The sequence below is a fragment of the Eubalaena glacialis genome, chromosome 14, assembly GCF_028564815.1.
Source record: "Eubalaena glacialis isolate mEubGla1 chromosome 14, mEubGla1.1.hap2.+ XY, whole genome shotgun sequence".
Taxonomy (NCBI): Eukaryota; Metazoa; Chordata; class Mammalia; order Artiodactyla; family Balaenidae; genus Eubalaena; species Eubalaena glacialis.
The window spans coordinates 81569556-81711803 of NC_083729.1; the positions used below are offsets into that span (position 1 = coordinate 81569556).

The following is a 142248-nucleotide window of genomic DNA, read 5'->3' on the forward strand; positions in this document are numbered from 1 at the left end:
AGCACGTGGCCCAGTGCCTGGCCAATCACAGACTCCCCACAGGTAGTTGCTGTTGTTATTAACAGGAAGCCAGAGAATCAGCCAGGAAGGTTGGTGGCAGATCCGGGAACAGCTCTACACTGGAGCCCACATAAACAGCTCTTAGGATCCCTGAGGTGTGAGAAGAGGGAAGGGAGAAGACAGTTACTGGGCTCTGCTGGCTGGGGGCCTCACATAAATTAAGCTGCCATTTGCCCTATTTTACATATGGAGAAACTGAGGCTCAGAAAAAAATGAAATAACTTGCCCAAGGCAGGAAGTAGTAGATTCAATCAAGTCCTCTTACCTTAAGTCCAGCACTTTCACCCAACAGCACGGGGCTCTCATCAGGGATGCCAGGGGGTTCTAGACCCAAGGGAAGTTCTGAGACTGCCACCGAGAGTTTAATTTTTTTTGGTTTGGTTCCTAAGTATTTGGCAAGACTGTGCAGTCAAGAAGCTGAGGCCAGGAAGGGGTGAGGGAGCTACTATAAGGACTTAGGACAACCCCCTTCTGTGAAATTTTAGAGAACAAGTCACAATGGTGACTGCCAGGTCTCTGCCCCCAAGAGGGTGCCTGGCCCACCAACCGCTGTCTGGTGTCTCCGTGGACCCTCTCCACGAGGGACCTAGCTGGAGACGGGGGCAGGATGCCCAGATTAATGCCGACAGCTGGGCAGATAACAGCTGAGGTTGAGTCACGTGGAGGAGGGGCTTCCTCACCCCCACTAGCACCCCAACCAGGGGCTCCCAGGCTGGGAGGGCAGCGGCTGAGAGACGGGCCTCTGACCTCCCTGGTCCTCCCAAAGGAGAGGCGAGGAATGCTCGCTGAGGATGGCATAGACAGAGTGGACCCCCCCCCCCCCCCGCAAAGAAGACCAGTCCCCATGACTTCTGAGCGGATCTGAGATGAGGCTCAGTTTTCAATAACAGGATTTTCCTCCAGCCACGAGCAATGGTGGCAGGACTGCATCCCATTATATCTGAGGCTCTTCATGATTCCAAACCTCTGGGTTCCTGAGAGCCCTAAGACAGTCCCCACCCAGGAATCACCTTGAGATGGATGGTGCCCCACCAGAGCCTGCAGAGCGATCCTTCATATTCACAGCCAAACCCTTTCTGGGGACGCTGGTGCCCTGGCAGCCTCTCCAAGACCTGGATGACAAAGGGACTGGGGCTGCGCTTTTGCTGGCTGACCGTGGTTCAGCTCTCCCCTTCCTTCTCGGAGGTGTGCTGAGCCCCCCAGGACTCTCTGCTCAGAACAGGTGTCGGTGAGTGTGTGGCATGGCCCAGGTGCAGCAAGTCCTGGCCAGTAGCGCTCCAGACACTCCATCCACAGTCAAACCACAGGTCCCCCTTCGGGGCTTGGAAAATATAGCCGTCTGTGCGCTTGGGGAGAGAGATGATCTCAGGTGCCCTGACATCAGGGGTGGTGTTGGGACAAGTTGGCGAGGTACCTGACGGGGTCATGGTGAAGAAGGAGTACGAGGGGAAGGATGGGAGGACAGGTGTTGGGCCCTGGTTTTTCTGAAGGCATATGGGAGTAGTGCGTGTGTTGGCAGGAGAATTGGAGATGAAGCCTGGGCCCGAGGCGTTCCCAGGGCAGCGAGGGCCCCGCCTCGCCCACTCCCCCATGCCCCACCCCCATTGCACCCTGGAACCATCCCTCTCACTGCCTGTGTGGAGAGTCTTCCTCAGCTTTCCAGGCCCTTCTCCCCGGTCTGTCATCTTCATCCTTCCTCCTCCAGTGCCCCCTGCCCTCCTAGCATCGGCCAGGAGAGCCCAGGGTGCCTGGATCTCAGCGGTCTGTGAGGGCCAGGCAGCCCCTGCACGGTGGTGGGTTTCCTGCTGGGAGACACAGAGCAGCTAGAACGCTACCTGGGCCCACCAGGTGAGGCAGAACCCATCTTTCTAAGGTGGGCTGGAGCTGCTGTGACCCTCTGGCCCCTACCCCATGGCCTGCGGCGGGGGGAGGCAGGGGCAGCTGGGGGTCCTGCTCCAAGGCCAGCCCCTCCTGTCTCTTCACCAATATTCTTGGCATTGGTTGTTACTAAAAAACATGTACCTTCTGCCCGTCGTGTGCCAGACACACACTCAACCCTCACAACAACCTCAGGTGAGAGGAGAGCGTGGCCACAGTCTACAGATGGGGAAGTAGGAGGCCAGAGAAGGTGAGGGGCTTGCAAAGGTTTCCCCTCTCCCGGTGCCCTCACCATCCTCCTGGCCCCCTCCCCAAATATTCACAACTTTTCCCACCAGAGTCTTCCTAAGGCTCATCTTTTGGGGGTGGGCACAGGACAAGGTGGCTGGAGACCTCGGGGTCCCGAGTCAGTGCCCTGAGCTTCAGGGAGGATTGGGGCTCCCTCCCTGGCCCTCCCTGAACTCCCCCATCCTCAGAAGTTAGAATAACCCTTCTCCCATGGGCTTAGTTTCTGTCTGTTTACAAAACTCATTCACATCCGTTTGTGTCTCCAATTCTGAACATCGGCCCCATTTTGCCCTTGGGGAAACTGAGAGCAAGAGATGACTTGATCTTTCAAGGTCATTAAGAGGAGCTGGGGCCACAGCCCGACCCCTAATCTAAGGCCAAATCTGCATCCCAATCTAAGACCTTGAATAGCTGGATGTGGCCAGGCTTCTGCAGAGACCTCAGGCTCCCATCACTTTGTAGGGAGGGACAGAGTTATGTGGCCGCCTGGGGCACTGCCACACACTCCCAACTTGGGGAATAGTCCTGGGTGAAAGGCCCAGAGGTCAGCCTGCAGGTCGCGAAGGAGCACTGGGGCTGGAGGAGAGTGCTGGGGGAGCCTCCATCCTTGACCCTTAATGTCCCCCCAGGCCGCCCCTCCTCCAACTTTTAGGGTCATAAAGCATTTCCACCGCAGGGGTCTGATTGTTCCTCTGCCTCAGTTTGTGTGACACCCGAAGACAGGGAGTGACCCAGCCTGCTACCTGCCGCTGTGATTGTGATGAAAGCCTCCTGGCCCACAAAGGCCGCCTCCTCTCTCTCCCTCGCACCTTTCTCTTTCCTTTTCCCACCTCCTTTTTTTTTTTTTTAACATCTTTATTGGAGTATAATTGCTTTACAATGGTGTGTTAGTTTCTGCTTTATAACAAAGTGAATCAGTTATACATATACATATGTTCCCATATCTCTTCCCTCTTGTGTCTCCCTCCCTCCCACCCTCCCTATCCCACCCCTCTAGGTGGTCACAAAGCATCGAGCTGATCTCCCTGTGCTATGCGGCTGCTTCCCACTAGCTAGCTATTTTACGTTTGGTGGTGTATATATGTCCATGCCGCTCTCTCACTTTGTCACAGCTTACCCTTCCCCCTCCCCGTGTCCTCAAGTCCATTCCCACCTCTTTTAATTTCTTATTCCACTCCCTCTTCTGCTGAGTCCGAAGCAATTATTCCTTTGAGAGACCTTTGTGTCTCCGGTGAATGTTCGGGAGGACTTAGAGTTTCCCCGTGTCTGCTCAGGAAAGGCTGGAAGCACTTCTCCCTCCTTCCATCCCTTCTGGTTTCTTACTCTTCTCATTACTTTATTCTCTTCCTCTGGCTCTTGGGGGCTCTCGGGACACGGATGCTGGAGGTCCTTATCTCCTGATGGCAGATCCTGATTCCCTACTCCTCCCTGCTCGAGCGCATGCACCCACACACACCACCAGCAAGCCCATCGCCACATCTCTAAGCCCCTCAAACCAAACCAGGTGCCTGGCTTCCTGGACAAAGCTGGAGGAAGCAGGCAAGGCCGGTCCCCGCCCCGGCAGCATCCTCCCCTGGACGTCACCCTTCCTCCTTCTCTCGCTGAGCGGCAAAGGCTAAGCCCCAGCTGCTGAGAGGCTGCCCTGAGATTTGGAGCGAGGGCTGGGGGAAGTGGGGCTTTGTTTTGGGGGAGAAGGCAGGTCAGGGCCCAGCTCCTCCGCATCTGTACCCGGTGGCAGCCGGCCAGGCTGGGGAGTGAAGCGCTGCCTCCGGCTCTCCCAGGGAAATGTGATTTCCCCTTGAGTGAAGCAGACTGTGCAGCGTGGAAATTGGCTCTTTTCTGAGTGAGTGGCGTCTGTTGTGGAGTCGGGGGCGGGCTGGGGCCCACGGGAGGCCGCGCTGGCCCCCGGAGTGAGCCGGGAGCAGCCATGTGCTGAGAACTCATTAGGGATAAATCAAACTAGTACCAGCGTGAAGCCAACACCCTTCCCCCCACCGCGCCTCCCGGTCCCCCCCTCCTCTGAGACTTCCCACTTCCCCTCCCCCTCCTCTCCAGCCAAGGCATCCTCGCCCGTGGAACGGGAGCCCAAGCCCACACGTGCATGCACACAATCACACACACAGCCCTGCCTGCTGCCCCAACTCCGGGGCCCGGCCTTGACTGAGAACCGCTTTCATTTACAAATAAATCTTTTTGTTTGTTTTAGATGTGTTTGCTTTTTACAGGGAGGAGGGCCTTAGTTAGCTTCACTAACAGCCCAGGCCTGGGAACTCACATTCCCCTCCACCCCACTCTTCCACTGCCATCAGGCCCCGATTTTCACGTCCTGCTCCTGCCTCCTGGGGGGCCCTGAGTGGAGGCCCCCAGCTGTGGGCAACGCTGGTTCCCCCCCATACACCCCCTGGGGAGAGGAGTGCACCCCCGGGGGCCCGGCCCAGAGAGCATCCCCCAGCCCACCCACATGCCTCCCCAGGGGACCTTGCTGCGCAAAGACATTGTTCATCAATACGGGTGAGCTCGGTCTGAATGGAAACTTACTTCTCCATCAAAGGGAAGAAGTAAGAAAGAGAAGAGGGTAAGAAAGCAGGAAGTGGGGCAAGGCCTCTCGGCCGCGGTGAGGACTGAGGTTTTACTTGTTGAAAGTACAGTCACGCCCTCTCCAGAGCCACCCTCTTTGCTGATGATGACGATGAGGGAAGGGGCCTGCTCGCCAGCCATTCTAGGGGCTGAGGCTGTGGTGTCACTGGAGCTGTTAGTTATGGTCATCATAACACCCCTGTTTACCCCCCTGGGGGACGGCGTGGCTCCAGAGCTCAGGTCTGGGTGTGGGGCTGTGTCCCTGCCCTGGTCGCCTCCCGGTTGGCAACCCCAGGGAAATCCTCAGCTTCCCTGGCCGTAAAATGCGTGGCTCGGGCCAGAGTGATGTCCAGCCGTAACACCGTGATTCAGTAGTCAACTGGGCAGTGAAAGGCGTTACGGGACTCATCTGACTGGTTCAGGTATGAAGCCCTCTTTCTCCCAAATTCCCCTGGTAATTTTCCATCAGGCAAACACCATATTTCCATATGTGGAATCCGGTCTCTGTTTGGGGTCGGGGGTGGGGGCATTGGCTTCTGGTGACCCACCCACCCAGGGCCCTGGGGTCCTGCCTCAGCTGGCTGGGCTAAAGCCAGGCTTCCAGAGGATTCCAGGCTGGGACAGAAATCAGAAACCTGAGCGAAGTGAATTCGCCACAGTTAATACAGTCTGGGGCCTGAGAAGGCATAGTTCTCACATTCATTGATTCATTCGTTCATTCAGAAATAGTTCATAAACCACCTGTTCTGTGCCAGACCCTGTGATAGGCACCTAGAAGAAAACAAGATGAACTGGACAGGATTTATACCACCACCACCATCACCCAAAATAAAAACAAGAAACATCAGAGCTTTTATTTAAAAAAATGAGACTTTTATAAAAGTCAGTAGAGGGCAAGATGGGAAAGGGATAAAACCCAAAAGAGAGGTGATATAAAGTGCTGTCCAGTTTCAGGTAAGATTTGCAAAATCCCTCACGCCCCTCCCAGGCCTTTCTTGAGCATCCATAGCTTCTTCAAGAAGCAGCCTCTAAGAACACCGACTGCAAACCCTCAACCTCGGGCCTGAAAAAGGGCTATTGTCCTGAGCTTCTGTGTCCCACGGAGGGCTAAGGAGGGTGCTAGGCAAGAAGACTCAACGTCGAGGAGACTCACAACGTAAGCGCCCTTTCCCACCCTCTCACCCCACTGCAGCCACTGTGGGCCTGCCTCCCCCCGCCCCCCATGACTAACTAGAACCTGATGGCCCGGGTCTTTCTCTGAGCTGCACCTTTGTTCCTACAGTGGGAGTGGGATCGGGGGGCCGTGAGGGGATGCTCAGGGCCTCTAAAAGCTCACTTCCCTGCAGTCCTGGCTGGTCCCCCTCCTCCCCATCTCAATAACCCCCTGCACCAGGCTGGGGCCAGCCCAGCTCCCTGACCACAGGTCCAAGAACTGGAGGGAAGAGAGGATGAAGAGGGTCCTGGGTAGAGAGGGTCGGGAAGAGGCCCCGGGAGAGGAGGCGGGTGGATGGCATGTGGGGTGGAGACACCACCTGGCTGTGAGTTCGACACCTCCATCTCCTGGGTTCTTCCCAGCCATAAGCTCCGGCTCGGGGTGGTTACAGGGACCGGGACCTTGGGGACAGGCCTCACCTCTGTGACCCCTTCCCCCATGCACATTTCCACCAAGCTCTCCTTGGAGGAGGGAGGGAGGGGCATTTAGGGGCTGAAACACAACGATGGGGAGAGGAGAGGGAGTCACCAGAGGGGGAGCAGGTGCCTTCTCCCAGCAGCCGGGCGGGGGTGGGCGGGGGTGGGCGGAGACCCAGGCCAAGGCTCGGGGCCCATCTGAGCATGTCGCCTGCTAAGGAGGAGCAGAGGTGGGGGAGGGGAGGAAGGGGAGGTGAATAAATAATGGGAAATAAAACTTCATGAAGCAGAAAATAAAAGGCAGATTATACAGATGTGGCAATTTGAAGGATCATTGCCTCTGTCCTCTTTTTAACTGCTGCATCTGGAGGTTTGAAGCACCTTATCCCCTCCCCTCCCTCTGCCAGGTCCCCGCCTGGCTGGAGGTCCCTACGCGTGCCTTGGCACCTCAAACACTCAGCCGGTGGCATCTCCTAGCACCACACGCTGCTGCCCAGCCTGGGCCTGCGGGGCTGGGGCACGGGGTGAAAGGGTAGAAGGGTGGGCTGGGCGTTTTGGGGTGAAGACCCGAGTGAGGGGTGACTGGGGAAAAAGGGGAGCATTTGTGAGAGCGGAGTGTGGGTGAGGGCGGGGTTGGTTATGGGGAGTCGGATGATCAGGAACAGGGTGAGAATTTGGCTGGGGCCTGAGGAAGGTTACCCCTTGCGAAAAGGGGGTTTGGATGAGGTTTGGCCTGAGGGTGAGATCCAAACTTCTGTATCTTCGTGCCGGCAGCTTCTTTCTCGTCTTCATCAAAATTCATTTGTTAAGCCTCCATTTGACACCGTGCCAGGTGCTATATAAACAGACATGGTCCCTGCCCTTAAGGAATTTCCAGCCTAAGACACACACACAAGCTGACATTTTGTTTATTTTATTTTAAATATTAATGTATTCCCACCTTGTTCCAGAGAGGATTTGAGACAGCTCACAGGAAATGCATGCAATAAATTAGTGAAATACAAATAAGAAATAAAGCATCAGGAGCACAGAAAATATAGAATGGCTGGAAGAGTGGGTCCTGAGCGGCTGCACCTGAGCTGCAAATCGGCCTGGAGTCTCTTGGTGGCCAGGTGAAAGGGTTGTCACGGTCACTTACCAGGCCTCATTCGCTCAGTGAGGGAGTCAGCGCCTCTCTGTGCATGTACCTTCCCCCCACCCTGTCTGTGTCACACCAGATGGGGACAAAGAGATCCAGAAAATCAGAAGCTTCTACCTGACACCCAAGGTGAAGCAAAGGCCCATCTGGCTCAAATCTCCTCATCATCCTGGTATGTTGTCTTTCAAAGCAATGGACGACCTGTCACAGAATCATTCATAGAAAAGGGGAGTCAGCCGGGGACAGGTTTAGGGGAGATGATCCTAAGTTCACTCTCCCGTGTAATAAGTAACATCTGTACAGAAATTTACCATTTCCAGGAGGATTTGTTGAGGGACCGCGTCCTGCAGACAGAACTCCAGGTCTGAAATTCAGAGCAAAGATCAGGACTGAGAGCTTAGATTTGGAGGCTTTTCCCAGAAGCTAAAGCGACAGCCCTGTAGTCAGCCAGGTGAGATCTCTGAGAGTCCCCCTTGGGAAAAGGCTGAGTTCAGGCTGGGCGGATGGGGGAGGTTACAAGTGGAGGAAAGACAGAAAAGAACATGCAAGAAAGCAGAAGACGAACCAGGAGAATATGGAGTACCGGAAGCCCAGGGAGGATAAAGTTTTGAGATTTACCTTTTTCAACACGAGGAGTCAGGCCCTGGGATACGATGGAAAACAACCAGCCCTGTTCCCGCCCTTGGGAGGTTTATGTTCTATTGGGAGCAAAGAGACAGGAAAGACAGGAGGGGAGGGCAGGGGAGGGGCGTAGAAAGTTAGGCTTTGATGTGATAGGGAATACCGGGGCGAGAAAGACTCAAGGAAGGCTTCACGGAGGAGATGGCATGTGGACGGCAATGGATTTTGCCTCTTCCCAGTCCTAGCACTCCGAATTTCTCAGCAGCTGGTCCCAGTCTCCATCCTTTGGGTGGCATTGCCTCCACACCCCACCCCCATCTTGGAAGGAGGCCTCTGATTACCTTAGGCCCCTAGTGATTGGCTCAGAGGTGGGCACATGGCCCAAGGTATGCTGCTCAAAGAGACCCTACCCTGGACTTGAGTTTGAAATTTCCAACGAGCAGATATTCTCTGCGTGCTAGATTTGTACCAAGAAGAGGGAGTCTTGGGAGCTCTTGGGGCCACCTCGGTACCGTGAGGGTTGCTCCTGCCCTCCTAGGCCTGGGAGCAAGAGAGAAACAGGTTCCTGGCTCAGTGTGGAGCCCAACCTGGACACAGACTGTCCACTTACTGGAGCCAAACAATGTCCTATTCTGCTAAAGCCCATGTGAGGTTACATCTGTCACTTACAAAGTCCAGGCAGAGGGAGAGCTGAGCGCAGAGGCCCAGCCTTGGAGCAGGACGCCACGTTTGAGGGCAGAATGTAAACCGGAGTCCAGAGGCGGGAGGGTGCCTGAGGAAGGCCAGCAAGGCCGGTACTAATAGCTAACAGGCTTTCCTTCTGTGCCAGGCATTGTTCTGAGCTGTTTACGTGCATAATTTCACTTAATCCTCACAAGGACTCTGTGAGGTAAGTACTGCTATTATCCCCATTTTATAGAGAAGCAAATGGAAGCAGAAACAAACTGGCCAGATCACACCGGGCCTTGTGCAGGTTCCACAGATCAGGGGGCAGATGGGGCCAAAGGTGGCTGAGAGGTGAGGAAGCTGGGAAGACTTTGGATTTGGTAACTGAGGGTCATCAGTGGGGAGCAGTGGCTGGAGGCCAACGTGCCAGGTGTGAACGGGACCAGGGGAGGGAGGGAAAGGGCTGGCAAAGACCACACATCCGTGGATCTCGGCTACAGGCATCAGACGGTCAAGTGCAGGCTTTTCTTTTTCCTCATGATGGCGATACTTCAAGTTGTTTTAGAGGCAAGATAATGAAGGGGTAGAGCATAGGCCGAAAACCCAGATGGGAACCCTGAGGGTGAGGTCAGTGTAGGCAGGACATGGGGAGGGGGAGGGGTGTGGGCACGAGTTGGGGGGAGTCAATTCCAGGAATGCAGGGAGCATCGCTTCCTCAGAAGGCAGGGAACAGGTAGAGATGGGGGCCAGTTAGATTCAGAATAGCTGGAGGCAAAGGTGTTGGCAGAGGGGGAGGTGGGAAGGGGCCCTTACGCAGAGTGTGGCATTCAGGAAACCCCCTAGGTACAGGCAGCAAGCAAGTTGGGGGGTCGGGGGAAGGGAGAGGGATGTGGCCAGATGTGGATGGCCAGGTTGTGCCAAGGTTCCAGGGCATTCTCTTCCCCCCCACCCTTTTTATTTTAGACTTACAGAAAATTTGCATGCATAGTATAAAACATCTCCAGGCCATAATCTACCCTATTCTAGGCTCACTTACTCAAGTCCTTCCATCTTCTTAAAGCCAAACTCCCAGACTATCTCTCAAGCCATGAGCCCGTCACTCTTCTGCTCGAAACCCACCCTCTTGGGCTGCACACCAGGTCCTTTACGATCCAGCTTTGGCCCACCCTGACCATCGTGTGTCTCTCACTCTATCCCACCTCAACCCTCCAGCCCAGCTCCTTCCGAGCAGGACACGCCCCACTTGTTTCCATCTGACTCGGAGCCCCTAGAGGAAAGGACCCAGGCCTCAGGCCCTAGTGATCTTAACTCCTCCCTGGTGCCCGGCAAACAACAAACAAATGAATGTCTTCAGCAGAAAGCCAGATGGAGCAGAGATGCTGAGAGAGCAGGAAGAGGTTACATCTGGGGTATCTCCTGGCTAGCTGAGCTCCCTAGGTGGGAAAGGAGGAAGTGAGGGCAAACTTCAACCAGCCTTACGGAGTCTGAGCTGTTCACCAAGAACCTGTGCCCAGCCCCTTCTCCTGCAAAGACATGGACCAACCCAGTGCTGAGTGGGAAAGCAGAGTAGGGTGGAGACGAGGTGAGTCTAGGCCCGTGGGGTTTGATCCGTTCCATACCCAGGACTGGGACTGGGGGCTCATTTGGTTTCCATTTTTGTAGGTTCCTTGGGACAGTTTTGTAGGGAATTCTAGGCTGTCCCCATAAGGCTCCAGAAACTTCTTCCTCTCCATCTGCAGGAAGATGTCAAAGTCCCAACCCTTTGCTTGGATCAGACCTCCCCAGATGGTGGGAGGCCTGGCTGGGCCACTGTGGGTTTGGGGAAGTGGAAGGGCCTGGTTCTGGTGGTGGGGGGGGCGGGGGGGGCACCCTAACTTCCTGTTCTTCCAGGAGCACAGCTGTGGCTGGACAACTGGGCCGCCCAGGCTTGGAAGATGCAAGCCCGCCCCCTGGTGGTCACACGTCATAACCACAGCCCAACAACCCATCTCCACCTCCCCAGGCCTCCAGGCCAGCAGGGGCCTGGGCAGCACTGGCCAGAGGGGGACCCGGCAGCCATGGTCACCTGGCTCTGAAGGCCTCACATGCCCAGGGGGAAAGGGAGATGCCAGTTCTACAAGAGCAAAGAAGCATGGAAATGTCACACACATGCACCCATGCAAACAAACCTCTGCCTTTTATTCGGGTTTTAGAAATAAGCATACAGGTCAGTGAGGTCGAATAACCCACTCACAGCCATTCAGCCTGTAAGCATCACTCCTGGGCCAAGTCACGTCCACCTGGCGCTAGGCTCCCACCTCAATCAAATGAGACGACCGGACTCTGCCGTGACTGTTAACTGCCACTGCACATCAGAGTTGCCCAGGGAGTCTTAAAAATACCTATTGGTGTCCCTGACCCAGACCTACTGTATCCGGATCCCTGGGTGTAGGATGGGAATGTCTCCAGCGTGTCTCTACACTGCCAACTGGGAACCAGAGAGCAGGATGGTCATCTCCTGGGGGCCAGGGCTGTGCTTAATCCGTGTTTGAATCCCATAGTACTGGCCCATAAAAGGTAGCTAATATTACTTGTGAAATGAAAGAATGAACACATGAGCGGATAAGTGAATGATTCTGAGGTCCCCTCCAGCTGTGACAGCCTACGTATGTGACTCCTGCACACGCTCAGTGTTACATACACGCCCACAGACGTGCACACGCACACACACGCACACACGGCAAGGGGGATGCGGCCAGCTGCCCGGAACTGGCTGACCCTCCCTCCCCCTACACTCGCACACACCTCCTTCTCTGTTGGCATTTATTGTGCACGCTTTGGGTGTGTGGCCCGGCCCTGGGCCCTGGCCGTGGCCCCCAAGTGCCAGCCCCACCTGGTGGAGTTCCAGGCTGGTTACAAGCATGAAGGGGAGGACAGGGCCGGCAGGAAGGCCGGAGGGGCCGTGCAGTCAGCCAGCAGGCGGGCAGTGGAGAGGCCCCTCTTGGCGGGCCGCCTGCTCGCACACTTGGCTGAACAGAGACAATGGTGGCTGCCCCTGCAGCCCAGCCTCCTTCCCACAGGCAGAGCCTCAGGTCCGCGAGGGCCCGGAACCTCCCCCAGAGAACAGCCCAGCTGGGAGCCAGCCCGAGGGAGCACAAGGGGACTTCCCAGGCAGGGTGGCAAAGGCCCCTGGGAGCAGGCTGGGGCAGGGGAGGGGTCCGGAAGGGTCCTGGAGCCCCTCGGGAATGGAGCTTTCAGGGAAGGGGTGTGTGGGAAGGGAGCCAGGCCTCCACCCGCCGTCCCCCCAACTCTCCAGAGACCCCAGGGGATGCGAATGTGTCACCACCTCTTACCCTCAGCCTCCGTAGGGTCTGAACCCGGAGAGAACTCCTTCCCTGCTCTGGGGAGGCAAAGGCCCCTCATTCCAGGGCTCTCCACCGAGCTCTGGAGGCCGCCACCCCTTCCGGCCCTCACTGACCGCCATCGGCTCTGCTCTGATGATCAGCAATTGGCCGTGGAAAGCAGGGCCTCTCTCGTTTGCCCACTGCGAGTGGGTGATGTGTGGGAGAGGAGACAAAGGCAGGGGCCCCAGGGTCAGCCTCACTGAGCCCTTGAACTCGCCGCATCCCTGCCCCTACCCAGAAGGCTGTCCCCCCAGTGGGCGGGGCCCGGTTGGGGTCTCCCAGGACCTCTCCCAGCAGGCCAGCTGATTCCCAGAGCAAGACCACCCTCAGGGCTGCGGCTCCCCTAGCTTGTCTGCCCAGAGGGCTCTGCTGCCCCAGCCTGTCCCGGAGGCCGGGGGTCCCCGAGTACTCTGACTCTCAAATAAGCACTGAGCTGCCCGCAGACCTGGGAAAGGTGTCCGCTGTGGCTTCTGAAGGGATGGAGGGTGACATGGGATGAACTGTGGGAGTGGAGCCAAATTCCTGACCTCCCATTGCCTTCGGGAGCAGCCAGGGGCGGGGGCAGCAGTATTAGGAAAACTCCTGTGTACGAGGGAGGGAAGGAGGACCACAGGGAAGCAAGGCTGTCCTTCAGCGGGGGGAGGGGCGGGGCCTCATCACCATCATGCACCCGCTGAGACAAGGCTCTTCCTCGGGGCTTCATCCCACATCCACCCCAGGCCGTGGGGGGCAGAGTCGGTGAGGGGGCACCCGCTTCACAGCTGATTGCGGTTCCGCTTGGGGATGATCTTCCGGTAGGTTCTGCGCTCTGAGATGTTGCGCTTGACCTTGGCCGTGGTGGGGGCCTCATCCAGGTGCAGGGACGGGCTGGAGTGGGACTTCTTCAGGCTGGGCTTGGACTCCTGCAGGCCTCCAGCCTCCTTCCCCAGCTGCTCTTCCCACAGGTCCAGGTCATCCGATGGGCTGTGCAGACGGGCCACCAGCAGCTGCAGGTAGGTCTCGTAACGGGTTTTCTGCAACACACGGGCCCCGCCACCTTAGCACCACCCTGGCTCCAGGTCGGGAGGGGCCTGGGATCGTGAGGGACAGACAGCTCACATGTGAATGATGCTATGGCGATAAAGACTCCTGCAGAAAGAGCGCCGGGCCAAAGGCTAGCATCTGCTTGAGCAACCGTGTCTGCAGACCCTGCCGTTCCCTGGGTGTTTTATAGTTACACCTGTAAGTCCAGCCCTGGTCTAACAGCCAACACCGTGTAGTGCTGTAACTGACATCTCTGGAGCACGTTACATCGCTGAGACACTAAAAGATCCGTAACCCACTAGGCCCGAGATCTGTGCAGCACTGCACACAAACAGCACACATCTGTACTCAACCCTAATTGAGTCTGCGTGGCGTTTTAACAATTGGCATCTGGAGAGTATGACGCTAACTACCCTCATCTGTTTAACACCCCTTGGGCCTCTGTAACTAGCATCCTTCGGATACAGTTCCCAGTTTACCTAGTGCTTTCCCACCCTCCAGCCCGCTGGATCCTCAACCCAGCCCTGGGAGGTTGGGTGGGAGTCACTCTGCTTTGTAAAGAGGGAAGTGAGGCCTAGGGAGGGGTGGGCCTTGCTAAAGGTCTCAGCTGGTCAGTCAGTGGTAGGCAGAGGCTGGAATGTTGAGGGCAGAGCTGGGTCCTATCGGCCACACGCCGGGGCCTCTGGGAAGTGGCGCGCTCCCAGCCATGGATGCAGCCAGCGCGCCTAAGGGATAAGCCAGAAAGAAAGGGAGAGGGCAGCGCGAGGGCCGGTGGGCATAGCCAGGAGGTGACACTGATGCTCCCTTCTCCCCTCTCTGCCCCTGGGTGGCCTCTGACCCCTTCTGTTCCCACACTGCCCCTCACCTACCCTCCTCCTGAATTTGGGTGCAGGGTGGGTGTTGGGTGGGAAAAAATATTTCAGCATCGATCAGAGAGCTAATAAAGGTCATTCCTCAGTTACGACCATACACGAGGCACGGATGTAATTGGAGTCTCTTGAAAATGTATCAGGTTTGGACAAGTCGCTTAATCTCTCTGTGCCTCAGTTTCCTCATCTGTAAAATGAGGATCACCGCCCCTACCCCCAGAGTGGTTCGATAATAAGATAATCCATGCAATGCAAGCTTCAGAAATATTGCCTATTATTATTATTAGGTAGGTATTAGGAGAAATAATTCTGTTAAAATATAGCTTTCCCTTCAATGTAGGAAAAGCCAAATATACTCTTAGGAGAAAAAACATGTATGAAAATAACATTCCCTAAGAGTGTTTCCAGACAAGCAGCTGCTATGTGCCCCCAGGACAAGAGGGGAAGCGGCCCGAGTGCACACGGACACACACACTTTGCGCACGCGTGTGCACACACTCGTGTGCAGACAGCGCACACAAGCACCCCGTGTTCTCCCAGGAGCACCTCCCCCTGCCCTGAGCCAAGGCTGCAGGGACGACCATGGCCACGAGAGGGCGGCAGAGGGTCCAGGCGGAAGGTGAGGCGCGGGCACCTCACCTCGTACTCCAGGTATTCCTTCCGCAAGCGGTAGTCCTCCAGCTCTCGGCCGCGGCCCCGCCGCTCCGGTAAGTTTCTCTGCAGATCCAGCAGGTCGTCGGAGGCAGCATCCAGGCAGCTCTCGTGGGATCGATGCTGCTCCTCCTGGAAGCGGGAGGCAGTGGGGGAAGCTGCTCCAAGCCCTCCCACTCCGTTCCGGGCCCAGGTGGGCAGCCCAAGAATCCCCCCCATCCCCACCCCCCCGCCTCCGTTCCTGGGCCCAGGTGTACAGCTCGATCCCCGATCCCGGGCCTAGGGGTTCAGCCCATCCCTCCCCCTCCCCACCCCTTTTCCTAGGCCAGCTGCACAGCCTCTCATGTCCCTCCTAGTCCTCCGGGGTGCACCCCCCTCCCACGCGGCATCCCGCCCCTCCCCCGGGCCGTACCAGGGAGCTCTGGGCGGGGCCCACGGGTAGGATGGGCCGGACGAATTTGCGCTGGGAGCCCACCGCGGCGGGGAAGGGCGGCGCCGAGTGCGTGGCGGCGGCCAGGTTGATGCGCGCGATCCAGGAAGTCATCTCCTGGGCAGTGCTGCAGGGAGAGGTGGCCGTCTGTCCCCAGGACCACAGAGTCCGGTGCTATCACCTATCCCCGCCCCCAGCCTCCCGTGGTCTGCACAGCAGCCTGGCAGCTCAGGACTCAGAGCCGACAAAAGCCAGAAGTCCTGCCACTGGCCGAGGTGGTTGACCGCCGCTTGTGGTTTTTCTCAGCGGACAAAGAGGCAAATCTGGGAAGGCAATAGAGTTTATATCAAATGCCAAAAAATGATCGAGTGTTAGTGACTTCCTGGAATCCTCTGTTTGGAACTGCGAGGCTCAGTCGGACTTTCAGGGAAGACGTGGTGCAGTGGCGGAGTGGGCCAAGGGCAGGGGACGGAAGCAGGAAGCCCCGGCTTCCAGCTGTAGCCGGACCCCGGCCAGCAGCCCATCTCAGGTGGCCTGGTCAGGACGGCACCTCCCCCCCAGGGCGGGGCCCGTAGCCATCAGAGGATGAGAGGGGGTCAGGGAGGAAAGCTGGGGCCTTGCCGCTTGCCTCTTCCCCCCCCCGAAACTTACGGTGCCTGGAAGAGGTAGAGGCGCCAGTCGGCCGTGCGCAGCTGGAAGACGTGTGGCTTCTTGGTGTAGTGGGTGGCGGGAGTGGCCAGCGAGTGGTGCACCCCTACCGGCTCGTCCACCATCTGCCCCAGCAAGCTCTCCCCCTCAAGGCCGTGGTCCTCTCCCTGCCACAGGGCACACGGGCTCAGAAAAGAGGTCTGCATCAGTTGCTCGTCCCCCCGTGCTGCCCATCGCGGGTGCAGACTCCCTCCCTACCTTCAGGAAGTAGAGGACCATCCCTCGCAGGACGGTGTGGAGCATCTTCCAGCCGCGCTTGCCCCACGGCGCTGCCCCAGGAGCAGAACACAAAGGTGGGTGGTGGCTCCCCCTCCGGACCCTCAGACACACACTGTCCCCCCCCCTTCCCCTCCACCAACTCCAGTCTCTCCCCAGGGTGTAGAGAAACATGCCCAAGCACACCGACACAACAAAACACAACCGATCACAAACAGGCAGTACCGTGTCTCACACATGGGCAATCACTCTTAGACACCAAAACAGAACTATTTACAAACAACCACAAAAGCCGATGCTCATACAGACCATCCTGACTCCAAACACGCCCCCCCACCCCAGAAGCACAGCTCTTCTCAGACATCTTTCTGGTCCCATCCAGAGAGGCCCAGGGGCTCAGATGCTAGGGCAGAAGGCCTGCTTCCCCACGGTCACCTCCTGCCCTTGCTCATGTGGCTTCTCACAGCCAAATGCCAGTTCCCTGGCTGGTCACCGTACCCCAGCCCATCTGGGATCCCATTCCCGCTCTGGTCACGTGGCTGCCCGGCTCCAGAGCCTTCAACAGTCTGCAGGATGAGACCCAATGCGCCTCATGCCATCCTCTTTCACACGCCCTGTGCTCTTTTCTCAGTGGGGATTCCTCTGCCCAACTACAAATAATCAGACCCTCTTTTCCTCCAAGGTTCAGCTCAGAGACCATTGCGTCCCAGAAGCCTTAACTATCCTGTCCCCCACGTTCCACCCCAAAACAAAAACAGAAACCTTGCCCTCCTCCACACCCCATACTCGATGGAGGCTTCCCTACACCACGCAGCTCTTTCTTCCTTTTATCCCAGACACTGGTGTGCTTGTCTAATTCCCACCCTAGCACAGGGGTTCGGGGGTGGGGGGTCCCTAGGTCTGTCTTGTCTCTGCACCCCTCCCCCAGCCCCCAGCACATAACACAGACCCCGGTTCACGGTCAGCACTGAGGAAGGAACACAGGCTGCCTGTCCTCCGCCCGTGCCGTCTCTCTGCACGGCGTCCCTGAGCACGGCACTTGCACACACCCCCCGTTCACGGGCACACAGATGCCCCCGCATGGCAGCAGGCAGACACTCACTCTTCTTGCCATCCGCATCCTGATGCATCTTCCGAGGCAGGATGCCCTGCTTGTAGGTGGGCACCGTGGGGTCCTGGACCAGCTGGAGGAAGGGGTTGCTCATCTTGCCAGCCAGGGCAGACGGCCGGGCCTTCTCGGGCCTGGCTGCGTCTTCTTCATCCCTGGACATCAGAGAATCAGGTTGGGGGTGCTGACCAGCCAGAGGCCGTCAGGAGGTGCCCACCACCACCTCAGGACCCCCATCCTCTCTCTCTTGCTGGGCAGCCACACCTCAGGACCCCCCACCCCCGAAGAAGTCCTCCTCCAAAGGCAACCCATCACTCCCTATCATCCCCACACCCTCGCCACCTCTGGTTCCTCCAGGTGTTCCCTGGCCCACTGCACCCTCTTCTGAGACTGGCCCGCTGCCCCGCCTCCAGCTCCACCCACGCAGACGGGAGCACTGTCCAGGGGCCCAAGTTCTCCAACTCAGGTGGGTGGGTGGAGGGAGGGCAGGGGAGAGGGAGGGGAGGAAAGATGGGTCTCACTTACACGGCCCACTCGAGCTTCTCACTTCGGATAGACCAGTAGAGGGCCTGGAACAGAAACGCACAGGTGGGCCCGGGAGCCTCGGGCCGTGGGGCGCACATTCTGTCTGGCAGAGGTAGGGCGGGCATGCTGCAGCCTGCCGCCTCCACCCCGACGTAGCTGCCCTTCTGCCCCGAGCAGGAGGCAGCCCACGCATCCGCGCATCCACGCACACATGCAGCAACGTACGGGGCATTTGCCGTGTGCCGAGCACTGTGCTGGGAGCTAGAGACACAAGGATGATCAAAGCAATCCTCGTCCTTACTTGAGCTTAGCGAGGCCTGAACTAGTTCCCTTGAAGGGGAAACGAATCACCCACACACCATCCTGCCCAGAGGGATCTGACGCTACAGGAGCAGCTGACTACAGGGGCAGTCAGTGTACGGTGAGTGAATGAATAAACGAGGTGCTGTGACTTTGAAATGATATGACCAAGAGTACTCACATCAATGTGGCTCGCTGGCTTTTGTAGCCCTGGCCACGCCTTCGTGGGGCACCGGGCACCTAGTAAGTGTTCAATTAATGTTCGCTGACTAGACAAAAGAATAAATGCTCTAACTGCTTAGGAAAGCAGACTGTGGGCCAGGCCCTGGGCTAAGCAGGTTGTGATAACAACCCTGTAACATGGTCACTGGCCCTGGAGGAATTTGCCTTGGCCAAGGAGTGAGCTGCCCAAGACTAGAATCCAAACCCTGGAACCTCTGGCTCCCGAATCCTAGCTCTAGACTTTTACCACTTGAAGCTCTGCCCTGAGAACCAAAAACCAGTGCTTCTCAGACTTCACAGGCCTAAGAATCACCCAGAAGCATGACAGAACATTGTAGGGGCCCAGCCTGAGATTCTGATTCAGTAGGTCCAGGGCGGGGGGCCTGTGAATTCACACACGCTAATAAATTCCACGGTGATGCTGATACTGCTGGCCCAGGGCCCACACTTTTAGTTCCCTTCAGTAAGGAAGGCCTGTCCTCTCAAGGATGTTTCGGCAAAGCCAGGCGTGAGCTCACGTTCCCCTTGGGACGAAGAGCCAAGGCTCCAGGCCCTGAGCAGCCCCCGTGCCGTACCTTGAGCACTTCTTTGGGGAAGTTCCCGCCGTCCCGCAGGCCGTTCAGGTTGGTTATGAATTCCTGGCAGCTCATGCTCTTCCCAATGTTCTGTGGCCATGTGGAGAGGGGGGTCGCTGGCACACATGCCCGACCCCAACAGAAAGACCCCCGGCCAGCTACTCCGAACCTTCCCCAGGTCCCCAGGGCCCTCCCTGACCCCCATCCCAGGCCTCGGTTCCCCTTTTCCAGGACCCCCCAGGCTCTCACCTGTCCATGCAGGTCCGTGTTAAGGAGCATGATGGCACAGGTCAAGGTGTGCACGCAGTCTGCCCCCCCAGAGAGAAAGCTCGTTGGAACTGAGACTCCTGCATTTCCTCTGCCCACCCTGGGCGGGGAGACCCCCAAATGCTTCTGGGCCCCCAGAGCCCCCCCAAACACACTCCCACCAGCCACCACCCAGTGAACCCCCAAGCAGACTGGGGACACTTCCCTGCCATCCTTCTCCCTGGTCCCCCCAAAGGGCCGGCGTCTCCCTACCTACTGAGGAGAAGAGCCCAGGGTTGCAGTGATAGAAGCGCTTGGAGAACTGGTAGAGGATCCGCTCCCGCTCCTGGGTCTCCCCACTGAGCACCAGGGCGTGGAGGAAGCCCCTGGAAGGAGGTCCAGAGTCCAGGCAGAGCCCAGCAGCCCCAGAGCTCAGGGCCAATCAGATTCCAGCCTCTGCTGGGGGTGACACTGCCCCCCACCATCCCTCCCTCCTCCCCAGAGAAGGCCCCCACGTGTTACCGGAGCGCACGGTCCAGGCTCTGGCCTCCGAACTGGAAGAAGGACAGGTACTTCTCAGCCACCGTCCTGCTGAAGTCGTTGCTGTGGAGGGAAAGTGGGGATGAAGCCTGCTTTGGGGTTCTGGACTGGGGGCCCCAGGGCCTGCACATATCCTGGGGCCTGACGGGGGCTGGGGGGTGAGATCAAGGGAAAGGCACAGCCAAGCTGGACCCTAGTTCCCAAGAGGGCACTGGCACCCCATCCGACGCTGAGTGGGAGGGACATGGGTTTGGGGTGGGGGGAGGCAGGTCGCCGGGTCCGGCGGCTCTAAGCAGGGGTCGAGGGTGACACAAGTGTGACTAAGAGGAAGAGGCAGGCATGGCAAGGGTCTGGGGGCAAAGGGGAGAGGGGTGCAGTGGACGGGACAGGAACGAAGGCTTGAGAGGTCAGTGGTCGGGCTGGAGGGCCACAGGCGGGCAGGGAGCCCACTGTCTGCTCCTCCCCTTCCTGACTCGACCTCCGGCCTTGCTCAGGTTCAAAGCCCCTTACTTCTTCCGCAGGTAAGCGGCCACTTCGGACTTCCGGAAGCCCTCCAGGCGATAGAGGCGGGAGGCCAAGTTCCAGGCCACCTTGTCGGTCCTGACGCCATTCGCCAGCTTGTCTCCAGCAGGGGGCCTTTGGCCTTCCTCTGGGGGCTGCGCTTGGGGCACGGGGCTCTCAGGAAGCCTGCGAAAGTCCATCGGTGACCTCAGACTCCCGCTTGGGATGGATACAAAGGGGCTCTGGGTCAAGCGTCCTTGGGGTCAGTCGTAGGGGCAGGTGTGCCTAGAGTCCATGCCCAGAGCTCAGGGCAGGAGCTGGAGCTCCAGGGCCTCATGTGGCCGGGGAAGAGCCAGACCAGGGCCTCCCCCGGGGAAGAGGCAGGGTCACAGCCTGCCTGGCCTGACCTGGGCACCAGGAGGACCCAGAGAGGACAGTATTCACACAAAGCTAGCAAGGGCCGGAGCCGAGCTTGGTACCAGCATTTCCTCAGGTGGCAGGTGCAGCCCTTTGAAGACCCCAGTGGTGTTTAGTCCGTCCCAAGGAGGGGTGGGAATACCTCCCCAGATGTCAGCAGCCACCTGTGTCCCTCACCTGTCCTGCCCTCCCCATCATGCCTCCTTGCCCCCCTTCCCCTCCCCCAGCTCCAGCCTCCAGCCTCCACTCCTAGATCTGGAGCCAAGGAAGGTGCAAGGGTGAAGCAAGAATGGAAAGCGAGACCGGCTTTAGGAATGGTGACAGCTGGGATTGCCACAGGTGGTTTCCAACCCCTGCCTTCCCGTATCGGCAGCCCTGTGGTAGAGAAGGGGGCCTTCCAGCAGGGGCTTTGGATGGTGCCCTACAGAGGGTGCACAGGCCCCAGCAACCCTCACGGTAGACTCAGAGGACACTCAGAATCTCAGAAGTCACCCGGCCCAATCTCTCCCTGACTCTTGCGTTTTCCCTGCAACATTGCAACCAGGTATTGGGGTATCCTCGTTAGTGGAATGGTCATCATCCAGGTTACTGCAGTCAGGGAGTTGTACAGATAAGCAAAACTTATCACAGTATGAAAATGTTCACCGACAGACTACCCACTTATAAAATCCAGCTGCACTTGACAGCCCTTTCCACTTAACACAAATGTACGTCTCTGCCCCCAACTGGGTCAGCGTCTTTGCTGGTAACTTCTCACTGCTTCCTGAGGCTCATTCACATCCAACAAGGCAGGGCAAACATAATGGAAGCCAATTGAAAAGTGAAATTACAAATCTTGCCAAAAAGGATTTTATGAAGGCCATGAAAGTGAGGCTGGAAGATTCCAGGGATCACCTGGGAAGCCACTGACAAGTGAGGAACGGGAAGAGTTAGTCCAGTGAACAACTGAAGAGGAGAAAATAATGACACGCTTGTCACATCTAAAGAGAACTACTTAGATTATCAGCTGACAAAGCCCTCAAATACTTTTACAAAAATGACCTAGTCAGTGAGTGTTGTTACTAAAATAATATCTAGATGGGAAGGCACTTTGAGGAAAAAAACCCCACAGGGCAAATATAAATTGTTATGGAATTGTATACTTTAAATGGATGGATTGTATAGTATGTGAATTATATCTTAATAAAGCTGATATAAAATAAAATAAAAAATAAATAAATAAAATAAAGTAAAATAGGACTTCCCTGGTGGTCCAGTGGTTAAGACTCCGCACTTCCACTGCAGGCGGCATAGGTTCGATCCCTGGTTGGGGAAGTTCCACATGCCACCTCAGTGCGGCCGAAAATAAAAAAATAAAATAAAATGATAAATTAAATAGACCCTTACGACCTCACTGTGAAAGTTAAGGATGAATGAAAGACATCTCATTGGGCCACCAAATTAGGCCAGGAAAATTAATCTCCTATAGTGTATTAAATATAAGATTAAATAAATTTACTTATGTAATATTTAGTGTCATTTACCAAGAAAAGCATCAATTAAACCTTTTTTCATTATTTACTATGAAAGTATGGTTCTCATTTTAGGTGGATTTACTTTTATTTGGGGTTGAATTAACTTTAATTTTTGGTATCATGAACCCTCTCTTTTTAGACACCTAGAGACTCTTCTGATTACTCTGAACTTCTTCAGGGACAGTGTAGCTTTCCAGCTGCAGAAGGAAGAGCCTTCTTTGGTTTCTGGCACTGCCTGAGGTTCACCATCACCCAATGACTTCGAGATGGGAGTGGAGTTAACCTTCCAGTTAGTCCAACACTAGGTCCACGACCTGAACCATCACTAGTCTCCCCTGGTCTCTTTCATATGACCCCAATTTGGCCAACAAAACCCCTTCCCCATGTAGAGATCCTAGGGGCTGACAGCCTTCATGCAGCATCCTTGGGGCAGGTGGACATCTAGGATGGTTTTCCAGTTGGGCTATTCCGACCCCTGGTCACAGTTCTAGGGTTACTTAGTCCTGCTATGGACCCCAAGATCCACCATTCCTTTGGTCCCAATCCAACCTCTCCTTGCTGCTCCAGCTTCCCCTGAGATCCGAGTCAGCACCCTGGGCCTCCCAGACACATCCTCAAATTCAAAGCGGCATGTCATCCCCACATCACAAGCTCTGACCTTCCCTCTCCCCAGACCTGCCTAGCATGACCCCCATTTTTCTGGGCACATGGCCTTGGTCAGGTCAGGTTCGCTGCACACCGCCCCCCCCGGTCCTCTCCTGGTGTCCAGCCATGGACACATCTCCCTGGCTCTGCCTCGACACATTCAAGTCCTGTGCCACGTGTATGACTGTCTGCTCTTTGGTTTCTTGTGCTACCAAACCCTTCAGTCATATAATCCTGGCTTAATAGATATTAGTATGTTAAGTCCCAATGTGCTTTTCTCACATCACCTGACCCAGTCAGAATGACCATTATCCAAAAGTGTACATATAGTAAATCCTGGAGAGGGTGTAGAGAAAAAGGAACCCTCCTACGCTGTAGTGGGAATGTAAATTGGTACAGCCGCTAAGGAGAACAGTATGGAGGTTCCTTAAAAAACTAGAGTTACCATATGATCCAGCAATCCCACTCCTGGGCATATACCCAGACAAAACGATAATTTGAAAAGATACACGCACCCCAGTGTTCATAGCAGCACTATTTACAATAGCCAAGACATGAAAACAACCTAAATGTCCATCAACAGATGAATGGATAAAGAAGATGTGGTATGTATGTGTGTGTATATATATATATATATACACACACACACACACACACACACACACAATGGAATATTACTCAGCCATAAAAAAAGAATGAAATAATGCCATTTACAGCAACATGGATGGACCTAGAGATGATCATACTAAGTGAAGTAAGCCAGACAGAGAAAGACAAATATCATATGCTATCACTTATATGTGGAATCTAAAAAAAAAAAAGGATACAAATGAAATTATTTACAAAACAGAAATAGACCCACAGACATAGAAAACGAACTTATGGTTACCAAAGGGGAAAGGGTGGGGGGCAGGGAGGGATAAATGAGGAGTTTGGGATGAACAGATACACATTACTATATATAAAATAGATAAACAACAAGGTCCTACTGTATAGCACAGGGAACTATACTCAATATTTTGTAAGAACCTATATGGGAAAAGAATCACACCGGGTATTCTTAAATGCCTGCATAATTAGGAGGCAGAGGGTGGTTAGAACGACACTCACCCTTCTGTAGAAGTCAAGAGAATGTCAGGCTGGCTGGCTCCAGCCTCAGCAGTCCTGGCTTGGCCTTCACTCTTTACTTCCTTCCCTGGGCTTGGGGCCTCTCCTGCCTTCTCTTTCTCCAGGGAACTTGGCTCTACCCCATCCGTCTCCAGGAATGAAGGGCTTGAAGTATCTAGCATCCACGTGGGAAGAACGCTGCCCGGGGGGTGGCTCCAGAGCTGCGGGCTGCCTTCCTGGGAGGACACGGGGCTGGGCCGGGGGCTGGGGCCTCTGGCCTCAGACTCAGGGCTGCTCGGCTCCGGCGAAGAGGCTGGGCTCCCCCAGGGGCCAGGGGACACGGTGCAGGGAGCAGACCCCTGGGCACGCTCTGCATGCCTGTCACCTGAGGAAGAGTGTAGAGTGAAGCTGGCACGGGACGAGGGGCAGGCTGAGGGCCAAGGGGCAGAGCCAGGGAACAGCCTGGGCTGCCACCCCCAGCAGCTCCCCCGTCCCAGGGCTCCTCCCTGGAGCTGCACATTCTGTCCCTCGTCGGGCAGTGACCCACCACACGTAGGGACAGAGGGCAGATGACTCCCAAAACTTCAGCCCCAAGGCAACCGGGGTTTCAGGGCTTGCTAAACCACTGAGACCCAGGCATCCAAAAGGCTGGGACTTTTGTACATCTCTTCATTTACTCTATGACATGAGTATTTTAAAACCCATTGTACCGATGAAGTCACAGAGGCAGAAGCAGGATTTAAGCCCAAGTCTGTCTGGCTCCAACACAAAACAAGGGGACTCCTTAATGACACCCCTGGGGAATGCTCTCTGTCCCCACTCCAGATTCCAAAGCCTCCAACCACCCAATTTCCCAGACCCCATATTGGATCTCACCTCTGTCCTGGGGGCGAAGAGGCCCCTGGGGCCAGGAAGGAACCTCCTTGGTCTGCCAGCCCTCGGGACTTGGCAGAGCCTGTTGAGAGAGACACAGAGGCATCTGTGAGCCCTGGAGGCACTGAGAGGTGAAGGGGGCAGTGAAGGCACGGGGGGAGGAGAGGGAGGGAAGAGGGACCATGAGTGTACAGGGCACCCCCCCCTCCCTGCTGTCCTCCCACCCAGACCTCACACCCTGGTCTGGGCCTCAGTTCAGAAGTGGCACCCCGGATGGGACCCACATCCTAGGGGTGCTGGTGCTGGGCCCTGGAAATCACTGGGTTCATGTTCCTTCTTTACAGATGGAAAAGTTGAGGCCCAGAGAGGGGACGTGACTTGCCCAAGGTTGCACAGGATATGTGGCAGGGCTGGCATCAGATCCCACACGTTCTGTTTCCCAGGTCAATGCTTTGTCCACCCAGGATGCTGCAGATCGGGCAGGAGCAAGACTGTCTCCCAGAGGAGTCTAGGGAAGAAAAGGAGAAGAGAGAGGTTTGCCCAAGGGAAACCGCTCCCAGGGCCTTCCCGACACCCTTCCAGCCTTAGGGCCTCATCCATGCTCACTGACTTCTAGTCTTTTCTGTTCCGGCTGCTCAGATGGCCCTGTCTCATGCAGCATCTGCCAAGGAGGGGCTGTGCCGTAGAGAGGGTGACAGCCCCCAGGCACTGGGCTGGGCCCTGCCCTCCCAGATGAGCGCGAACGGCCAGCTCCCAGGACAGGGCTCCCAGGCCTCCCTCTGAGGACTCCAGGGGCCCTGGAGCAACCAGGCCCCAGAATGCACATCACAGGACACAGGCACGGCTGCCCTGAACAGGGACCCCAGTCCTCTGATCTCGGGGTCAGCTGAGAGAGCTGCTCTGGTTAGGAGCTCTCCCCTTGTTCTCTGGGACCACAGAGATTAGAAAGTTACAGCCCTGCTCTGCCATCTTGAGTTTCCTTATCTCTTAAGCAGAGGCCTCCCTGGGAAAAATGTGCTCACGTAACTTGTCCCTACAGCTCATGCTAGTTGATATCGAGACCTCTGCCATTGTCACGTGGGCCTGTTCGGGTGACACTGGATGCAATGAAAGATGGTGAGCTAAAAGTAACAAAATGCTGAAATCTTTCCCCAGAAGAGAGGCCTCTTAAAGCAGACGTCTCCCCACCAGGGGCAGAGGTCACCCCAGCAGGCTGACCCCTGCCCTGTTACAGTTGGGAATGTCTTCGTGGTGGGAGAGGGAGAGCCCGAGATTGGCCTGGAACACGCCGCAACCGGAGGAGCTATTTGTTCTCCAAATGTGTCCACGTGCAGCCCCTAGGAGCTGGCGAGAGGGGAGACATCTGTGCCTTAACATTAATTGCCATCATGTTCAGTTGACATCACGGCGCCCGTAAAATTTCCTCTAATTCTGAAGGCCACACTGGGCCTGACTTTCTGCTCTATTGCTCCAGGATCCCCAAAGGCCCCAGCATCTGGGAAGAGAGTTCTGGGCCTGGTGACCACAGAGGAAGGCCCTTCCTTCCGTGTCCCCACGCACAGCCTGGGGTTGGTTCCCAGGGCTCTGCTTACCTCGCTCTCCTCCTGGCCGGGAGGTGCTGCGGGATCCCCCTCGGTGGTGCCCACCACAGCCCAGGAGGAGGAGTGCAGCCTGTAGGTGGGCACAGGGAATGGCGGTGTGGCGTGCCCGCTGGAATCCACTGTGCTGTCCCCCAGATCCGGCTCACTGCCCAGCTCCCACAGCACGCTGCCTCCTGGGGGTGAGGGCTCCAGGGTCTGCGGGCTCTGGGGCCCGGTCCTCACATCTGCGCAGAAATCTGAGAACCCCCAGGAAAAGCGTGCTTCAGACACACTGGGGTCCAAGGAAGGGCTCTCCAGGAAGAGGGGGTTGTCAAAGAATATGCTCTCCTCCTCGGGACCCCACTCCGGGGACGAGTCTGGCGCGCCCTCCCTCGGCCATGCCGGGTTCCGGTTCTCCCCTTCAGGACCGCTGCTATCTTCCCCCGAGGCCTCGTGCACGTCCACGGGTGGGCTGGGGTGGAGGCCTGAGTCCCGGGGTCCCACTGGGCTGGAGGGTAAAGCGGGGAGGTCGGGAGACGCCGTGGGGAGGCAGCATCTCAGCTCAGCTCTGATCCCTTCCGTCTTCTCCAGCTCCTCCTCCAGGTCCAGGACGCACATCTGGGCCTGCAGGATGCCCGCCCAGAACACCACCTGGGTGGACGTGCTCTGGCTCTGGCTTGGGCTCCCCAGAGGATGGCTGTCCCGGGTTGACCCGGGGGATGCTGCTTTCTGCCCTGCCCCCTCCTGGGAAGAGCCGCTCCCCAGATGCGTGGGCTCTGGGCTGGAGCCCCTGGGATGAACATCTTGCCTCGTGGAATCAGGAGGGTCAGAGGACCAGGTCTGCTCCCCGCAAGGTTCGAGAGGGTCAGGGTGGCCGCGTGTCTCCCTCAGGTGTGCTCCTGGATGGAGCTGCGTGTGGTCTCCCAAATAGATGTCGAGAAATTCCATGGGTTTGGGGTGTTCACAGAGTCCGTCGTCTCCCATCATCCAGAGTGCAAGCTGCACAGGAGTCCCCAGAAGCATCCGCCTTCACAAGCCCATTGTGTAGATTAGAGGGAGCACCGGCCGGGGGGGTGACTGGGACCCCACATCTACCCTGGAAGTACCCAAAGCAAAGGCAGGTTAGCACTGGGCTCTCAGCCCCTGGAAGCACACATGCAGTGAGTTACACGTGGTTTCGAGTGCCCGCCACATCCATAGCCCGGGCCAAGGGCCACCGCCCTCCGCAGCCCCGCGGGGGTGAGGAGGGTACCATACACGCCGTCTGACCCACAACTGCAACTGCTCGCGCCAGGGCGGCACCTGCCCCAAAGACACTCGTCTGTTGGCTGAGGGTGGCCCGAGTGGCTGAGCTGAAAGAGATGAACTGGGCAAGCCAGACCCTTCTTTGGGGAACCTGGATTGGAGAATGTCAAGGCTAAGATGGTTGGTAGCAGGAACAGAAGGTGGAAATGTCTCAAAATAGCGGGAAGGTAGCAGCAAACCAAAAAAAAGGATGGGGAAACCAATGCACGTGGGAGCCAAACAGATATGGGCCAGAGGTGAGGGGAATGGAACAGACTCGAGGGAGAAGCAGGCAGCCAGGAAAGGAAGGCCGCAGCTGGTCTTGTTTCCACTTCCCAAGGCTCCTGTCTTTGGGGCCTGCATCCTCACCACAGCTCATTGGCCGGTTCTCAGTTCCAGCCACGCAGCCTGGCTCAGGAGGAAGCTCAGCCTGGGCTGCTGCAGGAGGATGTTTCAGCCCACGGGGCAGACCTGGGCTGCACAGGGAGGAGATGGCTACCCTCTGGGGAGCGGGAAGCTGGGGCTGCCCCACACCTGCTCAGAGCTGCCCGCTGCATCGGCCACACTGGCACTCTGAGCCGGGCCTAATCGGATGCAGCCAAGGATTCTCATGGGGCATTTGCTAGAAGCATGCATCTCCATCCCACTGCATGTGGTCCCCAGGTTACAGGGCTTTCGGGGTGGCCCTGCTTCTTCAGAACAACTGGCTTGTTCTGATCCTGTGGACACTGTGAAACTCATAACTCGACCTGTTTTCCCTCGGTAACTGGCCCTCAGGAAGTGTAGGTTAAATCTGCAGGCCCTATGCACGCATTTCCTGTATTAAGTGCACCCCAGACCACGTCACAGCTTTTATTTTCCCTTTGCCTCACTTTCCTCACTCACATATCTCTATTTTGAGGACTGTGTGTGCGTGTAAGCCATTCTGAAATATTTGGGGGAACAAAAGCACGCACACACGTGCGCACACACACACACACCCCTGCTCCTGACTTGTAACCGTGCGTAACTTCCTGATACTCACTCCCACCTACTTCATGGCCCACCACGAGACACTCAATCAATGGGAACACTCAGATCTGGGAAACAAAGGCTGGGTGGGGTCCTTCTGTTTAAGGGCACCAAGAAAGCTCGGCCGGGCACTGTTCCTTCTTTCAGGAGGCGCCCGAGAGAAAAGAGAAAGGACCCGCACGAATTTCAGTTTCTAATTTCCCTTGAAAGCATCCTCCCAAAAGTCTCTCAAAGGGTAAGCTGGGACAAAGTGAGAGAGTGGCATGGACATATATACACTCCCAAACGTAAAATAGATAGCTAGGGGGAAGCAGCCGCATAGCACAGGGAGATCAGCTCGGTGCTTTGTGACCACCTAGAGGGGTGCGATAGGGAGGGTGGGAGAGAGATACAAGAGGGGGGGGATATGGGGATATATGTATATGTATAGCTGATTCACTTTGTTATACAGCAGAAACTAACACACCATTGTAAAGCAATTATACTCCAATAAAGATGTTAAAAAAAAAAAAGTCTCTCAAAACCAGAATCCCTTTCTGGGCTTTTACTTCTCCCTCTGTCCCAATACTCATATTCCTCACTGTGAGCTTAGCAAGAATCTGTAATTGCTGAATTGGGGCCTCAGGATTCTGAAGCTTTAGCCCCAGGAAGGACCCATCTACCATTGAGTTCTCAGCTGGCCTCCCCAGTAGACTGGGACTTCCCAAGAGGTGGGGCCGTTTCTTACTTTTAATCTTGTATTTGATGCTCTGAAGCCAATAGATTTGAACTCTGCTCCTCCTATGGGTCTCCAACTCCTTTAGCTCAGCCTCAGTCATCATTCGAGGCTCTTTCTCTCCATCCCAGGGGAGAGCCCTGCTATAGTCCTATCACCAAGAGGGAGGGAGGGAGTGCACCCAGAATCCATTGTCTATACTCGGGCAAGCCCTCTGGATCCAACCTCCCTCCCCAGGCCTGCCTGGAGAATGACCAAGTGTGAGTAAGGAGGTGAGACACCCCCCCCACCGCAGGCTTCTCAAGCATCCAGCCCTTAGGGTACAGGAAACTCTGGGAAGGCAGCTCCATTTAGGAGATGGTAGGCAGAGGTGCCGGGCAGCACCTACTTTACCGGCACCTGAACACGAGGCATCTCCACCTCCCTTCCCAGACCCCTTGACCCTCCCTCCCTGCCAAGACCTGGTCTATTTGTGCCTAGCTGGCTCCCCTCTGGAAACACCCCACCCTGTCCTCCCTCCTCCACACATTCCATCCGACGTGTGCCCGCCTTAGGAGCATCACAGCCTTCCGCCCAAATGACATGAACTCCCCTTCTCTCATTAGTGAATCACTTGACAGGAAAGTTCCAATGCCAGTAATGGGAATGGGAAATGGTGGGCAGTGGCTGGTGGAAAGGGTGCCCTGCTATTAACAAGATAGGAGTCCCACACGTCCCTCTTTGCCAATAGGTCTTTATAAATAAATATGTATATGAAACAAAGCAGCCATACAGGTAAATGTTAATGACCATGCTAGACATAAACGAGGATTGAATTGGCCTTCCCAGAAGAAATGGGGTCTTGCTCCATGGATTTAAAGGGAAAGAAAAATCAGAGAAGCTGTAGCAGCTTTCCAGAGACCAAAGAGAAGACAACAGATGTCTGGGGCCTGAGGGGAACTGAAGGACCCAAGGGAGGTGAGGTGGGGACTTGGGGGGGAAGCAGGGACAGACAGATCCAGCACGTGGTGGGGAAAGAGGTGTGTCTGCACGCCATCCCTCTCTCTCTTATTTCAGAGCATTTACTCCACAGTGTAATTTCTAGTGTGTTAACCCACGTGGCTCTAGCTTGCCTTCCCTTCCCAAAATGTAATCGCCAAGAAGGAGGTTCTTCGAGCTTCTGGCTACTGCTGTCTCGCTGTGGAAATGGTGACCGACAATCGCTTTAGTGACCAATTGTGTTATACCCCCTCCAACTTCAAAGTTCTAGTGGTATATCGTTATCCTCTAGTTCCAGTGGTTAGAAAGTCGAGGGTTAGTGTTGACTTGAGAAGCTCAGGACCACCCATGAGACACCTGGGGTTACAGAGGCTGGTGGCGGGTGTCCTGGTTCCAGGCAGGCAGACAGGTCCACATGGGTGCACATGGGCTCTCAGTAGAGTTGTCACATTTAGCAAGTAAACAATAGAGGATGCCCAATATTGGGGACATATTTATACTGAAAACTGACTCATTATTTATCTGAAATTCAAATTAAGCTCTGCATTCTGTCTTGTATCTGACAACCCAACCCTATGTCAAGAGTGCCCCGCCCCTGCGGTGTGCCACTCATCCAGCTCAGGCTTTGCAGCCCCAGACTCAGTCTTGTGAGCTCAGTCCCACGAGTGAGACATGTGGTGACATCGCATTCTTACTAATAAGGAAACAAGGCTCAGAGAGCTTCAGAAATGTGCCCAGGGAGCTCAGCTGGTGAGTAGGGACGCTGGGATCCGAACCCAGGTCTGTAGCTCCCTTAAGCAGCACTCTCTCTTCCCACCCATAAATCAATTCTTTTGGGCATTCATGGATTGAATGAAGCAAGAATTTCTTCTGATGCGGAGTCACTTTAATTCACCTGTTTCCCCCACTGTTCAGGGCCTGCCTGACTCAGAGGTGGCACTCCAGAAATGTTTGTGAAAATAAGAGGAAAGATGGAGAGATGGAGGGATGGATTGGTGGATGGATGGATGGATGGGTGGATGAGTGGATGGGTGGATGGGTGGATGGGTGGATGGATGAATGGATGGGTGGATGGATGGAAAGGTGGAAGGAGGGATGGAGGGATAGTTGGATGGATAGATGGATGGAGGGGTGGATGAATAGATGGGTAGATGGATGGGTGGATGGATCCTCAGAAAGCCCCCTCCTCAACAACCTTACTACAGGACTGGGGAGACTGAGGCTTGGAGAAGGAGATTTAGCCTCATTATGACATGAAGACTTCCCCCTGAGGGCCAGTCTGGCCATGAGCCAATAACACCTTCCTTCCAGGAAGCCCAGAACGCTTAGCGCAGAGCTTTTCCAGAGGTGGCTCCTGCCAGGCCAGCCCAAATGCTCATCTGGGTTCTGGCTCTGAGGCAGTAGCTGGACAGAGAGAAGGAGACTTCAGGACCCATTCAACCACCTTGTCTGTGCTCTCCACTAGAAATGCGAGTTTAAGAAGTTTCCCTTTCTCTCTCTCTCTCTCTCTCTCTCTCTCTCTCTCTCTCACACACACACACACACACACACACACACACACACACACAGGAACTGGGGAGCAGAGCCTAGGTCTCATGTGTCTAGCATTTTCTTGGTCTACCTTTCTTTTTTCACCCTTGATGGTTAGTGATAAGACTTTTGAAATCCCTCAGGCATCTTAACCAGAACAAAGGAGGGAGAAAGTGTCTGCCACAGGCTTCTTAGGTAGGCTTTGTTATCTCTGAAATGAGTAGCCCTTCATTTTTCTAAGTATCGTGATGGCTCAGGAAGAGAAAACTTTTAAGGAAAAGTTCTGGAAGAAGTGCGATGGCTCTTTGGAATCCAAAAAAATGCTTTGAGTCCAGAAGCCAGTGAGAGGAAAGATTAGGGAGGAAGCTGAGGATGGGGCGGGGGAGAGAGCCAGTGCTCCACTAGGCAGCCCCCAGGGCTCCTGTCTTGAGCTGAGTAACCTCTGCGGGGGCTGAGCCTGCATTAGCTGATGGGAGGTAAAGGACACAGAAATCCACGGCTGGGGGACCAGGGGGACATAAGTCCCTCCCAGCACCACCCGACACCCCCCCTGGGCTTCAAGGCAAGGTCTTTTTGATCTTAGGGCAGGAAGGAGCCCAGATGGCACCTGGATCATCCTTTTGAGAGTGGGTTTGCTTTCCACCCCCCGCTTGGGCACAGAGCCTGTGCCCTGAGGTGCTGAAGGCCATGGGAGGCCCGGGGAGAGGCTGCCTGAGTGCGAAAGATGACAGCGTGAATGTCCTGTATTCGGCCCCCACTCGCCCTACACCTGGAAGCTCACAGACTAGACTCAAATCCTAGCTACAATGGACGAGCCATGTGACTCTGGTCCAAAACTTCACCTGGTTCCTTGCCTGTGAAAGAAGGAAATAAGATGGATAAAGCTACTTGAGAGGTTTGCTATACAATGGGAGGGGGTCTGAGTGCTAATGCTGGGCCCGGCCCTTGGGAGGTGCTCAGAAACACTATGTCTTGCTCAGATTAACTTGGCTTGCAGCCAAACAAACCACCCACCCTGACAGCACGGACTCAGCCCAGTGGGCTCCCTCAGTCCCCCAGGAGTCGGCCCAGGATGTCCTATCTGCAGTGTGCATCTCTCTCTCTCCCTTTAAGCTTCCAACTCAGAAAACTGCTTCCTTTTGCCCTGGAAATGTTTCCTTCCTACGCAAAAAGCAAAGGCTCCTGGCCCATCCAGGGATTTAGGAGGTGACCTGTCCTGTCCCTCAGCAGCCCTGGGCGGAAGCCAGGTTAAGGGTGCTGCCCCTGAGGACAGCTCCCCGAGCGTCTCCGGTTTCAAGTTGCAGGACAGACGCCCCTGCCTGAACCTGGGGCCAGAGCACCCAAGGTACATGACTAGGGGCCACCCCCACATCCTGCCCACACGGAAGGAGGCTTCATGCAAATGTGCAGAGAAACACACACACACACACACACACAGAGTTGGTGGTGAGAACCCTGAGGTGGGGTCAGCTAAGACTCAGGCAGAGACAGAGAATGGAGAGGGCAGAGAGGATGGGGTAGGGGCAGAGAGGATGGGGGGAAGGGTGGGCGGAGAGGGCCAAAGGGTCTCCAGAGAAGCTACTGCCTGTGAAGGGCAACAAAGGCTCAGGGCCAGGCTGGGCCTCCCTCACCCCTTCTTGGATCTTCCCCTCCCACTACAAAGAGCCTAGAGCCTGGATTCTAATCCCTAGGCTGGTTCCTTATCTGTAGAGGAGAGAGCCCTGTGATGCCCTAAAGCCCTCCTGGCTGAGGCCCCTCAGTCCTCTGGGGTACTTATTATCAGCTGATGACAGGTCACCCTCCCCAGGAGTGACTCCACCCACAGGATCTCAGGCCCTAGAATAAGGGGGCAGTGGCTGAGATGAACAATTACAACTAGAAGGCCTGACGGTGTCCCAAACAGGGAAGCCTTTGAGAGTGCGCTGGTTCCTGTTACCCAACAGGTCGACAGGCCTAAACCAGCACGGCCCAGGCGAACCAGCGAGCTGGGCCCCTCCCCTCAACCCGTCCTTCCTGCGGGGGCCTGAAGGCAACACGGGGCTGGGAGCCCCGAGTCCAAGCTCCTACGGTGACCGCACCCAAAGCTGCGCCCCCTCCGAAGCCCCAGCCCGAATGGCTTCCTTCTCTCCAGGGTCGAGGGGTCAAGGCTCACTTGGGGCCTCTGGCCACATAAGCCCCCGCTGGGTACCAGTCACAGCAGCCACCAGGGACCTGGGGAGGCTCACGTGAGCTTTAGGAAGGAGGGTCCTTGGCCACTTCATGACTGCAGACCCCCAGGGGCTCCGGGAAGGCTGGGGTACGTGGCAGCCAGAGCAGGAATCACAGAAAGGGCCAGATTGGGAGGGGGCCGGTTGACGGAGAGGAGGAAGGGGAAGGACGGGGCTGCAGCCCAAGGCCGGGCGCACAGCAGGTGCACACGCAGGGGCCTACGGAGCCCTTCTTCCTGCCCACCTGCCCTGGCAGTCACCACAAGGGCCCACACGTGACTCTCCGCATCCCCGCCCCCCGGCGCCCTCCGAGCCCCCCACCCGAAGCAGGCCCACCCTGCTCACCTCCAGAGGGCCCGGGAAGGGATGCGTGGGCCCGGCTCCCTGGGAGTGGTCCTGCTGCCCCGTCCGTCTGGCCTGTGAATGGGGAACGTGGCGGCTGCAGCTTCCGACTTCCGTTCCCCTCACCACACTCACCCCCCTGCTGCCCCAAGGCCTCCGGGGCTCCCCAGCTGCGCTGCACCTCACACTTCCTGCCCCGAGACAAGAGCACCCGCTCCCAGGCCCGGCGCCTCTGGCCCCAGCCCCCTGCCCCTGCTCCCGGGGGTCCCCCACCCTCCGCGCAGCCCCGAATCAGGGGCCTGGGAGAAAGAAAGAGGAAGGCGCAGCGCCCCAGACTGTGAGCACGCCCCGTCCCTCCTCCCTGAGGCCTGTCACCAGGTTCTCATCTCTGCCCAGCTCTCAGGTCCTGGCAGGGCACTCGGTGGGACTCGGGAGGGCCCTGGGGCTGGTAACTTTTCTTTTTCCCTCAATCTGTGTGTGGCTATGTCTTGTGTAGGTAATAATGGCACCTGGTATAACTGTCCTACAGTGACAAAGGGTTCCCCAATAGCCCCTGAGTTCCCCCTCTCACTTACATTATGAAGTGTTACTATATCCATTACATGGATCCAGAGGCAGGCTCAGAGAGGTAAAGCCACTGGCCATGGTGGCACAGCTGGGAAATCACAAAGCTGTGGTTAGAACTCAGAGCATCTGACCACAGGGACCGACTGTCGTCCGTCTCCCACGGCTGAATTCCCAACGTATGTCTGCAGGCCACAGGCCACAGGGGTCCAGGAGTCTGAGTCCGAGGCTGGGGGAACCAGGCTCACCGGACTGTTCTGTCCTCCCTCCGCACAATCTATTCTCCAGTCTCAGTGACCACCAGCTTCCCTGCTGAGGGTCCAAAGACCCCACCCCCCTCCCTGAACTCTAGTCCTCATAAATCCAACCGCCCAGAAGACTCCTCGACTTGCAAGGCCCATAATCAAAGGGCCTCAGACCCAGGCCGGCCTGGCCCACAGCGCACAGGGCGTGGCTCCAGCTCGAGCCTTCCTCCAGCTGCACCCCCCCAACACACACACACACACACACACACACACACACACACACACACACGCACACGGAGAGGAGTCCACAGGGACATGCCTACCAGGCCTTTCTCTGGACACCCAGAAGTCTGAGATTCTCTGCTTCCTGGACCCATGGAACCTCTACTCCTGCCCCTCCCCGGGGACATCCCTGCTCTGTGCAGCCCTAGACCTGGGGGGAGGGGGAGAGGCAGCGAGGGGGTGGAGAGGGCCTGGACCTGGGGGCGGGTCGACCCCCTCCATGCGCGTGCGACCCCCTCCATGCGCGTGCGGTACCAAGCCAGGGCAGGGGAGAGAAAGGGAAGGAGCTAAAGGCTTGGGGCGACCTCTGCTGCCACATTCAGCAGAGGCTGCGAATCCTAATTCAGAGCTGGACCTCCAGGTCATCATTAAAGTGAGAGGCAGGAAACGAGGACACACTTCATATAACAGTTCATCAGGTGCGGTGTTATGACACTGACATATCCGAACACATCTTGGGGTGGGGGGCCTCCACTGTTCCCTTTTCTGGGGCTCGCAAATGTTAGGAGCAGGCTTATCTCAAGGTCAGTGCAACACAAACCTGGTTCGTTACCTTCCCCAAGCTGTTCCTCCTTCTGTGTGGAGGATTTTACAACACTTTGCCCAGCCAGGTAAACCAGAAACCTAAAGTTGCCTCGGCCTAAACGCAAACCCTCCCTCAGGCCTCCAGCCTCACAGGGTGTCCGGCACGTGGCCACGGCTCAGTCAGCGCCGGCCCCATGCCATCCCAATGCGAGAAGCTGCTGACCGTCAGGAATAAAGCACAGGACCCCTGTCCTCAGGAGCTTCCAATCAAGTGACAGACAGAAAATAAACAAGCGAGGAAGTAATCAGTGTGTGATTATAAACTGTGATAAATGCTGGCGGGGGGATGGGACAGGGAGAGAGGAAAGTGAGCAGTGGGGAAGCTCACTGCGGAGGGAGACCGGGGGCACCATATCCCCGTAAACAGCAGCCAGCATGTAAAGAGTGTAGGGTGGGCATTTTAGGCAGATGAAACTTCATGTCTCATTTCTTACCCGAGACCGGAAAGGTCTCCAGGAGTGAAGGGAACAGAAAGCCAGCCAGCGTGGCCAGTGCAGCTGGCCTAGGGGAGGGTGGGAGAAGAGGATGGGGCCAGATCCCGCGGGGTCCCCAGGGCTAAGCAGGGGAGTGACAGGTGTATTTATTTGTAAGATCACCTGCTGCTGCATGGAGAACAGACAGTGGAGGGCTCAGTGAGAGTGGGGAGACCAGGCAGGGGCTCTGTGACAGTCCAGGGGAGGTGGGACAGTGGTTTGGAGGGCAGCAGAAATGGCAGAGAAGGTGAGACAGAGGATGTGGGATCTATATCGGGGATGCTTGGTAGAATCTGCCATGTAAGTGATGAAAGAGAAGTCAAGGTCAACTTCTAGATTTCTGGCTTGAGCAACTTGGATGGGTAGTAATGGTATTTGCTGAAACAGGAAAGATGTGGGGAGATGAGGCTTCAGGGAGCAAACCAAGAGTTTCATTCTTTAAATATTCGGTTTGAAATTAAGCTGATAGCAAATTTCTCAACTTAAGTGATAGAACCCACAAGACAGTGGGATAAAATATTCAATGCGGTGATAGAAACATAACTGTCACCCCAGAATTTCATATGTAATGAAAATATCTTTTAAGAACAAGGATGAGATAAAGACATTCTCTGACACACAAAATCTAAGAAAGTGTGATCCCAAACTAAAGAAAATTCTACAGGATACACTTTAGGAGGAAAGAAAATTCTCCCAGATTGAGGGTCTGAGATGTAAGAAGAAATGATGAGCAAAGAGTGGTAAAGATGCAGTAAACATTAAAACTGTATAAAGCAGGAACAATAATATATTGGAAGGTTAAAATAGAAAGATATAATTTAAAAAATAAATAAATATTAGCTTTGAGATATCTGTGAGATACTCAAGCAGGAGCAGCTGGTACCTGGAGTTGACAGGAGGGGTTGGGCTGAAGAAAGGAGCTCCTATGTGACCAGCAGGAAGGTGGTCCACGCTGGGGGCTGGCGGAGCCTCCCCAGGAAAAGCCCGCAGAGGAGAACAGCAGGGGCTGTCAAGGAGGTAAGAGAAACAGTGTGACGGTGTGTCATCACCAAAGAAAGAAAAGAGAGGAGACAGATAACTTCAGAAGGAGGAAGTGGTCGGCTGTGTCAAACGCTACGGGAAAGTAGAGCAAGATAAGGAGCAAAGTGACCATCGAATGAGGCCACACGGAGGTTACAGACAAGCTGTGGGTGGGGGCTGGAGGCACGATGGGGGCAGAAGCCAGGCGACCATGAGGTGAGGACTGATTAGGAGCCCAGGACAAGGGTCTCCCCTTCCACTCCCAGCTCTGAACCCATCCCGGGGACCCTCGGCATGCTGGGCTGCCTGGGGCTGAGATGCTGCCGGTCAGCCCGGGCACCAGCGATCGGCTTCCTCTGTGTATTTATGAGTCTCCTTCCTTCCCCTGACTGTGAACTTCTCAAGGGCGAGGACTGGTCCACTCGCCGCTCTCGCTACCCAGGCTGTGCAGCAGAGGGCCTGGCTCATAACTGCTCCAAAACCTTCTGATGAATGAATAAGTCAAAGCTGCTCATCTTCTGACCCTCAATCACATCAAGCAGCACCGTGGGAAACGGAGTCTGCCTCTCCCCTCTCCTCCCAGGCAGCGGGTCTTATACATGTCTGGTGTGTGCAGCTGGGGGGATTTGGGGTGTGGCCGGGGGGGTTCCTGCTTACAGCAAACTCCTCGAAGAGACTCCCAGACTCCTGCAGCCACCAGCTCTGTTCCGTCTCCTAGCACTTTCACCTCCTTCCCAAGATGCAAGGAGCAAAACTGGATGGGCGGGGGGGAAGGGTGGTCCACAGGCAAGGAGGGCCTCCAGCTCACAGGGCGTGTGGTTCAGTGTGGGCAGGCGCAGGGCAACTAGCTCCTGCGCCCAGAGCCCCTGCTGGCGGTGAGCTTTGATCTTTGGTGCCCCCTCCCACTTCTGGGGGTCCCCGCCCCCTGTCCCCCTCCCCGGGGCCCAGCAGACACGCAGCCTCCAGACCCAACCACAGCTCAGGGGCAGGCAGCCTTGCCAGGCAGCCCCTTCCTGCCTCCCTTGAGGTGAGTGACTTCCTGTTTGCCCGCAGCGGAAGCTGCTCGGCACAGGTGGTGAGGTGGCATCTCACACACTGAGCGCGGATGGCGGAGTGGAGCCCACCTTCCAGGAGAGGAGCTCTGGGGCTTTCAGCACACAGCCTGCCCTCCTGAGAAGCAGAGGGGTGAGAGGCGGGAGGCAGCAGAGGAAGGGAATGGGCATCTGACTTCTAACTACCTTGCACAGAGGGCCCCTAGGGGCTGACACTCACAAGGCCCTTTACAAGCAGCATCTCCAAACCCTAGAGTCTGGGGTGGGGGTGGGGTGTTATGATCCCCACGCCACAGAACAGATGAAGAGACCGAGGGTCAGAGCAGTCTCTCAGGCTGGACTTGAACCCAGGACTGCCAAACCAAATGCACTTTCTGCTATACCCTGTTGCCATTTACATGCTGCTGCTATGAAGGAACAGGATTGCTTTCCAAGCGAGCAGGGCTCCTCACGGACCAGCCTGAACTCATTTCTACAACGCAGAGCTTATGAAAACTCCAACAGTGATGGAACTCACTACCATCGTTCCGGGGGTACCGGCTACCAGGTCGGGGGACAGCCGAGGCCAGAAGCACCTCAACGGGCCCCCATGTCCCTGAATTTGTCACTGTAGAGGTTCTGTCCTTTAGGGAGGCCTGGGAGTAAGGCAGCCACCTGCTCCTTCCTCCAGAAAATGCCCTTTTCCCTCTTAGCTCTCAGGCCTCCACAAGCCTGGGCCCTCAGGGAGGAAAGACAGGAGGACACCTGCCTTCCTAAATATTCCTCTGCCAGATTAGATGGTGACAGTCCCACCGGCCAGCAGCTGGGAGGGAGGGCCAGGGTGAGGGCTTCTAGGGACTGAGCCCATGGCAGGGGCCACCGGTGCCCCTCCCTAACACCTGTGGTCTTAGACTGGGAGGGAGAGGTCTCCCAGAGGCAGGGCATCACGGGCCAGCGGTAGCACCATCACCAACCGCCCTACACACATGGGCACCAAGGCTGCCCCTGTTTTCCTGGGCAAGGGCAGGAAGTGATTATTACGAAAGTGAGTGACAAGCTTCTATCTCCTGGACTTGGTTGCCCAATCCCGTGGTGGGTACAGTAACCTTGGGAGGCGTCCCTACCCAGCCTGTGGACAGGTGCCCAGGCCACCACTCCCTGGCCTTCTTATTCCTTGGCACCAAAGTCCGGCCCCAGCTGCTCTCTCCCAAAGCCACCCTGTATTTTCAGATTAGCATTTTCCCTGCAGCCACTTGTCACAGGTCTGTCCTTCTTAGGTAAGCAGAGAGTAGGGCTCTACAGTTATTCACATCTGTCCTTGAGCCCCCTGGGCACCCAGAAGATGCTTACAAACATCTGTTGAAATACATGTGCACTAAGATACTTATAAAAGCAAAAAATGCTCACCACCTCAGCATCCACCAGGAACCAGATAAATAAATTATGATATAACCATAGAACCATAGAGCGAACCTCAGCAACCTTTAACTATCTTGTTTTTGAAGAGTATTTCATGAAGTGGAAAGATTCTCACGGCATATTATTAAGTAAGAAACTTGATTATACATTCAGTATGATCTCAATTTTTTAAAAAATGTGTGTATTTAGGCAATGAAATACCAAAACACTGGTTGATAGCGGCTATCTGTGTGTGGTAACAATAGACATGATGTTAAGTTCTTTATGTTTTTTTGGTGTGTACCTGCTGTTTAAAAATAAATGTGTACAAAAAACAAATAAATAAATAAATGTGTATGATGTTTGTCATCAGCAAAAATAAATTAAATTTGTTGAATTAAATAATGATTGAATTTCTCTGCTCACTTTAAAGACTGGGAGGTTCTTTGCCAACCCCCTTATCCACCAGGTTGCCAGTGGACGACTAGAGTGAGACGGGGGCGGGCCTAAGAGGGTCTGCGTGGGTATTTGTTGTTTCTGACCCCTCACTGCTACCACCGCTCGACTGGCTGCAGGGTGACCTCTCTGATGTTGGTGTAGGGACCTACTCGGAGCCCCAGAACTGGGATGAAGTTTGAGATGAAGACATTTGAGATTTGACAGTTACAGTAAGAAGCCTTCTCAGAGCTTTCCTTATCTGACTAAAAGCAGCAAATTCTGAGAAATAAGGCAGCCATAAATTCCTTCTGCAGGGCAGATCTACTCCCAGAAGGGAGAAGTCAATAAAATCCACCCCGAACCCCTTCTCTAGGAGAGATTTATGGCCCAGAAGGAGACTGCAAAAACACTCACACCTGTAGAGACCAACATTATCACTACTTTGTCATTTCTCATTTGTTCTAAAAACCCGTTTGTCTTTGGAAAAGAAACCTATTTGTTCTTCCCAGAGAAGGCTTTTTCTCCATGCTCCCTTTCCCCTACTAATTTAGGTATATAAGCCTTTAACCCTTTAACAAGCCAGCTACTTCTCTGACTGGCTCCCACGTGCAGGCCAATAAACCTTTTTCTGCTGTTAATCTTTTGCCAGTTTAATTCGCAGGTCCCGGTGACAAAATCTTAGAGGGTAGAGGAAAAGTTTTTCCCCCCTCTCCCACATAGCGAAGATTATCTCCTCCATGAATCCACTAATCTAAAGCTGTGTTTGCCTAAGTAGGCATATGGTACACATAATAAACATTTTTAATAGTTAAGTATGTATTTGAATATGCATTAAAAAAAACACGATTTCACAGATATTGTTGCTAAGGATCATGCTAAAGTAAATAATGCCTACTTCATGTTGTTTTTTTCAATTGTGTGTATTCAAGGAAAAATATGAAATAAAATAGTATAGGTGGAAAACTCTTCTGTCAAAAATCATGACAAGCTATGTAAATGAGTGGGCTGAATCCAACCTTTCAAGCAGTTACTCTTTTGGAGGAAGAACGGGGCAGGGGTCGAGGGTCTTCCTTATAATGCTAATTAGCCTTCATCAGCCATTGACTGACGAACAGGAAATTCAGGTGCACAACCAGCGGAAAAGCAAGGCTCTGGTGTTACATAAAAAAGAGAACAGGTGGGCTTCCCTGGTGGCGCAGTGGTTAAGAATCCGCCTGCCAAGGCAGGGGACTCGGGTTCGAGCCCTGGGCCGGGAAGATCCCACATGCCGCGGAGCAACGACGCCCGTGCGCCACAACTACTGAGCCCACGTGCCACAACTACTGAAGCCCACGCGCCTAGAGCCCACGCTCCGCAACAAGCCACCGCATGAGAAGCCCACGCACCACAACGAAGAGTAGCCCCCGCTCGCCGCAACCGGAGGAAAGCCCGCGTGCAGCAACAAAGACCCAACACAGCCAAAAATAAAATAAATAAAAATTAAAAAAAAAAAAACTTTATAAAAAAAAAGAGAGAACAGGTATATGCTGACATAGCGAAGGAGGGAGACAAAACTCAGAGGGGGTTTTGTCTGGCCCCCCCCACCCCCAAAAGGTCAGTGTTACCCTGGGGATGCTCACACATAAGCCTGCCCAGAGCAAAAAAGCCCTAGGCTCCCCGGTGCCCTCTCTGTGCCAGCTGGAACAGATCATGTCTATCAACAGTTGCCCACAGGGACAGAGCGGGCAGCCTGGCTTGGCAGCTTCCAGCAGGAACAGCCCTGGGGCCCCGAGCTCCTCCCCAGGGAGACAGCCCGCACACCTGTGCTTCCGGAGGCCTTTTCTCTCCTGTCTGCCTCAGCCCTTCCACTCATCCTCCAAGGGCACACTGAGAGATGCCAGGAAGGCTGGGACCCCTCGTTGGCCGTCCTTGTTTATAAGGACCCCCGCCCCACCCCTGCCCAGGTTCCCAGGCTGAGAGGATGCTTTCCTGAGATTGTGGAGCCAGCAAAGGGCAGAGTTCGAAAGTGCATCCGTGCCTCCTTGCTGGTCCAGCCTGCCCATCCACTTCTCAAGCCTGTTCATCCACAACCCGGGGCTTTGTTCCACTGGGGCCTCTTTTGCCCTTAATGCTCTCCCATGGTGACCTCATCCACTCCCACACATTCATCTCCTACCCACTCGCTGAAGGTTCATGAACCCTCCCCAGCCCAGAGTCCTAAATGCCAACGGAAATCCTCCAGCCAGGTGAGCAGGACTTCAGAATCAATAGGTGTCCGATAGCCTGTCCACGCGCCCGTGAGCATGCTTCCCCCCACCCCCGCCCCCCGCCCCGTGCCCAGCCCTGCACTCCAGGTCCTGTTTGCAGCATCCCATGTGCCCCGTTTCCTAAGTTAGCAGGCACCCTTCATGCCTCCAGCGCCCCGTCCTGCTGGTTCTCCCTCCCCGGCAGCCCCACTGCTCCTCACCTATCTGGAGAACCCCAGGGACCTCCTGCCTCTCAGGTTCACGTCCACAGTCCATCCCAATTCTCCTCCAGGAGATCACTCCTGCCCTTGAAAATCCTTCCTGGCTGACCCCCACCCCACTACCTCTCCTCATTGTCTTTAGGGAAAACCCAACACGGGCATTTAGACCCCCAGCCTCTCCTAGGACCACACACACCCAACCCTGAAACACACCCCCAGTCTATGGGGCTCCCCTGAATAGTTCCTGGAAATTTCACACGTTGGCGTGTCCTCATGCTGTGCTCCTGGTCAGCTCTGTTCCCTTCCCCATCCTCCTTTCCACCTATCCAATCCTCTTCAACCTCCAGGGCTCACCCCCATCATGCCATTTCTCCAAACAAGCTTTCTAGACCAAGCCGCTAAGAATCAACCGTTACGGGCTTCCCTGGTGGCGCAGTGGTTGAGAGTCTGCCTGCCAATGCAGGGGACACGGGTTCGAGCCCTGGTCTGGGAAGATCCCACATGCCGCGGAGCAACTGGGCCCGTGAGCCACAACTACTGAGCCTGGCGCGTCTGGAGCCTGTGCTCCGCAACAAGAGAGGCCGCGACAGTGAGAGACCCGCGCACCGCGATGAAGAGTGGCCCCCGCTCGCCGCAACTGGAGAAAGCCCTCGCACAGAAACAAAGACCCAACACAGCCAAAAATAAATATAAATAAAAAAGAATCAACTGTTACGATAATTCCATAATTCCAACCATGGAAAGCAGTGCAGCAATCAGAAGCAGCAAACCCAGTGTCCAGGGAGCAGCCAGATAAATCTTCTTAAAAAATAGCACCAGGTTTAAAAGTAAGATCATGATTTGTAGCGCAATACAACGTATGTAAGTTTAAAATACATGCATATATAAATCAACATCATATATTTCTCTAAAATAGTCCAGATCCCAGGATAAACATATCATAAATATATCAGAGTAGCTGCTGTGCACAAACGTAGGGAAGATGGTGAAGGGCAGTCAGTGGGACTAGACTTGAGGGATGTAGAGAAAATCATCATAAGACCCCTTATAATTCAATAATAACAACAAGACAAAAATCCAAGTTAAATCATAGGCCAAGGACATGAACAGTCCACAGAAAGAGAAAGACAAAGGGCTTAAAACATACAGGAGACTCACAACGCCGCTCACTATAAATACCTATTAAAACGACAACGTGATGCCATTTTTTTGGTCTGCCAAATTGGCAAGAACAGTTTAGAACACCAAGCCGGCATCAATTGAAATCTAAAATACACAGAGCCTTTCAATCAGTAATTACACATTTATGGATTTCTCCCGCTGAAACAGTCACAGAAGTGAGCAAAGATGTAGGTACAAGTATCCTTAATGCATAGTTGTCTATCACAGCAAACAAACAGATGAAAATGGGGAAAACAATTTAGAAGACCATAAAGGAATGGCTAGATAAATATGTTAAATCCATTCAGTGAGATATTACACATTTATTTTAAAAGGATGAAGCACATCTATATGTCCTGAATCTGAATAAGTATATTAAGTTAAAAAAGAAGGGGGGGGACGGTACAAGGTACAGACCTGAGTATTCTTTTTTTTGGCCGCCTGCACAGCACGCGAAACTTCCCCAACCAGGGATCGAACCCACGTCCCCTGCCGTGGAAGCGCGGAGTCTTAACCACTGGACCATCAGGGAAATCCCAGACCTGAGTATTCGTATTCTTATTTGTTGTGTAAAAAAAAAAAAAGAAAAGAAAAAGTATAATACGTATATGCTCATTTACAAATAGAACATATGTCTGCAAGTATTCTCAATTGCCTCTAAAGAAGATTGGGAATCAGAGGACAAGAGAAGGAAGACACTGTGAACACTCACTGTGTTCCTTAAGGGCTGTTTGAACAAACGCTTGTAAAAAGATTTTTAACACAGGCAAGTAGTACTTTTCAAAATATTTTTAAAAGAATTTTTAACCCATGAAAATATTATCTTAAAAAGCAGCAAAGAAGTGGAATGCACCCATAAGTCCTGCTGTCTTCTCTCTAACCAGCCCCTGCTGTGAGGCACCCTGGAGACCCTTTCTACTGCAGACAAACATCCCTTCAGCCAAAACCTCTCTCTCTCTGTTTCAGAGCACTTGGCTCTAAAACTGCACCACTTGATTATAAATCCTGATTCTTCACTTACTAGCTGTGTAAAAGTGGGCAACTTTCTTATTCTCGCTGGGCCTCAGTTTTCTCATCTGTGAAACGGGGTGGTCCATACATCACAGACGTGCTGTGAGAATGATTTGTGTTTGCACATGAAGTGCTCAGGGGAGCCTGGCATATAGTACATGCCCGATATCCTCTCTTGTTTTCCTTTTAAGTCTACTAATGAGATCATTCTTTTGAAAAACAGAAGATTAGTGGAATTTTCCTAGAAGGCAACAGTTTTTCTCCCCATATCAAGTCTCTACTGATTTGGAAAACTTGGTGTGTACCTCCCACTTTAGCCCATGTTGTTTGGATGGATGCTGGGTATAAGGAAAGCAAGTGATACCTCTCCTGCCAAGAGACACGCTCTCCATCTCTGGTGATCGCCTGTTCCCCTGCTAGTGTAAACCCCCAGGCCTGATCCTGAGTTTTCTTGGGAGCATGTAAATCTTCCTGCCATGGCAGTTGAGAGCATCACCTGCTTTCCTGGATGCCTCCGGTCAGCAGGCTGAGCCCCGCCCCTGCCTCCTCTAATGAGAGCCTCAGAGATGCCTGCTCACCTCTCAGAGCCACCATGGCCTCCTTCCTGTTCAGCAATGCCCAGCCTGCTCCAGCCTCCTTCACGTCTCAGGGCCTTTGCACTTGCCGTTCCCTCTGCCTGGAATGTTCTTCCCCCAGCTAGTCACATGCCTGTGTCTTGTCTACATCCAGCTCCTCAGCACAGCCTGTCCTGACCACCCTATTGAACCCAGGAGCTCCCCTCACCTTCTAACCCCTTAAGCTGCTTTGCTTTTGTTCACAGCATTTATCTGACATGACATTAAAATTGCTGTTGTTACTATCCATTTCTCTCCACCAGAAAATAAGCTCTAGAGAGGAAAGACTGTCTTGTTCAGTGATGTATCCTTAACACCCAGAACAGTGCCTAACATATGGGCCCTTGGTATTTGTTGAATGAATGAACAAATAATCGAGTCAACAGGATATGTCTTCTGGGGAAGCTTAAATCTCCACCTCAGATTTAAGCCTCCCAACAAGAAGGACATTCTCAGGACTCCACAGGGGGGCTACTCACCACTCATCCTTTATTCACTGATCCCTTGTAGGCAGCTCATAAGTCCCTGTTCATGGTCACAGAGGACATCCTATCCTGTGCCCCCAGAATTTGAGGGCCTGAAGATGGTACCATTTTCCCACCTCATTTAGAAAGCCTGCTTGCTACCTTTTCTAGCTCAGGGCCGAGTTCTCTGATTTGTTTCACGGTCATGCCCATCATCATCCTGTTTTGTTTTGTTTTACAGCACTTAATCACTCTGAACTAATGTGATTCATCTGCTTACTTGCATATTTTCTCTCTCCCGCAATTCACGTAAACGAGAGCAGCTGTATTCCCAGTGCCTTCATGCCTGATTAGTGGTTGGCACTCAGTAAATATATGTTGAATGAATGGATGGATGGATGAATGAATGAATGAATGACCCTTCTTCAGAACCCTCACATAAAGGAAGAAAGAAATGAATCACTCGGCACTATCTGCTGTCTAAACCTGACCTTGATGTTTCTTATGTAGAGGGGCTCAGAGACATCCAATTAGTTGCTAATTACATCCAATCAGCTCTGGGCCAGGGGAAGGATTGGGTCAATGAGGTTCAGGGGCAGGTGGAGCCCCCAGGTGCCCTGACCTTCACGTTGATGCTGCTTCACGTTGACCTGACCTAGACATGCAGGCCATGGACACAAGGGCCTGGGTCAGCACATTTAGCAAAGTGGGAAAAAAACACCTGCAAGGAACTCACAGCCCTGGCTCCACTGTTTTACTGAAAGAAGCTAAACTCAATCCCAGAGTCAGAAAGAACCCTAGAGAGGAAAGTGAGTTTGTCTGCTGAGCAGACACTATTTACCTTCTTAGGAACCTCTGGTGTTTTCTGACCAGACACACCCAGAAGGGCCAAGGAGAAGGGCCAAGGAGAGGGGCCAGCATCCAAGGGAGTGGGGAAGAGCTGCGTTCTCCTCCATCCCAATGCGCTCCTGGCGGGAGGCAGCCTGCCAGACTGGCCAGGCTCCCAGCAAGCAGGGAGCAGGGAGGAGGGCCCCGCCGGGTCACCGGCCTAGGGGCCACTGAGGCCAACGGGAGATAAGGAGTTAGGCTCTCGGTGTCGCCCAGGTGTGACGCTGGATGGTTTTAAGGGCTCCTCCTGCAACCAGGTGCACCCCGCCCGGCTGGAGGAGCCTATGGGGCCACCGCACCCCAGGCCGGCCAGTATGACTCTCCCAGTGAGCGTCCCCCTGCTGTCGGTGGCCCCGCCCCCTGATGAGGTTGAACGCTGAGGACCCCACCAGCCCCACTCGCTCTCGCCCCCTCGGAGCCTCTTCCCGCTCTCCCCGGCTGCGCAGATGCTCCCTCGCTCGGCGGCGCCCCCAGTGCGCGGCACACTCTCCGCAGCGAGGGCGGCGCGGGGCCCCACCTGCCCTTACCAGTGTCCCGCTGGGCTCCTGCTCTGGCCGCCCGCCCGCCCGCCCGGGCGCCCCATGGCCCGGAGCCCAGGCGCGGGCCGGGGACGGCGGGGAACGCGGGGCGGCGGCTGCGCGGGGGACCAGGCCGGTCCAGCTCCGGCGCGCGGCTCGCGCGAGGCACTGGGTTTCCGGCGGAGAGACGGAGGGCGGTGGCCGGGCCGGCGGCGCGGGGCGGGGCGGGCGAAGCCGTCCGACTGGTCTGACGGCGGCGGGCGGGCGCCTCCTGCACGACCTGCGCTGTCCCCGTTGGGCCGCCGGCGCCCCGAGCCCTCTCTCCGGTGTCTTCCTCCAGCTCAGAAACCAGCCGGAAACCCAGGCCAGCCCCAGACGGGTGCAGGCCCCGAGCCGGGTCAAAATCCGAGTCCCTCCAAACCCATTCTGTGCCAGTTCTTTCGTGAGCGCAAGAAGAAACTGCATTATTTGGGCTCAGAATTTCAGCTGTCTGTAACTGTTGACTTACAGACAACTGGTGAACTTTCGCTAGCTGGTTTGGGGATCGGTGGCTTGGAGGCAAATAGTTGTGTCTTGAGACTTCAATTTGTTTTAGCAAACATGTCCCAAGACGTAGTGATGTTGGCAAGAAGCTCTTGTTTTTTTATGTCCCACTTGATGCCACTCTCTGGTTTCCATTTCTGTAACTGTATAAGACACCATATGTGAAAATAGAAGTTGATTCCATTTTTCCAGTATAGCCAGTGATATTTCAGCTTCCTTAGAGATTGGCAACGTGGAGAAGTCCGTCTCTATGGGATGCTGCAGGTCCTTAAGCAACAACAGCAGCTAATACTTAATTTGAGTGTTATTGATGCGCCAGGCACTAGCTCTCTACCCATCTTAATACTTAATCCTCACAACTACCCTATAAGGTAGGCAGCTTTCCATATAATGAGGAAACTGAGGCACAGAGAGGGGAAATAACCTGACCAAGGCCACATAGACAGTCACCACCGCACAATGCTGCTGCTTTGTCTTTTTAGGATGAGCCCCTGATGCTAGGTCAGCAATCCTACAACTTATTAGTAATTCATTCATTAACGCTACAGACATTTATTGTGCACCTACTGTATGTATGTCAGACACTGACTAGGCACTATGGGATAGAAGGCTGAACCAAATACTCCAAAAGTTCGCAGACTAGCAGGAGAGATAAGCAGTGATGTGATGTAAACTGGGGCTGGGAGGTGAGGGGTCGCTCCCTGAGGGGAAAAATCCTGGAGAGGAGGGAACCACAAAGGGGAGAGGTCCAACATCTGCCTGCAAACTTCCCTCAAATCCTTGGCTGACTCCTGAATGAACACGCATGGGGCAAGAATCCACATGACCCAAAGGAAAAGTATAGCTGAGCAGAGATTTGAGCAGTTAGTTGCCTGCTGCTGGGGAATTTGGAGTCAAGTCCTGCTATCTTAGAGGGGCTTGGTAAACACTTTGGACTGTCCATTGACACCTCGGAATGACCACACTTAAGGAGTAAAGACTGCATTCCAGGATTAAGGGATATACCTCAGGATTAGGGACAAGCCAAGAGAAATCTAAAACCAAGCCCCTGCAAAACCAAGGTGCATTTCCAATAATTTAACTTCCTGCTAGAACAAAATTTGACACTCTTCAGAGGAAAATAAAAGAATCCAGAGCATCTACAATGCATCATTCACAATGTCTACCATACAATAACAACAACAACAAAATAGTAGACATTGTGAACAGAAAATGTGAACTATGGTCAAAAGGGGGGAAAAAATCCAGTCAATTAAAATATACCCACTGACAGAAAACTGTTTTCCTCTATACTCTCAGTACTTCTGACACCAAATATGTGGGTTTTCCCCTCATATTAATCAATTTTCCAACTCTTCAGACCAACAGAGTGTCCTACAATTTAATTATGACACCACCCAGAGTTAGTGCAGACCCCACAGGTTAAAGGCTCAGTCTCACAAGATTGTCCCCCATTGCAAGTCCCAGGTTGTCACCTGTACTTCTGACCCACTGGCTATAAATTGAGGACTCCCAGGACCCCCTCCTCAGGTTTGTTAATTGCTAGAATGGCCACAGAACTCAGGAATCACATTACTTACTATTAACAGCTTATTATAAAGGATGTAACTCAGGAACAACCAAATGCAATGAATACATAGGACAAAAAAGAGTGCAGAGTTTCTATACCATCTCCAGGCACACCACCCTCCTGGCACATGGACGCATTCACCAACCCAGAAACTCTTCAAAACCAGTTGTTTAGGGTTTTTATGGAGGTTCCATTATGTAGGCATATGATTGATTAAATCATTGACCACTGGTGACTGAATTCAGTCTCTAGCACTTCTCCACTCCCTGGAGGTCAAGGGGTAGGACTGAAAGTTCCAAACGTCTAATCACATGACTGGTTCCCCTGGCAACCAGCCCCCATCTGTAGGAGCTTTCCAAAAGTCACCTCATTAGCATAAACTCAGGTGTTGTTGAAAGCTGCCTGTTGTGAATAACAAAAACGCTCACCTTTGTCACTGCAGAGCTATTTCAAAAACTGGGGACAAAACAAACAGACAAACAAACAAAAAACCCCCAAGTATTACAACAAAAGATGCTCCTATCACCTTCTCACTCAGGAAATTACAAGAGGTTTTAGGAGTTCTGTGTCAGAAACCAGGGGCAAAGACCAAATATGTATTTCTTATTATATCACAATGTCACACTTACAGACAAATAAGATGTTGGAATCAAAAATTAAAAATAAAAATTAGATAAAATAATTAGATAATAATAAAAATAAAGAATTAAAAATAAAAATTATGATAAAAATGTTAGAGAACCTACAGCAAAAGGTAGATATAAAGGGTGAAGAGAGAGGGAATTTCAGCAGAAATATGATCCCTATTATTTTTAAAATAAACAACCAAAAGGAATATAAATATGTCTCCTCCAGGGAGGGAAACATCTCTATCTGTATTAACCTGGAATGAAGAGACACCTCAATCTTTCCCTGCCAGAGGGGAGATAGGCAAGTTTGTCACTTTCTGCATAAGATCAGAGCCTCCCAACATTGGGCTTCCTCTGCTATAGCATGGCCCACTGTCTGTGCAGGCAACATCTGGACCTCATCATATCGCACTGTGGGAATTGGGGTAGGGAGACCTAAGCAACAATGTTCCTCTCCTATTGCTATGAGTCATAAATTATCTCTTATCTTCTGCCAGTGTCTATGAAAACTATGACATGCTAACTTGCTGGCTTACAAGCAGAGTAAAACCAAATCTCGGATTTTTTCACAGTTCCTGACTTAACAGAGATAAAGAGAAAAATCTTATAAGGAACCAGGGGAGAAAATACATATTGCATACAGGGACCCAATGATAGGAATAACAGCTAACTTCTCATCAGAAACAATGTAGGCCAAAAGACAATGGGACATTGACTTTAAGGGCTGAAAGAAAAAAATCTATTAACTTATAGCTCTGTATCTAGTTAAAAACATGTTTTAAATAGAAAGCCAAATAAAGGCATTGTCAAATAAATAAAACCTGAGAGTTTTTGCCACCAGCAGATTCACACTACAAAAAAAAAGTGAAGAAATTCTTCAGGAAGATAGGAATGATATAAGATAAAAATTAGAATCTACAGAAAGGAAAAAAGAGAACTGGAAATGATAAATTTATAGGTAAATATAAAAGACAATTTTCTTTCTTGTATTAAATGATTTAAAAGTCAACTGACAATTTAGATAAAAAACAATAATATTGGGGGATTTATAACACATGTAGAGTAAGGTATATGACAAGAAAAGTACAAAGCATACAAGGGGAACCATATTGTTGTAAGGTTCCTATATGTGAAGCTTTATAATATTAATTCAGAGTAATATCAGTATAGGATATAAAAATAACTACTGAAAAAGAGAAGTCAGGAGAGTAAGGAAAAAATAAACAAAAAAAAAGAGGGGACACAAATAAAACAAATAGCAAGATTGAAAAGTTATCATTAACTACATTAAACACTTCAGTTAAAAGGCAGAACTTGTCAAAATGGCTAAGAAAATACCCAACCCTATGTTTAGAAAAGACACACTTTAAGTATAAAAGATATACTCTAAGATATAGACAGGTTGAAAGTAAATGGATGGATAAAATATACTTTGTAAACATTAAGCCTGAGAGAGCTTGGTGTGGTTATAGTAAGTTTGGACAAAGCAGACTTCAATACAAGGAGTATTCCCAGAAATAAAAAGTCATTTGATAAAGATAAAAGGATCAATTCATCAAGAAAACATAACAATCCTAAATATGTATGAATCTAACAACAGAACTTCCAAATATATCAAGCAGAAATTAACAGAACCAAAGAGAGAAATATAAAATTCACAATCATAGTTGAATATTTTAACACCTCTCTCAGTAATAAATAAAACAAGTACAGACAAAGTCAATAATGGTACAGAAGATGTAAACATTATCATTCATCATTACCAAATTGACATTACAGAATATTTCACCAGCAGCAGGATACATATTCTTTTCAAGTGCACATAGAACATTAACCAAGACCAACTATATAGACTATAAAACAATCTCTAAATTTCAATGGGTTGAAATTATATAGATCATGTCTTCTTGATCACAATGAAATTAAACTAGAAATCAACAACAGCACTTTATCTAGAAAATGCCCCAAAATTTGGAAATCAAGCAATATGCCTCTAAATAACCCATGGGTCAAAGAAGAAATCACAGGGAAAATTAGGAAATACTTCAAACTGAAACGGCATAAAGATAGATAAACAGATCAATGTAATGGAAGTAGAGTGTCCAAATATAGGTTCACACATGTATGGTCAATTGGCATCTTTTGGCAAAGGTATGAAGGTAATTCAATGGAAAAAGGAAAGTCTTTCTACAAATGGTTCTGGAACACCTAGAAATCTGTATGGTAAGAAAATGAACTTTGGGACTTTTATCTAGAATATATAAAGAAAATTTTCACCTCAATAAAAAATGGGCGGGCTTCCCTGGTGGCGCAGTGGTTGAGAATCTGCCTGCCAATGCAGGGGACACAGGTTCAAGCCCTGGTCTGGGAAGATCCCACATGCCGCGGAGCAACTAGGCCCGTGAGCCACAATTACTGAGCCTGCGCGTCTGGAGCCTGTGCTCCGCAACAAGAGAGGCCGCGATAGTGAGAGGCCTGCGCACCGTGATGAAGAGTGGCCCCCACTTGCCACAACTAGAGAAAGCCCTCGCACAGAAACAAAGACCCAACACAGTCAAAAATAAATAAATAAATAAATAAAATTTAAAAAAAAAATGGGCAAAGGATCTGAATAGACATTTCTCCAAATAAGATACACAAATGACCAATAAGCATATGAAAAGATGCTCAGCATCATTAGCCATCAGAGAAATACAAATCAAAATGACAATGAGATACTACTTCACGTCCAGTAGGCTGGATATAATAAAAGATAGTAACAAGTGTTTGTGAGGATATAGGGAAATTGGAATCCTCATGTGCTGCTGGTGGGCTTATAAAATGATCTAGCAGCTTTGGAAAACAGTTTGGCAGTTCCTCAAGGTTAAACATAGAAGTACCATATGACCTAAATCCCATTTTCTGCTATATCCCCAAGAGAAATAAAAATACACGTCCACATAAAAATTTGTACTTGAATGTTCATAGCAGCATTATTCATGATAGCCCAAATTGGAAACAACCCAAATGTCCATTAACTGATGAATGAATAAAAAAAATGTAATGGGACGTCACTGGTGGTGCAGTGGTTAAGACTCCACACTCCCAGTGCAGGGGGCCCAGGTTCGATCCCTGGTCAGGGAACTAGATCCCACATGCATGCAGCAACTAAGAGTTTGCATGCCACAACTAAGGAGCCCTCAAGCCGCAACTAAGACCTGGCACGACCAAATAAATAACTAAAAAAATATTAAAAAAATAAAATAAATGTCTCACCTTTTTTAAAAAATAATGTAATATATTCATACAATGGAATATTATTCAGCCATACTGGCCCATGATACTACAATATGGATTAACTTCAGAACTTTATGCTAAGTTAAAGAACTCAGGCACAAAAGATCACATATTGCATGACTCCATTTATATAAAATGTCTGGAATAGGCAAATCTATAGAGACAGAAAATAGATTAATTGTTGCCTAGGACTGGGGGAAAGGGGAAGTGGGGAGTGATTGCTAAAAGATATGAGATTTCTTTTTAGGGTGATAAAAATGATGAAATTGTGTTGATGGTTGCATAACTCTACAAAAACACTTGTATTAGCCAGGGTTCTCCAGAGAAATAGAACTATTTCTATTCTAGAGAAATAGAAAGAGGATTTATTTATTTATTTATTCATTCATTCATTCATTCATTATAGGAATTCTCTCCTGATCTGGCATCTGCAAGCTGGAGGACCAGGAACCCACTGGTGTTAAGTCCCACTCTGAGTCCAAAGGCCTGAGAACCAGGGGAGCCCATGTCCAAGGGCAGGAGATGATGGATCTCTCAACTCAAGAAAAGAGAGCAAATTTGTCCTTCCTACGCCTTTTTGTTCTATTCAGACCCTTAGTAAATTGGATGATGTCCACTGGCAATAGTGAGGGCCATCTCCTTTACTCAGTCTACCCATTCAAATGCTAATCTCTTCCAGAAACCCCCTCACAGACACACCCCAAAATAATGTTTTACAGCTGTCTGGGTTTACAGTATCCGTTAGCTCAGTCTAGTTGACACATCAAATTAATCATCGCAATACTAAAAACCACTGGAATGTACACTTTAAATTGCATGACATATGAATGATGATATCTCAATTAAACTTTTTTTTTTTTTTTTGGCCTTGCCGCATGGCTTGTGGGAATCTTAGTTCCCCGACCAGGGGTTGAACCCGGGTCCCCAACAGTGAGAGCACCGAGTCCTAACCACTGGACCACCAGGGAATTCCCTCAATTAAACTGTTAGAAAAGAAAAAATATCCAAAAAAATCTTGTCCCTTACCTCACAACACACATAAAAATTAACTCAAGATAGATCATAGACCTAAATATAAAAACCAAAACTATAAAATATCCAGAAGGAAACAGGAGAAAACCTTTGCAACTTTGTGGGTGGCAAAGATTTCTTACAAATGGATAAAAAGATCTGATAAACAGAACTTTATAAAAAATTTTTAAAATTCTGTTAATCAAAATAACCTGTTAGGAAAATGAATAGACAAACCCCAGATTGGGAGAAAATATTTACAACAAATATATCTGACAAAAGAGTCATATTCAGATTATATTCAACTTCTACAATTAATTAAAAAAAACCTCAAATAAAATAATGGCCAGCATGAAAAGGTCCTCACATCGCTAATTATTAGAGAAATGCAAATCAAAACTACAATGAGGTATCCCCTCACACTGGTCAGAATGGCCGTCATCAAAAAGTCTAATAACAAATGCTGGAGAGGGTGTGGAGAAAAAGGAACCCTCCTACACTGTTGGTGGGAATGTAAATTGGGGCAGCCACTATCAAGAACAGCATGGATATATATACATTACCACGTGTAGATAGCTAGTGGGAAGCTGCTGTATACACAGGGAGCTCGGTGCTCTGTGATGACCGAGAGGGGTGGGATGGGGGTGGGCGTGGGAGGGAGGCTCAAGTGGGAGGGGATATATGTATACATATAGCTGATTCACTTTGTTGTACAGCAGACACTAACACAACATTGTAAAGCAATTATACTCCACTAAAAAAAAAAAAAAGGAACAGCATGGAGTTTCCATTAAAAACTAAAAATAGAACCACCATATAATCCATCAATCCCACTCCTGGGCATACATCCGGAAAAGATGAAAACCGTAATTTGAACAGATATATACATGCACCCCAGTGTTCATTGCAGCACTCTGAACAGGAGACCAAGGGCCCCATCTCTGCACACAGCTTCCTGTGTTTCTTCTCTAAACCGGGATCAGACTTTACTAGGCCTACAAAATGTTGCTTCTTCTTGGGAATGTGTGTATTATTGAAACGAATGATGACAGGCCAGATTTTTCACTGGGGACCTAAGGGCAGCATCGAGTGCTATTTGGGGACACAAGTGCTACACTAGTGGTACAAAAGCTGAGAAAATAGATGTTCTTTTCCTTTCTTGGAACCCTCTTGGACATCTGGAGAACTGGAGACTCTGGGCTTATCTGGAGAGATTGCCTTTGGCACAGACATTGACGGATAAGGAGAGGAGGGAAGTGGAGGGAGATTGGGAATGAAGGTTGTGACAGACATGAGTGAGGGTCCCCCACTGGGTCATCCAGAAATACTGGGTGGAGAGTGGCTTCCTATCAGAGGATGGTGAAGGGCTTAAGGGGGAGCTGGATCAGGACCACGACACGCAGGTGGTGTGATCTGCTTTGCTTCCACAGGCTGGAGACATCTGGAGACACTTGGGTTATAACATTATTAAAATGGTTTTTATAGAGAGCTTTTATACAGAGTACTTTGACATATGTTATTTAATCCTCCAAACGACTCTGAGAAGTATAATGATTTTGGTTTTTCAAATGAATAAAATGAGCCTCAGGAAGTTTAAGTAGCCCTACAGAGATTTTTGTGGTTCTCACAACAGGGACACAGAGACACCCAATTTGTCCCCGCAGACCCCCATATCTACCCCAGGAGAAGGAACCGTTATTTTCCCAATTCACCCCACAACACACAAGAAAGAAGACAAAAACTGGAAATACCAATTAACTATGGGAAAATACTACCAGTTACGCGTGGGTATTTGAACTGGTTTCCACTCCTGGCTAAGCTCGCTAGGGGGCGCTCTGTGTGTCATCTCCAGCACCTGGAACTGACGCGGAATCCTTGCTCCATGAAGGTGGTTGAATTAATAATCAGGCACTGAGGTGGGGAAATGTCCTTGCCCTAATGGAGCTTGAGATGTAGTAGGGGAATAGACAAATAAGCAAACAAGCAAATATATAACATGTCAGAAAGTAATCATTGCTAGAAAGAAAAATAGGCCACAGAGAGAGTGAATGAAAGAGTCACAGGTGGCTTTGGGTGATAGAATGCTATTTTAGGCAGGATAGTCAAAAGAGACCTCTCGGATAAGGTGCCATTTGTGCAGAGGTCTCAGTGAAGAAGATGAAAAGGGAAGAGTAAAAGGGAAATGCACATGAAATTAATATACTTCAGAATGTATTTGCAATAAGCTTTACAGGTATCCCCCGCTTTTCGAAAGTTTGCATTACACCGCTTCTCTTTTACAGAAGACTTACTTAGTACCCGTTTTCACCAATGGAATCCGAAGAGGATTTTCGCTTTTACAAAAAAAAGGAGAAAAGCAAAAATAGCATCAGCGTTTGTTTTGTAGCCAGCCGTTACAGAGGCAGCACACACTCCAGAAGCAGGAGTAACACCTAAGCACCCCTGAGCTCCTTCCCTGGGAACTATGCTCAGCATCTCAGCATCTCAGCATCAAGGCGCCATAGCTTTGAACTGTGTCTGTGAGCATCTGTGCTTTATCTCGATTTATTTTGTGCATCTGTTAGCAAGATGTGTCCTAAGCTAATTTCTTCTTCACTTTACGCCATTCACGCTTATGAAAGGTTTCACAGGAACATTCTACTTCCGGACAGGGGAGAAACCTAGAATCAGTTTCAGGTAAGTGGCCACGTGCTCTGGGGGTTGCAAAATGCAAAACACTTAGTCCCTACCTTAGGTTATTCAGGGGACGGCTAAAACATGCACACCTGGAAAGACCTCATCAGTATTATGCAAATCAGGGTTCTGGACCACAGGTCCTAGTGGAAGTTTCAAGAAAGTGGGCTTAATGAGGGCTGGCATGGATGGTCCTCAATGCCTTCATGGAAAAAGTTGCCCAAGAGCCTGGATTTGAAAGTTGAGTAGGAATTAGTTGGTGCAGAGAAAGAGAGTGGGCACTCCGAATTAGGGCACAAGGTGGTGGAGGGGTATGGGATTCAGAGTTTCCAAAGCCTGTTCCTGCCTTAGGACAGACTATAATGCTAGCCATCACTAGCCAAGCCCAGCAGGATCTAGCCCCTGCCTACCTCTCCCCCGTCCTCGTGCTCCGGCCACATGGCCTGTCACGCAAGGAAAGAAAACATCCATGACTCATAAGAAATGCTGCCAAGGAGAGAGAAGAAAGGGGCAGAGTGACTCCATCACAGCCCATGGAAGGGGGTGCCTGAATCCAGGACATAGAACTCCCCTTCCTTTGCAGGGAGACCCTCAGAGTGGAGGTGGGGTAACAGGAGCAGCTGTCTGAGTTCACTGGCCACCAAGATCATTCCTCCGCTCTGACTTCAAGTCAAATTTTCCGAGTCATCTGACTCTGCGTGGACTTTCCCTGGGGAGAGGATGCAGGCACAGCTGTTCATTCTATGGATCCAATCCTCATGGTAATGAGGGTCTTGGCTTTTTTGCTTTTCTATTATGGAGAGCTCCAGCCACCACCCTCCAACATGAAAAAGTGCACGTCTCCCTTGCAGACATGCCACAGGGGTTCCTATGTTGAGTTCTGGCAAGGTGGGTGTGTGTTCTTTCCCGGGTGGAGGTGCGGGTGGGGGGGTTGTGTGGGGTTAATTCCACATGTCAATCAATCATCCAGGTAAGCGGTCCTCAGCTGGAAACAGGACTGCAGTATGTTGGCTTTCAAGCAGGTGTAAGAAGACCCTTAGAATCTCTCAGGTCACACCCTTTGGAGAATAGACATGGATAAAAGACAACATTTGCTGGGTGCTTGTCAGGGGTCAGACTCCTACGTGTAAATAGCCCAAATCAGGACTAAACTACAGCTCAATTGACAGGTGAATGAGAATAAACTTTCCCTGGAGTGAAAAACCAGGTTTTTCTTAGGGAATCTTTGAAAGACTAAATCTTCACCCCTGAGAGCATAAACTGAAATAGTTATTTGTCTTCCCAAGATTCTTCCCAAAACTAAGATTTTTCCTAAAAAAAGAGAATAATAGGACTATCTTCAGGAAAATGCTGACCTCTGGTGGACATTTCTTGAACTGCGTTTTTAACCCCCCTAGTCTGGGTAACAGCAGTAGACCCAGAGGCAAAATTTTCTTTTGAAAGTTGAACATCTCTCTAAGTTTTCTCAGGCTAAGAACCCCAACAGAAATAGGGTATTTCACTATCTCTCCAAACTTTTCTGAGAGCTGGGTTTAATATCAAGCATGTTGAGATCTGCCATTATGACTTAGGGATTTCATCATTATGTGAAGAGAAAACACAAAATTACTTGGTTTCCCCAAGATCTGCAAGAATTTTGCTCGGATTTAACACCTTCAGTTATAGCACAATCTATGTGCCCCCAAAATTAAGCTCAAAGTGTCTTAACAAGACTAAGAAAATAGAAAACCTTCTTCTACTGAAACCAAATCCCTCTAAAACTGAGTTCCTCTGCCGAGTTTATGATTAACCTCTCTATCCAAAACTGTATTATTCCCTTTCTTGTCCCATACCTCTCCCCCATCAAGACTGAGGAGTATCAAAGAAAAGAGAGATTGTAACCAAGCGGGAGCCTATGGGGCCTTCCCAGAACAGACCCACCCTGGCCTCCCGCATGTCCTCTGCTGACCTTTGGAGCTCTCTGACCCAGAGATTCGTGCTGTGCTACTGAGTGACATCGCCTACACACAGGAGCTCCCCTCCCCCAAGTCCCCTTGTCCTCCTCTCCTTCTAAGCAGGGACCTGCTACCGTGTAGCCTCTGGACGGACCCCTGCTGTGCTGTACCTCCCCGAAAGCATCACCCAGTAAAGCTTGTGTGTGCTGCTGCCACCTGGTGGTCAGATCTTTTTCCTCCATCAGCCTCCAAATACCTCAAGCCTCCTAGACTCTGAGGCCTTTCCCTTTCTCTAGGTTTCTTTTAAAACTTCCCTGGTCCGAGTCCTCTCTCTGCTTAAATTTTCTGACCAATGAAATACGTTAATCCCTACTGAGATGTCAGTGGCTAATTTATTTATTCACCAAATATTTATGGAGCACCCAGTATCTTCCAAGCTGGGTACTTGGGATAGACCATGGAACAAAACCGATGAAAGTCCTGCGTGTGTGGAGCTGACATTCTAGCCACATGAGGGCGGCTTAAAGCTTCTCCTCTCTTAAAGAACATTTCAAGCCAAAGTGAGGAGATATTAAGAGGGGAGTTTTCGGTACTGTCAGGGAGCTACCGGGAGGGATAGCAAGGATGTGGTTTGGGTTTGTAATTACAAGAGTCGGTTTAACAAAAATGCCAGAGCTTATACATGGTATGAGTGCTTCTCTTTAAAGCAGAGCTGCTCAGACTGTAAGATGCATCCAACCACCTGGAGACCTGGTTGAGAGGAAGACCCTGAGTCAGTAAGTCTGGCGTGAGGCCTGGGATTCTGCATTTTAACTCCCAGATGAAGCTGCTGCTGTGCCATGGACCACCTTTTGAGCAACAGGGCTTTAAAACAGATTCCTTTGAGCACTGATTCCTGCAGGATTTATACTAGTAACCAGAACATTCCTACCGACCACAGAAAGTTGTTGCAAAGATTAAATAACTCAGCCCTTTGCATCGGCTGATTTCTGCATCAGAGGTAGGAAAACTGAGACTCCAAGACTTTAACTAACTCATCCATGAGCACAGTTGCAAAACAGGAGAGCCAGGAAGTGGCTCCAGAGTTCCAGGGCTCACGTGCGTGCATGGCTATGTGACTGCCTCGCCTGTTGCTAACCTACAGTTGGCTGCTTAACCAGATCGCATGGTGTCTGAGCCTTGGGCTTCATCTCCTGTTTCATGAGGGGAGGATGGCTATGGAGCCTCACAAATGTTAGCTGCTATTGTCACCGTGAAGCCTGGAAGGGTTTTCTGCCTTGAACGCCCTCCTTTTACCAAGATTGACAATACATCAGCCACACTCACACTCTTATCACACACAGTGTTTCACTCATATTGTCTCACTTCATCATGTATTGTCCCCATGGGGCAGGTGGCTCCTTCCGTTTTACACACGAGGAAGAGAAAGCTGAGCGGTGGGGCGACCTCACTGTCGTCTTAGGATCTGGGATCTAGGCGAGATCTTAAAGATTTTCTCCCGTCAGTTGCCCTTTTTTTTTTTGGCCATGCCACATGGCTTATGGGATTTTAGTCCCCTGACCAGGGATCGAACCCGCGCCCTCGGCAGTGAGAGCACGGAGTCCTAACCACTGGACTGCCAGGGAGTTCCCAGTCAGTTGCCTTTTAACCTGCTCAGTTTTGTTTGTTTGTAGCAATGACATCTCTTCTTCAAATAAAGCCCTGCAGGGAAGTCCAGTTTGGGAAGCAGAGGGCTGGGTGGGAGCTGAGTTCTGGGGACGGAACCTGGCCTCTCCACTTCCCTTTTATGGGCTTTGTTTCCAGGGACCTCAGAGAGGCATCCAAGGAGCTCTGTTTGGAAAGCTCCAATCTAAGTCAACACTCTCCTGGGACAAGGAGGGACCTGGCTTAGCAAAGGGAGGTGACTTGGCCAAAATCACACAGCAGGCTCTGGGCCCAGCGGGGCCTGACTCTAGGACTCCCGGGACCCAGCCCAGAAGTCAGCAGAATCCAAGGAAGGGACAGCGCCCCTCGCTGGCCTGACTCTACTTAGCCGAGGGGTGTTTGATAAACGGTCATTCTTGCAGTCCTGCATTCCCATCTCACGGGGCCACATTCAACATTCCACCTGTTAATTTCACCATTTCCCAGGTGCCCCCTTCCCTCACAGCCCAGGATGGGAGGAGGGGGCAAGGCTTTTTATTTTTAGACATTTCAAAACTGTGAATATAACATACATACAGAAAATCACCTAACCACGCCCATGCCAAGAAATAGAACGCTGCCTGGCCCCTCTGGCCACCGCCCGGCTTGCAGGCAGGGCGCATCCTTGCTGCTCTGTCTCTGCATCCCTCCCCACGACTGTTCCATCCGCCTGTTTTGAACTGTATGTAACTGGAATCGTGCTCTATGCATGCTTTTGGGATTCTTGAAGCCCACAAGATGTTTGTAAGATCCATCCGTCTTGTGGCTGCATCCAGCTGTGGTTTATCCATTCTCTTTGCTGTCGAGCGTTACCTTGTATGTATGAACGTACACGGTTTACGTGTTCATTCTTCTGGGCTGGGGCTTTGGGTTGTTTCCAGTTGGAGGCTATTGTGCGCAATGGTGCTGCACACCTTCCTGGCAGAGAGATCTGCTCTCCTGTTATTCGAGGAGAGCGAGGCGCAAGGAGGAAAGGACTCAGAGGAGAGACACGCGGGCAGGCCCGGCTCCAGGGTTTGAAAGGCCTGTCGCTCGACACTCCACCCCACCCCCGTTTTCCAGTTCTCTTTGCCCCAAGCCCGGCAAGTCCACGGGCACAGCCAGCAAGTAGATGAATTTTCAAGTTTTCAAGGTTTTATTGTAAAACAAAGCTCAAGTCACAGGGAGTAGGAAACTTTCCACTCAACACATACAACACACGTTCACTGAGGGCACCTACTGAGGGCCAGGCCATGTGCTTGGCCCTGCAGAGACCTAAGACATGGGGGGGGGGGGTCAAGGTCCCTGTTCTCAGGGGCTCACAGGATGGCGGGGAGACAGACAGAGGCACAACATCTTCCAAACAAGTCTCAGGGTGTCGGAAGTGCTAACATGGTCAAGGAGCGATTCATTCCTTCCGGGAGGTCCGGAGAAGCCACATTTGTGCTGTGTCTTGGGAGCCGGGGGATTTTGATGGGAGGGCAGGGAAGGGGACAGCGCTGCAGGCAGCTGCAGGAGGTCTGCAGTGGACAGGGCGCTCGGGGCCTGGGCCGAGGTGGGGGTGGTGGGGGGGGTCGAGACTTCTAGGAACATTCCAGAAAGAAAAAAACTAGGGGACCAACCTAGTCCACTAACTTTTCATTTTTACAGGTCAGGGCATCACAAAAACAAGAAAGACAAAGAGGAAAAGCTATCACCTCCTTTCACCATCATTTCCTAAACAAGGGGATATTTTAATCTTCTACCCGCTTCCAGAAAGGACATCATCTCCAAATAAAGGACTCTCTCTCAAAGCTGGCTTAATTAAAAAAAAAAAAATACCAGGAAACCCTTATTTTCCATTTTGCCACAGAGCCTGAAAATCTTGCCCCTGGAGCAGCACCAGTTTGCAAAAAGAGGAATGGGAGCCCCCTGGGGGGAGGTCAGCGAGCGGCCTGCGGGGTCTGGGGCCAGGAAGTGAGGTGAGGGGGGAGGAGGAGCCAGGGCTGGCCTGGGGGCCTGGACTTGACCCTGAGGGCTTCGAGCAGGGCTGTGATTCCATCTGCACTTTAGAAAGACCTGGCAGAGGCCTCGTGGAGGCTGGGTGAGTAGAGGAAGCTGTTCCCAGGGCTCCTGGACCTCCTTCCGAGGGCCCCCCCGCCCCGGCCAAGGACGCCCCGCTGAGCGCTGCCACCACCGGGAGCCCCCCCGCGTGGGAGGGAGAGGCATCTCTGGAGTCATGGATGTGCTGGGAGCGGGGTCAGGGAGGCTAAACGCCACCACTACTGGTCCTGCTGGAAGTAGAACTTGGTGACCTGGACAGCATCCTGAGGCGTATTGGTGAGGCCCACGGGCTGGTCGGTCTCCAGCGCTGTACAGAGGAACCAGCCGGGGCAGGCGGCCGACTCGAAGCTGGTGGTGGGCCCGCTGTCGGAGCGGATGAAGGCGAAGCGCTTGTTCTCCTCCTTGTTCCTGCTCAGGTCAGTGATGTTCACCGGCTGGAGGACAGGGCAGGGGCAGGTGAAGCCAAGGAACAGAGGGGTCCCTACAGCCCAGCCCCCAGGACCCGGGCCCGCGATTGCCCGCGGACAAATGCTGGCCCGAAGACCGTGGCAGGACACCGAGTGTCCCAGGTCCTGTGACACAAGGAGGCTGTCCCACGGTTACACCTTGGTTTGGGGAAATCTGGTCACTCCAGCCCTCGGCCAATAGGTTTGGTTAAACACGTGGCACCATCAGCAGAGGCCAAGGCCTCTGTGGAGGCTGGTTGTCTGTCGCGTTTGCACCTCCCAGAGAGGGGGGAGTGGAGAAGGTGGGCAGGGTGTTGCAGTCCGTGCGAGACGTTACACACATTATCGTGGTCACTCCTACTGCACACAGAGCAGGCAGCCCCGCTCCAATCAAGTGTCTGTCCACTAGTGGACAGAAGGGACAGTGCCATAGTTATGGCCACTCACAATTTGAGTTAAGATTTTGTCCAACAATCCCCTGATACAAAGCCCTCTTTTCCCAGGGCTGGTAGCCCATTGATATTGCACAGGGGATTTCCCTGGTGCCCTAATGGTTAGGATTCCAGGCTTTCACTGCCATGGCTCGGGTTCAATCCCAGGTCCGGGATCTGAGATCCTGCAAGCCGCACGGCATGGCCGCCACCCCCCCCCCCCACCCCGCAAAAATAAAAGAAATATTGCACGGGAGTACAGGGTCTTGGATGGGATGCCAGCTCATGGGTTTGAGTAGATAAGGGTTGGAAGAGAATGGTCCCAGAGGTTGGCTTTACTGAAAGAGGGCAAGTCCAAGTGGGTTGGGGACCCTTGGGCAAGAGAGCAGCATACAGAGATCGAGGTCCCTAAAGGAGCCATGCCTCCTGGTGGCCACACCCTGGTAGTCCCCGCCCTCGTTGAGGCTAGGCTTAGCCACGTGACTGGCTTTGGCTAATGGGACATTAGTGGTATGATACAAGCAAAAGTTTAATAAGTGCTTGCACACGGAGGCTTGTCTTTTTGGAGTAATCCCTCTTGGAAGCCAGCACTCATGTTGTAAGGAAGCTCAAGCTGGCAACTGAACTCAGAGAGACCCCGTGGGAAGAGAGCCTGGAGGATGAGGCCCAGCCAGGTTCCCTGTTGAACGTGGCTGGAGGAGGGACCCCAGCTACAGCATGTGGCACAGAACTGCCCAGCTGATCCTAGTCAACCCCCAGAATCATGAGGAAGAACACATTGTGCTTGTTTTAAGCCACCGAGTTTGGGGTGGCTGTTAATCTGAGACGGGTCCTTACCTCCAACCCGAGCTTGATCTCATTACCAGACTTGACACAGGCCAGGCACAGCTTCCCCCCATGGATCCCCAGGAACATAGCACGGGGCTCAACGGGCACCACATCTATCTTTTCTGGGGAAGAACAAAGGGGAAGTTCAGGTTGTAGAGAACAGGAGGCACAGATGACGAAGACACAGAAGGCTGGACTCTCCCCTGGGGATTATTCCAGCCCCTTAAGTAAAACTCCAAGGTCAGAAGAACAGCAAGGCCCCCCTTCCTGGTCTGCATCCAAACAGAAGATCAAACCAAGCACACTAGCTAGCTACTCCTCAAGGTCCAAGGCACCTAGAGTCTGCTCCAGGTGATTTCTAGCCTTCCCTCCCTCCCCCAGGCCCCCTGCGCTTTAGGTCAACAGGTGTACTGCCCATGGGCAGGGAAAACAGCACACGAGGTCATGAGTGGGGCCCCGGGACTTGCTGGGTGACTTTGAAGCCGCCTCTTCCCCTCGGTGGTCTCCATGCCCTCGTGAGGGAGCGAACATCTCAGCCTCTCTGTGTTTAGAGTTCTCATTAGGAGAATTACCAAAAGGAGGAAAGGTGGGTCTCACACCCTTTAAGAGTGAGACGGGGGCAGAGAACAAGGGGATGGGGCTAATGCCATCCTACGACACCAAGCCAGCCAACAGGGACGTGAAAACATCCTAGAGGGCTGGTGCTGAAAGAATCCCACGTCCCATCATCCAACTGCTCTTCTTTTACTAAAGAGAAAAGTGAGGAACAGAGTGGGTGAAACTTGTTCAAGTTCATCCAGTTTGACATGGATCTGCAACATGACTAAATGTGGCGTCCATGATTAAGGGACATAACCTAGCCTTGTTGATGGTGTATTACTTTTGGGTGGGAGTGAGAGTTTGATCACACAGGAACACGGGGGCTTCCTAGGCACCAGAGGAAGGAAAGGGCTGATCTTGCCTTCTGGGCCCTCCCTCCCTGCCCCCCAGGTGTGGCCCTGGGACCATGGTGCCTGTAGGTGGTGGCTCCCCACCTAGACTCTGCCCCTCTCTGCCTTCTTGAGGCTGTCCTTGTACGTGTCCTTCAGTGGCCAGGCCTCTCCAGCTTCAAATTCGGCCACAAAGAACCAGCAGGGTTTAGGACATCACACCTAAAGTTCCCAAGGTTGGGCCACAATGCTGCAGACCCCAGGCAATGTGACCAGTGCCCACATCACATTGGCCTTCCTTGCAACCACTCACCTTCCAATTTAGTATTTGGTCCTTGCAAGTGTCCAGCAACTAGCTGGTTATTTCTCAGGTAGAAGGTCTTCTGGTTGACATCCCAGATTCTGAAAAGCAGAAGGACCTAGCTGTAGTGGACAGCTTCTATGTGCCCAGCCCCTTCCTGTGTTCCCCAGACTTTGCTGAATCTGCGTCCAACTTTCTGCCCGGGGTGTAGAATTTAACACACCCATATCATGGATGTGGAGACTGAGCTCAACACTGGTTAGAAGAGTGGGTATATGTATAGGTATAACTGATTCACTTTGCTGTACACCTGAAACTAACACAACATTGTAAATCAACTATACTCCAATAAAAATTTTAAAAATAAAATAAAATATTCGACAAAAAATAAAATAAATAACAACTTTAAAATATTTTAAATAGGAAATATATTTTGAATATGAAAAAAAAAAAGAGACAGGCCCAACTCCCACAGCTGGTGAGACGTGCACCTGCGTTCTTCCCCTCTCCTTGCCTTTCTCCTCATCCTCAGTTTCCCAGGGCAGCCACCTTCTACTTCAGCAAAGCAGGCTCTAGAGTAACACCATCAACAGAACTTCCTGGGTGCAGAAATGTTCTGTGCCTGCACTATCCAATGTGGTAGCCACCAGCCACATGCAGCTATTGAGTTCTTGAAACGTAGTGCGACCAAGGATCTGAATTTTTTATTTTCTTCTCTTTTTATGAATTTAAATGTAAATTTTAAGTCATCCAAGACTAGTGGCTCCCACGGCACAGGGTTAGAAGTTTCGAGGGTCAGAGCCCCTTGCAGCTAACTCCCTCCAAGCCTTAGCCCGTGGAGGTCTGTCCCCAGAGCCTGTCCTCTATTGGCCAGTGGCCTGTTCTGGGTCTGGCAGGGGCCGCTGTCCCCAGGGACAAGTCAGCTTCCCCTCCAGCTCACCCCCTGGCCTGTTTCTGGCTTCCAGTTTTTTCTTCTTGGTGAAAGACCCCTCCGGCTGAGAGCAGGGCTTGCAGCGGTGAGATGCAGTAAACAGAGCCCCAGACGCGACGCGGACCCTCCACTCCCTGCCACCCACCAGCATGACCTTGGACCTGTGCTTCATCTCCTCACCTGTGAAAGGGGGCTAGCAACACCCACCTCAGCAGGTGGCTGTGAGGACCCCTGAGCTCAATGAGAGGGGGTCAGGCAAACTGTAAATTTCCTGGCACGAGTGAGCATTTGACCTTTTGTGACTATTCTTAGTTCCTGGATGAGCTGAATCCCATCTGAAGGGATTAAACATCCCTGGAGCATCTCCTGGAGCTCCCAGCCTATGGGAGGAGACAGAGGCAGACCCCTGGGGGAGGGACTTCTCTGGGACACACACAGGCATGCAGAGTCCCAGCCTGTAGCCTCAGGCAAGAGAAACTCAGAGTTGGAGGATGAGATCACCCTGACATGTCCTGGGACATCATAGCCCAGAGGCCACACTCAGACAGTGTTCTGTTTTTATCAGCATCACAGCCTGCTATTTTTACAGCCAGGGATGATGACATCTCACAAAGTCCCTGACCCAATTTTTAACAATCGTAATCGGTTCCAGGCACTTTACTGCTCACGAAACATCGTCACACTGTTATCTGTGCATTTGACCTTCACATCAACCCTGTAACGCAGGCAGGGTTAGCATTAACCCCATGTCACAGATGGGGAAACTGAGGTCCCAGGGGAGCGGGACCCTCTGATGTATCAACACAGACAGGCACTGTTAACAATCAGTCTGGAACTCTGGGCTGTGCCCTGCCCACAGCGCCCCTCTCTGCCTCTTTGCCCGGCATGCTCTGCCAGGCCCAAACCCCAGCATGGCTCCTGGGCACGTGTCTGTCACCAAGTTGCCAGGGTCTCTGGGAAAGTCAGCCAGGCCTCCAGCCAAGCTTTGCACATTTGGGATATTTTGAAATACAAGTTCCGAAGACCACGGATGTGGCAGCCTCTTACTTGAATAGCGAGCATCCCTTTCCAGCCCAAACCTCATGGAGCCTGGCAGCCACAGACGGCTCTGTTCTGTCTCCATTTTCTACCCGTCCAGCCCCACCTCCTCTGGGTCGGCCTTACCTGAAGGCTTGCATCTCGCAGGGTCTCTTTCCCAAGGGGTAGCAGGCTGTCTCTGAATGGAACAGGAAAAGGAGGAGAGAGATTAGGTAACCGTGGTGACACCTGCAGACTTCCATCCTGTGACCACGAGGCAATGGGAGATTGCCATTTCAGACCCAGAGAAGCTGCTTATAAAGAAAATTGTCGCTCACCCAGACCAGGCTGCGGCCACTCTGTCCCACTGTGAGAAACGGAAACGCCCTCACATTTTCAAAACGAGAAACCTTGCTGTTGTCACTTTCAGCCCTGCTGAGTGTCGCAATGGGATGTTGTAACCCATTCCCTCCCCTTTTCCTCTGTGCAATTTCCCCAAAATTGAGATTTTTATTTCCCCTTCACCGAGTTCCTGGGAAGAAGAGCCCACTGAAAGCCAAAGCCCCTCATCTGCCCGACAGGTATCCTGAGACTTTGAAAAAACAGATTTGAGTAGAAATATCCCCCTTTCCTAAGAAATCAAGTGGCAGGGCTCCCAGCACACGTGACAGACTCAGGCCACTTTGTGTTCTGAGGGACAGCCTTGCTGCACTCTGGACCAGGGGCTGGCAAACATTCTGTCAAGAACCAAATAGCAAACATTTTAGAATTTGCGGGGCCGTACGTCATTATTACCCAACTCGGCTGTCGTAGCTGAAAAGCAGCCTTAGACAATCCGTACACCAACAAGCTAATTTAATTGTGTTCCAATACAACTTTATTTACAAAAAACAGGTGGTAGCTGGATTTGGCCTGAAGTTTGCTGCCTCCCGCTTTAGAGTAAACTTCCTGAGAGGGGCTTTGAAACCAACCCTATTCCTGTTATCGACGTCTTTGAAGTTACGGTCTCGGGAAAATGGGGTGAACTCAGCATGGGACAGAAATGAATCCAAAATCTACCTCTAGCGCTTGCCGTTTGCCACCTGTGTGACCTGGAACAAGGCACTTATTTGGGTCTCTGCTTCTCTCTCCTCACACTCAGAATGAGGTTGATTGTGTCATTCTCATAGGTACAGGGACAGAAGGAAGGAAGGAAGGGAGGAAGGAAGGAAGGAAGGAAGGGAGGAAGGAAGGTTGGTTGGAAGGCAAAAGTTCTGGCTCATAGTGGGCACTAAGAAACATTAACTTCCTTTCTTACTACATTCTAGACAGTTAGGAAAAAAGAAAGTATATTCCTATTTATGGACAGAAAAGAGGTGAAGCGGGTCCTACATGATCTAAATGGTAGGAGAATGTAACGCTAGTGCAGAAGCACAGACTGTAGCCTTTGAGAACCGGATGGGCGCTCAGCATCATCGTACCTCACTCCAGCACTGTTTCTGAAGAAGACCCAGAAAGACCCGGAGAGGGGAGGGCACCTGCCCAAGGTCACACAGCTCAACCATGGCAAAGGTGTAGCCAGAAATCCAGGTCTCCTGACTCCCACCCAGGGGTCTCCTATTACAGCAGCAGATCTTGAGGAGTCTCCTATTACAGCAGCAGATCTTGAGGAGTCTGACTTTATTTTCAACCAACCAATCAGAGGCTGTGTCCAAATGAGGGTAAAATCCGTCAGAGAGGTAGGGTACACTGCATATTTGAAAGTTACTAAGAGAGTGGGTCTTAAAAGTTCTCATCACAAGCAAAAAAATAATTGTATAACTATGTTGTACATCTGAAACTCACGTAATGTAATATGTCAATTATACCTCGATAAAAAAATTTTTTAAAGAGGAAGTTTGCGAATGAATTTCTCAGATCTTTTATGAGCTCCTCTTCCAGAGCAAATGAAACGTTTCTGCAAAAATTGTCGCCTCCCTGAGTAGGACAAAAACGGCACGTAGGCACATCCCCTGCTCTGTTCTCACAAGCTATGCGACCTTGAGGGCTCCTACTCACCTTTGAAACACATGTAAGAAATAATGTCTACCTTTGAGGGCTGTGTTGGGGGGTTGATTGTTTTTGTTTTTTGGGGGGGCTGGCTAAAGGAAGCGATGTGTATGAACCTGCTTGGTTATTTGCCACTTCCAGTATTTGCTGAATTGGGGTTTATAATTTCTGGAACACTTATGAATCATCGGGTGCATACCTTGGTCATCACACCTGCTGTAAGGGAAGAAGGCAGCTTGCCACCTCCCAGGATAAGTTCTCTCCTACTTGTCTTTCTTAGGCTACTTTTGAAGTACTCCTCGATTGTTAAATCAGCGTCACTCAAAAATTATCCTTAAAGGGAATTCCCTGTTAGTCCAGTGGTTAGGGCTCTGTGCTTCCACTCCAGGGGGCACGGGTTCGATCCCTGGTCAGGAAACTAAGATCCCGTATGCCATGCGGCACGGCAAAAAAAAAAAAAAAAAATTGTCCTTACATATTGAAGAAGAGCAGTGACTTGCCAAGGTGAGACCAAGGGGTCAAGGTCCTGCCCACACTGCAGTGCCTGGGTAAATGTTCCTCCATTCCCAGCCCAAATTCTAAGAGACAGGTTTCTCTCTGAGAGCAGAGGCCCTGGGTTCCCCCCAACCCCATCTCCTAGATCTGTATCCTTTTCCTTCTGTGGCCTGACAAGTCTTTCTGGGCATGGGGGCGGGAGTCCCTGGGGCCAGGCTATGTAGTCAGGCCGACTTCGGGCTGCATCCTCCTGTGTCAGTTACGAGCTGGGCCACCCAGGCAACGTGCCAGAGCTCTCCAGGTCTCAGTTTCGTTATCCATTAGATGGGACTAATAATAGAAGGAAGCCTTGTTACGGGTTGCTTTGAGGATGGAGACATTGCACATGATGTACTGAGCCCCAACCTTGGCACGTAGAAACTACTCAAACAATAGGGAGCTATGATGTCTGATTCATCACCCCAGATAAAGTGGGAGGGGACAGTCACAATGCCCTGATCCCCGCCAACATTTCCAGCAAGGCTGCTTGACTCCAAAGGGGAGGGATTCACTCCTGTGGCGGGGTGGGGGGGAAACGGGAGGGGGCAGGGGAGGAAGTAAGTGGGGAGGAGAATCCCCCTCCCTTTCCTCACGCTTCTGGCCACAATTCCACTCTTGGCTCCGTCTCATCAAATCAGTCGGTGTCCCTGGGATGTTTGCCCACCCACAGGACATCTCTGACTAAACGTATTCTCCCTTTTAGTACTCACTCTTCACTCTGCTTCCCGAATTAAGGTTAATGACCACGCCATGGAGTGAACTCTGCTTCCCAATCAGCACCCTGTACTTTCCGCGGGCACCAGGCACCACACAGCTATACTGGTGCCTGCTACGTGCCGAGCCCTGCCCTGCTAGACACCGGTGACAACAGAAATGACTAACACCCACTTAAAGGGTAACAGGACAGCCAGGCTAAGTCCGGGTCCTAAGAGTGACACGAGACAGACTCCATGGAGACCACATGGGTGAACCTTCATTGTTGATGCCAGTAAAGTGTTCAGGGTAGTCTGCCCACATAGGAAGTGTTCAATACATGCGAGCTCTTTCTCAATTTCAGTTAATGGCATCTTTCAGTTCTAGGATTTCCATTTGCTTCCTTTTTTGTAGAGTTTCTAGTTCTCTGCCAAAACTTGCAATTTTGTCCTTTACACCCTTGATCCTATTATTCATTCAGGGTTCTTACAAAGGCTGCCCCTGTTGACTCCATTATTTGAATCCCCACTGGGTCTCCTTCTACTGTCTGTTTTTCTCTGGTACACACATTGCCTTGCCTATGCCCGATTACTTGTTATTAACTGCTGGACACTGTGCAGCAAAAACTGTAGGGATGATTTGAGGCTCTGGATGATGTTGTATGTACCCAGAGACAATTCACTTTTGCCTCCTCTGGGCACTGAGGCCAGGAACACGGCAGCCCCAGGTGACTTCACCCAAACAGGGCTTGAGATGAGTCAGAACTGGGCTTCGGGAAATCCATTTCTGTTCACTTCTCACGCTCCAGGGTCCCAGCCCAAACCTGGGTTGTCTGGTGGGGGGGCCCTTCTTACTCAGTGGGAGATAAAATACAAACTGCATCTTCCCCCGCCCCCCGAGCCCCATGAGTCTGCCCAAAGACGTGATTGAAAAGTTGAGCAGGAACCAGGGAAGGAGGGGCCTTTAATTCCACTTCAAGGAGCAGGGAATTTATCTAAAAGAAAATTGAATCAGAGGGTGACACTGTCATATTTGTTTTATTAAGACCATCCTGGGAACAGCGGCCAGATGAATTAGACTTGGACGGAGTTTAGGGGTGATTGAACCTGAAAGCAGGGCAGTGGTGTAACCCTGATCTTGGCAGTGGATGTTGACAGCGGGATCTCCAAAAGGAGTTCTGACTTGTAGCATTTGCCAATTTCTCTGGTGTAGATACGCCCACCACGGATGATTTCAAGCCACCCCCATCACTGAGTGCGAAGTTGTGAAGAGACGGGCTCTTCCTGGCTTCAGCACCCTGAGGGGACAGGGAGTTTTGAGTCCTCTTTCGTCTTTCTAGAGAGAAATTGTCCCCACTTTTCCCAACTCCAAATTTCCTCCTCCTCAGCCCAAATGGCTCACCCCACAGGTCCCATCCCCCTCCCAAGAAACAATCCCTACCAATAAATCCCGTTTATCAGGAAACATCAATGAATCTTGGAGCATTTCCAGCTGTGCCTCCTGGAGCTGCATTTGTTGTCATCCAAGTGTCCTTGGGAACCACTTAAGCAACAGGCTTGGGCAGACAGGTGTGTACCTTACATTGTAATGGCTAAATCTCATATTCAGAATCTTCAGCCAATTCTTGAATGCCTGAGTGTTACAGCACATACCACACAATACAGGCAGTGCTATTCTCCAAACTCTGTAAATTTTGACTAAGATAATGGCACGAAGGCTCCCGTTACTCTCTCCAAGAGATGAGTAAATATATTAATACAAAGAGGAGGAAAAAGGATGAGAAATACAAGCCCCCATAGTATAATCTGCTGTCTTCTCTTTGTCAATCTCCACCTACCCTGCCCTGCCAGGCAGCCAAGTCAATTTTAACCAAATCTGTTAGTTTATTAGAAGCTCCCTACAGCAGCAGGTCAGGTTTGGAGACAGGTGTTCTCCTGGGCATCTCTGCCCACCAAGCTGCAGCCATCAGAATGACCGAGTTGGCTGTCCTGGCTGGTCAACGTCAGGAGACTGTGTATAAAGCCAACTGTGATTGATTGCTGCTTTACAAGACGCTTGCTCTCCTCCCAGATGTAAATGGTAAACTCACTGTGAACCCTTTCTGAGGTTCAGAGTTTTCCAAGATGATCTTTGTTCCAGCAGTTTCTGGGTTTGATATGGATCTGCATTGAAAGCCATTATTTACCTAGTTATCTTATGTTTTTCCAAGGTACATGTTTACTCTTGCCTTCTGGGCTTTGATGGTTGATTAGCTTTGTAAGGCAGCTTCTCTGCAGGCAGTAGGAGAAGGGGAAGGACAGGAATTTGGGGGAGGGGATTACCCTGTTTCTTGCCTGCGGTGTTTCGGCCTCTGTGTCGTACGCTTTCATACAGATCTTATTTAGTCCTCATATAACTGTGCAAGGCAGGTATATGTACCCCCAGTCTCAAGATGGGGATATACTTATACTCACTTTGTAGAATAAGAAATCGAGGCTCAGAAAGATTAAATCACTTGCCCCAGATCCTGGCTGAGCCAGGATTTGAACCCAGTTCTTCCTACACTGCAGTCCTGCCAGAGAGGCAGGTGACATTTTTTCTTCTCTGCTTCATTGCACAGGAACAAGAATTATATTTGTTCTTATGCTGTTCCTTTTGGTTTGAACTCACATCTTATAGAGCAATGATTTATTCTATAACTGTTTGGAAATTTTAGGAGGTTTTTTGCTAGTAAAGAAAAGATGATTCTAAGACCTTACATAGGTTAAAGAGAAACCTCTTTACCTTGTTATGGACTAGGGTGGCCAACTGCCCTAGTTTTTCCAGGATTTTCTTGGTTTTAATACTGAAAGCCCTGCATCGTAGGAAACCCCTCTGTCCCTGGAAACAGATGATTGCCTTATCATACAAACCCTTAGAAGGTACTGGCACCATCTCATGACTAGTGCTGCAAATTACAGGCACAATTAACTATCAATCATTGTACCTTGCCAATTAGCCTAGTAGCAGAGATGTTGTCCATTTTATTAGATGAATAGACATATAGGTAAAGCACACCAGAGGACCCCAAAACCTTAGTAAGTCTTCCACTCAAGAAAAGAGACTATAGCAGATATAATATTGATCAATCACTCTCATTCTAATCAAGTTAATTTTTAATTAAGCCATTCATATTTAATTTCCCCCAACTATGTAATCAAGATATGGTCAACATTCAGTAGCTTAAAATTGTTTTCAAACTTAGGGCGTAGAAAGGATTTACCTTTTCATTGTTACTTCTTTACCTCCTCCCCCTTCTTCACACACATTAGCTATAAAGTCAGCAGTGTAGAGAGGAAACAGAGGTCCAGTGAGGTAAATGGCTTGTCCAGGGTAATGCAGAATACGCATAGAGTGGTTCTACCTTCATCCTGTCTCTGTCCTCACTTTCCCAGCTCTTCTGTCAAACCATGAATCTCACTGGGTTCTCTCTTCTCAGATCTCCGTTCTCTGGTTGGCGTCAGTGGTACCACCCATGTTCCTGGCATTAGATGGAGAATGTGGTTCCTCCTCCCAGGAGACATGGTGTCTTCACTGGACTTACATGCAATTGTCTCCTGAATTCAATCCAGTTCAAGTTATATACTTTATTTAGAACCTACTATGTGCCAGCTTAAAATATTTTGGAATGAACCTTTTATAAGTATAGTGATTCCTTCACAGCATATCACTGTCTGGTTCTGAGAGTTGCATCTTCCCTTACACATTTGAAAAATACATAAGACCATGGGTTAACAGTTTAACGCACCCCACTGGAGACTGTTACACCCACTGGGGGAAGGGCGAAGGTTTGCTGCTCCTGGAATCACTGCTGTGGTTTACAAAGCATTTCTCGCTCCCTGATCTCATTTGATCTCCATACCCCTAGAGCATATCCAGTGGTTTGGAGACAGACTGTCTGCTGTCAAGCCCAGCTCCTCCCCTTATACTGGCTGTCTGGCCTTTGGCAAATTATTTAACCTTCTATGCCCCAGTTTCCTCTTCTGAAAATGTGAACCATAATAGTCCTTCCTCATATGGTTATTGTGAGAATTAAATGAAGTAAACCATGTAAATAGTTCAGCAGAATACCCAGCTTGTAGTAAGCACTGTGGAAGTATTAGTTATTACTGTGTCCTTGAAACCCCGAGTTTGCCAGCCTCCTCTGGACATTGAGGAAAGTGAGACCCAGATAGGAGAAATAATTTACCCATTAGAGGCCAACTTAGAATTAAAAACTGGACCTTCAGACCACCAACCTTAAGATCTTTTCTCTGCCCCTCATGTATCTTACTTAACCAGAGGTTGCAAACCAGTAACTCATAGATTAAATATTTTATTTTCTCACTTTGTTGTTTTGTTTAATCAGAATGCTACACATCACAAAATCAGAATATCTGATTCTTTTTGAAAAATGAGAAGTTCTGGGACTTCCCTGGCGGTCCAGTGGTTAAGACTCTGCGCTTCCACTGCAGGGGGCGCAGGTCCCATCTCTGGTTGGGGAACTAAGATCCCACATGCCGCATGGTGCGGGGGAAAAAAAAGAAGAAAAATGAGAAATTCTGGCCACTTGGGCCTGCATTCTCATGGAAAAACCCACCTGTGGAACTGATTGGTGACAACCCCTAATTCTCCACAGTCCCTACCCTTCCCTATTACCCCTCAGATTTATGGTTGAGGACCAGATTCTATTAGTATTTCTCATTTAGCTCACACTGTTCTTTCTCTCTTTTTACAGAAACATTTCTCCAATTTTCCACATCTCTATCAACAGTGGGAAATGACCAAGTGACTCCAAGGGCTTCAGGATTTTTTGCAGAGCAGGCAGGCTTCCTCTGTTCACCTGCTCACCCAGCACACACGGGGCTCTCAGCCGCTGCCTCAGAGCATCTGCAGGGTCTGTCCATGGAGGCTGCTGTCTGTACAGCGCCCAGGTCTCCCAGACAAGCCTGGAGCTCCATGCCCTTGACATTCCCCTTGAAGCTCACTCTTCAGAGTCTGAGAGCATTTGGCAGATACTTTTCATTCCCATGTTTCAGATGGAAAAATAGGAGTGGAAGGAACTTACCTAAACCCACGGGGAGGGCCTGGTAGAAGACGAGGTGTTCCAAGGTCTTCCAGCCTCTGGCTCCAGATTGAGCCCTGGCACAGGAAGGAGGAGAGGCCAGGCCCCTCCTGTGCCACCAGCACCTCCCAGGACAGAGCTGCTCCCTCCTTCTTGATTCCCTGAGGAGGATGAGAGGAGACGCTCCAGCCTGCCTTCTCACATACCCACGCAGGGCTGGCCACCGCAAGGAGGTGGGCAAGCTCAGCTTCCGGAAGGGTGACTCAGGCTAACAGAAGTCAAACTGGTTCTTACCTGCGTAAAGCTGGAGGTCACGTGGGAGGGGTTGAGCTGGCTTAGTGGGGCTGGACCTTTGTGCCCACCCAAACCCAATGACCGTCAGCTGTTGCCTGCATGCACGCCTTCATCCAGGTAACGTGGGTGGACTTAACCCTGTGTGCCAGGTTCTTTTCTGGGCCTCGGGGGAAAGCCACAGAAGGCCCCTGATGTTCTAATGGGGAAGGCAGACAAGAAACAAGTAAACAAACTAACTTCATATGGCAGTAAGTGCTAGAGGGGAAAGAAGAAACATGAGGTTTTCAAGAGACGTGGGGTGGGTACGATTTTAGGGAAAGTGGTCAGGGGAAGTCTCTCTGAGGTGATATTTGAGCTGAGATCTGAATGATTAAGGAAAGGGAAGAGTGTTCCAGGTGGAGGAACAGCAAACACAAAGGCCCTCGGGTGGGATCCTCATGGTTGGATTGTGGCCCATATGGTTGGGGCTTGGCTTAGGGAGCAGAGAGTATGCGTCCCCTCCTCCAGTTACCCTCAGGTCCCATGCCCAACCCTGGCATGAGGCTGTCTTCGAGGTCACATACTCTCTCCCCACCTTCTCTGGAAGATTCTGTGTTCTCAACCCTCTCTTCCTCTTTGCCATTCAGAGCTGACCTGCTCACTAGCTTCATGCCCTGGACCCTGCCAGCAGCGAGCAGACAACTCAGGAATCTTTAAAACCACCCAGGTCGATGCATGGGAACAGCGGCAGGGTCTTCCCGCCAGGCTCCAAGTCCTGGGTCTCATCCCCAGGTCTGCAGCTGCATGACTCTGGATGCGTCCCTTTCGTTCTCCAGGCCCTCATGCTGATAACTGCAGAGGGAGCTGTCACTCCCTGCCCTGCCGTAGGGGAGGGGCTGGCTGGAAGAAGGAATGATGGGCAGACTCTAGAATGCTTTATAAATTGTGCGCATTGAAGCAGGGCCTTGCTGTAGGCAATGCCATAGGGCGCAGGTGAAGGGGAGGCCAGCCTAGCGGCTGCCCCCATCCTAATCCTGCCACCTTCGCGCCTCTGTCAGGGAACGACAGGCCGGTCGCTTGAGGAAGTGTCCATCATTCTGGATCCTCTCCGGAGGGGAGAGCAGTTCACTGTCCCCTCACACTGTCTCTGCAGCCCCGGGCTCATTCCCTGGCTTAGCCCATGGGGTCTGAAGCCAGGCCAGGAGGTGCAGGGCGCTGGAGCAGGGCAGGGCCCCATCCTGGTGCCCTAACCGCAGGGACTTCCCACAGGGCCTCACTTCCTGCTCTCTGCAGCCTGGCCTTACCACCTAGAATGCCAGGGCCTCTGAGCCGGGGCTGGGAATTTTTGAAGCAGCTTTTGTAGAGAAATGTTTTCTTGCTAAAGAATCAGGAACTCAATTTTGTAAACCTGGAAAGTTGGGCCTTGGGGCAACCTGGAGTGGTGCGTGTCTCTTATGACATCAGGAGGGCCGCTCTGGGAGACGGACTCTGGTGCCTGCAGATTCAGATCCCTGGCCTCATGAACTATATCTGTGGGATTCTGGGAACATCTGGAAAGTGAGGGTAAGACTATGGCCCCCCTTGTAGAGGGGTTGTGAGGACTGAGCTAATAAACGTATACAGGACACAGGAAGCATCATTTAAGTATGAGCTAGAGTCTCGCAGGCTATGGGTCTGATGTCTCCCCTGGGGAACCAGGGGCCTGGCCTGGCCTGGGCTCAGTAAGGAGATGGTAAACTGGGCTACCGATCAGGGCCCGGGGATGGCATGTGGATCAGAGCAGAGGCTGGGGCTTCCCTGACATGGGGCACATCCAGGGTGGGAGGACCACTTGTGGGCACCTCTAACCCCCCAGGGCCCGGCCCAACTCCAGAACTCTCCTCTCCAGACCTGCCAGCACTCCTCCAAATCTGCAAAGCTCTGAGGGATCAGAGCCTGGCCTTGAGCACCCAGAGCCCCTTGGAAGCCTGGAGCCGAATGTCCCAGAGGTGGAAGACACAGCTGCGAGAAGAGCTGGCATTTGGGAATTTGGGGATTCCTGGTGGCTGGCGCCCCTTGGCCATGGAGGTCGGGGTGCTTCTGAAGAACCTCAATGGCAGTGACTGACCTGCCTTGGGCCAGCCCCCTGCACAAGGAAGAAGGGCAGCGGGGTAGGATGGGGGAGTGAGATATTGAGGCTGGACATCATTAGAACCCCTATCTTGGATTCAGACGGTCGCAGGTGATGTCTCCTGGCAGGAGAGACCCCAGGGTCCTAAAGGGAAGTCATAATATGGAAACAGAAGTCTGGGCCACTAGCCTGGCTCAAGGCAGGGCCCCTGGTGCTGTGGGAAGACTAAGAAGTGTGGGGGATTCCCTCCACTGCAGCCAGGAGAGCAACACCCAGGGGCCGATCTGGTTCCTGCCGTTCTAGGGACATGAGGCCACGACACTGACCTTGAGTTGTGAGAAGAGATGGCATCGGTTTTACAATTCTGAGGATTGTAAACCCTTGAGCCATTTTCCATGGTCTTAGATAAACCCGAAAGCCCTTACAGCGTCCCTAAGAGTCTACGCCACCAGGTCTGGGCTGAGCTTGCAAAACAACCCCCTTGTCCTCTGAACTGCAGCCACACGGGCCTGCTTTTGATTCCTCAAATTCACCTCTTCCCCCGACCTCAGGACCTTGGCATTGCTTGTTCCCTGCATGGAACTTCCTCCCCTCCCCTGATCTGCTGACTAGTCTACCAGCCTCTCCCTGAAGACCTCAGCTCAGACACTCATTTGTGTGATACTCCGTGCAACGCCCGCCCCCCTGACAGGTCACCGCAAGGACTGTGTCTGCTTTGTTCTCCGCTGTGTCCCTGACCCATAGCACAGGATCTGCAACGTGGAGAAATGATACAAAGAATGGATAGGAAGCCACCACGCGTGGACACGGTGCCTCTCTCTCTCTGACACACACACACATACATCACTACAGATAAACGAGACTCCCGAGCATAACATTCATAAGTGATCACACATTGAAACACACAAGTTCACATCCGTCAAGGTCAAGACATGCCGACTCTGCTTAACCCATGATCCCCTCTTCTGGGAGCTACCCCCATCATCTGCATCCCAACACACAGGGACAGTCACCTTCAACGTCCTGACTCTGTCCCCAGGCCATAGCTGATTGGACCTGTGAGGCCAACTGCTTCAAACTAACCCACTGCCAGGAATAAGGAAGTAAAAAGCAGAGAGGCCAGGCCACGTGTAGCTGCTCTCAAACCCCAAGACTTCGAAATCCATCAGCTCTAGAAGGGGCCACTCTCGGCAGATGTACAGAGAGAGAAGCAGATTCTATGGGAGAAAAGAAAAGAACGGAACAGACAGACAGAGAGACGCAGAGGTGAGGAGGCAGTGGCCTTCAGCTGATAGATGATGATGCCTCCATGTCTCATAACCTTAGTGTTCCCATTGAGGATCTCTCACGAGATCCTGTACTTCCTGCTGCTGTGTCCTGTCTCACAAACTCCCCATCACAGCCGAAGCTAGCTCAAGCGTGTCCTGTCTCCTGCAGCCGAAGCCTTAAATTGAATAATCCCCTAAAAGCCAACAAACAGCACGTAAGGAAACTGAGCAGTCAATCAACATGAAATTCCAGAAGGGACAGTCCAGGAAGGCACAGGTGGATGATGGGAAGAATCATTTCCTGCATCTGTACGGTCCATCCGGTGCACAAGCTCCTGGGTGAGTCCATGCTTCAGTAGTGCCGTGTGAGGTTTGTCTGCCGGGCACGCTGCCTCGTGTTGGCAAGCTGCTCCTCCTTTGCTCACTCCAGCCATCTCACCCTGTCCTCGGCCACACTGCATCGGGCACAGGACAGGAGTCAGAACCAGCTGCATCCTCCTGGTGTGGTCCAAGCTCTGTCTGAAGGAAGAGGAGCAGTTCCGGGTGCTTTCCCAGCAGCTAGTTCAAGGTGGGCTGGTCCCTGCAACACCAACCAACAATCAAAACCTAAAGCACATTTGCTCCAAGAAGATTCACTCCCCACCCACCCCCACCAGGTGCTACGTTAGACCCTGAGGGCACAGAGGTGAGTGAGGTGGGCGTGTCCTCATCCTCACGGGACTCAGTCTTCACACGTCCAGAAAAAGGACATCACGGGGTGATGTGTGCATGGATAAAGGAAGCACAGGGTTTGGTGGCTCCCTCCAAACAGGGGCACCCCAATCAGGCTTGGGGGTGGGGTCGCAGGAGGGAGATGGGACAGGTAAGGGAGGAGGATGGGACAGAGGCCCCAAAGGGAGAGAAAGCACTGCTGGGGGCTTCAGGCAATTATAAGTCATCAGAGCCAAAATGTAGAGTTCAAGGGGAAAAGCAATGGGAGGAGCCTACAGGGTGATGGGGGCCCTGGCATCCAGACCCTTGTCCATCTACCCCATCAAGGGCTCTGGACTTTGGCAGAACTGGGGGCTGCAGAACTTCCAACAGGGGAGACTTGGGGTAGCAATCAGGTTGGAAGTGGGGGAAAGGCTAGCAACTCTTCAATTTGCATTTTCCCTTTTACATGGTACGCTTATCTGGGGGAGGAGGAGTTGGGGAGTTGATGGTAGTTATCTTACCCCACCTCACCCTCCCAAAGAAAAACAACCTGAGCTAAAGTGTACCTCTGTTGTTTGTTTCATGTCTCAGGGTGACTGGACCCTGGGAAGCCCTGACCCACATGTTAGTCACCTGAGAATGCTTCCTTTTCTGAGACCAGGGGCTTTCATGGGGAAAGTAGATGCATTTCAACCACAGAGTCTTGCGATACATCAGAATTCCTGGAGAGAATGAGCTACAAGCCACTCCTCGGTGGGTAACAGGAACGTGCAATTGACCTGTGGTCTGTTACAAAGTATTGCATCATTGGGGAAAGAGGCCTATGCCCAAGAACAGAACGGTCCAGAGTCTGGGCTTGCCCCACACCTAGAGGCTACCCTGGCTGACTGGATCCCAGCGCTGGGGGCCAGGGTTATGGACTTGGATCTCAGGAGGGCCTGCCTGTCTTGGTCTGTTGCAGGAACACAGGGTGCACACCTAAGCCAGACCAGCCTCTCTGCTACTCCAGAAAGAGGGCTTTGTGTGGATGGTTCCATTGCAAATTCACTCCTCTTTGTGGTTCATGCCTGACTGACAGAGGGTGGTCTTTATATGTGTGCACAGAATCTAGCAGGCAATGGAGATTAACATGCAGGCATTTACTGGGGAGTTAACTCAGAATCCACACCTGTATGGTGTGAAGAAAGAAGGAACTAAGCCGAAAGAAAAGCTGAACTGCAGTGCAGTCACACAGGCCTCCACCCATCCCCTAGAAAATCTGGAGCTCGGGTGGCCCTGGGAAGGGAGTCAAGCCTTTATGTCCCCACATTTACCGGTCATTTCCCTTGGAAAGGAGAGGTGACCTCTACGGCTATGGCCCATTCTCAATGGGGCTGGTGAGGGTGGTGATCTGGGTAGCATCCCCCAGCATCTACTACAGTGGCAATGACTAATGACATCTATCATGCTATCATATGAACTCTGTCACTGAATTTTCACAAGTCTTTAGAATGTATAACTATTCTCTTTATTTTACAGGTGAGGAAACTGAGGGACGGAGCTGTTTGACTCGGAGGCTGCTTAACTATCCAAACACCTCCTTCACGAATCAAGCACTAGATGTGCTTGATCAGCACATCCAGTCAGGAAACCTCAGTTCCAAAATCCTTAACTTCTCATTCACCCACGGACTGTTCCCAGACAAGCCTTTATTCCTTTCTAGGGTTCGATTTTCCCAGCTCTAAAATGGGGATCATAACACTTGACCTACTTTTTACTTCCCTCATTGCATTGTTGCCAAGACCAATTAAAAACAAGACTGGATTTGCGGGTGTGCTTTGGGAACCACTAAGTCCTATACAAATAGAAGATGGCATTCTTACCACACATGCAGGATACGGGGTCTAAGGGATCCGCAGCACACCTGAGTGCCTCCTGCCCGGTGAAGAGCTTGCTCCAAAGCCACGGGAGTCATTGTGGAGGGGATGCTGGGAGCGTCACAGGTTGGCCAGCACTTGAACCTGTTTCGACCCAGAAGCTCAAATGGTGGAAGGGAGTGAAAGCCTTTGTCTCTTGCAGCAAGATCTGTTTCTTTAATTTTGGGATTGGTCTGAGGCCCTTTCCGGGGTTCATAAGCTAGGGCACCTGATATGGTTGATCAGAGAAAGTTGCAGGCTGTGGAAGCCAGGATTTCAAGCCCTCAGCACAGAAAGAAACCCCAGGATAAGGAAAAAGGGGCACAGAAAAGAGGCCTTCCTATAGCCCAGAATGACAGCAGTTTCCTCAAAGAGCTCCAGAGTGGGACCTGGGATCTGAGTGTTGGCACCACTGCTAGTCCGAGAGAAGGCCGTGTGTGTGTGTGTGTGTGTGTGTGTGTGTGTGTGTGTGTACAGTGCTTGACCTGGGGTCAGATGTACCACGGGGCCTCTTGATTCATTTGAAACCAGAGTCCATCCAGATCTGTTTTGAGAGTGACTTCGGTCCTTGGGTAAAAGCACGGCATCCTCATCCTAACAGATGATGAAAAAAAGTTCGCCAGGTGAGGTGTGGGCTCAATGAGGAGGGAGCGGAGCCCAGGAGATGCCAAGGCATGGCTCAGATATAACCTCTTCCTGTATGGGGACAGTTTCCCCATCTGTGAAATGGGAATGATGATAACACTTTAATAATACTAGAAGCTTTAGTAGAGCAATGCGGACGTAGAAGCTTTAGTAGAGCAATGCGGACATAGTATGTACATGTCAGTTGATGGCTGTGGCTCTTTCAAAATTTTATGTATGGCAAGGTTATTTATTTATTTGTTTGTTTGTTTATTTTGCAGTCATACAAGTTCAGAAGTGTCATATATTTGTGGTGAATTAAATACTTGGTCACTAGGTTGTGGCCCTCCCTTTCCTGTTCGTGCTTTCTCAATGAAATTCTGCTCTGATATTGAGTGGCCCCAGCTCTCTTCTGGTCCATGCTTGGCTGTGTTTTTTCATCCTTTCCCTTTTAACTTTTCTGTTTAATATTTGTCATGTCCCTTGTAAATAGCATTAAGCCAGATTTTAACATCCAATCTAACAGTCTTTCAATTAGGAAGTTTGGTTCATGTTCATTTAGTTGTCATCTTTAATCTATTTGGACTTGCTTTACTACCTTAATTTTTTTAATTTCTATTTTAGCCCTTTTTCAATGCTTCTTATGTCTCCTCTTTTGCCTGTTTTTGGTGGGGAGGTATTATTTTTTTTTATTCGAGTTCCCTCTCCCCTATTGGTTTAGAAGTTACATACTCTGTTCCTGTTCTTTCAGTAGTTACTATTGATATTTTACCATGAATATTTTACTTTCCAGAGTCCAGAGGTAATAAATATCTAAACTTCCTTCCCCCAAAATACGTGGATTTATGAGCACTTTTAAGTTCAGCTATCTCCCCCTCAGCCTATTGTAGAATGGCATTTTAGTTTCTGTCCTTTCTCTAACACACATTTATTGTATTTATTTTTTTTTTGTCTGTGTTGGGTCTTCGTTGCTGCGTGCGGGCTTTCTCTAGTTGTGGCGAGCGGAGGCTACTCTTCGTTGCGGTGTGTGGGCTTCTCATTGCGGTGGCTTCTCTTGTTGCGGAGCACAGGCTCTAGGTGCGCGGGCTTCAGTAGTTGTGGCGCGTGAGCTCAGTAGTTGTGGCTCATGGGCCTAGTTGCTCCGCAGCATGTGGGATCTTCCCAGACCAGGGAACCCGTGTCCCATGCATTGGCAGGCGGATTCTTAAACACTGTGCCACCAGGGAAGCCCTCTAACCCACATTTCGTTTAGTTTTGTTTTTTTTACAGACGTGACAAGGTTTGTTTAGATTTTCCTACCTGTTTACTGGTTTCTTGGCTCACAATTCTTACTTATATCCCAGATGTCCTGTGATAGGCAGAATAATGCCCCCTGCCCCAAAGATATCTCCATCCTGGAACCTGTGAATCTGTTATGTTACAAGGGGAAATGAAGGTTGATAATAAGCCGACCTTAGAATAGGGAGATTATCCTGAATTATCTGGGTGGGCCCAATGTAATCACAAGGGTGTTTAAAAGTGGAAGAGGAGTGGGTGATATGATATAAGAAGGACCCAACCCCCGTTGCTGGCTGTGCAGATGGAGGAAGGGGCCACAAGCCAAGCAATGCGGGCAGCCTTTAGAAGATGGGGAAAACAAGGATGCAGATTGTCTCCTAGAGCCTCCAGCGGCCCTGTTGACACCTGGAATTTTTCAGAATCCTGACGTAGAAAAGTGGAAGACAATAATTTTGTGTTGTTCTAAGCCACTAAGTTTATGGTAATTTGTTATAGCAGCTATTAAAAAACTAATTACACCTTTCTTTCTGGGATCATTTTCCCTCTTTTCAAAACACTCTTTAGCTATTCTTTTTTTTTAATAAATTTATTTATTTTATTTATTTATTTTTGGCTGCGCAGCGTCTTCATAGCTGCGCGTGGGCTTTCTTTAGTTGAGGCGAGCGGGGGCTACTCTTCGTTGTGGCATGCAGGCTTTTCATTGTGGTGGCTTCTCTTGTTGCAGAGCATGGACTCTAAGCATGCAGGCTTCAGTAATTGTGGCACGTGGGCTCAGTAGTTGTGGCTCGAGGGCTCTAGAGCGCAGGCTCAGTAGTTGTGGCGCACGGGCTTAGTTGCTCCACAGCATGTGGGATCTTCCCGGATCAGGGCTCGAATCTGTGTCCCCTGCATTGGCAGGTGGATTCTTAGCCACTGTGCCACCAGGGAAGTCCCTAGCTATTCTTTTAATGAGGGCTAATTGGTGGTAAACTCGTTTATTATTTATCTGGAAATATCTTTATTGTGTCCTTTTTCTTGAGAGATAGTTTCAATAGGTACACAATTCTATATTAATAGTTAATTTTCTCTCAGCACTTTGAAGATGGCATTCAACTGTCTTCCTGCTTCCATAGATATGGAGAAGTCAGCTGTCAGTCTACTGGAAAAATAATCTCTAATTTTGGTGTTTTACAGATTCATTGCAATGTATCTATGTGTGTATCTTTATTTATATGTCTTTTTATGAGCTTTGTTTCCTGGATCTGTGGATTCACTTATTTATCAGTTCTGGAATAGTCTAAGATATTAACGTTTTGAGTATTGTTTTTCTCCCTGCTCTCTATTTCCACCTTAAGGGGCTGCAATTAGATGTATGTTACACTTTCTCATGCTATGCTTACAGTGTCTTAACATGTCTGTCATATATTGAATTGCCCTGTTTCCTTGTTTTGCATTCTGTGTGATTTTTTTTTTTTTTGGACTGGCGTTTTCAGTGCAATAATTCTTCTTTGATTAGTCATTCATTCTGCTGTTTAAACCCACTCACTGAGTTTTTATTTTAAAAACCATATTTACTATTTCTAAAAGCTCAATTTATTTCCCCAAACTGGCAGATCATCTGTTATATTTGTCTCTTACTCACTTTTTGATTCAATTTTTACATTAAATATGTTACAAGTAGTTATTTAAACTTCTGAATCTGATAAATCTGAAGTCTTTGGGGGGGTCTCAATCTGCTATTTTTGTTTCAGACTCTGAGGTTCCCACATCACTGGGACCATCTTATACCCAAATTTGGAGGTCTGAATGGTGAGGTCAAATTCCCATCTGGGATTTGAAGTCCACCCAGCAATAACCTCAAAACTCTCTTAAAAAAAAAAAAAAAAGGAAAAAAGAAAAGAAATAAAGACCACATTGAATTTTATTTATAACATTAACCTTATAACACAAAACATAACAGTTTAGCTCTTTAAGATAGCTAAAAATAGCAATAATTAAATGAACATTTTAGTTAAAGCAGTTATTACAAAACAAAGGATCCCAACCTAAGAGGGGTCTATGTATAAGCCTGAGGGCCATAAACTCATTTAAATTTTATGCAATAGGTCAGGTTCATCTTGGGGATAAGGACTCATACCTAAAAAGGATGTATAATCTCAAAAAAGGTTAAGGATCACTACTCCGGAGAAACTTCAGAAATGAAAATAAACCCTCAGGTATTATTTTGTATCTTTCTTCACTATCCCCTTACTGTTCTGTTTCCTAATCCATTCCTTCATTTCTGTGGCTTCCAAGAGAGACCTTAGCTTATTTTCTCATGTGTGATTTTGGAGTCATACAAATTTGAAAGAAAAATATTAAAATTCCAGTAGACAAATGAGCAAAGGAAATTTTACAAAACATTGAAATCAGATGCAAAACAGAAATATAGAAAATGCTTAGCTTCCACCATTAACAAGGAAATCATAGATAAAATAAGGTATTTACACCTGACGAGTTAGCAAAAATTAGGAAAAGCACACTTCCCAACATGGGTGATGTTGCAGTGAAATTTGATGATGGTGACAAGCTATTGTTCAAACTTTTTCAGAAGGTGATTGTGTGACATGTATCAAAAAAAACATCATGACTCTTTGATCCTTTAATCCCATTTCAGGGACTCTTTCAACAGAAAATAATCTGAAGGATAAAAACCACATGATTATTTCAGCATAGATGAAAACAGCAAAACATTAGAAGAGACCTCAATGTGCAAAAAAGGAAAATTAATTAATAATGTTATACCATACGACACAGCAATCCCACTACTGGGCATATACCCTGAGAAAACCATAATTCAGAAAGAGTCATGTACCACAGTGTTCACTGCAGCACTATTTACAGTAGCCAGGACATGGAAGCAACCTAAGTGTCCATTGACAGATGAATGGATAAAGAAGATGTGGCACATATATACAATGGAATATTACTCAGCCATAAAAAGAAATGAAATTGAGTTATTTGTAGTGAGGTGGATAGACCTAGAGCTTGTCATACAGAGTGAAGTAAGTCAGAAGAGAAAAACAAATACTGTATGCTAACACATATATATGGAATCTAAAAAAGAAAAATGGTTCTGAAGAACCTAGGGGCAGGACAGGAATAAAGACGCAGATGTAGAGAATGGACTTGAGGACATGGGGAGGGGGAAGGGTAAGCTGGGACGAAGTGAGAGAGTGGCATGGACCTATATACACTACCAAATGTAAAATAGATAGCTAGTGGGAAGCAGCCACATAGCACAGGGAGATCAGCTCAGTGCTTTGTGACCACCTAGAGAGGTGGGATAAGGAGGGTGGGAGGGAGACGCAAGAGGGAGGGGATATGGGGATATATGTATACGTATAGCTGATTCACTTTGTTATACAGCAGAAACTAACACAACATTGTAAAGTAATTATACTCCAAAAATAATAATAATGTTACATTGATGGAAAATTATGCAACAATTTAACATGTTTAATTTTAAAGACTGAGTAGCAAACATGAAAAATGCTTATAACACACTCTTATGTCATCTTAGAGGCTCAGAAAACAGAAGGAGATTTCTGAGGTGCACAGTTCTCAGAAGACATGGAGTTAGGATGCAAATTTCCCTCTATGTTAAAAAAGTTCTGAGCAGATAGTTGTGCCTCATGATTGGATGACCATATTGTAAGAGTAACAAACTGAGAAGCCTGTGACTCCATGTATAGAGTTTACAGTTCTCAGCAAACAAATCTCACCAAAAATGTTACTCTGGCACATACCAAATGAGCAACATGGTGATTCCTGAACAGAATAATAAGTATACCCAAATGTTCACCTACTCTGTTCTCATGAGGGACGATGTATAACCACCAAGGCTTTAGGACTCAGTTGGAAGGGGTTTTCTTTTCACAGGCTCTCCAGCCGTCATTCATGCCAACAGTAACCCCTGATGCCATAGGTTCTTAACTCATCATCGTGGTCACCAGCCTACTCACTCTTGCCAAACACTTCCACCATCTTCATGTCTGTGTAATACTCCTTCTACCCAGAATGCCCTTCTTCTGTCCAGAAACTCATTTACCCCTGAGCTCAAAGGCCACCTCCTCTGAGAAGTGTTCCCGATGCATTCCCCATCAGTGTTAGAGCTTCTTTCCAGGGCTTCCCTGCCCTTCTTTTTATTTCCACACTGCTCTACTGTGTTACAGTAAATTGCAATTCCATCTGTTTCCTCACTGAGATTGAGAGTTTCTCCAAATCAGAATCATGTTGAATTCATAGCAAAATGGATCAAATATGGGATCTGGAGTTGGATAAACCTGATTTTAGATTTTGGCCACACACACAAGCTCTATGACCTTGGACAAGTTGCTGAGCTTCTCTGAACTTCTGTTTCTTCATCAATACAATAGAGGTCAAAGAAAAACTGTTCATTAGGCTCTTAGCACACGCTAAATGCCCAACAAATGTTAGCTATGCACTCAGGCGGTGAATCCCTGGTGTAGACCAAGACCAAAGTCTTTTGACTCCCAACTTAGTGTGGCACCTTCTGGGCCAGGGGAGGTGTATGATGCACAGAACACCCAGCTCCTTGAGTCAACAAGAGTCCAGCTCTGGAAATCCCTTGGAGCCCTCAGACATTGGGGAAATCCCTTCACACATCTCCTTCTGCCCCCGCAGTGAGGAGGTCCAGGAATAGATCACTGTAGGGGTAGGAGTCAGAACCCTGAACCACTGTACAGGCTTCTGCCCCCTTCGTGTCCTGGGCCAACAGACAGTGAGTCACTATTAACATCATCCATGACACCCACTGGTCTTGGAGCCTATGACCTCATGACATGAAGAAACTTTCCTTCTGAGAAGCATCACTTCCAGGTAACCAAAGATTTGTCTCTGCTTCTACTACTGTTGCTCTGAACTTATCTCTAAGTGACTCCTTAACCCTGAAATTACTTGTTGGGGACCTCATCTTCTGTGTTACTGAGAAGAATTAAGACATTTGTCAGGAACTCCCTTGACTTCCTTCCTCCGAACTGCTGCAGAGCCATAACAACGCATAATGAATGATAAAAATCACACAATCTGGAATCAGATTGGACCCAGAGGTGAGGCTGGTTTCTGTCTGCTATTAGCTGAGTAATTTTTAGCATATTTTCTAACCTCTGGACACTTATCTGGGCTACTAACCTGTGAAAATCAGGTTAAAATAAAAATAAACCTCCAAGATGCCATGAGGATTACACGCCATAACTTAGTGAAAGAACCAGAAACCTTGTAGGTACTCAACAAATATTGATTATCTACTTGTCTTCCTTTCAAAATATTGTTGTTCCTTACTTTCCATCCCTGAAGTTCCAGCTGTTGGAGGGACATGTTCCCAATAAAATGTACCCTACATATGACATCCAGAATGCCCAAAACAGAATCCGTCAGCTTCCCGCTCCACCCTTCAGACTACTCTGTTTCTGTTGATGACACACCCTTCTTGTATTCGTTTCCTATTACTACTGTATGTAACAAATGACCAAAACTTAATGGCTTGAAATGCAAAAAAAAAAAAAAAAAGGCGAATTTTACACCCTCCTCCCACATAAAATATGTTCTCAGAAGAAAGGACAGCCCTTCTCAAAAAGCAGAGTTGTCAGTAGTACCCCAACACATTTAAGCATCAAGTACAGGGCCCTCACTTTTCTCATTTTTTCTCATTTTATTTGGTACTAGTCTAAGAACCAATATGTAGAAACGACTGTTCTGAAAGATTTGGCAATAGTATAGAAGGCAGATTGGAGCCGAGGAGGGATTACAGGCAGAGGAAGGGTTTCAGTTCGAAAAGGGCTATTGCAATACTTTGGACAAGCAGTTCTAATAATACAGTATATTGGACAAGCAGTTCTCATTGGGGGAGGAGAGGGGAGTAAAAAGGGCCTTTCCTTTATGAAGTAATGGTGATAATAGGTGGAACTTTGTTTTTTAAATACCTATCTAAATGCTATACAAAGTTCATACCTATCATTGAATGCATTTTTTTTTAAGAATTTCACATTTATTTATTTATTTATTTATTTATTTTATTTATGGCTGTGTTGGGTCTTCGTTTCTGTGCGAGAGCTTTCTCTAGTTGCGGCGAGCGGGGGCCACCCTTCATCGCGGTGCGCGGGCCTCTCACTATCGCGGCCTCTCTTGTTGCGGAGCACAGGCTCCAGACGCGCAGGCTCAGTAGTTGTGGCTCACGGGCCTAGTTGCTCCGCGGCATGTGGGATCTTCCCAGACCAGGGCTCGAACCCGTGTCCCATGCATTGGCAGGCAGATTCTTAACCACTGCGCCACCAGGGAAGCCCCGAAACTTGTATTTTTATTAAGGTCTTTGTCAAAATTAAAAGGGGATTTCCCCAATTTAAAAAAATTATTGCCATGAGTTATTCAATAGTCTGTGAAGAGTTGTTTTAAATCATAGCGCTGATCACAGTAAGCTTCCTGCCCCCAATCCACTCTCAGTCTAAACATGTTAATGCCTCCCTCTGCCTGCAAAAGGAGACCGTCTTGCTTCTTCTGCCAACGCAGGTCTTCACAACAGGTTCCCCACCTGCTCAGACCCCTCCACACGTTCCCACACAGGTCACATGGACCCTTCACTGTCTCTAAATTAATTAATTAATTTAATTTATTTTTATTTTTTTTGGCCGCACTACGTGGCTTGTGGGATCTTAGCTCCCCAACCAGGGATCAAACCCGGTCCCTCAGCAGTGAAAGCGTGGCGTCGTAACCACTGGACTGCCAGGGAATTCTCTTTACTGTCTCTGGAAGTCTCCCCGCTCCCCATTCCTTTGGTTTGTTTTGCTCCCTCAAACTGCCACGTCCTCCTTCTTGCCTATATTCACCTGTTGAAATCCTGGTGGACCCTCAAAGCCCACGCAGAATGCTGCTTCCTCCTTGAAGCCTTCCTGATGCCCCAGCCATTTGCCATCACTTCCTCCTCACAGGCTGTTTGGACCTTCCTGGCAGCTCTAAAACTTGGCTTTTTTGAGCTTGTTAGGCACCCTGTACTCAGAAGGAGGAGGAGTGAGTAGTGATGATGACAAATACGGGCTTTTGGTCAGGAAGGTCTGAACTGGAATCTAGTCTACAAAACTTACTCACCGAGGCAAGTGACCTAACTTCTCTGAGCCTCTGTTTCTTCATTTGTATGATGGTGTTGGGCTGCACCTCAGCTGCACCTCACAGGCCTACAAGTCCTGTGCTTGCCCAGCTTCAAGACGGAAGAAAGAGCCCGGAGTCAGCAACAGAGACATCAATGGTTTAATGGATGGGAGGAATCTTACACGTCTGAAGCAAGGTCCTGGAGCTACACCCCACCGTATGTGGCAGACAGCAGGCAGGACATTGTGGCAGTCTTTGCTCCCATGGGGATGGGGAGATGACCAGTTATAGCGGAATTGACATCAGGTTAGCTCATTAGTTACCAGGGAAACCAGTAGAGGGGCATGCCCCTCACCACCCCTTTGATAAACTGTCACTAGCTGGGGCCTGGTGTAGGTACACAGGTACACGGGTGAGCGTGAAGCAGGCACTGGTCGGGCAGGGGATGTACAGAGAGCAAGAGAACAGCCATCTTGAGTGGGCTGAAAACACAGATGGGTTCTGAAAGTGTTGATGTGAGGCGCCCCAAGATAATGTGCTCGACACAGCACCTTCAAGGTCAGCCATTAGGCCAACTTCATCGATATTAAGACCAGGACCCACTTCTTCCGTCTCCCACCGTATCCAGCCCTTGGCTTGACGGGCTTCTGTCCTGGTACTACATGTTGGCATTTTCTGCTTCTCCTGAAACAGGACTCAACTAGCCCCTGGTGGTGTGAATATGGATGCATCTAACCACAAAATATCTCCAGCTTTAAAGAAAGAACAGAATGCTGCAGCAGAATGCTCCCTCCTCTGCAGGTGGCCTTTCTCTCTATCCTTTCTTGGCTCTTTTTTCCTCCATTTGCCCCGCCCCACCCCCATGCCTGCAGAAAAAAAGCCTCCCTTGATTTCGGCTCGTTTTCTGAGCCCGTTCTCCAACCTTCCTGTCACTTCTGGAAACTACCTGATAATTTTTTCAATACATTACTTTTCTATTTCCGCTAGTTTGAGTCCCTTTCCATTACTTTTCCCATAGATCCCGGCTGATAAAGACGGACCTGTCAACAATGATTGGCTTCTCACACTATTATTGTCAACACTCCACCTGCCATGCAGACATTTAGGGTCACTAAATGCGTGACGGCTCTCACTGGCCGTCCATGAGACAATTTCAGATCTCAGAATTTATATATATATACATATATATGTGTATATATATATACACATATATATGTATATATATAAATTTTTTAGTCTCAACTTTTAAAATATTTATTTATTTATTATTTATTTGGCTGCGACGGGTCTTAGTTGCGGCACTCGAGATCTTTTGCTGTGGCATGTGGGATCTTTCGTTGTGAGGCGCCAGCTCTAGAGCGCACGGGCTTAGTTGCCCCATGGCATGAGGGATCTTACTTCCCTGACCAGGGATCGAACCCGTGTCCCCTGCATTGGAAGGTGAGTGGTTTTCTTTTTGTTTTTAGGAAGAACTTTCTTTCTTTTTTTTCTTATTAGTTATCTATTATATACATATTAGTGTATACATGTCAATCCCAATCTCCCAATTCATCCCACCACCACCACTCTCCCGGCCGCTTTCCCCCCTTGGTGTCCATATGTTTGTTCTCTACATCTGTGTCTCTATTTCTGCCCTGCAAACCGGTTCATCTGTACCATTTTTCTAGGTTAGAAGGTGGATTCTCAACCACTGGACCACCAGGGAAGTCCCTCTCAGAATATATTTTTTATATTTCAATAGTATAATTATGTGTTTATTCTCAGATGTAATAGAAACAAATACAGCTTTCACATTTAACTTGTGATTTTAAGGATATCAGTGGAGGAGGAGGGTAAAATGGATAATTCCTATTTTAAAAATGCATCTGTAGTATAGCTATTTTTTTGTTTTCTATCCACCAACTAAACATGCTTCCCACTGGGGATAAATCCCCCACCGATCTTGTCTGGGTAGGAAGTACGGTTTTGCTTTCCATTTCATAATTTGAAAGAACCAAATACTCCTTTCCTCTTCCCAGGACAGTGAGGGGATGGGCACATGACTAAATAGGGGACGGCTGGGTGCTCCGACGGAGAACTTTGAATTTGAGGGAGTGACGCAAAGACACAGAAAGCATTGTTACTTCACTCAGTGTAAGTATCATATGATATCGCTTATATGTGGAATCTAAAAAAATGGTACAAATGAACTTATTTACAAAACATAAATAGAGTCACAGATGTAAAAAACAAACTTAGGGTTACCAGGGGGCAAAGGTGGAAGGGAGGGATAAATTGGGAGATTGGGATGGACATATACACACAACTGTATAAAAAACAGATAACTAATAAGGACCTACTGTATAGCACAGGGAACTCTACTCAATACCCTGTAATGACCTATATGGGAAAAGAATCTAAAAAAGAGTGGATATATGTATATGCATAACCGATTCACTTTGCTGTACAGCACAAACTAACACAACATTGTAAATCAATTACGCTTCAATAAAAATTTTTTAAAAAAGAAAGCATTAAGTTATCCATGGCAGTGGTGGCAGCTGCTGCTATTCTAATCCCTCCCTTTATGGGTGAGCATCTTGATGACATGAAGCACTGAATGAGATCTGGAATGTCAAAGTAATTTGCCCACAGTCACAGAGCTATTGCAGAGTAGAGTTCATGGTGGGGCAAGACTTCAGCCCACCCCTTTCCTCCGGTCCAATGCTCTGCTGACTACACACCCAATAAGAGGATATCAGACTTGTCATTGTGAGTCTGCCACCACATGAGCACAAGCCCCACACATGCTGATGCTAAACTGGGCTCCAAGCTGCAAGGTGGAAACCCAGGAAGGAGCATGGGCTTCAATGGAGAAGAACACGAGAGCTTTGGCTCAGCTTTCTACTGTGGGCATAAGGCCCTGCAAAGCCTGCACAGTCGGAAGGGAGGAAGGGAGTGGGAGGCAAGTGCCCTGCGTAGAGCTTTGCCTACTCTCCAAGGTCATATGTGGACCACATCTGGTTACTATGAGTCCGTAGGCATGGGAAGGGGCAGTGCACATGGTAGCCTGGCTCCTGGGCCTCATCTTTCAGCCTCCTTCCAGCTTGTCCTTGCAGGGCCTGGAAAGCTGAAAACACATCTCTCAGACTCCCTGTGATATCAAGTCTGCCAGACACCTCCACGGGAGACCCGAATTTAGAATGCATTATTTGGGGCGAGTCATCCATTCTCTCACTGCAGATTTTAGCAAGCCAGGCATGCTTCAGGGGGTGGCTTTCTGGTCTCCATATCACGGGTGAGCCCCTGTGTTTCTGGAGCCGACAGCCATGGCAACTGCCTTCTGACCCCTGCATTGGGCTCAAGTGGTGTGAGTTGGAGCCAGGAGTTGTGACAGCATCTTCTTGATTGTGACAGAGATGACGGTGCCCCCAACAAGCCAGTTCTAGAATGTTCCCCCAGGGATTATTCCTGGATGCCTAATGCAAAGACCATTCCTTGAGTCCTCCAGCTGATTCTGTAAGTCCCCAATTCTTCATATGAAAACATTTCCTGATTAAATCAGCTGGAGTATTTTCTGTTACCTGCAGCTGAATCCTGCCAAGTAAATCAACAGTCCACCATCTTCCTCGCCTCTTTGCCTTAGCATGTGTTCTTGGCTCTGTCTAACAGTCTTCTTGCCCTAACTCTGCCTAGATAAATTCTACTTATACTTCAACACTTGGCTCAAACATCACCTCTTCCTTGAAGCCTTCACTTCCTACTTCCAGTATGGTTTAGTTCCTGATCCTCCTCATTTCCATGCACTCGCCATCCTTTTCTGTCTTTCTAGCTTTCTTTCTTATTTATTTATTTATTTGGTTGCACCAGGCGGGCTCCTTAGTTGCAGCATGCGAACTCTTAGTTGCGGCATGCATGTGGGATCTAGTTCCCTGACCAGGGATCAAACCTGGGGTCCCTGCATTGGGAGCTTGGGAGCGTGCAGTCTTAACCACTGCGCCACTAGGGAAGTCCCTCTTTCTTTCTTTTTTCTTTTTCTTTCTTTCTTTCTTTCTTTCTTTCTTTCTTTCTTTCTTTCTTTCTTTCTTTCTTTCTTTCTTTCTTTCTTTCTTCCTTCCTTCCTTTCTTTCCTTCCTTTCTTTCTTTTTTCCTTCCTTCCTTCCTCCATCCCTCCCTCCCTTCCTTCTTTCTTTCTTTCTTTCTTTCATTCTTCCTTTCTTCCTTCTTTCTTTTGTTCATTCTTTTGTTTGTTCTTCTTTCCTCTCTCTCTTCCTTTCATTCATTCTTTCTCTTCTTTCATTTACTCTTTTATCACCCATTTGTGAAGCACTTACTACAAGACAGTCACTGAAGATTCAAAAACTCATAGGGCACAGCTTCTGCCCTTAGGTTGCTTACAGATTAACCGAAGAGGCTCACAATTAAGAAGTAGTTTGGCAAGTGCTATGATGGGAGTGATCCAGGGTCTCATTGGACCATAGAAAAGGGATGTTTAATCTGGCCATAGGGCTATACATTGTTTCCCTGAAGGGTTGAGTCCTTAGCTGAGTCCCAAAGTATGAGTAATATTAGCCAGGGAAGTGGAAGAGGAATGATTTTCTAAACAGAAGGAGCAGCCTGTGCAGAGACATCTTGTGAGAGAGAATAGTGTCCTGGAGGACCTGTGAGAGGTTCACAAGGATTGTAACCTGTTGCGTGTGCAGAGAGCTGGGAGGGCAGCTGAGAGATGAGCTGGGGGATTTACAGGGCCCAGAATATGAGGGATCTTGTCTGTGCTAAAAGCATGTGGGAGCCATTGAAGAAAAGGTACCATACCATCCAGATGTAGCAGTGTGGACCAAGGTGTAGAACAAGGCCAGTTGTGGTCAGGAGGCTGGTAGGGAAGTTGCCTCAGGAAACTCAAGGATGCTGAGACAAGGGTCTGAACTATGATGATGACCATCAAGATGGACAGAAGGCCCTGGAAATATTTAGGAGGTAAATTCACTAGGACTTAGTGACTACTGAATGAAGGACATGACTCTTGAATTTGGAAGGACAAGAGAGATCAAGGATATTCTTATTTTGGGGCTTAGATAACGGGAGGACACTAGAACCTTTTATTGAGAAAGAAGATACAAGAAGGAGGAACAGATTGTTTCTGAGGGTAGTGGAGAGAGATGGTTAATTCAACTTAAGTTGTGTAGTGTTTGCATGTGGATGAGACACCAAATGGAGGTGTCCAGTTGGCAGCTGGACTTACACACCTGGAATTTAGAAGACTGAACTAGAGAAAAAGATCTATAAGTGATGGTTGAAGTCCAAGAGATGCCTGAGAGAGAAAGTGTAGTATAAAGGACAAACCAGCATTTCATCACTCATTATTATTTTTTTAATTTATTTTATTGAAGTATAGTTGATTTACAATGTTGTGTTAATTTTTACTGTACAGCAAAGTGATTCAGTTATACATATATATATATATATATATATATGTTCCTTTTCATATTCTTTTCCATTATGATTTATCACAGGATATTGAATATAGTTCCCTGTAGCACTTATTATTTTGTAATGTCATCTAAAAAATGATCTGTTCTCTCTGTTGGATTATGAACTCTAACATTTTTATCTTCAATTCTCTTTTCTACAATAGTGCCTTAATAGAGTAAGAGCTCAAAAAGTTGGAATAAATAAATCAATAATGAGTTAATTTAGTCATTTTAAAAAGGAAAGGCTTTAACTAACCAGAAAAATATACCTTCCATGTGATCTCAAGGAGAGGCACAGGTGAAGAGAGAATCAGGAAATATAAGACTGTAAGATTCACGAAAAAGGAAAATCAGGCAAGGATGGGGGCACCGATCTGGGCCTGAGTGACATTTCCAATGCCCTGGCAAATCAGGACACCAGAGAGGATCACAGGAGCCTGGGGCGGATGCTCTTGGGTCACCTGGACGGAAGGCACCCTCCCCAAAGTCTCCAGTTCCCATTACCAATAAGTTATAGCTCTATCCCCCAGGTATTGTTCCTGGTCTTCCTTTGACCTTATTTAGAGATTGATCCAGAAAGTAAATCTCCTATATTTACTAACGCCTAGTGAAGTAAAACTTCCTTTTCTTTGCCCTAAAACTGTCTCCTCTAAGCCTCAATGAGTGTCATGTCTGAAATGCTAGCCACTTCCCTTTACTCCATCGCTTCCTGAGCTGCGTGCAAACTGAGACTGTCCTAGAGGCTGCCTCCAAGCCCCACAGTTCGGTGACCCATGGGAGCCATGGGCAGGGATTGCAAGTGTCTGTCATTGGCCTTGAGGTCAAACAGGTAGGAGAGGTCATGCACTGGCCAGAACGTCTCCAGGGAGCCACATGGGAAATAATTTCTGTGAAAACCCTGACAGTTATTTCGCAAAATCTCATATCCCACAGTGATGGTTTGCACACCCTAATGTGCTTTCCTCCATCTGCTATTCAGCAAAACTACTTATTCTAGCAAGCATTAATCCAATAAAATGGATCTGGGTTTAGCATTGACACAACTCCCACAAAACCCTCCGTTCCCTTTAGAGACACACAGTTTGAGACAAATAAATCCCCACTTCCTCTGCACACCTTTTACTCTCCATCTAATAGCCCTATTTTTTTTTTCTTTACAGCTTGCATCACTAACCAAAATTATATTCAGTATGTATTTGCTTTGTGTTTATTCTCCATTTCTTGCCACTGGAATGTAAATTCCTTAATACATTCCAACACCTCAAACAGGATCATATGCAAAGCAGGTGCTCAACAGTTATTTTTTAAATGAATGACTCTATCTCTTGATTCTCTTTTCTAAATATTCCCCCAATTCTTGCCTTGGCTGAAACCTGGCTGTCCTCTGAAGACCATGCTTTCCCTGAAGCTTTCTCAAGGAGAAAGAACTCATGCCTCTACACACAGATATTTCCCAGCCAGGAAGTTGGGGCCAACATCGGGTCACCTCTCCACTGACATCACAATATGACATCAGCAACCTTGTAAAATGAACAACCCACCCAAACAGACAAAAACCCCAGTCCTTTGATGTTTATACCATCCTATACCTCTCTTTGTAGCTTTCAGCTACTGACTTGGTCAGCCCCCTCCACTTATTAAACGTTTGGCACCTGGAACCAAGCCCTCCTCTTTGTCCTAAACCTCTTTGACCTTGACGCCCATTTGGATGACCAACACCATGGCCTCTCAGCCCCTTGACTTTTTCACCCAGTCACTTCCGCCTCTACTTTCTTTTCCATCCACCCCCAGAGTCACACCCTGTGCCTTATCATCACTCTTAACCTCTTCATCTCTAAAATGTTCAAACATCCTGTTCTCTGACCACAACAGACCATATTTATGGCCTGTTTCTGCCTGCCTCCTCTCTTTCTCCCTCTGTTCCTCACTCTCTCCAGCTTCCCCACTGTTTGCGTATTTCAGCCACCAGAGATCTCTAATCCTTTGACCGACTCAACTTGGCTCCATCGTTTCCTCCTGTCTTCACTTCCGTCCAGCCCCTCACTTGACAGTCTTTTGTCGCTATTCCCCGCTGCCTGCCCCCTCAGCCCTCTCACTACACTGCCTGGCAAAGTTCTGGATCTGTCCAATATCTGCCCTCTCAGATCCTGCACCAAAGTCAGTGATCACCTCAAGAGAACATGGATCCCATTGCACATTGATGACCAAAACCAACTGACCTTTATCGTTGCTTTAGCAACCCTTCAGTGTCTCTGTAATTAGATGGCTGTCCCCTCTCCACAGGAAATCATCCCCACTTTCAGCAGTATTCTACCCTACCTCCTCATCTCTCACTTACAGCAAAGTAACAGAAGCAAAATAACAGAAGACTTTCTCAACTGCCCAGCAGCCCACTTTAAAACCTGTTGAATCTTTCTTTAGTCTTTTCTTCTCTCCTCTCATCCAACAGAAGCAGGAGTCCCACTCTTATCCAAGGCCAGTCCCTATACTTTTGCTTTGGGTACCATCCCATTCAGCCTCCTCAAGGTCCTCACCGCATCAGTAATTCTCCATCATTTAGTGACACCCTATGTGCCTGGTCCCATGCTAATGGCTTGGGGCATTAGCTTACCCAGTCCTCTTCCAAAAGGCTATGATGTGGTGGTCACTATTTGTATACACCCCCTTAACTAGTCCAAGTTTACCCACGGTGGGAGAAAAACACTTTATGGTCCTTATTCCACCAACACTAAATAAAATTCTGTTTAGTCCTTTTCCCATTTTTGCTGGCAAAATTAAGCCAAAGGCCTGCTGTTTGCTTATCATAGAAATAATATTGCCTCCAGCGCTAGTCTTCATAACGAACAAACAAAAAATCTCAACAATACCTGAGGTGTTCCTTTTCCCTCACAGCTTCCATGGGAGAGAGAATCGTTCTACATCATAAACTAATTCAAAGAATCCATGTTGAGAAACATTAAATTGAGAACAGCCACAAGACTATCACTTTTTTTTTCTGTGCATTATGAGCTGTATGAATATTCATTACTATCTCCAACTTTTCTGTTCTTTGTTAAAATAAATATGCCTTTGCAGGTAGTATTTGAACAAAAGGGTCTTATACAACACTGAAGCCTTCAGAAGTTGTTAGGTCCCAAAAGAGTAAGCCAGAAAAAGACATCTTTGCCTCTTCCTCTTTCTTTGTGTTGTTTTAATTGGTAATGTGTTGCTGTTGTTTTGAAACATGCCAACATATTCCTTGGGATTTTTTCTCATTAAGAGGTAGAGTCTAATTTTCCTTCCTTTGAATGTGGGCTGACATTAGTGATTCACTTCCAATCAACAGAATGTGGTAGAAGTGATGCTGAATGACTCCCAAAGCCAGTCATCACAAGTTATACAGCCTCTGCCTGGCTCTCCCCCAAGACACTCACTCTTGGAACTCAGTCACCATGTTGTGAGGAAGCCCAACCAGCATGGAGAGGACATGCAAAGGTGTTTTGGGCAACAGCCCCACTGAGGTCCCAGCATGATGGAGATGCTCCCACCCTCTGAGCTCCCTCAGCTGATACTGGGTGGATAAGAAACAAGAGGTTCCCCCCTGAGCCCTGCTCAGTTGCAGACTCACAGCAGAATAAATATTGTCTCCTTTTTTATCTCCTTTAAGCCACTAAGTTTCAGGATGGTTTATTTCACAATAAGAGATAAATGAAACAGTTGCCTCAGAAATAATGCTGAAAAAGCATTTCCAGATCCTTAAGTGGTATAAAGATCTAAAAGATTTCTTGTTAAGACTGAAGAAGGTCGTTGACACTTTTGTTTCAGATGCATTACGGAAAGATAAAAGTGTATGACTCTGAGACATTTATAATTTTAAAAGGAACTTGAGTATGCCTATTTCAATCAATTTACTCAGATGAGAAAGAGCAGAGTAGAAATTTAAAGTCAGATGGATTTTCTCCAGAGCCCATGCACGTACCCAGGAACCCATACTGTATACCCACCCTGTTTTTTTCAGCCTGGCCTTCTTCATTACCTCCTTCCTATCAGCTTTTACACTTGTTTAAACCTGTCACATCTTGAAAATTTCTTCCATTAGACCCATGTCTCCCTCTAGCTACACCCATATCTCTCTCTCCCCCTTCACAACCAAATTTATTGAAAAAATTATCTCTACCCACTGCCTCCTCTTTCTCACCTTCCACTCAGTCTTGAAGACCCTTCATTTTCACTTTTGCACAGTCCTCTTCCTGAAAGCTCTCCAGGGTGTCTTAGCTCCTGGATCCAATGGACACTTTTCAAACTTGACCAGACTTGATGTGCTGTTAGTTTGATGCTGTTGATTCCCACCTCGAACCCTCTTTTCTCTAGACATCCATACTCCATGTCTCATGGTCCTCCTTCTACCTCTGAAGGCTTCTCCTAAGCCTCCAGAAACCTCTGAATCTTCTGCCTGATTCTCACATATCTTTCTGTCCTGACCATCTTCTCTTTTAAACTAACCTCTCTCCCCATTTCATTCACCCCCTCAGTTCCATTATCTTCTTTATGCCGAAAACTCTGAAATTTATATCTCCATTCCAAATTCCTCTCCCGAACTCCAGATCTGCCCACTGCACACCTCTGTCTGGATGTTTATAGACACCTCAAAATTCAACATAGTCAAAAGCAGATCTTATTCTCTTTCTCCCCAGACTGCCACCTTCTCTACCATTCTCCCTTTTGTCGGTAAATGGAATCACCATCCATCAATAGAATCACCACCCATCAGTAGAAACATTCATTAATAGACACCAAAACTAGAAATCTGGTGGTCAATCTCATTCTGCATACAATAAATCACCCAAATCTATTGACTCTACCTTCTTCATTTTCCTTAAATCCATTGACTTCTCTCAAATCCCCTGCAACAATCATTCGACACTCATCTCTCAACTGGATTGGAGGAGAGCAATGCTGGAGCAAGGAAAAACGACTTGAGAGGCTGTGCCAACATCCATTCCCCAGCCAGCAGCCAGAAGCAATAATTTTAGGAGGCAAATCTGATCATGTCATTACCCTGCTTGCAGTCATCTGCAGGGACTTCCTGTTGGAAACCAGGCTTTTAGCATGCCATAATGAAGTTCATGATCTGGACCCTATTTTCCTCTAAGCCACATCTTTGCCTCTTCCTCTTTCTTTGTACCCTTTGCTCCAGCTATTTGTGGCTCCTTGGAGTGAATTAGCAAAAGGTTTCCTTTCCTGATTTTATTCTCATCAGCTGGAAAGTCATTAGAAATACTTTCTTTTTTTAGTACAAGGCAGTTTATTGCCAACTGCCATAACATTGTCATAATAAGTATTAAAGAGTATGATATCAAAACGTGGGTGATGCGCCCTAGAGCGGAGGGGTAAAACCTACATAACTGTATGAGGTGACTCCAGCATCTTTGTTCTCATTTATGAGCATATGGAAATGAAAATGTCAAAGTCTTTGTCCCTTAGGAGCTCACAGTCTGGTGCCATATAATAAGAATGTTGACAAAGGGACAAGCATTCATCTGCTGCCTGCAGAGTATTGGGGGTGAGTAAGAATGGGCTCTGCCACACCCATATTCCCTTGTCAGGATATCTTCAGGGCGGGAGTTACCATCCCTTTGGTTAAGCGGTTGGCCAGGCCTAGGAAGTGCCACCTACCAGGTACAGCAAAAGTGTACCCAAGGACAACACAGTAAGGAGAGACATCCGACCTCCAGAACAGGAAAGGATGTAACATCAGCCTTGAACCGTCACCCAAAAACTATGCCTCTGCCCGGGCAAAGCACCTCCTGCCCCAGTGGAGTCTATTCTAGTGAATTCTCCTAACCAAGCTTCCCTGAATTTCCATGCTGATCATCCCCATCCCCTTCCCCTTCCCCTCTCTCGCAGGGCATATGGGGAAGTAATGAATGATGAGCAACCTCTCATAATGAGGATGATTTTCCATCTTCCATGACTAATGAGCCTGAGCGTAAAATGACATATTGGGTCACATTTGAGGCACATATTTTTGTACAGGAGATTTATGTTTTGATTCTCAACTTCCTGTTTTAGTTATTCCTTTTTGGTCATGGAAACATACACATACAGAGTGTTGTGTGCTCTGACTGGGATCTAATTTCTGTGGAGTTGATGCTGAAGGAAGTTCGGTAGACATTGGGGACCCTTAGAGTCTTCCTAAGAATCAACTAGAGGCTTCCTAGAAATTCAGAAATACCTCAACTGCATAGTTTTGTATCAGCCAGTTGGAGATGGGGACCCAGGAATCATTTTTCACTAGCTGACCCTGATGTAAGTGGTCAAGAGCATTTGAGAACCTCTGGTGCTCTGAGGGCAAGTTATAATTTAACATAGTAAACAAATCCAAATTGTCTACAATGTGAACGGCATCCTCAGAGTTGTACGATGTGAAGGGGACATAGTCTTGGATGAGGGTCAGGCTACTCTTGAGGATATCGGTGAAAATGTTCTTTGCATCTGCAGTTTGCTTAGAATCATTCAAAGCCATTGATTAAGCTCTCACTATGTGCTCGACACTGAATTCAGGGCTTTGGAGAGCAAGAAGGAAGTAAGAATTTGAGAAGGCTCGTGTTGGGGAGGAAGAAATTTTCCTCTACTCTTCTAGGTTCTTCTGGCTGGTCTAAGAATTAAATTGACATGAGACAGATTAAGAGGAGAAAATCAAACAAAAGTTTAAGAACATGTACACATGGGAGAGACCCAGGAAACCTGTGTAACTCACCAAAATGGCCAAAACTCTCACCTTAAATACCATCTTCAGCTAAAGACAAAAGAGGATGTTGAGGGGGTGGAGAGTGGTTTGGGGCTTCAAAGGCGAGAAAGGCAATTAACATGGAAATGGAAAAGCAAACGTTTGGTAAATGTTTGCTGGCCCTGCAGAGACAATGGGAAACAGAGAGGAATTTTAACAAACAAACTTTGCTAGGTTCCTCCCTGTCTACACACCTAGTTCATACTATAGTTATCTATGGTGACAGCTCCCTTCCTGGAACAGGTCCTTTACCTACATTCTTTTAGGCAGTTAGGGGGAAGGTCAAAGTTTCTTCCAGAATCTTTTTGGCCTTGATGTTTTCAGCTCAAAATAATCCACATGCCAAAAAGACATTTGGGAGTGGTAAATTTTGTTCTCCTACACTAGGAAGCCAAACCTTACATGTATCTCCTCACACACAATGTAAAGTAGGATTCAGTAAATATACATGGAAGGAAGGGAAGGAGGGGAAAAAAAAGAAGGAAACATCAGAAGAATAGCATAAGTACCTTTATCATAATAAATATTGCTGGGGGCAACACACAGAATCATGAAAAACAATAAATTGTTGTTTTAAGTTGGTAAGTTTGTAATTTGTTGTTACACAGCAAGAGCTAACTGAGACACCATGCAAAGGGCTTCAGACATTGTCTGGGTGTCCTGAGGCCCCATCCAGCCCCACCAGCTCTCCTTCTGGAAACTAGACCCTTCTCCACTACTCCCTCCCACCGCCACAGTCCTTCCTGACAAATCTGTACAGGTGTCCTCATGCTATTCTCCGTAGAGCCTGACCTCCAAATCAGACCATTTGGGGACTATTATTGGAGTTTTCTGGGACTGCTCCCCATGGTGACCTGACTAACCAATAGTTCCCCAACTTACCTGTGCATTTATTCCCATATCTGTTCAGCAAATGTTGATGAGTATCTGACGCATGTCATAAAAACTTCTAAGTGCTCGTAAAATATAAATGAACAAAATGGGCAAAAACCTCCGCCCTGTGGAACTTGCATTCTAGTGGAAGGAGAAGGGAAGAAGTACTGATGAAATAAAATTCATATTTTATGGCAAGACAAGAAAAATTTTAACATAACATTTTCCTCTGCCCATTTAGGCCTCCTCCCTCCCCTTTAGTGTGCATTGTGCATCTGCATTAACCAGACCTCCTTAGGAGATAACATTCCTTCTTAATCTCGTAAAGGGTCACGATGACCCACTACTCGCTTTGTACGTGCAGATCTGGATTGTGTAAACTGTCAGTGACGTGTAACCCTTTATCTCAAAAATGTGTATCACTGTGCTGTGACCTCTGATGGTTGGAACAGTCCTCAGAGCTTTCTGAAAGACTGTCTGTTGGGTTATAATCCTCAGGCTGGCTCAAGGAAAATTTTCCATTTCTTTTTTAGATTGACTACTGATTAATTTTTTGTCAACAGAATAATAAATAAATAATAAATCATAGTTGTGTTAGAATGTGATAGTACAATAGGGGACTCAGGAGAGCTGAGATTCAGAGAGGGGTCCATGTTGCAGTTATAAATGAAGTGATCAGAGGAGCCTTCATTGAGGAAGTGAGACTTCCAGACAGAAGGCTAGTGCAAAGGCCCTGGGGTGGTATCAGACCTGGAGCATTTGTCTCTGGAAAACAGTGAGGAGTTTGATGTGGCTGAAGCAGAGTAAACAGGGAGAAGCATGTAGGAGAATAGATCAGAAATAACTGTATTAGGGGTCTCCATATATATATATATATATATATATATATATACACACACATACACACACACACATATATATACACATATATATGTGTGTGTGTATATATATATATATATATATGTCTCCTCAAACAGTTATGGAAGCCAAGAAGCCCCACAGTCAATCTGCTGGAGGACCAGGAAAGCTTGTGGTATAATTTAATTTGAGTCCAGAGGCCTGAGAACCAGGGGGGTTGTGGTGGCAGGGGGCACTGCTGGTACAAATCTTGGACTCTGAAGGCCCTAGAATCAGGAGCTCCAATGTTCAAGGGCAGGGGAAGATGAACATCCCAGCTCAAGAAAAGAGAGAGCAAATTCACCCTTCTTTGGCATTTTTGTTCGATCCTTAGCCTCAGTGGATTGGATGATGCCCACCCACATTGGTGAGAGCCATCTCCTTTACTCATTCTACTGATTCAAAAGTTAATCTCTTCTAGAAACGCTCTCACAGACACACCCAGAAATAATGTTTAACCAACTCTCCAGGCATCCCTTAATTCAACCAAGCTGACACATAAATTAACTGTCACAATAATCCATTTTCCCCATAAACCCATGAACATTCATTGGAATAGTGTTCCCTGGAACCAGTCTGGAAAATACTTATCTTGGAGGTACCCAAGTCTGCAGTCTTCTGAGCAGAGAGACTCACGTGACTGGTATTTTGAGTGTCTTGGGTTCTACGAGTGATGGGCCCTCAGAAAACATCTGCAGGAAACAGTCCAGTATAAAAGAGCCTGTGCTGAAACTCCAGACTGCCAGCCTCCTCTGTCACTCTAATTCTATGACCAGAGTCTGGGCAAGGGTGTCCCAAGGGAGTCAGAGGGGATGAGTGTAGGAGAGGATGATTCACTACAGCGTCTCTGTCACAGGGAGAGGGACTGACACACAGTGGATACCAAATACCGGAGGGATTAATTTAATTGCTCACACAGCGCCAGACCCAAAAGGCAGTGCAGGGAGATTGATCTTTGTCGCCACCCGCAGCCCAGAGGCCCCACTGCAGGCTCCCGGCCTCAGAAATGGGCCCATGGGATGTAGATCCTGGATTGCTCAGAATCTGTGCCTATTGAGGGGGCCAAGATTGGAATTTACTTTGGGCATAGATAGACTTTTTGTTTTGGTTGAATCACTAGCAAACCCTTTTAATTACACAAATGTAAAATCCAACCGGAAATGTAGTCAAATAACTCAAATGCTAGTGCTTCTAAGACATTAACTTTTCTGTCTATGCTCGTCATGTTCACTTCTGTCATGATCATTTATGAAATGGTTGCATATTGTAGTAGAATGGTGTAACCGAGCAGGACCCTGTGGGGACTTCCCTGGACAGACCCCCCCCCCGCCCCCGCCAGTGTTCTCTGCTTGCCTCTTGTTTGTTAGGAAAACTTTAGCTTCCTAGGTCTTCCTCAAGTTCCAAAGAATAAATTTAATCAGAGAAGTGAGAAAATGCAGAACCAAAGGAAAACAGTCGAGCAAGACAAAATAATAATAGTTTAGCCATTAAATGACATTAAGGACATTTAGTTTCTCCTCAAGGGCTATAGATAATATTCTGAGTCATGTCCTTTGAGCTGTTTTGCAGATACTGAAACCCCCACCAGGTGGAAAAAATTAACTGTATGCTGCCCACAAGCACATAGACCCCAGACTGGTTGGAACCAGAAGGTTGATGATGCTGACTCCCAATTACTTCACCACCAACCAGTCGGAAGAATGTCCACGAGCTGATCATGTACCCTGCAACCCTCTCCCTCACCCTGTCTTTAAAAACCTTTCCCTGAAAGCCATTGGGAGTTCAGGCCTTTTGAGCATTAGCCCCCTGTACTCCTTGCTTGGCACCCTGCAGTAAATGCTGCACTTTCCTTGACCACAACCTGGTGTCAATACATTGATTTTACTGCGCACAGGTGAGTGGGTCCAATGGTATCCAGGAAATTTTGGTTTCCATTAGAGTGTTCTTCTTTACTTTTACTATTTCCCTCCCTAAATCTGGGTTTAGACTTCCCCAGAACTTCCATGTGTTGTGTAGCCTGTGTAATTCTGTGTGTGATGTTTGTTGTTGTGTTTTTTTAAATTTTTATTGGAGTATAGTTGATTTACAACATTGTGTTAGTTTCAGGTGTACAGCAAAGTGAATCATTTATACATATGCCTTTATCCACTCTTTTTTTTTTTTTTTTTTAGATTCTTTTCCCATATAGGCCATTACAGACTATTGAGTAGCATTCCCTGTGCTATACAGCAGGTTCTTGTTAGTTATCTATTTTATATATAGTAGTGTGTATATGTCAGTCCCAATCTCCCAATTTATCCCTCCCTCCCCCTTATCCCCTGGTAACCATAAGTTTGTTTTCTACATCCGTGACTCTACTTCTGCTTTGTAAGTAAGTTCATTTGTACCCTTTATTTTTTAAGATTCCACATATAAGCGATATCATATAATATGTGACATGTGTCTGACTTACTTCTCTCAGTATGACAATCTCTAGGTCCATCCATGGTGCTGCAAATGCATTATTTTGTTCTTTTTTATGGCTGAGTAATATTCCACTGTATCTATGTACCACATCTTCTTTATCCATTCCTCTGTTGATGGACATTTAGGTTGCTTCCTGTGTGTGATGTTTTTAGCACTTGTTTGTAGAGACTATAGTAATATAGGGGCTATAGTGTGGGCTTGGGATCACAAGATGAAAATTTGGGTCACAAAGGAAGTGTGATAGATTTTCAATCCATGTGACTTAGGACACACAGGTTGCAGGAGACCCTGAACACATCACCCTTTTGTATAAAGTTGCTTTAGATCGTCTCAGAATAAAGACAAGTTACTCTATGCATCAGTCACTGCCTATATCTGTAGCTTTTTGTCAACACACATACACACACATGCAGACACAAGTTCATGCATGCATACATGCACACCATACACATGTGCACACATGTATGTGCACATGCATACATGCACACACTAACACACGCAGCTACACTCAGGACTTCCTTCAAGCCTGTATAAGGTTGTCTCCTCTGCCTGCCCCACACCTCCCCCTGCCCCTCACCTGGCTGGCCCCATGCCTACATCACCTCCTCTAAATCCTTTCCTGACCTTGACCCCCTGGGATGGGACCACTCAGTAGTCCAGCTCCCTGGTGCTGCCTGAAGGAGAGGTTGCCACACTGTGTTCTACTCGCTTGTTTACTAGTTTCTGGCTCAGGACCTGCCAGTTCAGTTCACTCTGAGATGTAAATAGTGGACATGACCTAAAGTGTGCCTCTCCCAGGAATTTACATAATAACAGCTCTGATGGGCTGGTTGTGGAATGAAGCCTTTGGCGTGGAAGAATTTCAGGGACAAGACTTGGGAGGGGTGTCTATCAGAAGCTGCTATCATTATTATTATTAATGATAATTATAATAGCAGCATCCCATCATTATTTCTACCTGAGCCCTGCAGAATTTCAACCCAAGGCTTCCTGAGTAATGTTTGGAGTGCTTACTAGTCATTCCATAGGAAGCAGTCAATAGATGTTGGCTTTTGTTCATAATGTCTGGTGTCCCCACCCACACCATATGTCTTTAAAGGGTAGGGACCATGTCTTCTAAATCTCTTGTATCCTCTTCCTCTCCGAAGCATTCATATAGAATTGACATATATTAAAGCTCCAAATGTGTTTTTACTTAAATAGAGAACATGTTCAGCTCATCAGAACATGCTGGCCCTTCTCTTGTGAAATGTGCCTGCCACCCACCCAGGCATGCCCAGGTCTCCTCCCACTCCTGGCCCTGCTCCAAGCTGGGTCAAGTTGAGTTACCACCGGTGAAGGAGATGAGCTGATATGGAAAGATGAAGCAGGGGTCAGGCCAACCATGGAACCACAGCATCAAAGCTGATCCCAGGGCAGAACCAAATAGAAGGCAGGTGGGGCTAGAGGTAGGGCAAAGAGGAAGCTGAGATGAGCAGAAGCCCTAGAAGCAGGTGGATTGGTCCAGTGCTGACCTCGGGGCCCAGGCTTAAAATCTGGGTCCTACTTGGAAATATTTGGATGATTCCTCCAGGCTTCCTCCTTCACTCCTTCACCAGACATCTACAGTCAGGCCCCATACATCTTCTTAATTTTTGGCAACTCCTCAGCCACAAGCCTCGGGTCCCTGCACGTGGATGACTCATCACACCCCAGGTGTGCTGGGAGCTCTCCTCCATCACACCTTCCTTAGTTGCTCCCTCTGCTTAGAAATGCCCATCCACACATTCTCTGCCCTGAAACTACTTTTTCTTTGAGGCCCAGATTAAATGCCCTTTCCTTTGTGAAGACCCGTCCAGCCCTCTCCACCAGCTGCACCTCCATGCTACAGTGGCGTCCGTCTACCTTGCTGCCATAGATGTCCTCACACTGTATCCTGAATGTCTAACAAGAACCAAATGATCATCCATTAATTTGTTCAAGACTTTGCACTTACTCATCACCTTCAATGTACCAGCAGCTGCCCTGGGCACTGGTGACCCAAAATTGAACTACACGCCCTCAAAAAGCACAGGGTAGTCCCGGCACATAAATACATAGTTATGATGTGATCGCCAGGCGATAAAATAATGGGGCACATGAAGGCCATAGAGAGGCAGGGAAAGAATCTAAATTTATCAGAGCCATAAAGCTCAGCATGTCTCTCCTCTGCTTAAAATCTTCCCATAGCGTCCTTTTTCACTTAAAAATAAATAGAAACCTTTATTTGCCTTCAAGACACCCCCATGATCCAGCCCCTGTTTCTCTTGCCCACCTCCTAATCCTCTCCAGGGTCCAGCCCCCCAGCCTTCCACTGCTATTCAGACACACTAAGCCCCTTCTGTCTCAGGGCTGTGCATTTGCTATTTCTCTCCTGCATCACTTCCTAGTCCCACTCCCTCTTGCCCTTCAGCCTCAGCTCAAATGTCACCTCCTCCAAAAAGTCAGGGTCACCTCCCCGACCACCCTCTCTAATGTTACCATTGAATACCTACCGCCCTCACCCTCTCTCATGTAAATTGCCCTTGTTTGTTTTCTTGTTTGTGAATTTGCTTGTTTAGTGTTTCTTCCACTCAATTATCAGTTCCAAGGAAGCTTAGTTTTGTTGCTCCTAGAATAAGAGTGGAATAAAACTTTGTGGAACGACGTTGGCGTCAAATGGACCAGATGTACATGTACAGCCTATGTGACCTTCAGCAAGTTAAGTATGTCACTTCTTTTAGTCTAGTCTCTTTACCTGTCAAATGCAGGTAAGAATATTTGCCTTGCAGAGTCACTGTGAGGGTGAAGATACACTGTTCTTAAATGTCCTGGCCCACAGTACATGTTGGACAGATGCTGAGTGGTTGTACAAGAGGAAGAGAACCAGCAGTCCACCCCTCTGAGCCCTGATACCACGGGCTCTCTGCTCTAGCTTGTTTGACCATGGATCCTCTACGAAATGGAGAGGGATTTGGGGCTCTGAGGATGAGTGTCAGTTCTAACTACAAACTCTTAGTTGAGGTCCAACCCTATATTCCTAGCTGTAAACAGTCAACTCCACTCATCAGTTCCACAGTAACCTTAAACTCAGTACGTCCAGTCCAAACTCACTGCCTTTCCATCACTGCTCCTCCTTGGTCCTCACACATCAACACTAGCAGGCAACTAATGGTACCGGTCAGTCGGTTGGACGACTGATTCATTGTGAAGTATCTGATAGAAAAATCGTGACCTGAACTAAAACTGAAATTGTAAGCAGCCCAAGACATTGTCCATGGACAGAGGAGGAGAGCTGGGTTCTGCCTGGAGCTTCTCGGTTGTTTCTAGAAGCTCTGGAGCAGAGATGCCGGAGGAGAAGACATGGCCAGGCTTCCAAGGAGGACTTGACAAGTTATCCAGTCCCTTTGCATTGAATACTGCACACAGAGGCCCACTCACTCCCTGTGTTAGTTTCCTACAGCTGCTGTAACAAGTTACCACAAATGCAATGGCTTAGAACAACATAAATGTATCATTTTACAGTTCTGGAGGTCAGAAGTCTGAAATGGTTTTCACTGGGCTCAAGTCAAGTTGTTGGCATGGCTGTGCCCCTTCTGGAGTCTCTACGGGAGAACCCATTCCCTGCCTTTTTCCAGCTTCTAGGGACCACCTGCATTCCTTGGCTCACAGCCCCTTCCTCCATCTTCAAAGTTAGCGGTATAGCATCTTCCAGTCTCCCTCTGACTCTTACCCTCCCGCCTCCCTCATAGGAGGACTCTGGTGTTTGATTTCCTTGGGCCCACTGGGATACTACAGGATGGATCAGCCTTAATCACATTTGCGAAGTCCCTTCTGCCATGTAAGGTAACATATTCACAGGTTCTGGGGATCAGGATGTGGACCTCTTGGCAGAGGGGCCATTATTCTGCCTCCCACAGACCCTGAGCAGGATGAGCTTGGTTTGGGGGCGCCAGGCCGGAACCCAGCTTCCTGCCTCTCTACCGACTCTGTTCAAAGTAGAGCTCAGTGCAGGCTGAGGGTTCACTCTCCTTGGTGAGTCGTACGGGCTCTTGGGGCTCAGCCGAGCCACAGGGAAACCAGCCAGTTCAGACAGCAGCCTCCAGCCTGAAGGCAGGGTCCGAGCGTCTCTGGAAGAAGGTGAAGCAGGTGGCCTGGTCACCGCCCTTGTACAGATCCTCGATGTTCACATCCTGTGAGGGCAAGGCGGCGGCTGCCGGATAAGACTGCTGATTGCGTGTCAGCCCTCGAGGCTTCTGGGGCTTGGCCAACAAGGGACCTGAGAGGGTGGCTCTTTCCCCAGGGGATTGCCCTCTGAAGGTTCTGGAGGCAAGGGTCTGGGTGCAGGGAAAGATGATGGAAACCTGAACAGGAGGGATGTGTGGACCTGGCCAGAACCCACAGATGAGCACAGAGATGCCAGAGCACCCTGGAGGCCTGGCCAGGTCTGCAGGCCCCCCCAGAACAGGGTGCGGTCTCTCACCTCCAGCTGCAGGGAAGGCCCCTCCCCTGTCTCCACACATGCCAGGCAACGACTGCCTCCCTGGATCCCCAGGAAGATGGGGAAACTGGTGTGGCCCAGGCCTCTGTTGGGGAGTATGCAGATCATCTCTGGGGGGGTGGAGGAGAAAAGAGAGCCAGGAGATGAGGGGACCCCAGATCGCAAGCTCTTGAGCAAGCTAAGGCTCGAACAGGAAGGGGCTGGGCCAGGGCACAGCTGGCCTGACCCCTACATGCACGCTGCAGGGTGAGCTAGGACTCCGACAGGGGTCCTGACCCTTCAGTAGGAAAGGGAGAGCTTGGGGTAGACGGAGCTTGGGTGAGTCCCAGGGCGTCGAGGCCCCAGATGCTCCTGCACGACAGTTGTCTGGGTCGGGATCTCCCACCAGGAAGTGGCCATCTCTCATGTACAGAGCCTCCTGATATGCATCCTTAATTCTGAAACAGGAGGCAGTGCTGATGGCGCGACCCCTTCAGGCACCACTGAGCCCCACGCCCCTCTCACCCCACACTCTGAAGGACAACATGGGGCACTAGGGGCGCTTCTCCTTCTTCAGGAGAGAAGTAGGGGTGCTACTCCACCCAAGAGCATGTCAAGACCAGGTCAGCCTTAGGCGAAGGAAGTTCTCCCAAGGCTCGTGATTTTTTCAGAGACCGCACCTCTGTCTCTACCAGGCTTGGCCCCGTCAGGCCCTCAGGGTGGTGACGGGAGCCTGCGTCTTCCCACTGAAGGGTAGAGAGTTTTCCTGATGCTCCAGCCCTTTTCCGTGCCTCCCCTGAGAAATTTCCTAACGAGGTTCCGATGCCTCTGGGATATGCTGAGCCTTATCCCAGATTTTCTGGGCCCACCCAAGTTTTCATATGTTTATTCTCTTCAGTAAAGGGATTAGTTGAGTATATAATAACGTGTGGTTTGTTTTCCAGATACTTTAAAGGCTCTTTATAGAAGAAAATCCACAAATGAGGGGGAAAGAAAGTCCAATGTGATGGTAAGCATGCCAGCCTGGCCACCCTGCTCCGGTGAGTGTGCAAGTGTGTAAGGGGTGGGCTGGGCTGGGCTGGGCTATGGATGCCAAATACAGGTGGTTAGCAGGGGGCTGGAGCAGGGCCTGATGACAGGCATTGGGATTGCCTGTGGTTCTGACGATCAGCCTGGGGGGGTAAACGCGTGCCAGGGAGGCTGAGAAGGAACTGTGGTGAGTCTGTGCAGCATCAAAGCCACGCCCATGCTACTAGCCCATGGCTGGTTGGTTTCAGAGATGGTCATCCGCTGCTCTCAGGCCTGGGGAGCCCTCCTTACCTTCAAGAGCAGAACCTCCTGGCCAACACCACGCCTCCAGGAGATTCTTCTCTCTCAATAACAGCTAATTATAATACCCTCGGCTAATGACTGCATGTGTTTAAAGCAGGTTCCCCTGTCCAATAAAAATGAAGATCTGGGGCTTCCCTGTTGGCGCAGTGGTTGAGAGTCTGCCTGCCAATGCAGGGGACATGGGTTCGGGCCCTGGTCTGGGAAGATCCCACATGCCGCGGAGCAACTGGGCCCGTGAGCCACAACTACTGAGCCTGCGCGTCTGGAGCTTGTGCTCCGCAACAAGAGAGGCCGCGATAGTGAGAGGCCCACGCACCACGATGAAGAGTGGCCCCTGCTCGCCGCAACTAGAGAAAGCCCTCGCACAGAAATGAAGACCCAACACAGCCAAAAATAAATAAATAAATAAATTTTAAAAAAGAGCCTAGAAGACATTGCAGAGAATATGTATGTAGTCTTAAAGTCACAGTTAAGATACCTCCTGCTCCCACACTTCCTAGTTGTAAAATCTTAATAAAAAAAAAAAAAAATGAAGATCTGGAAAGAGCCTGGGTTTGCCAGCTGGCCTTCTCCCTCCAACCTGCACAACCAAGAACTGTGGCTAACTTAGCTGCCAGCAATATTCTGTTCAGAGACCAGAGCCCAGGCTAGATACCCCAGAGAGTTGACATCTGTTTTGTCATTTGCATGCGCCATGCACTTGTGTCTTGTCTTCCCAGCTACGTTGTACCTCCCCAGAGGCCCTGACCGGCCCCCCATGTCTAGGATAGGATGGGCCCATGGAGAAGCTGAGGAAATGCACCCCAGGTGTCAATCTTATTTTATTTTTATTATGCCTTAACTCATTCCTCGAAGAGCTTGAGATCATTTACAACAAAAATCACAGACAATAAAGTGGTAAACTAAAAGTAAAGACTCAAATGTCAAGTGAGATAAAATGCAGGTAAGAGTTGGAAGCCCAGACTGGGAATAGAGGCCACAGAGGCTAACATACAAAGATGCTGTCACTGAGATTCAAAATTATCTCTGAGCTTTTAGAGAATGGAGGCCAGAGCAGCACAGAGAACCTGGAGTCTGAGTCCTGGCGCTGTGTGACATTAGGTACTTTATAACCTCTTTGAGCCTCAGTTTCCAAACCTATAAAATGGGCTTAGTAATGCCCCCTTTGTAGATTTCTCAGGTTGGAGGCTTGGCAGTAGAATGGCTGGCATCTTGCAGAAGTTCAGGAAAGAAAGCTCTTGTGATTATGATGATGATTAAGCTTAATTATGGGGCACTTGAGATTTCTGGGGTGAGAAGGAGACTCATCCCTCTGACTCAGCCCTCTTTCCTCTTCCTCTGTCATCTCCAGACCCCCTGATTAGGAAAGGGAAGACTCCAGGAAGACTTACATGTAGTATCTTGCCATGGGGAGGGAGCACATTCCTGCAATCAGGGGTGACTGGTCCTTGCTGAGAGGGAAGGGAAAAAAGGGCTGTCAGAGGATGAATGGATAAACAAGATGTGGCATATATACACGATGGAATATTACTCAGCCATAAAAAAGAATGAAATAATGCCATTTGCAGCAACATGGATGGACCCAGAGATTATACTAAGTGAAATAAGCCAGACAGAGAAAGACAAATATCATATAATATCACTTATATGTGGAATCTTAAAAAATGATAAAAATGAACTTATTTACAAAACAGAAATAGACTCACAAACATGGAAAACAAACTTATGGTTACCAAAGGGGAAAGAAGGGGCATACATTAGGAGTTTGGGATTAAGATATACACACTAATATATATAAAACAGATGGATAACCAACAAGGACCTACTGTATAGGACAGGGAACTATACTCAATATCTTGTAATAACCTATAATGGAAAAGAATCTAAAAAAGAATCACTTTGTTGTACACCTGGAACTAACACAACATTGTAAATCAACTATATTTCAATAAAATTTTTTTTAAAAAAGAATGGCTGTAATTTATTAAAAAACAGGGGCTGTCAGAGAAAGAAGGGGGTGGAGCTAGGGAACAGACATCCCAAGGAGCCAAATTACCCAATCACAGGGCGGAAAGTTCTCACTAGGTGCTTATCTGTAAGAGGCCTACCAGAATCCACCAAGGGCTCCTCAGCCCAGCAAGCTCCAGGCAGCTCTGAGTCTCCCTCATTTGGGGCCATCCGAGTCGAGCTGGCAGGGGTGTGAGCTTGACTGTGCACTGGTGCCGGTTCTGGGAACCAGGATGACAGGTTTCCCAAAGAGTTCAGCCAGGAGCCCTTCCTGGGGCTCAGACTGGGGTGGGGTGCGCTCTAGCCTCACAGTTTAAGGATGAACCTGACTGAAACCCTGTCCCACTCCCATCCTGGCCTTAGAGTCACCACCTCCCCCTGCCTCCTCTGGACAGCGCTACTAGGAGGAACCTCCCGCCTGCAGCCAGGGCGGGGTCTCTCTGCAGTTAGAGAGTGTCCTTCTGGGGACTGGATCGCTTTGCCAAGACTGTGATCTGTGAGAGACCATGCACACTCCCCCGTTCTGTTCCAGATGGAAAACAGCACAGGCTTGAGATACACAGACTTGTGTTTTTGAGGAGGAATGATCTAAAAACTGATGCCAGTGTTCCTGTACAGACTCTAAACCACAGAGCTTCACGTGGCTCCACTCCTTCCAGTTGGATCATCCGTCCGTAGAGTGTTTCCCTGAAATGACCACCTCCAGAAAGGCCATTCCAGAATCCAGCATGGAAAGAAACCCAGAGCCAATCAGGGCATGAGGGTGGTAGGACTTGGAGAATAGCCCAGAAAAGTAAAAGCAAGGATGGCTAGGGCTGATTCTCTCACCAAGGAAGAAGGGAAAGAGAAGAGAAAAGATAAGAAAGCAGAAAAGAAGAGGAAATGGCAGAAAGGTAGGAATGAAGAAGCAGGGCTCAGAGCAGGAGAGAGTGACACTGAGGGACATTTTGGGAAGCAGGTAAGGAGGAGCAGATTGATGCTGATGGCAGGACTTCCAGCCATCTCAGCATCCCTGAGCAACATGGCCTGGATCTTAGAAGAAGGATGACTTAGCCAAGGTGGCTTTTAGTACTGGATCTGTCACTTGATCACCTTGGACAAGTCATTTCCTATCCCTTGGCTTTGCAGTGAGAGTTTAAGGGTTGGTGAGAGCAAAGGATCACAGGACACCAATAGCAGTACAAATTCTGGATGGATGTTGGTGATGTGAATCAAAGTCTTGAAGCATTCTATGTACTTTGTAATTTCATCTCTTGCCCTTATTCTATGGGAAAATAATGAATTGCCCAAATGTTTAATAATAAAGATGTTCACAGCATCATTTTTTATGATAACAAGAAGCTGAAAATAATCTACCTGCCCAATAATAGGTGATTGGTTAAAAAATTATGGTAAATAAGAAAGTATGTGTACATTAAAGACGATGTAGAAAAACATTTTATGATATAAAAATAGTCAAAATACATTAAGTGAAAAGCACAGGTTATAAATAATGTGTGCATTATGATTCCATTTAAATCTGCCCACATACAGAGAAACAAAGATGTTCGATATTTTACAGCACTTATCTATGGCTGACAAGATTATGGGTGATTTTTATTTATTTACTTTAACATTTCAACATTTTTCCTTATATGAATATAAATTTCCTTTGTAGTATATGGTAAGTTTGAATTTTTTTTTTAATGAAGGGTTCGATTACAGTCGTTGGCTTTCCAAAATATGCCTGCCCATCGAATCACCTGGGGGACTCTGGAGAAGTACTATTCCCTGGGCTGAAGGTTCTTGAAGTGACTCAGTGATCAACTGGTCTTGGGAACTTATACACTAGCTCAGTTCTTCTCACTCTCTAATAAATGTGTAAATCACCTTCAGCTCTTGTTAAAATACAGATTCTGATTCCCTAGGTCTGGGGTGGGACCTAAGACTGCGTTTCAAACATGCAACCAAATGATAATTTATGTTGCTGGTCCCTGGACCACACTTTTAGTATCAAAGGACCAGATGATCCCCCAGCCCTGATAGGTCGACAGCAGCATGGCTTCCGTGCAAGCCCGTGTGAGTGAGATGCTGTGCTCTCCCTTGGCCAAGCCACTGGGGCTTCTTTGGTCAGAGCAGTAGAAATATGGTCAGCCTAGCAGCCGTGCCAAGTGCTGGCCGGGGCAGACGAAGTGGAGGGTCCCTGTGTACAGCTGGATAGGCAAGCTGATGACTCCCATCCTTGGTCCGTGTCAGCTCAAAGAGCCGGCAGAAATTCAGGACTGGTCAAGTCCAGCTGGATCGCTGGGGTCCTCTCGTCCTGGTCCAGCCCCAAATTCCAGTGTCTCTCCTACAGACTCCCATATCAGGAATCCCTGCCTGGGGTCCTGGTATAGATTGTGATGAAGTGAGGATTGTGTAGGAGTGAGAAACTGACTTCTAGCCCATCAGAGAGCCTGGGCTCCTGGTGTTGAGTGTTTGCCATGATCCCTCCCAGTGCACTACAAACTCCATTCCCCAAGCTTTCTCTTCCCTATTGTCCCCAAGTGACCTTTCACTGGACTTTGGTCTATACCCCTCTCTGGACCCCATCCTTGGCTGTCTCAGACCTCATCAATTCACCTATCCTGGATCAAATACTACCACCAAATAGCCCTGGGCTTCCTCATGCTCTTTTGCACATCACACCTGTTCCAGCCTCTCCTTCATCCTCCTACACACTATCTCCATGGAATCTGATCTCTCCAAGACAAATATCAACTTCTGTGGAGCCAAATCCAAAGATTTTTTTTTTTTTTTTGATTCCTCTGATCTTTGGCCATTGTCCCCCTGGGAGCCCTTGATATTGATTCACACCTCTCCATTCTCTCCTTCTCAGATGCATTGTAGATTCTCCCTTTGTTTGGGCGTCACCCCTAAACCTGGAAGTCACCGGCCAAGGTCCTAAGCTCTTCTGTTTCATATCCCATGAAGCTGCAATCCATCCATTTCCACAGCTGCATGATCATCTTTCTCTAATGCCTTCCAAGTCCAGACTGAACATCCTCCTTTATCTCCAACAGCCTACAGGACACCGCCCTTTGGATATCCTGCCATCATACCCAACCAAATTCATCTAAGGTCAAATTCACCTTCTCCTCCCAGCTCATTCATCCCTCCCGGTTTCATTTCTCTCACTGCCATAATCTTTCTCTAGACAGTGAGATTCAAATCCTGAGAACTGTTGACAATTTCTCCCACTTTTCCTGACCCTATGTCAGATTTATCAAGTCCCAATAAATAACTTCTTTAAAATATAACTTTGTTTTCTTCATAGCCCTTGGAACTGCACCTGTATTCCTGGTTCCTCTGCCTTCAATCCAGCCCAACCTATGTGAGGTTCCTGGACTTGTATTCTAAGTACTGCTTTCATCACATTCCCATCCAGCTCTAGAATCTACATTGGCTTCCCATTGTATGATATACTTATCTTAAGTGTATCTCACCTTCTCCGTGGACACTAAACCACCTCCCCGGCAATGAGACCTCTTTCTTATCTTCTCAGTAGGCATACTCAAAGTTATCTTTCATTTCCCTACCTCAGAAGTCATCCCTCCTCACCATTGTCCATTCAAATCTTTTGACATTAAGGTCACTGGACATGGCATTATTATCTATAGGTTGAGTATCTAGTTCTGCCAAGTTAATTATCAGCTCAGAGAAACAGCTCAGACATACAAGTTCATGTCACTTAACCTCCAATCTTCAGTTTTCAGCATCTATAAAATCATTGAGTTAGAGTATGTTGTTATTAAGATTCTTTCAAGATCAAACTATCAATGATTCCATGACTCAGAGTTTAAAGACTCTTTCCTTTACCATTGCAAACTTACTCTGAACTCCCATTAAATTTCAGTGTGTTATTTATTGTTTTATGTATAGGCATTTTTTTCCCTTATAAAAGTTAACAAGCTCTTGAAGCCACAAAGCATAGCTTGTAGCCCTCTCCATCTGCCCCAACTGAGACACATTGGTGCTTATGAGCAGGACATAGAAACACTCACCGCAGATTCGGATGGCAAGGTTGGTTCTAGACCTAACTCTGCTACCAATTTGTTTTGTCACCTTGGAAAATTCCTTTTTTCCCTAGGCCTCCAAATTCTTATCATTGGAATGAGGGGTTGAACAAGGTTAATATTTTTCAAAACTATTTTAGGTTTCACAAGGAAATTTTACACAGACACTAATGAAAGTTAAATGGATAAAAGACACCAGCTTTTGCAGAAGCAGAGAATGATGGTGACACCAGAACCCAGCTAGCATTGACTACTGAAGCAGGCACTGGGTGTGTATGTCAATCCCAATCTCCCAATTTATCCCTGCCCCCATTCCCCCTTGGTAACTAAACACTCTACTGTATATAAAATAGATAACCAATAAGAACCTACTGTATAGCACGGGGAACTCTACTCAATAAACTGTAATGACCTATATGGGAAAAGAATCTAAAAAAGAGTGGATGTATACACCTAAAAAAGATGTATATGTATAACTCACTTTGCACTACAGCAGAAACTAACACAACAACGTAAATCAACTATATTCCAATAAAAATTAACTTTTAAAAAATTTTTAAATTTTTAAAAAATAAAACTAAAATAATGTACACTGCAAAAAAAAAAACCACAAAAAACAAAAAGGCACTGGGACATCTCTAAGGAACCTCAAGCTTCACCAAACATTGTTGAATACCACTGGCCTAGATGATTTCTTCTGAAGTTACTTTCTAAAATCTGTGGTCCTAAATATTTAAAAATCTTGACTTGACTTAACCTATACCTTCCCCTCGAATTCCTTCTATGTGCCCCTAGACTTATTTAGCAACCCATGGTGATCTATGTAGGGGATACCTTGCTAACTAGAGAGCTTGCCAGGAGGAGTTAAAAGGAGGTGGCATATCAGAGCTATTGACAGAGGGAGAAGAAAACAGAGAAAGAGAGAATACTGCCTGCCCACCACTGACCTGCAGATCCCAGGTGCCTGGACCCTCCGACTGATTTCTCCAGGGCACCTGCACTGAGTTTATATTGCCTGGTCAGGGTGGGTAAGCCTGTAGCAATCTTTATAATTGTCTCCAGGATGGGGAAGAAGAGCCTAGGGATTTCACAATGTCTTCAGCACAGCATGGATAATAAGGAGGTGGGGAACAATAATGAGTGTTTGTTGAAAAGGGAGAGAGTCACCCATAAAGCCTTGGCAAAAGCCAGGCCCTGGGACTCCGCTCATAGCTATTGTTATTGATAATGTTATTGGTGGTTTTGGCAGCCAGATAAATGATGCTGGGGTGAGACGACTTTATATCACCTTCCCTTTGGTGCCCCATGGGGCTCCATCTTAGCCATAGGGAGGCGGAAGAAGCAAGAGTGAGTGTGTCTGAAGGTCCTAAGGACAGACTTTTTTCTGTAGCCAGGCTGTGGCCAGTGAGGCAATGTGAGAACAGGCACTGATGGCATTGTGAGTATGGCCCTGTTTGGAATTATGAGAGGAACATCTCTGTTTTTCAACAGGTTCTATTAGTTGGTACCAGTTGATGAGATGTAATGTCTAAGGAAACCCACTACAGACAGAAGACATTGACCTTAGATTCATCTGGGACTGAGCAGGTGCCCTTTGCCCTGGACTATGTGGGCACATGGCTCAGTGTGATCAGGGTAGGGGTGAAGAACACTCAGGCCTCTGATTGATATTACTTAATTCAGTCCATCCATCCACCCATCAGTCCATCGACCCATCCATCCAACCATCCATCCATCCATCCCTCCAACGGTCCATTAGCCCATCTATCCATCCATCCGTCAGTACATCTACCCACCCACCCATCCATCCTTCTATCCATCCATCCATCCATCCATCCATCCCTCCAACGGTCCATTAGCCCATCCATCCATCCATCCGTCAGTACATCTACCCACCCACCCACCCATCCATCCTTCTATCCATCCATCCATTCATCCATCCATCCCTCCAACGGTCCATTAGCCCATCCACCCATCCATCCATCAGTACATCTACCCACCCACCCATCCATCCTTCTATCCATCCATCCATCCATCCATCCCTCCAACGGTCCATTAGCCCATCCATCCATCCATCTGTCAGTACATCTACCCACCCACCCATCCATCCTTCTATCCATCCATCCATTCATCCATCCATCCCTCCAACGGTCCATTAGCCCATCCATCCATCCATCCGTCAGTACATCTACCCACCCACTCATCCATCCTTCTATCCATCCATCCATTCATCCATCCATCCCTCCAACGGTCCACTAGCCCATCCATCCTCCCATCCGTCAGTACATCTACCCACCCACCCATCCATCCTTCTATCCGTCCATCCATTCATCCATCCATCCCTCCAATGGTCCATTAGCCCATCCATCCTCCCAGCCGTCAGTACATCTACCCACCCACCCATCCATCCTTCTATCCATCCATCCATTCATCCATCCATCCCTCCAACGGTCCATTAGCCCATCCATCCATCCATCCGTCAGTACATCTACCCACCCACCCATCCATCCTTCTATCCATCCATCCATTCATCCATCCATCCCTCCAATGGTCCATTAGCCCATCCATCCATCCATCCGTCAGTACATCTACCCACCCACCCATCCATCCTTCTATCCATCCATCCATCCATCCATCCATCCATTCATCCACCTGCTCACAAGGGGCAGAGACACTTGGGCATAGTGCCCAACATAGACCAACTGCCTTATGGTAATTCTCCCTCACAGGTCATTTGCAAAGTTCCATAAAGGGCTTGGCAAGGATGTGGGAGAGGTCAGTCCTATACCCAGATGTCTGCAGAGTGACGGATGAGAAAAGATGGGCAGAGATGGGAACAGATTTCTGTTTTCTAAGGCGAATAGTCATTCTTCACTCCCTTTCCCAATCTCTTGTCCCCTCAATGGAAAAGGTCAAAGCACAGGGTATTATATCAGGCAATCAATGAGTGCTTACTGAGCATTTACAAGGCCCTGTGACAAAGGCATACAACACCTGGTCCCTGTTGTTAAGTAGCTTTACAGTCTGTCTGGGGGCTAAGCCATAAACACTTGAAAAGACCAGACTCTCTGATCTGTGGGCCAAGGGAATATTGGAGACAATAGAAACAGAGAACCTCCTGGAGTAAAAAGATAAATTCCTAGAATTGAAAGGGTCTTAGCTCTTTATATTGTTCCTCCTTTTTTTTTTTTTTTTTAAGGTTTTTATTTATTTATTTATTTTGGCTGTGCTGGGTCTTAGTTTCAGCACGCAGGATCTTCGTTGCGGCATGCAGGATCTTTTTTGGTTGCGGCATGCGGGATCTAGTTCCCTGACCAGGGATCATGCGGGATCTAGTTCCCTGACCTTGATCCCTGGTCAGGGAACTAGATCCCGCATGCCGCAACCAAAAAATGTCCTGCATTGGGAACTCAGAGTCTTATCCGCTGGACCACCAGGGAAGTCCCTGTTCCTCCTTTTTCAGCTACTTGTGTCCGCTCATCCCTGCTAAAGCCCTTTTGAATTCTTTAATCCTACAAATGATGAAGCAATCACTTCAGGCTGGAGAAAGCTTCAAGAATGAGGTGAAATTTCAGCTGCTCCCTGCCGGGTGGGTCCATTTAGATGGGTGGAGGAGAGAGAAAGAATATTCCAAGGTGGAGGAATAGTTTCCACATTCAACCCTCACTGGATCCCAATTATTTGCCAAACATTATTCGAAGTGCTTGGAAACAAAACTGATACAGCCTTGACCTTGAGGTGATTTTAGGGGCCTCAGACCCCAAGTCAATTTATTACAAGGAGGGGAAGTCAGCATAGAGTTAAGCACAAAGCACTGTCAGAGCAGATGACCAGGGATCTCCACTCAGCAAAGGCTCCTCAGAGGAGGTGACAATATGAGACTATGGCTGGGCCTGTGGGCAGAAGGAGAGTGTGAACTAGGTCTGTTCTCGGCAGCCCTGAGAGGCCTGTGGTAGCAGCTGTGCTGCCTGCTGCCCAAGGACTTGAGCTGCATCTGGGCTGGAGCCGCTGCAGTCCCCAGAGGCAGACGCTATGGCCTGGCCTCTCCCTTGCTGGTCCTTCAGCAGAAGGTGAACCTGCCAGGCTGGTCTGACTGGTGAGGCGCAGATGGAACTCCTGGGGCTCCGACTTGGGCCCCTCCTCTGGCTTCTGCTCTCATTCCCCAGACTTTAGGCAGGGACCCTGAAGTCACAGTTCCTGGCACGTATGTCTGAAGGTGCAAAGGTAGTCAAGGAAGATCTAAACCTTGTGGGAACAGAGAATATTCAACCAATTTGGTATGATCAGCTTTTAAATCAGATGTTTGGGGAAATAAAAGGGCTGGTGTTCATTTTGAGAGGGAAAATAAAAGTAATGGAGAAAATTGCAATCATAATAAAATAAATAATTTATTTCTCTTCCCCTGCGTACTAGTTATCTATTGCTGTGTAACGAGTGACCCCAAACTTTAACAACTTAATGCAGGAACACTTAACTTTCTCACAGTTTCTGAGGGTTGGGACTCTAGAGCAGTTTAGCTGGGTGATTCTCTTCAGAGTCTCTCACTAGGTGGCAGTCGGCCAGGACTGCATCGCCCGAAGTCTCGCCTGGGCTGGAGGAGCTACCTCTAAGCTCACTGGTGTGGCAGTTGTCAGGAGGCTTCATTTTTCACCAATGGGTCTCCTTATAGGGCAGCTTACACATGGTACCTGGCTTCCCCCAGAGCAAGTGAATAAAGAAACAGAGACCAAGATAGAAGCCACAGTGTCTTTTATAACCTAATCTCAGAAGCGGCATAACATCACTTCTGCGGCATTCTATTGGTCATGGAGACAACTCTGGTCCAGTGTGGGCGGGGGCATACAGGGGGTGTGAATACCAAGAGATGGGGATCATTGGCTGCTGTTTTCATTCCTTAGGGCTGCCCTAACCAATTACCACAAACTTGGTGGCTTAAAACAACAGAAATTTATTCTCACACAGTTCAGGAGATTAGAAGGCTCCCGTACTCCCTCCGAAGGCTCTGGGGAAGAAATTGCCTCCTCACTTCTGATGGTGCCCCAACCATTGGCACGCCTTGCCTGGTGGCACTCTACTCAGCCTCCATCTTCTCATGGCCTCCTTCTCTAGGTTTCTTTCTTCTTACAAGGACAGAAGTCCTACTGGATTTAGGGTTCACCCTCATACAGCATGACCTCTTAACTAATTGCATCTACAAAGACCCTACTTCCAAACAAGGCATGAATGAAAAACATTGCCTGCCATATCAGTAAACAAAGGATGTGGCAGCCATCAAGCCATCACGTTACAGCTTCCCCCAACGGTGAGCCTTGAGGAAACTCTGGATGAGAAAACACAGGATACTGGCCCCCGATAGCTGAGGTGCATATCAAAGGAATGATTCCAGTGAGCCCAGAATCTTGCATCTTCCCATACATAGAAAAGCACTGAATTCCTTAACTTGAGATGTCTGATTTTCTTAAATTAACAATAATCTTTTGATGTTCCGACTACCTGGTCTTTGTTGCAAAAACTCCTATATATCCTGGCTTCCCCCTTGCCTCTTTGGAGCAGTCCCTTAGAGTTATCTGAGAGGCTGTCTTCCAGGCTTGAAGCCCTCAGAATGCCCACCAAATAAAACATAACTCTCAACTTAAGGTTGTACATTTTTTTTCAGTTGACAAAGGTCACAGTCTGAGGTTCCCAGAAGGACATGAATTGTGGGGAACAGTATTCCACCAGCCCAGGAAACCCCTTGGAGGCTGGATCCCGCCTCTTGGAATCTCAGAAGACTGTGACCAATCCAGGTCAAAGCACAGGATTGTTACCTGTACGTTACCACAAAGCATGAAGGATTCCCACCACTCCCCTGACCCTGACCCTGACCCCTTAGGGGTTTATCTTAGGGGTTTACCTTTCTGCAAGGTTTCACATCAGCAGTGCCACTCAGCAGAAAAGAAAACTGTGGACTAAGCCCCAAATCTCAGAAGGATTTATCCAAACTGGGAAACAGGTGGAGGAAGAGTGGCCGTGTGCCCAGCCCCTCCACGGTGGAGGCCCTGAGAGCAGAGGCCAGTTGATCACCACGGGTCTCCTCCTACACCTCCTGGCCCTGCCCAAGCTGGCCCGCCCCGGGAGCCCTGGGGGCATGTTGCCCTAGTCACACTGCTGGAAGTAGAAGTCGGTGATGGGGCCATCCCAGCTGGTGTCCTTCAGGAGCTGAGTGACCCGGAGAGGCTGGTCCGCTTCGGGCACGGTGCAGTAAAACCAGCCCGGGTAGGCGGCCAGCTCGAAGCTAGAGGTGAGCCCCGTGTCCCGCCTGTAGAAGGTGAATCTCTTGGACTCTTCGGCACTGTGGTAGAGCTCCATGATGTTCACTGGCTGCAAGCAGAGGGCACGGCAGGTGGGTGAGGGGTAGGAGCTGGCCCCAAGGCACAGGGAGGCGGAGCCATAATTAACAGAACCCTGGAGGGAGAGGAGCCCAGGAAGCCGTGGGATCAGCATCTTTGACTTAGTGAAGCCACGTGACGAGGCTGCCCCCACAGGACCCACCTCTAGTTTCAGGGTCGGTTCCTGCCCCGTCCCACACGACAGGCACTGGCTCCCACCCTGGACGCCCAGGATGACTGGAGAGAGCTTGGCGTCCAGAGACCGATTGGGGACAACGCTGATCTCACCTAGAGGAAGGAAGCGGATGCAGGGACCTTGGCTGCCCTTCCCTCCCTCTGCCCCGTCATGGGCTGTATCAGGCATCCTGTCCCCAGGCTGGACAGAAGGGGAGCCTCATAACAGCTGTCATGTAGGGAAGGGTGGTCTCCTGCCAGCTGGTCCAGTGGAAGTCAAGGCAGATAGCACACGGTACCGCCTCCCAACCCCACGCCCACTCCAGGGTCAAAAGTTCGAGTCTTCTCCAAGCCCCAAGGGAGACTGACCACCTCTTTGAATGCCCCTCGACCTTCCAGCCTCTTTTCTGTAACCTGTCTTGATAAGCCTCCCATTAGAGTTAGTCGATATCTTTCCACCCCCTGTGAGATTCCTGAGAACAGAAAAGGGTCTCATTTTTCTCTGTAAAATCCCTCCATCACACACACACACACACACACACACACACACACACACACACACCACACACACACACACTCAGCCTCACAGAGGGCTCTGCCTGGCCCCAGTGCCCAGTAAGGGTGTTCTAGGTGAGTAGGTATGTGTCACTCTAGAGGGAAGGTCCTGTCACACTGGGGGCAGCAGTGTGAATGAGCCTGAGGCCAGAGGGTGACACCTGCTGCTCTGGGTCCCACCACTCTGAGTGAGCGAGGACCCTCAGAGTGCCGAGAGGACCAGGGGTAGAGGGGCAGAAACCCACTCCCACATGGGAGTGAAGGTGTAGAGAGCCTGCTTTCGTGCTCTCCTCAGCACTGGCTCCCAGAAAAAGGGATGTTGGACCCAAGTCCACCTGTGAGGAAATGACAGAACAGCCATCTTGGAAAATAATCCCACCTTTGCATAGAGGCTTCCGGTGGGACTGGGGCATGGCGCCGTGCTGGAAGGTATGGTATTTTATTTGTCCTTGCTCAGAGCCTGGTTTTCTGATGCCCCGTCTACTGTGTCAGGCCCAGGGTCTGTTGGCTTGTGCCAATGTTTTTAAGCCCTCTTCAGGCCCCCTCCCCTCAGAGTATTTAGAAACCTAGGGAAGTAGGGTCCTGTTTTGCCACCAACCTTTAATGACCTTCCCTGCTTGCAGCCCTCCGGCTTGAAGCTGGTTATCGTGCAGATAAAGCACCTTCAGTTTTGCATCCTTCATTCTAAAACATCAGGACAGGATGACACTCAGGGCAGGTGGTGGGTGCTCCAGCTTGCCTGGGCTCTGGAGAGTCCCCCAGTCTCAGGCACTGTCACCCTCTCTTCCCACTGAGCCAGAAATAATGGCGCAACCTTCTCTCCCAGCCCCGGGGGCTCATGCCTACCACCGGGACAAGGCCACAGCCTCCCATCTGAGTCTGGGGTTTGCCCCTTCATCCTATTCAATCTTTTCTACACTAACCAGACTCTTCCCTGTGTCATGTTGGAAAAGAAACTAAACTGAGTCAGAGTCCTGGGTTCTCATCCTGGCTCTGCCACCATCACTGCTGAGTCACAACAGACAAGTTATTCACCCTCTCTGGGCCTGAGTCTCCTCATTGCTAAACTAAGAAGACCGGATAGATGCTGCCCAGGCCTCTTCAGGATTAAAATGCGCCTTGATTGACTTCCGCCTTTACTTCTGCTTGGTGCATTTACTTCCACTTGGCCACATAGTCTCTACCACGTGAGGGATTTCTTTACATTTAAAATTCTTTCATTTTGCTTTTCAAATTTAATTCACACCTACAATCGCAGTTGATTTTCTGACATCCTGTGAGGCGAAAGCTGTACTCTAAAGGGGGTTCCTCCAGATGTGTACAAATTGGTTCAATGCTGACTAAACACAATTAAACAAATCTCTACTTCAAAGTGACTAATATGCTGAGTTGTGCTATGGTCCTCTTTTAAGGGGGCCTAGAAAGCATATTTCCCACATTTCCTTGACCGAGGAGCACCGCTGTATAAAGCCACTCGTAGGACTGGGGTTCCACAGAACACACCTTGGGAAAAGCTATACTAGACTCCGAGTTCAGTGAGAGCAAGATTCTTCTCATTCACTGTTGCAAAAGTCCAGATCATTGCAGAGCCCCTGGCTCAGCACATGCCAATGGACAGACAGACTAACTGACAGAAGAGTTTTGCTGTTGCTGTTTTGTCCCAGAGGGCAGCAAGGAGGTAGTGGTTGGATTGACATCTCTTCACTGCAGTGGGTGGTAACAGCAGGGCTCCAAGCCGGGCCTCCTAACTCCTGTTCTCGCTAGGAGGGATGAGGCCACAACCCCCTCTCATCAGGGAACCCCCAGGAGAGGGCCTGCCCCCGTCTGAAGAGGCTGGAAGAACTTCTCTAAGGACAGGGAGTTCACACCTTCCCAGCTGCCCACCCCACCTGTGGGACAAGCGCAGCACCCTCCCCGGAAAGGCTGGACAGCAGGTCTACCCAGAACTCACTCCCCCCAGAGGACGCGGCCCAAGCAGAGGCTCAGATATTCACCGGAAGCACAGCGCCCCACTCAGGACCATCTCGAGCTTCTGGGTGTAGACTCTCCTATTTTGAGATAACAGAAAATCTTAGGTGGAGATAGAGGCTGAGCTGGCAGGGGCCTCAGTAAGCAGCCCCCTGAGCCCCCCGGCATATGAACAGCCCCCAAGGATCAGGGGATTCTAGGTCTGGGGTCAGGAGAGGTGAAGCCCAGCTCCCCGGAGGACACCTCAGAATGCTCCTTTCTCTTGGCAGGGCCCGTGGTGTCTGCCTGCTCCTCCGAGGTTGCCACAGCCCTTTTAATGATGCCCTAGGGAGGGGTCCCTGAAACTGCCTCAACCCCGGGAGGAGGAGGATTTCCAGAGTGATTTCACACCACCTTAAGCTTCCAGAAACACCTGCTGCCCATTCTCTCTCTCAGGGAGGGAAGCTGCTGGAAACAGTCTTCTTCTAGCAATTCTGAAGAACTTCCAGGGGCTTTCCAGCCCTTAGTGAGCACTCATGTCCTGGACATCTGGCCCTTCCAGACCCAAGGGTATCATGCAGAGAGCAGCTCAAGGAAAGCAGATTTTAGAACAACCCCCTTTCCTCCTTCCTCCCTCCCCTCCCTCCTTCTCTCCCTCTTTTGTTCCCTCCCTCCTTCCTTTCCCTCTTTCCTTCCTTCTTTCCTCCCTCCCTCTCTTCGTTCCTTCCTTCTTTCCTTCCTTTCTGCCTTTGCCAGGACTACGGGAAATGCTGGAGGTGGAGCTCTCCTGCTTAGCGGATGTTAAGTCAATGTATTCATTGTAGAATAACCTGAAAATCCATATTGACAAAACACAACAAAACACATGGATACTTATCTCCAGTGCGTGCATCATCAGCAAACCAAGGACAACAGTTTTTCCTCTGCACATACACGCCTGTAACCATCGCAGCTTTACACACGACTGCATCCCAGAACCTACACTCATTTCAACACGCTTTTTTCATGTAGCAAAATAGCAGAATCTCTTTCCATACCAAGTATAATGATATCAGAACATTGAATAGCCATATAGTATTTCATTCTACAAATGCAACATCATTTATTTATAGCAATCCGTTATTAATAGTCCTTATTGTTATTATGTGTCATGGAAAATCATGTTGTGACAAACATCTTTGTATCAACATCTTTGCTCGAGTGTCTGATTATATCCCTTGGAAATAAAACCTAGCTTGGGCCATCTATGACTGATCTTTCTTCAGTACCTAACCGGTAAAATAACATGTGACTGTGTAACAATTCATGTGGTTTTAATCCATCCATACACTCTCTGTGATGGATCTAAATGAAAGGTAAGGGTCAGTGCATAATGACAATTTAATTTTGTCTTGAGCACAACTGATAACCATTTATTGTTAAGGCATACCTTTTAAAGAAACTGTGTTCAGGCTCATGGGCTAAAATGTCCTTAAAGTGTTCAAAAATAAATAAAATATCAAGTTGTTCAAAGGACAGAAAAATAACTCATCACTCATAATGCCACTAATGTGATAAACACCTTTCAGAAAATGTAGAGGCTTATGCAAAATTGTTGAATTGGCCATAAATTGACCCAACAGAAATAACACTCTTTGTGCAAATACTTGCAAAAAAGAACAAAAGAAAAAAGAAACTCCAGAAGGAGTTGGCCATTAGGCAAAGTGGCTTTAAGCAAACAGGCTTTCATTTGCAAAGTGATAATAGAGAAGAAGATTTTGTTTCCCCTAAAAATGTAAAATGCTATCTGCCCTGGTTGCCCTCTCTGATTTCCTGACCCCAGTGAATTGCACCCCAGGACGCGGCCGTGGTGCTTCATCAAGCTCTTTCCTCATTCTGCTAATAAAGAATGAAGCCAGTATGTGGTTGCCCCCCCACCCCGGGATGCTGAGGGTACGGGGGGATGTCTCCGCCAGCTCTGTCTACTCCACGACGTGCATAACAGGGGATGGATACAGAGTGGATGGACGGGACAACAAATGGATGAGCCAGGAAGGTGAAAGTAAGAAAAATAAAACAAGCCCCTGTTAAGAAAAGTTCTCCAAACTTGAAAATAAAACACAATGATGACATCATGTGCTCTCAGTGTCATACTGGAGCATCCTCAAACAGTCCCACCAACAATTGCTCAATTCCCTGGGGAACATCTGTCTTTGTTTGACTTATTAATTACCATGGATTAGATATCAAACGCTGTGAAGTTAGATGTGAACTAAGAGAAGATTGATAAATTTCAAATGATTTCTGCCTGATAGAAAAGATAACCCCAAAGGGTACAGTTGGATTGCCTTGCGATTCATTAAGCAGTTTTTTTTTTTTATCTAAGCCAATCTATTCCACAATTTCTTTCCTGACTGATCATATAAACCTCTGTTCCTTGACGTATCTTTTGAATTAGCTTTATCATCCTGCCAGTTCCTTCATTTATTAATAAAGATAAATCTTTGACACATGCTCACTACGTGTTTGTATGAGAGTCATGTTTTGGGTTTTTTGAAAATTAAACTGGCGTTAGCTAAAACAATGTTATTTTGCCCCAGACTCACACACCATGTGTGGTGGCTTTAAAATATGTCCACAGATTCTTTGATACTCCACCCTTTAAGAGGTGGAGCTTAATTCTCCTTCCTTTGAGCGTGGCTGGACTTAGTGACTTGTTTCTAAAGAATATACTATATGGTGGAAGTGGTAGCATGCCACTTCTGAGGCTAGATGGTAGAAGGCTTTGCAGCTTCCCCCTGGACCTTTCTTGAACCACTCACCTGGGAGAAGCCAGCTACCGTGTCACAAGCAGCCTGCAGAGAGGCCCACGTGGTGAGGAACTCAGACCTCTTGCCAACAGCTCACTCGCAAACCTTCCAGCCCCATTAGTGCCATCAGATGATGCAACACTGTCTGACATCATAACTGCAACTTCATGAGAAACCCTGAGTCAGACTACCCAGCTAACGCCACTTTTCAGATTCCCGATTCTGAGAATCTGTATGAAATAATAAATGTTTGTTGTTTTAAGCTGCTAAGTTTGGGGATAATTTCTTACACAGCAATAGGTAACTAATACACTTTGTCATCACGACTGGCAGTTCCTGTTTCTGTTGTTCCTGTTGTTTTTTCATTCTCCAGTCTTCAGTGAGTATCCTCCCTTCTTAGGAAACAGCTCAATACTTCACAGACTTTATAGGACCATGGAGGTGCCCAGAAGCTGTCCCATCCTGCAGAGGGGTAATGTACCCCAAGGTGACTTCTCACCACCCTTGAGCAGCAGTGCCCTGGAGGTAGGTGTGGCTCCCGCCCTTGACAGAGAGATGAGGATTCAAACAACACAAGTGTACACACCTGTATCGGTATGTAAGCACACATTCACCAACAGTTTATTATAGTAAAATGGTAGTTTTTTATTAAGAAGATAAATTTAACAATAATTAAAATAAACAGTATTCATTTGGTCTTCATTATGTCCCCAGAACAATGTTTAGTGATTGACCTGAATTTTCTCATTTTGTGCTCAGAACTGCCCTGTGTGATAAATACCATTATTATGTCTCATTCATGGATGTGGGAACCAAGCATAGAAAGATTAACTGTTGCCTGATATTAGACCTGCAATTTGTATCAGAGTCAGAACCAAACCCAGGAAACCCGAGTCCAAAGCTATTGAGCCCAAGACACAACGCACGAGTGAGAGTGATGGTTTCACAATCTGAGTCCAATCCCATCAGCCCCCTGCTCCCCATGTCTCTGGGAGTAAAAGGCAAGTCTTCACCATACTTCCAGAGCCCCACAAGACCAGGCTCTCATTAACTGCTGATCTCATCCTTTCACCACCTCAAGCCACGTGAACCTCTTGCTCTTTCTTGAACAAGTGGGACATGCTCTTGCCTCGGGGCCTTTGCACTGGCTGTTCTCTCAGCCTGGAAAGCTCTTCTCCAAGATATCAGCATGGCTCACTCCCTTACTCCTTAAAGTCTTAAAGCTGAACTGTCACCTTCTCAATGAGACCTACACTCATCATCCTATGCTGCTCTCTCCTGCTCCCACATTCCCCTTTCCACGCTCCATTTCTTTGCAAAGCACTCACCATTTGTAAGCACACTGAATAATTCAGGTGCGTATTATTTATCAGCTCCCCTGCCAATCCTGCTGGAAGATAAGCTCATTCAAATGGAGGTGTTTTCTGTTTGTTCATTGGCATATTCTAGGCACTTAAGGTGGTGCCTAGTATACAGTAAGCCTTCAATTGATAATGTTGCATTGACATCGAAAGGGTTACATGCTGTGCCACGTAGAAAAGGCCAGAGACTTGTCGAACATTTTGTTCACAATTACGATTTTATTTCTCAGAGAGTTTTGATGCTTCTGGCCCCTCATTCTCTTAATGTAGCAGTTAAGACCACAGGTGGACAAACTTTGGCCTGTGGGCTAAGATGGGCCCACTGTTTGTTTTATTGGAACACAGCCTTACTCATTTGTTTACACAGCCTATGAATGCTTCTGTACTACAATGACAACAATGAATATTTGTGACAGAAACCGCATAGTTTGCAAAGCCTAAGATATTTAGTACCTGGCCCTCTAGAGAAAAATTTGCTGAACTCTGGTCAAGATTGTCTGGATTCAAGTCCTAAATCTGTCACTTGGGACTTCCCTGGCGGCGCAGTGGTTAAGAATCCGCCTGCCAATGCAGGGGACACGGGTTCGAGCCCTGGTCCGGGAAGATCCCACATGCCGTGGAGCAACTAAGCCCGTGCACCACAACTACTGAGCCTGTGCTCTGGAGCCCACGAGCCACAACTACTGAGCCCGAGTGCCACAACTACTGAAGCCCGTGCACCTAGAGCCCATACTCCACAACAAGAGAAGCCACCGCAATGAGAAGCCTGTGCACCACAATGAAGAGTAGCCCCCGCTCACCACAACTAGAGAAAGCCCGCGTGCAGCAACAAAGACCCAATGCAGCCAAAGATAAATAAATAAAATTTTTAAAGAAGAATTTTTAAAAATCTGTCACTTATTAGCATGTGTCTTTGGCCAAGTTATTTAACCTTTCTGTGTTTGGAGTCCTCATTTGTGAAATGGGGATAAAAATAGTACTTACTCATTACTCAGCCATAAAAAGGAATGAAATTGGGTCATTTGTAGAGACGTGGATGGACCTAGAGACTGTCATACAGAGTGAAGTAAGTCAGAAAGAGAAAAACAAATACCGTATATTAATGCATATATGTGGAATCTAGAAAAATGGTACAGATGAACCTGTTTTTAAGGCAGAAATAGACAAAGATGTAGAGAACAAACATAAGCACACCAAGGGGGGAAGGGGGAGGTGGGATGAATTGGGAGATTGGGATGGACATATATACACTAATATGTATAAAATAGATAACTAATGAGAACCTGCTGTATAGCACAGGGAACTCCACTCAGTGGTCTGCGGTGACCTAAATGGGAAGGAAATTCAAAAAAAGAGGGGATACATTTATACATATAGCTGAGTCACTTCACTGTACAGCAGAAACTAACACAACACTGTAAAACAATTTTACCCCAATAAAAAAAAAATTAGTACTTACTCAGGAGTGGTTGTTAAGATTAAATGAGTTAACGTATGTGAAGTGTTTAGAACAGTGCCAGGCACATAGTAGGTGCTTAAATGTCAGCTATATCATCGTCAGCATCAGCAGCATCATCAGCTACATGGCCTTGGGAAATTTGCTTCATCTCTCTGATGTAATGATTCATCTCACCTCCTTTTTGTTTCTCTATAAAGACGAGAGTAATATCCACCTCACTGGGCTGTCATGAGGACTGGTTGAGACAGAGTCTGTGAAGAGCACGGTGGGCACGTAGCACAAACCCACAGACGTCTGCTTTCTGCCCTCTCTGTGTTTCCCGGTCTCCTGCACTCGTCCCCAGGTTCTTAAAGAGAAAACTGGGAACATAGCAGAGGCCAAGTTCACATTCACCTAAATCTGGGGCTGGTTCAAGACCAAACACTTCCTTGCATGCGCTAACGTGCTTACCTGGGCCAGTGAGGGAGAAGTCCCCGCCTCAGCCTGGCTGAGAGGCCACAGCACATGCTGTGGGATTTCCAAGAAGGTTAACATTCGCCGCACAGTCACTTTGCCCGGCATCATCTCAAAAGCAGTACAGGCATTGTGCCGGGGGTCCTGTGAGAAAAGTGCTATTCTCATTCACATTTGACTGATAAGACAAAATCAGGCTTCGAGAGTGTGGGTCACAAGGTCACAAACTAGTAAGAGATGGACCCAGTATTGATACTCTGGCAGTTCGATTCCAGACTAACTCACCCCATTCCCAACTGTGAACAAATAAACCATGGAATTCGTACAGATTCAGGCAATAGAGGAAAGGAGGGCAGAGCAGGAGGCTAGGGGACCTCCCTGCCAGGGGTCTGTTTGCAGGAAGGACCAAGTCTCAAGAACAGGAACTTTGAGAAAGACAGTGGAAACCACCAGTTGATCCAGAGACAAACGGCTCCAATACAGACAACACAGTGGCAGACATCAGGATGGCAGGGATTCCTCACTCCTTGGGGTGACTTCTGGGGGCTTAGAACATCCATGAAGGCCCCACCTGGCACAGGAGAGATGGTGGTGATGGGCAGACACAGCCTCCAGGGAGCCCTGAGCAGAAAGCGACATGGCCCTGGACTCCCACCCCAGCTCCAAACACACCCTACAGTCAACGTGGGAGCGACAGAGGGCAAGGTGCCTCTGGGCTCTTAGCACGTCTGAGGAAGACTGGGCTCCCCGCGAAATCACAGGGAGGTTTGAGGTCCAGGCGCTGCAGCTGGGTGCTGAGCCAGAAACGTGTGGCTTTGTTTTCCCCTCTTAGTCCCGTGTAATCTTCCAGGGTGGGAGGGCTGGGGATGGGCCAGTTCTACAAGCTGGGATCTGGGAGCGTGTGGGTGACGCCCGAGGCAGGGGGAGGCCCTGTGCATGTCGTACCCACACGCAGTTTCTCCTGAGTCACCAAGGGCGGGGCCAGAGCCGCTGGCAAGCTCTTTATCCCAGATCCAGGTGAGACCCTCCGGAGCAGGTCCAGGTGCTTCCCTCGTCTGTACCTCAGAGCTTTCCAGAGCCTGAGGACTCCCCTCCCACGGGTTGTGTGGTTTGGCCACTGCCAGACTTCTGTCTGCGGAACAGCTTGGACTTGAGCCAGATTCTGGACCTAGCGTGAAATTGGAATTAAACCAAAAACGTGGAAGGGAAAAACCAGCAGTTCAGGAAGACCGCTGGTCTGGCTCCGTTCTCCCTGCTCCCTGGGCCCTCCCCTCCTCCTGCCTGTCAGCGCGTAGGCTCTGTGTGCATGACTATGACCTCACCAGAGAGAGCGCTCTTGGCAAGGCTGGATCAGGCAGGCCACACTTGGATGCATCGCTTTCAAACATCCTGCGATCAATGCATGTACTCTTTGCCCCTTTCCACTAAGGACTTGAAGCAGTGAGCACCCACAGCAGAACTAGGAGGGCTAAGGGGAGCTGCATCGGGGCTCCCTGGGAGGAGGCCCTAAGACTTCCTTGGCTCTGTCAGTGACGCTTGGCACAGAGAGGGCAAAATTATCCCCTTTCTGAGCTCCTCAAGAACAGGGACTATTTCTTATACACATATATATATATGTGTATATATATATATATTTGCTGTTTTGGGTAACAATTATTACATAGGTTTTTGCACATTGTCTTTTCTAATTTTTAAAAATTATTATTGTATTTAATTGTGGTAAAATACACATAACATAAAATTTCCCATCCTAACCGTTTTTAACTGTACAGTTCAGTGGCATTAAGCACATTCACATCGTTGTGCAAATATCATCACCATCCGTCTCCAGAAATTTTCATCTTGCAAAACTGAACCTTTGCATCCATTAAACAATAGCTCCCCATTTCTCCCTACCCTCAGCCCCTGGCACCCACCATTCTACGTCTGCCTCTGGATCGGACCACTCTAAGTACCTTATGTAAGTGGAATCATACAGTATTTGTCCTTTTGTGACTGGCTTATTTCACTTAACACAATGTCCTCATCCATGTTTAGCATGTCTGAGAATTTCCTTCCTTTTTAAGACTGAATAACATTCCATTGTATGGATACACCACACCTTATTTATCCATTTATCTATTGATGAACACTTGGGTTGCCTCCATTTTTTTGGCTACTGTGAGTAATGCTGCTATAAACATGGGTGTTCAAATATCTATTCAGGTCCCTGCTTTTAATTTTGGGGGGTATATTCCCAAAAGTGAATTATTGGTTCATACAGTAATTCTATTTTTAATTTTTTTAGGAACCGCCATACCGTTTTCCACAATGGCTGCATTTTACAATCCCACCAAAAGTGCACAAGGGTTCCAATTTCTCCACATCCTCACCAACACTTGTTATTTTCTGTTGTGTTATTGTTGTTGTTGTTTTTAATAGCCATCCTGACAAGTGTGAGATGGTATCTTGTGATTTTGGCTTGCATTTCCCTAATGACTAGTGATGCTGAGCATTTTTTTCAAGTTCTTATTGGCCACTTGTATATCTTCTTTGGAGAAATGCAAAGGACAATTCAATCTTTTGCCCATTTTTGAATCAGATTGTTCTTCATTTTGTAGTTGAGTTGTAGGAGTTCTTTATATAATCTAGATATTAATCTCATCAGATATATGATTCCCAGTCAGTGGGTTTCCTTTTCATTCTTTTAGTCAAGCACTTTTGATAGTGTTCTTTGATGTACATAAGGTTTGTGTGTTTTTTTATTTTTATTTATTTATTTATTTATTTATTTTTGGCTATGTTGGGTCTTCGTTTCTGTGCGAGGGCTTTCTCTAGTTGCGGCAAGTGGAGGCTACTCTTCATCGGGGTGCATGGGCCTCTCACTATCGCGGCCTCTCCTGTTGCGGAGCACAGGCTCCAGACGCACAGGCTCAGTAGTTGTGGCTTACGGGCCCAGTTGCTCCGTGGCATGTGGGATCTTCCCAGACCAGGGCTCGAACCCATGTCCCCTGCATTGGCAGGCAGATTCTCAACCACTGCGCCACCAGGGAAGCACTGTGTGTATTTTTAAGTAGTCCCATTTATCTATTTTTTCTTTTATTGTCTTTTGGTCTCATATCCAAGGAATCATTGCTAAATCCAACATCATGAAGTTTTTCCCTGTGTCTTCTTCTAAGAGTTTTATAATTTAGATCTTACATTCTAGTCTTTGATCAATTTTGAATTAATTTTTGTATATGGTATAAGGAATGGATCCAATTTCATTCTTTTTCTTTAATTTTAATTTATTTATTTTTTTATACAGCAGGTTCTTATTAGTTACCCATTTTATACATATTAGTGTATACATGCCAATCCCAATCTCCCAATTCCTCACACAATCACCGCCCCCTGCCACTTTCCCCCCTTGGTGTCCATACATTTGTTCTCTACATCTGTGTCTCTATTTCTGCCCTGCAAACCGTTTCATCTGTACTATTTTTCTAGGTTCCACATATATGGGTTAATATACGATATTTGTTTTTCTCTTTCTGACTTACTTCACTCTGTATGACACTCTCTAGAACCATCCACGTCTCTACAAATGACCCAATTTCGTTCCTTTTTATGGCTGAGTAATATTCCATTGTATATATGTACCACATCTTCTTTATCCATTCATCTGTCAATTGGCATTTAGGTTGATTCCATGACCTGTCTATTGTAAATAGTGCTGCAATGAACATTGGGATGCATGTGTCTTTTTGAATTATGGTTTTCTCTGGGTATATGCCCAATAGGGGGATTGCTGGGTCGTATGGTAATACTATTTTTAGTTTTTTAAGGAACCTCCATACTGTTCTCCATAGTGGCTGTATCAATTTACATTCCCACCAACAGTGCAAGAGGGTTCCCTTTTCTTCACACCCTCTCTAGCATTTGTTGTTTGTAGATTTTCTGATGATGCCCATTCTAACTGGTGTGAGGTGATACCTCATTGTAGTTTTGATTTGCATTTCTCTAAAATTAGTGATGTTGAGCTGCTTTTCATGTGCTTCATGGCCATCTCTATGTCTTCTTTGGAGAAATGTCTATTTAGGTCTTCTGCCCATTTTTGGATTGGGTTGTTTGTAGTTTTAATATTGAGCTACATGAGCTGTTTATATATTCTGGAGATTAATCCTTTGTCTGTTGATTTGTTTGCAAGTATTTTCTCCCATTCTGAGGGTTGTCTTTTCGTCTTGTTTGTTGTTTCCTTTGCTTTGCAAAAGCTTTTAAGTTTCATTAGATCCCATTTGTTTATTTTCATTTTTATTTCCATTACTCTAGGAGGTGGATCAAAAAAGATCTTGCTGTGATTTATGTTAAAGAGTGTTCTTCCTAAGTTTTCCTCTAAGAGTTTTATAGTGTCCGGTCTTACATTTAGCTCTCTAATCCATTTTGAGTTTATTTTTGTGTATGGTGTTAGGGAGTGTTCTAATTTCATTCTTTACATGTAGCTGTCCAGTTTTCCCAGCACCACTTATTGAAGAGACTGTCTTTTCTCCATTGTATATCCTTGCCTACTTTGTCAGAGATTAGTTGACCATAGGGGCATGGGTTTATCTCTGGGCTTTCTATCCTGTTCCATTGATCTATATTTCTGTTTTTGTGCCAGTACCATATTGTCTTGATTACTGTAACTTTGTAGTATAGTCTGAAGTCAGGGAGTCTGATTATTCCTCCAGCTCTGTCTTTTTTCCCTCAAGGCTGCTTTGGCTATTTGGGGTCTTTTGTGTCTCCATACAAATTTTAAGATTTTTTGTTCTAGTTCTGTAAAAAATGCCACTGGTAATTTGATATGGATTGCATTGAATCTGTAGATTGCTTTGGGTAGTATAGTCATTTTCACAATATTGATTCTTCCAACCAAGAACATGGTATATCTCTCCATCTGTTGGTATCATCTTTAATTTCTTTCATCAGTGTCTTATAGTTTTCTGCATACAGGTCCTTTGTCTCCCTAGGTAGGTTTATTCCTAGGTATTTTATTCTTTTTTTTGCAATGGTAAATGGGAGTGTTTCCTTAAATTCTCTTTCAGATTTTTCATCATTAGAGCATAGGAATGCAAGAGATTTCTGTGCATTAATTTTGTATCCTACAACTTTACCAAATTCATTGATTAGCTCTAGTAGTTTTCTGGTGACATCTTTAGGATTCTGTATGTATAGTATCATGTCATCTGCAAACAGTGACAGCTTTACTTCTTCTTTTCCAATTTGTATTCCTTTTATTTCTTTTTCTTCTCTGATTGCCGTGGCTAGGACTTCCAAAACTATGTTGAATAATAGTGGTGAGAGTGGACATCCTTGTCTTGTTCCTGATCTTAGAGAAAATGCTTTCAGTTTTTCACCATTGAGAATGATGTTTGCTGTGGGTTTGTCATATATGGTCTTTATTATGTTGAGGTAGGTTCCCTCTATGCCCACTTTCTGGAGAGTTTTTATCATAAATCGGTGTTGAATTTTGTCAAAAGCTTTTTCTGCGTCTATTGAGATGATCATATGGTTTTCATTCTTCAATTTGTTAATATGGTGCATCACATTGATTGATTTGCGTATATTGAAGAATCCTTGCATCCCTGGGATAAATCCCACTTGATCATGGTGTATGATCCTTTTAATGTGTTGTTGGATTCTGTTTGCTAGTATTTTGTTGAGGATTTTTGCATCTATATTCATCAGTGATATTGGTCTGTAATTTTCTTTTTTGTAGTATCTTTGTCTGGTTTTGGTATCAGGGTGATGGTGGCCTCATAGAATGAGTTTGGGAGTGTTCCTTCCTCTGCAATTTTTTGGAAGAGTTTGAGAAAGATGGGTGTTAGCTCTTCTCTAAATGTTTGATAGAATTCACCTGTGAAGCCATCTGGTCCTGGACTTTTGTTTGTTGGAAGATTTTTAATCACACTTTCAATTTCATTACTTGTGATTGGTCTGTTCATATTTTCTATTTCTTCCTGGTTCAGTCTTGGAAGGTTATACCTTTCTAAGAATTTGTCCATTTCTTCCAGGTTGTCCATTTTATTGGCATAGAGTTGCTTGTAGTAGTCTCTTAGGATGCTTTGTATTTCTGCGGTGTCTGTTGTAACTTCTTTTTCATTTCTAATTTTATTGATTTGAGTCCTCTCCCTCTTTTTCTTCATGAGTCTGGCTAATGTTTTATCGATTTTGTTTATCTTCTCAAAGAACCAGCTCTTAGTTTAATTGATCCTTGCTATTGTTTTCTTTGTTTCTATTTCATTTATTTCTGCTCTGATCTTTATGATTTCTTTCCTTCTACTAACTTTGGGTTTTGTTTGTTCTTTCTCTAGTTCCTTTAGGTGTAAGGTTAGATTGTTTATTTGAGATTTTTCTTGTTTCTTGAGGTAGGCTTGTATTGCTATAAACCTCCCTCTTAGCACTGCTTTTGCTGCATCCCATAGGTTTTGGATCGTCATGTTTTCATTGTAATTTGTCTCTAGGTATTTTCTGATATCCTCTTTGATTTCTTCAGTGATCTCTTGGTTATTTAGTAACGTACTGTTTAGCCCCCATGTGTTTGTGTTTTTTACGTTTTTTTCCCTGTAACTGATTTCTAATCTCTTAGCATTGTGGTCCAAAAAGATGCTTGATATGATTTCAATTTTCTTAAACTTACTGAGGCTTGATTTGTGACCCAAGATGTGATCTATCTTGGAGAATGTTCCGTGCGTACTTGAGAAGAAAGTGTAATCTGCTGTTTTTGGATGGAATGTCCTATAAGTATCAATTAAATCTATCTGGTCTATTGTGTCATTTAAAGCTTCTGTCTCCTTATTTATTTTCATTTTGGATGATCTGTCCATTGGTGTAAGTGAGGTGTTCAAATCCCCCACTATTATTGTGTTACTGTCGATTTCCTCTTTTATAGCTGTTAGCAGTTGCCTTATGTATTGAGGTGCTCCTATGTTGGGTGCATATATATTTATAATTGTTATATCTTCTGCTTGGATTGATCCCTTGATCATTATGTAGTGTCCTTCCTTGTCTCTTGTAACATTCTTTATTTTCAAGTCTATTTTATCTGATGTGAGTATAGCTACTCCAGCTTTCTTTAGATTTCCATTTGCATGGAATATCTTTTTCCATCCCCTCACTTTCAGTCTGTATGTGTCCCTAGGTCTGAAGTGGGTCTCTTGTAGACAGCATACATATGGGTCTTGTTTTTGTATCCATTCAGCAAGCCTCTGTCTTTTGGTTGGAGCATTTAATCCATTCACATTTAAGGTAATTATTGATATGTATGTTCCTCTGACCATTTTCTTAATTGTTTTGAGTTTGTTTTTGTAGGTCCTTTTCTTCTCTTGTGTTTCCCACTTAGAGAAGTTCCTTTAGCATTTGTTGTAGAGCTGGTTTGGTGGTGCTGAATTCTCTTAGCTTTTGCTTATCTGTAAAGTTTTTGATTTTTCCATCCAATCTGAATGAGATCCTTGCTGGGTAGAGTAATCTTGGTTGTAGGTTCTTCCCTTTCATCACTTTAAGTATATCATGCCACTCCCTTCTGGCTTGTAGAGTTTCTG

The 142248-nt window shown here is 48.8% G+C and overlaps 4 protein-coding genes and 1 long non-coding RNA gene across 9 annotated transcripts; 1 reads left to right on the forward strand and 4 right to left on the reverse strand.

The window, feature by feature from the left end:
• Positions 1–11029: 11029 nt before the first annotated feature.
• Positions 11030–47603, reverse strand: PSD4 (pleckstrin and Sec7 domain containing 4). Of its 3 annotated transcripts, XM_061210731.1 has the most exons (18): positions 47505–47603; positions 44418–44557; positions 26303–27386; positions 25093–25218; positions 24714–24792; positions 23841–24222; positions 20164–20340; positions 19636–19716; positions 19387–19499; positions 19117–19175; positions 18868–18957; positions 17771–17814; positions 17240–17400; positions 16120–16190; positions 15865–16028; positions 15196–15340; positions 14772–14915; positions 11030–13253 (listed from the first exon to the last, which is right to left on the reverse strand). In XM_061210731.1, exons 3-18 carry the CDS (start codon positions 27311–27313, stop codon positions 12996–12998), a joined length of 3105 nt encoding a protein of 1034 aa, XP_061066714.1. In that variant the 5' UTR covers positions 27314–27386; positions 44418–44557; positions 47505–47603; the 3' UTR covers positions 11030–12995. The 3 variants fall into 3 exon arrangements, with proteins under 3 accessions (XP_061066714.1, XP_061066716.1, XP_061066715.1); XM_061210733.1 differs by lacking the exon at positions 18868–18957; XM_061210732.1 differs by lacking the exons at positions 44418–44557; positions 47505–47603 and adding an exon at positions 34361–34426.
• On the forward strand, positions 14714–21755 carry LOC133104867 (uncharacterized). 3 transcript variants are annotated; one of them, XR_009703756.1, is made up of 6 exons: positions 14714–14976; positions 16038–16214; positions 17603–17711; positions 17948–18191; positions 19616–19682; positions 20175–21755. It is a non-coding gene; the product is annotated as an uncharacterized LOC133104867 (long non-coding RNA). The 3 variants fall into 3 exon arrangements; XR_009703754.1 differs by having other exon boundaries at positions 14714–14839; XR_009703757.1 differs by lacking the exon at positions 19616–19682 and having other exon boundaries at positions 14714–14839.
• Positions 47604–62532: 14929 nt separating the features above from the next.
• Positions 62533–67982, reverse strand: IL1RN (interleukin 1 receptor antagonist). The gene is made up of 4 exons (XM_061211223.1): positions 67867–67982; positions 65784–65872; positions 64551–64663; positions 62533–63270 (listed from the first exon to the last, which is right to left on the reverse strand). The coding sequence occupies exons 1-4, from the start codon at positions 67980–67982 to the stop codon at positions 63055–63057; spliced, it is 534 nt and encodes a 177-aa protein (XP_061067206.1). The 3' UTR covers positions 62533–63054.
• Positions 67983–111731: 43749 nt separating this feature from the next.
• On the reverse strand, positions 111732–114986 carry IL1F10 (interleukin 1 family member 10). Its single transcript, XM_061168565.1, is given in 4 exon segments — positions 111732–111944; positions 112235–112360; positions 112602–112689; positions 114955–114986. Coding segments are annotated over 4 exon segments (459 nt in total).
• A 10753-nt stretch (positions 114987–125739) lies between these two features.
• Positions 125740–128724, reverse strand: IL36RN (interleukin 36 receptor antagonist). The gene is made up of 4 exons (XM_061168545.1): positions 128696–128724; positions 127300–127385; positions 126136–126260; positions 125740–125964 (listed from the first exon to the last, which is right to left on the reverse strand). The coding sequence occupies exons 1-4, from the start codon at positions 128722–128724 to the stop codon at positions 125740–125742; spliced, it is 465 nt and encodes a 154-aa protein (XP_061024528.1).
• Positions 128725–142248: the final 13524 nt, after the last annotated feature.

What these genes read in the sequence shown, in the direction of transcription:
- PSD4 (XM_061210731.1), bottom strand. Translation starts at nt 27,313, where the DNA reads ATGCTTCTGGGGACTCCTGTGCAGCTTGCACTCTGGATGATGGGAGAC. An exon ending in CCGGCCAGGAGGAGAGCGAG is followed by an intron (nt 25,219 to 26,302) that starts GTAAGCAGAGCC and finishes TTTCTTCCCTAG; the next exon opens with ACTCCTCTGGGAGACAGTCT. An exon ending in CTCTACCTCTTCCAGGCACC is followed by an intron (nt 15,341 to 15,864) that starts GTAAGTTTCGGG and finishes CTCTCCCTGCAG; the next exon opens with CACTGCCCAGGAGATGACTT.
- IL1RN (XM_061211223.1), bottom strand. Translation starts at nt 67,982, where the DNA reads ATGGAAGTCTGCAGGTGTCACCACGGTTACCTAATCTCTCTCCTCCTT. An exon ending in TGCGAGATGCAAGCCTTCAG is followed by an intron (nt 65,873 to 67,866) that starts GTAAGGCCGACC and finishes TCTGCTTTTCAG; the next exon opens with AATCTGGGATGTCAACCAGA. An exon ending in ACCAAATACTAAATTGGAAG is followed by an intron (nt 64,664 to 65,783) that starts GTGAGTGGTTGC and finishes GTTCTTCCCCAG; the next exon opens with AAAAGATAGATGTGGTGCCC.
- IL36RN (XM_061168545.1), bottom strand. Translation starts at nt 128,724, where the DNA reads ATGGTCCTGAGTGGGGCGCTGTGCTTCCG. An exon ending in AGTGGGGCGCTGTGCTTCCG is followed by an intron (nt 127,386 to 128,695) that starts GTGAATATCTGA and finishes CTGATGTTTTAG; the next exon opens with AATGAAGGATGCAAAACTGA. An exon ending in AACCGACCCTGAAACTAGAG is followed by an intron (nt 125,965 to 126,135) that starts GTGGGTCCTGTG and finishes CTCTGCTTGCAG; the next exon opens with CCAGTGAACATCATGGAGCT.